This window comes from Procambarus clarkii, chromosome 40 (assembly GCF_040958095.1).
Source record: "Procambarus clarkii isolate CNS0578487 chromosome 40, FALCON_Pclarkii_2.0, whole genome shotgun sequence".
NCBI classification, from domain to species: domain Eukaryota; kingdom Metazoa; phylum Arthropoda; class Malacostraca; order Decapoda; family Cambaridae; genus Procambarus; species Procambarus clarkii.
Window position 1 is genome coordinate 18,456,805 of NC_091189.1, and position 130,137 is coordinate 18,586,941.

At 43.3% G+C, this 130,137-nt stretch overlaps 4 protein-coding genes across 6 annotated transcripts in view; 1 reads left to right on the plus strand and 3 right to left on the minus strand.

Moving 5' to 3' along the window:
* LOC123757962 (uncharacterized) overlaps positions 1-28,994 on the minus strand; it is an 82,297-nt gene extending 53,303 nt beyond the window's left edge. Inside the window, exon 1 of one of the 2 annotated variants that reach the window (XM_045741964.2) lies at positions 28,838-28,994. The gene's annotated coding sequence lies outside the window, so the exon portion shown is untranslated. The remainder of the gene's footprint in view (positions 1-28,837) is intronic. The other variant, XM_045741965.2, reaches the window with a different exon arrangement.
* A 13,605-nt stretch (positions 28,995-42,599) lies between these two features.
* On the plus strand, positions 42,600-90,470 carry Tnks (tankyrase). 2 transcript variants are annotated; one of them, XR_011231018.1, is made up of 23 exons: positions 42,600-42,828; positions 46,431-46,655; positions 48,853-48,948; positions 50,098-50,305; positions 51,644-51,788; positions 52,145-52,253; positions 53,994-54,115; positions 57,641-57,842; positions 60,700-60,840; positions 60,978-61,209; positions 62,319-62,484; positions 65,040-65,228; positions 65,440-65,541; positions 67,442-67,639; positions 70,620-70,842; positions 74,688-74,841; positions 75,380-75,540; positions 75,808-75,998; positions 77,106-77,289; positions 78,937-79,045; positions 80,787-80,943; positions 85,958-88,553; positions 88,921-90,470. XR_011231018.1 is itself a non-coding variant. In XM_045741967.2 (22 exons), exons 1-22 carry the CDS (start codon positions 42,645-42,647, stop codon positions 86,042-86,044), a joined length of 3,585 nt encoding a protein of 1,194 aa, XP_045597923.1. In that variant the 5' UTR covers positions 42,600-42,644; the 3' UTR covers positions 86,045-90,470. The 2 variants fall into 2 exon arrangements, 1 of the variants encoding a protein (XP_045597923.1); XM_045741967.2 differs by having other exon boundaries at positions 85,958-90,470.
* Positions 90,471-94,656: 4,186 nt separating this feature from the next.
* On the minus strand, positions 94,657-99,139 carry Vha13 (V-type proton ATPase subunit Vha13). Its single transcript, XM_045741968.2, has 4 exons — positions 98,991-99,139; positions 96,627-96,727; positions 95,249-95,347; positions 94,657-94,945 (listed from the first exon to the last, which is right to left on the minus strand). The coding sequence occupies exons 1-4, from the start codon at positions 99,070-99,072 to the stop codon at positions 94,871-94,873; spliced, it is 357 nt and encodes a 118-aa protein (XP_045597924.1). The 5' UTR covers positions 99,073-99,139; the 3' UTR covers positions 94,657-94,870.
* A 20,022-nt stretch (positions 99,140-119,161) lies between these two features.
* Positions 119,162-121,512, minus strand: LOC138372943 (uncharacterized). The gene has a single exon (XM_069338792.1). It carries the CDS (start codon positions 121,394-121,396, stop codon positions 120,671-120,673), a length of 726 nt encoding a protein of 241 aa, XP_069194893.1. The 5' UTR covers positions 121,397-121,512; the 3' UTR covers positions 119,162-120,670.
* Between the last annotated feature and the right edge of the window lie 8,625 nt (positions 121,513-130,137).

The following is a 130,137-nucleotide window of genomic DNA, read 5'->3' on the forward strand; positions in this document are numbered from 1 at the left end:
AATAGCTAACCAGGAACCACTGGAAGAGTTTGAGATTACCAGCGGGGAAGTAAGGAAGTGTTTACTAGAATTGGATGTGACAAAGGCTATAGGTCCAGATGGAATCTCCCCTTGGATACTAAAGGAAGGAGCAGAAGAACTGTGCCTCCCGCTCTCCATGGTGTATAACAAATCACTGGCAACAGGGGAACTGCCAGAAATTTGGAAAGCAGCTAACGTAGTCCCGATATACAAGAAAGGGGATAGACAGGAGGCACTGAATTACAGACCAGTGTCCCTAACCTGCATACCATGCAAGTTGATGGAGAAGATTGTGCGAAGAAAGCTAGTGGAACATCTGGAGCGAAAGAACTTTGTAACACAGCATCAACATGGATTCAGGGATGGCAGGTCCTGCCTCACAGGGTTACTTGAATTCTATGACCAGGCAACAAAAATAAGGCAAGAAAGAGAAGGGTGGGCAGACTGCATATTTTTGGATTGTCAGAAAGCCTTTGACACAGTGCCACACAAGAGGTTAGTGAAAAAACTGGAGATGCAGGCTGGAGTGAAAGGGAAGGTACTCCGTTGGATACAGGAGTACCTAAGTAACAGGAGACAACGAGTCAGTGTGAGGGGTGAGGTCTCAGATTGGCGAGACGTTACGAGTGGAGTACCGCAGGGGTCAGTCCTTGGACCTATACTGTTTCTGATATATGTAAATGATCTTCCAGAGGGTATAGAATCGTTTCTCTCAATGTTTGCCGATGATGCAAAAATTATGAGGAGGATTGAAACTGAGGACGATAGTAGGAGGCTACAAGATGACCTAGACAGACTGAGTGAATGGTCCAACAAATGGCTGTTGAAGTTCAACCCGAGTAAATGCAAAGTAATGAAACTAGGTGGTGGAAATAGGAGGCCAAACACAGGATACAGAATAGGAGATGAAGTACTTAATGAAACGAACAGAGAGAAAGATCTAGGAGTTGATATCACACCAAACCTGTCTCCTGAAGCCCACATAAAAAGAATAACGTCTGCGGCATATGCGAGGCTGGCTAACATCAGAACAGCGTTCAGGAACCTGTGTAAGGAATCATTCAGAATCTTGTACACCACATATGTAAGACCAATCCTGGAGTATGCGGCCCCAGCATGGAGCCCGTACCTTGTCAAGCACAAGACGAAGCTGGAAAAAGTCCAAAGGTATGCCACTAGACTAGTCCCAGAACTAAGAGGCATGAGTTACGAGGAAAGGCTGCGGGAAATGCACCTTACGACACTGGAAGACAGAAGAGTAAGGGGAGACATGATCACAACCTACAAAATCCTCAGAGGAATCGACCGGGTAAACAAAGATAAACTATTCAACACTGGTGGGACGCGAACAAGGGGACACAGGTGGAAACTGAGTACTCACATGAGCCACAGAGACGTTAGAAGGAACTTTTTTAGTGTCAGAGTAGTTAACGGATGGAATGCATTAGGCAGTGATGTGGTGGAGGCTGACTCCATACACAGTTTTAAATGTAGATATGATAGAGCCCAGTAGGCTCAGGAATCTGTACACCAGTTGATTGACAGTTGAGAGGCGGGACCAAAGAGCCAAAGCTCAACCCCCGCAAGCACAAATAGGTGAGTACAAATAGGTGAGTACACACACACACACACACACACACACACACACGCACACACACACACACACACGCACGCTCACGCACGCTCACGCACACACGCACGCTCACGCACACACGCACGCACGCTCACGCACACACGCTCGCACGCTCACGCACACACGCTCGCACGCTCACGCACACACGCTCGCACGCTCACGCACACACGCTCGCACGCTCACGCACACACGCTCGCACGCTCACGCACACACGCTCGCACGCTCACGCACACACGCTCGCACGCTCACGCACACACGCTCGCACGCTCACGCACACACGCTCGCACGCTCACGCACACACGCTCGCACGCTCACGCACACACGCTCGCACGCTCACGCACACACGCTCACGCGCGCACACACGCTCACGCGCGCACACACGCACGCTCACGCGCGCACACACGCACGCTCACGCGCGCACACACACACACACACACACACACACACGCGCGCGCGCGCGGTATGCGAACAAGAGGACATAGGTGGAAACTGAGTATCCAAATGAGCCACAGGGACGTTAGAAAGAACTTTTTCAATGTCAGAGTAGTTAACAAGTGGAATGCATTAGGCAGTGATGTGGTGGAGGCTGACTCCATACACAGTTTCAAATGTAGATAAGCAAATAATATACACGTGGAAAATACTGGAGGGCCAGGTCCCTAATCTATACAGTAAAATAACAACGTACTGGAGTGAACGATATAGAACAAAATGCAGAATAGAACCAGTGAAGAGCAGAGGTGCCATAGGCACCATCAGAGAACACTGTATAAACACCAGAGGTCCGCGGTTGTTCAACGTCCTACCAGCGACTATCAGAAATATTGCCGGAACAACCGTGGACATCTTCAAGAGAAAACTAAACTGTTTTCTAAAAGAAGTTCCGGACCAACCGGGCTGTGGTGGGTATGTGGGCCTGCGGGCCGCTCCAAGCAACAGCCTGGTGGACCAAACTCTCACAAGTCGAGCCTGGCCTCGGGCCGGGCTTGGGGAGTAGAACTCTCAGAACCCCATCAACTAGGTATTAAGCAGGTAGAGCCCGGTAGGCTCAGGAATCTGTACACAGGTTAATTGACGGTTGAGAGGCTTACCTGCTTGATACCTGCTATATAGGGGTATGAGCTATGAGGAGAGACTACGGAAATTTAACCACACGTCACTGGAAGACAGAAGAGTTTGGGGGTCATGATCACCACATATGAGATACTCGGAGGAATTTATAGGGTAGATAAAGACAGACTATTTAACACTAGGGGCACACGCACTAGGGAACACAGGTGGAAAATGAGTGCCCAAATGAGCCACAGAGACATTACAAAGAATTTTTTCAGTGTCAGAGTGTAGACAAACGGAATGCATTAGGAAGTGATGTGGTGGAGGCTGACTCCATACACAGTTTCAAGTATAGATATGATAAGAGCCCAGTAGACTCAGGCATCTGTACATCAATTGATTTACAGTTGAGAGGCGGGACCAAGGAGCCAGAGCTCAACCCCCGCAAGCACAACTAAGTGAGTACAGCTAGGTGATGAGTACACACACAACCGGTGAAGGAAGAAGTGCCGGACCAACCAGGCTGTAGTGGCTTAGTGGGCCTACGGGCCACGCAACAGCCTGTTGGACCAAGTTATCACAAGTCGAGCCTGGCCCCAGGTCGGGCTCGGAGAATAAAACAACTGGAACCCTCTCCAGGCATGCTTCAGATATGCACACACACGCAGAAGCACTATGCGAGCCACACTCTAGTGTATGGTGTATGAGAAGTCACTGGAAACAGGAGACCTACCAGAAAGTTTGGAAACAGCTAGCATAATCCTAATATACAAAAAGGGAGACAGGAGGCAAGGAACTACAGGCGCGGTGCCCTGTACAGTTCTGGCTCCAGAACCATTGTATACCATATCTCGCATGGTATACAAGGTGATGGAGAAGATCGCGAGAAAAAAAGCTTGCAGTACATCTGGAGAGAAGGGACTATACAACACGCAGTCCCCGTGGCGCAGTGGTAAGACACTCGTTTGGCGTTTCGCGAGCGCTGTGGCTTGGGTTCGAATCCTGGCCGGGGAGGGTTGACAGAGCGCCAATCCTTAACTGTAGCCTCTGTTCACCCAGCAGTGAATGGGTACCTGGTTGTTAAACGATTCGGCGAGGTTGTATTCCAGGGAAATTAGGAGTAAGGACCTGCTGGAAACGCTACGCGTGCTAGTGGCTTTACAAGAATGTAAACTCTTGTATATATCAATAAACACCATCAACATGGGTTCAGGGATGGTAAATCCTGCCCTCACAGCTTTAACAGAATTATATGACCAGGTGACAAAATTAGGCAAGAAAGAGAAGGGTGGACTGACCGCATTATTTTTGGACTGTCAGAGAGTCTGACACAGTACCTTAGGTGGTAGTGGTTGTGGCACTAATGGTGGTGGTGATGGGTGGTTGTCTCAGTAGTGGTGGTGGTGATGGGTGGTTGTCTCAGTAGTGGTGGTGGTGATGGGTGGTTGTCTCAGTAGTGGTGGTGGTGATGGGTGGTTGTCTCAGTAGTGGTGGTGGTGATGGGTGGTTGTCTCAGTAGTGGTGGTGGTGATGGGTGGTTGTCTCAGTAGTGGTGGTGGTGATGGGTGGTTGTCTCAGTAGTGGTGGTGGTGATGGGTGGTTGTCTCAGTAGTGGTGGTGGTGATGGGTGGTTGTCTCAGTAGTGGTGGTGGTGATGGGTGGTTGTCTCAGTAGTGGTGGTGGTGATCTCAGTGGTGGTGGTGATGGGTGGTTATCTCAGTAGTGGTGGTGGTGATCTCAGTAGTGGTGGTGGTGGTGGTCTCAGTAGTGGTGGTGATGGTGGGTGGTTGTCTCAGTGGTAGCGGCGGCGGGCGACGAGAGTGGCAGTAGTGGTGGTGATGGTGTGGGAAGTTAGGGGCTGGGGACGACCCAGAGTAGCCTGCTCCTCCTCCCCAACTTTCTCTGTGTGCCCCAGAATGACTTTTTACCTTCCAGATCCCTCCTCCTCCTCCTCCGTCCTGACGCTCCTCATGACTGAGGTCTACCTTGGCAAGGTCGCCCGAGCGCGCGCACGCACCCTCACAAAAAAGGGTGGAACGCTAACAAGGGGACACAGGCGTGAGAAAGAACTTTTTCAGTGTCAGAGTAATTAAAAGATGAAATGCAATAGGCAGTGATGTGGTGGAGGCTGACTCCATACACAGTTTCAAATGTATATGTATAATAGAGCCTAAAAAGGCTCGGGAATATGTACACCAGTTAATTGATAGATAAAAGGCGGGAATAAAGAGCCGAACCTCAACCCCCTCAAGCACTATTTGGTGAGTACAATAACACATTCACTAACTTACACACACACACACACACACACACACACACACACACACACACACACACACACACACACACACACACACACACACACACACACACACACACACACGGGGGTGGAACTCGCACCCGTGCGTTTGGTCCCGTCTCTCAATCAGGAACTTGCACTCAACCACTCTCCACTCATCACTACTACTGAGTGGAAGAGAAAAGCAGAGTAAACCTCTGGTTCAAAGGGCAGTGCAGAGAAGCAAAGAAGAGGACCGAAACACACACACAAGAAGAACAAAGAACGTGGAACAGCGGAAAAAAGAGAGATGCATTAACAAGATCCAACCATTAAAGAAGCCGAGGCAGGAGGGAAGGTGAGAAACAATTTGAAAACGACATGCGGTAAGAGCCGAGGACCAGCCTAAGCTGCTCTGTAGCCACGTAAGGAGGAAGACAACAGTAAGAGACACACTGTAATCAGGTTGAAGACACAAAGTTGAATTCTCACGGAAAACAACAAGGAGGCATATGAAGAACTCAACAAAAGATTTCAGCTCTTGAAAAAGGAGCCATCGTGGAGACCAGAGTTGAGAGATGAAAGGTCAGAGGAAAACTGGATGTCTTAATTACTGTGAAGATGTTAAGAACACACGGAGGAACCCCTTGCAATAAAATCAATAGAGCCAGACTTAATATCACCATGGCTGCTGAAGGAAGCTGCAGAAACCTTGTCACTAGCAAACTGTTTTCGATAAAACACTCAAGACAGGAAATCTCCCATACTTCTAAAAAACAGGCAAACATAATCCCAGTAATACAAAAAGGGGGGGGGGGGACACACAGGAGGCATTAATTACAGATCACTTGTCATTGACAAATATTGTGTAAAGTGCTGGAACGAGTAATTGGGTTGGGGAGAGTTCACCCGGAGTGGACAAACTGTGTAACAAGAAGGCAGCATATATTTAGAAGGAGAAAGTCGTGCCTGGCAAACGTGATCAAGCTCTATGTCGAGGTTACTAAAATATGATAAGGTTAGATTGTTTTCCTAGACAGTCAAAAAGAATGAGACTACACCTCACAAAGGACTATTGTACGAGATGGAGAAGCTGGAATAATTGGGAGCACCGAACTGGGTAAGGGAATAAATACCTGAAAGACAAAAGATAGTCAGTCAGTCAGAGGCGAAGTCTCGAGCTGGAGGAATGTAACAAGTGTGGTCCCCCCCCCCCCCACCAGGCTAGTTTCTGGAACCACGACTGTTTCTAATTTATATGAATCATCTACCTAATGGAGTGAGCTCGTACATGTCAGTGTGTCCAGACAATGTAAAGCTATTGAAGGAATGTAAAAACAGAGGACTACTGAAAGTTATAGGAAAACCTTGGCAAACTCCAGGAGTGGGCAAACAAATGGTTGCTGGAGTTCAAGACCAATAAGTGTAAGGTAATGAAGAAGGGGGAAGGGAATTAGACCAGACGTCTGTACCATAAATGGAAGGCAACTACAGGAAATCAGGGAGATAAAGATATTTGGGAGTGGATATAATTCCAGCACTAACACCAGAGGCACACATAGGCAGGGTGCCATTGACAGCATATGGGCCTCTGGCAAACATTACAACATTGTTTAGAAACCTCACTCGGGACTTTCAATGCAATGTAAACATCTATTGTTGGTTAGACCAATACTGGAATATGCAGTAATGGCCTAGAATCCGTACCTTGTGAAACATGAAACTAAAATATAAAATGTACATAGATTTACAAGATTAGTGCCAGAGCTAAGAGGGTTAAGCTATAAGGATAAGTTGAGGAGACTGCATCTTAATCCTGGAGGAGAGAAGAAACAGTGGATATGGTCACAACATAGACGATACTGAGGGAAAATAGACACAGTGGACAAGCCTTTTTAAATCTAGAGAAAGTAGGACAAGAGGACACAAGTGGAAGTTGGAAATCCAAACGAGTGGAAGAAATGTATGGAAATACTCGTACCCAGTACGGGTGGCCAATAGGTAGAATGTACAGAACGAATAAGTAGTGAAAGCCACTTTCTTCCACAACTTGAAGGCCAGATTCAACAATGAATTCGAATGTCAGAATGGTTAAATTATAATGTACCAGACAAAGCAAGGCTGACAAGCGGGGCATAAAGAGCTAGGTATCATTTCTCGGTAGACAGTGATTGGTACACACACACACACACACACACACACACACACACACACACACACACACACACACACGTCCAGCAGCGTCAAGAACAAGGAGGCCAAAGACATGACAACACGACGAAATGATACTTATAGAACACAAGAACAGCCAGGAAGGTAGACAGTTACAAGCAGTAACCAGTGTTGAAAGATAGTAACTACCTCGGGCTCCACAAGGCTCCGTATCCTGCCCAAGACGAACTAAACAACCGCCCAACAACCAACACTTTCTCTACATTCCTCCACACAAGGAGGCGCCACACACATAATAAGCGGGTAAAAATACTCAATAAAAGCTTGCAGCAAGTCTTCAAGCTGTAATCAGATCAACAATTAAGGTAACAGACACCACCAGAAGAAATATTGACCAATCAAAGAAGAGAAGCAAATAAAGGAGATAGAGGCGACTAGTGGCACTAGATCTCGGCATGGTTGCAAGCTGCATTATAACGTGGACCCCTTGCTATAGTCTGCAACTCCTCACAAGAAAGGCGAAAAAAAAACTAGGCCTAGCAGAAACTTGAGGTAAAGAATAAAGAAAATCCTTCCTAGTATTTATTATTTATTTGTTTATTCTTGATAAACGACAATTGACATCCAGAGGTAAGTATAATTTTTATATTCAAATGTATTCATTTATTTCTTAACTAGAGAGGGTTTCGGGAATTCTTCTACTCCCCGAGCCCGGCCTGAGCCCAGGCTCGACATGCTCACTTAAACCCTCAACGTGTTCACTACATGGTTTAATACCTCTAACATCCAGCCCAAAACACTGACTAAGAGTATGTAAACAGACAGCGATGAAGGCAGTACGGCTCATGGTTACAGCCCAAGATCAAAATATTAAATTGGCATTAGCCAACTGTTGTGAACTATGAGTGGTGCATTAGCCAAGAGTCAAGGCTTCACAGTTTGCCCGAGATAACAACCACCTCTTAACTGCCAGCTACCCCTAAGGGACCGAGGCATAAGAGGACACTTGACATTATTAGTAAGAGAACATGCATATAGAGGCATCATTGACTAATATCTCTAGCACACTCTTGTGTTTCCTAATATTATGCTCAGTGTTTTATCAAAAGATGCTCACTATTACAAAATGGTGCCGCAGAAAATCACTTGTAATTGCACTAGGTACCGGACTGGTGAAATGCAAGAGCTATTCCCGACAGCCTGGTAGACAGCTAGGTGGGGTACAGATATATAGAGAATGTGTTGTGGTGTGGAAGCGTTATAAAAGCAAGAGAGGAGCGCTGTCTTACCGATGAAAGCAGTCATTGAGTGTAGCGCGGACCACCTCGACACCCCCCACCTTGGCTCCCCTTACCAAGTCCCAGCCCTCACCTCCACTTGACACTTGCCATTCCAATTATATTTACAATTTCCTACGACTGCATTGCCATTCAGAGATGAAATCCTTTCTGCCTCCTGGGCAGACGTTTGGTCACTTAGGAACTGAATAAGTGTTTTAATTTATTAGGTATAATGTAGGTGTATTTTATGCATTATACAATCATTTTTTTTTCTTGAATGGTGACTTGAGTTATGCATGTTAGATCTACACAATATGTAACTCAAATCAACTAATGGTGGAGAGAACAGCTGAGGTCTTGCTCCATGCTGCAATGTCCCAAAAGGACATCGCATTGCCTCACAGCAGTGAGTGCCCCTCATGCAGAGGACTTTCTTTAAGCAGCGCATACGTACGCAACAGGTACACTTCAGGACCACGAACAACTGTACTTCAGTGCCTCAATTAAAACAGAAAACTAAGATATATATAACAAAGTACAAGGTGACCAATATGGTCCGTACTGCACACTCCAAGAGTGGGAATGCAAGAGACAATGAAGTATACGATATCATAGCGAGCTCTACCACAGCCAGATAGAAAATACAGAAAACAGATAGATAGAAATAGCCCAACAGATAGAAAACCTTAATTTCTTCATGCCCAAAATCTTAACAGTTCATGGTGTTGAGATGAACATAATATATCCCAGGAAGAAGTGTTACAGTTGGTATGGGTGTCCACAGGTGCATCACCCCTGGCTGATACCCGTACCTCCTCTACTATTGGTTAGACGGGTGGTGCCACCAACCATGAGCAACCTGTTTGAGAGAGTCCATGTTACGATCCACAGGGAAAAGTTCTGCTGGGGCCTTGGTTCCGGCCTGAATCTGAAGAGCTCCAAGAGATTCATAACCTTGAACTATTCATTGCAATTCTAAACTTGTAAGTTTTTACCGTGGAAAATATGTCAGTTACACACACTGGGGGTCGTAGTCCTAAAGGTCCCGGTCGGCGGTATTTATATTATATTAAATTATATATATATTATATATATATTATATATATATTATATATATATATTATATATTATATATATATATTATATATTATATATATATATTATATATTATATATATATATTATATATTATATATATATATATATATATATATATATATATATATATATATATATATATATATATATACGAACAAGCTTGAATGATCCCCAAGCCAAGATGCAACTGAAAACTCCACTCCCCAGAAGGATTCGAACCCAGACAGCCAAGAGCACTATGCACCATAGCGTACCCGGTTCTTTAACCACTGGACCAACCGTGACTGTACAGAAAACATTGGTAGCCGAGGCTATTTCCCCAACATCCCGACAGCACTTGATGGTAAGCTTGGGCATAGATGAGTGTGTGCTGGATATTAAAACAGCACTCATGGATGAGGTAAGGTGTCGCATAGTATGCCAACAAGCCTTTAGCAGTTCCCTTAATTCTTATGTTGGCAGGATGTGTGTGTGCTGGATATTCTGCCTTGGTCTTGATAGGAGAATGTACTAGGGTGTGAGCTGGGTGCTCACTAGTTGGTTGAGATTCATGTGTAGTGCTTCGCCGATGTCTAATCCTCTACCGTCGTAATCTGTCGATTATTCCAGTGTTGACAGCTTGAATATATCTGGTGATGATTCGGTTGTGTGTAACAATTATATGTTCTCTGATAGAGCCTTGTTGTTTGTGCAGTGCCAGGTGCCTCGGAAGGACACATGGCAATATAAAACAACAAAAAGTTGCTGTCTTGTCTATATATTGAGATCGTTGGGGCTGACAGTCCCCATGTGGGTACGTAAGGTCATAGACTACATTAGTATCTTTTAAGTGCGTTTCGCTTGGTGTCGGGGGAGTTCTTCGTGAGCAAGTTGGCGGTGGTCTTGCTCTTGTAGACACGCCACCGATTACTTCTGGTTAGTGGATCATCTGTTTAGTGTCGGTTGGGGTCATGTTTATGCCAATGATGTCTTTCAGGATTCTTTTCTGAAAATAACTGACTAATAAGTGGAATATATTATGTAGTATTGGCTGTTGTGTAGGAAGATGTTCAACAATAGTTTTAAATAGTACAATAACATATTTGGAACACTGCGGCTTCTGATTGGCTGACTTTACAATTAGCTTGATGATTTTTAGCCTGGCTGTCGGGCTATATGGTTGGCTGTCGGGACATCTGATTGGCTGTGACTGTCTGTTGAGCTGTCTAACTGGCTTCTGATTGGCTTTCAGGGTGGCTGAAGACTCATACCAGTGTGACATTGCGCATTCTGACCAATCCATAATCACATTCATAGCACATTCCTAAGTTGGACGAAATTGGCAACAGCGTGCAAACTGAATTACAAGTGCGGGATTGATGGATATCAATTTGAAGGTATTCAGTGATGACCCAAACATCTAGCTAAACAGGTTAGGTGGAGATGTGGAGGACCGATCACTTAACATGGTAAGGCACTTGCTTCACTTAACATGGTGAGGCAGTTACCTCACTTAACATGGTGAAGTGGGAGCACTTAACATGGTGAAGCGGGAGCACTTAACATGGTGAAGCGGGAGCACTTAACATGGTGAAGCGGGAGCACTTAACATGGTGAAGCGGGAGCACTTAACATGGTGAAGCGGGAGCACTTAACATGGTGAAGCGGGAGCACTTAACATGGTGAAGCGGGAGCACTTAACATGGTGAAGCGGGAGCACTTAACATGGTGAAGCGGGAGCACTTAACATGGTGAGAGGAACACTGACACGCTTTTTGTGTATGGTCGACGCTCCAGCCACACGCTGCCACATCAACAAGGCCACACCAGCCACTTTTTACCCGCAATCCAAAGGATATTTTAACATTATGACAAACATAATATGCGCAGTACCCACGACCTGAGTACTGGAGACGACCGCAACAGAGACGGGAGTACCCGAGACGGGTGCAACAGAGACGGTACGACAGGGGAACTGGTACTGGCCTAACAGTGACAGATGAGGAAGCCTTTTTGCGCCTGGTGCATTTTTAACATAGCTGAAGTTCAAGTTCTTAGTGGTATGTGGTGGTGGAAGTGTGGGGGCTTCCACACCATCATCTTAGTGGTATGTGGTGGTGGAAGTGTGGGGGCTTCCACACCATCATCTTAGTGGTATGTGGTGGTGGAAGTGTGGGGGCTTCCACACCATCATCTTAGTGGTATGTGGTGGTGGAAGTGTGGGGGCTTCCACACCATCATCTTAGTGGTATGTGGTGGTGGAAGTGTGGGGGCTTCCACACCACCATCTTAGTGGTATGTGGTGGTGGAAGTGTGGGGGCTTCCACACCATCATCTTAGTGGTATGTGGTGGTGGAAGTGTGGGGGCTTCCACACCATCATCTTAGTGGTATGTGGTGGTGGAAGTGTGGGGGCTTCCACACCATCATCTTAGTGGTATGTGGTGGTGGAAGTGTGGGGGCTTCCACACCACCATCTTAGTGGTATGTGGTGGTGGAAGTGTGGGGCTTCCACACCACCATCATAGTGGCATGTGGTGGTGGAAGTGTGGGGGCTTCCACACCATCACCATAGTGGTATGTGGTGGTGGAAGTGTGGGGGCTTCCACACCATCATCATCGTGGTATGTGGTGGTGGAAGTGTGGGGGCTTCCACACCATCACCATAGTGGTATGTGGTGGTGGAAGTGTGGGGCTTCCACACCATCACCATAGTGGCATGTGGTGGTGTATAGTGGTGCAGCAGGACAGCGTGGGTGAAGTTAAGTTGCTGCCACCAACAAGGACGAACCACAACACACAGACAGGGGACAGGGAAGTGAGGCGATAATAGACAGACAACACAGACGGGATGACAGAGAGGGGGACGACAATAGACAGAGGACAACACGGACAGGGAGGGGGGACATAATAGACAGAGGACAACACAGACGGGGGGGACATAATAGACAGAGGACAACACAGACAGGGGGACAGGGAGGGGGGACATAATAGACAGAGGACAACACAGACGGGGGGACAGGGAGGGGGGACGACAATAGACAGAGGACAACACAGACGGGGGGACAGGGAGGGGGGGGACATAATAGACAGAGGACAACACAGACGGGGGGACAGGGAGGGGGGACATAATAGACAGAGGACAACACAGACGGGGGGACAGGGAGGGGGGACGACAATAGACAGAGGACAACACAGACAGGGGGACAGGGAGGGGGAACATAATAGACAGAGGACAACACAGACGGGGGACAGGGAGGGGGAACATAATAGACAGAGGACAACACAGACAGGGGGACAGGGAGGGGGGACATAATAGAGGACAACACAGACGGGGGGACAGGGAGGGGGGACAGGGAGGGCCCAGATTGATTTTATCAAGCTGGTGAATGTGGCCCGCATGACGCGCCTCCACCAAAAACATTTTATACTCCTGGCCTTCCTCGTCCACCCTCACCCCAACCTTCCAACACCCCCCCCCTCACCCCAACCTTCCAACACCCCCCCCCTCACCCCAACCTTCCAACACCCCCCCTCACCCCAACCTTCCAACACCACCCCCCTCACCCCAACCTTCCAACACCACCCCCCTCACCCCAACCTTCCAACACCCCCCCCCCTCACCCCAACCTTCCAACACCACCCTCCTCACCCCAACCTTCCAACACCCCCCCTTCACCCCAACCTTCCAACACCCCCCCCCCTCACCCCAACCTTCCAACACCCCCCCCCCTCACCCCAACCTTCCAACACCCCCCCTCACCCCAACCTTCCAACACCCGCCCTCACCCCAACCTTCCAACACCACCCCCCTCACCCCAACCTTCCAACACCCCCCCCTCACCCCAACCATCCAACACCCCCCCTCACCCCAACCTTCCAACACCCCCCCCTCACCCCAACCTTCCAACACCCCCCCCTCACCCCAACCTTCCAACACCACCCCCCTCACCCCAACCTTCCAACACCCCCCCCTCACCCCAACCTTCCAACACCACCCCCCTCAACCCAACCTTCCAACACCCCCCCTCACCCCAACCTTCCAACACCCCCCCCTCACCCCAACCTTCCAACACCCCCCCCTCACCCCAACCTTCCAACACCACCCTCACCCCAACCTTCCAACACCACCCTCACCCCAACCTTCCAACACCCCCCTCACCCCAACCTTCCAACACCCCCCTCACCCCAACCTTCCAACACCCCCCCCCCTCACCCCAACCTTCCAACACCCCCCCCCCCTCACCCCAACCTTCCAACAACCCCCCCCTCACCCCAACCTTCCAACACCACCCCCCTCAACCCAACCTTCCAACACCCCCCCCCTCACCCCAACCTTCCAACACCCCCCCTCACCCCAACCTTCCAACACCACCCTCACCCCAACCTTCCAACACCCCCCTCACCCCAACCTTCCAACACCCCCCTCACCCCAACCTTCCAACACCCCCCCCCTCACCCCAACCTTCCAACACCCCACCCCCTCACCCCAACCTTCCAACACCCCCCCCCTCACCCCAACCTTCCAACACCCCCCCCCTCACCCCAACCTTCCAACACCCCCCCCCCTCACCCCAACCTTCCAACACCCCCCCCTCACCCCAACCTTCCAACACCCCCCCCCCTCACCCCAACCTTCCAACACCCCCCCCCTCACCCCAACCTTCCAACACCCCCCCCTCACCCCAACCTTCCAACACCACCCTCACCCCAACCTTCCAACACCACCCCCCTCACCCCAACCTTCCAACCCCCCCCCCCTCACCCCAACCTTCCAACACCACCCTCACCCCAACCTTCCAACAACACCACCCTCACCCCAACCTTCCAACAACACCCCCCTCACCCCAACCTTCCAACACCCCCCCCTCACCCCAACCTTCCAACACCCCCCCCCCTCACCCCAACCTTCCAACACCACCACCCTCACCCCAACCTTCCAACAACACCACCCTCACCCCAACCTTCCAACACCACCCCTCACCCCAACCTTCCAACACCCCCCCTCACCCCAACCTTCCAACACCCCCCTCACCCCAACCTTCCAACACCACCCTCACCCCAACCTTCCAACACCCCCCTCACCCCAACCTTCCAACACCACCCTCCTCACCCCAACCTTCCAACACCACCCTCCTCACCCCAACCTTCCAACACCCCCCCTTCACCCCAACCTTCCAACACCCCCCCCCTCACCCCAACCTTCCAACACCCCCCCCCCTCACCCCAACCTTCCAACACCCCCCCCCTCACCCCAACCTTCCAACACCCCCCTCACCCCAACCTTCCAACACCACCCCCCTCACCCCAACCTTCCAACACCCCCCCTCACCCCAACCTTCCAACACCCCCCCTCACCCCAACCTTCCAACACCCCCCCCTCACCCCAACCTTCCAACACCCCCCCCCTCACCCCAACCTTCCAACACCACCCTCACCCCAACCTTCCAACACCCCCCTCACCCCAACCTTCCAACACCCCCCTCACCCCAACCTTCCAACACCCCCCTCACCCCAACCTTCCAACACCCCCCTCACCCCAACCTTCCAACACCCCCCCCCTCACCCCAACCTTCCAACACCCCCCCTCACCCCAACCTTCCAACAACCCCCCCCCTCACCCCAACCTTCCAACACCACCCCCCTCAACCCAACCTTCCAACACCCCCCCCTCACCCCAACCTTCCAACACCCCCCCCTCACCCCAACCTTCCAACACCACCCTCACCCCAACCTTCCAACACCCCACCCCCTCACCCCAACCTTCCAACACCCCCCCTCACCCCAACCTTCCAACACCACCCCCCTCACCCCAACCTTCCAACACACCCCCCCCTCACCCCAACCTTCCAACACCCCCCCTCACCCCAACCTTCCAACACCCCCCCTCACCCCAACCTTCCAACACCCCCCCCCTCACCCCAACCTTCCAACACCACCCTCACCCCAACCTTCCAACACCCCCCCCTCACCCCAACCTTCCAACACCCCCCCCTCACCCCAACCTTCCAACACCACCCTCACCCCAACCTTCCAACAACACCACCCTCACCCCAACCTTCCAACAACACCCCCCTCACCCCAACCTTCCAACACCCCCCCCCTCACCCCAACCTTCCAACACCCCCCCCCCTCACCCCAACCTTCCAACACCCCCCCCCCTCACCCCAACAACACCACCCTCACCCCAACCTTCCAACAACACCACCCTCACCCCAACCTTCCATCACCCCCCCTCACCCCAACCTTCCAACACCCCCCCTCACCCCAACCTTCCAACACCCCCCCCTCACCCCAACCTTCCAACACCCCCCTCACCCCAACCTTCCAACACCACCCTCACCCCAACCTTCCAACACCCCCACCCCTCACCCCAACCTTCCAACACCCCCACCCCTCACCCCAACCTTCCAACACCCCCACCCCTCACCCCAACCTTCCAACACCCCCACCCCTCACCCCAACCTTCCAACACCCCCTTCACCCCCAACCTTCCAACACACACCCCTCACCCCAACCTTCCAACACCCCCCCCCTCACCCCAACCTTCCAACACCCCCCCTCACCCCAACCTTCCAACACACACCCCTAACCCCAACCTTCCAACATCCCCCTCACCCCAACCTTCCAACACACACCCCTAACCCCAACCTTCCAACATCCCCCTCACCCCAACCTTCCAACACCCCCCTCACCCCAACCTTCCAACACCCCCACCCTTCACCCCAACCTTCCAACACCCCCTTCACCCCAACCTTCCAACACACACCCCTCACCCTAACCTTCCAACACCCTCCTCACCCCAACCTTCCAACACCCCCCTCACCCCAACCTTCCAACACCCCCACCCCTCACCCCAACCTTCCAACACCCCCTTCACCCCCAACCTTCCAACACACACCCCTCACCCTAACCTTCCAACACCCCCCTCACCCCAACCTTCCAACACACACCCCTCACCCTAACCTTCCAACACCCCCCCTCACCCCAACCTTCCAACACCCCCCCTCACCCCAACCTTCCAACACACACCCCTAACCCCAACCTTCCAACACCCCCCTCACCCCAACCTTCCAACACACACCCCTCACCCCAACCTTCCAACACCCCCACCCCTCACCCCAAACTTCCAACACCCCCCTCACCCCCAACCTTCCAACACCCCCCTCACCCCAACCTTCGAACACTCCCCCTCACCCCAACCTTCGAACACTCCCTTCACCCCCAACCTTCCAACACCCCCCTCACCCCAACCTTCCAACACTCCCACCCCTCACCCCAACCTTCGAACACTCCCTTCACCCCCAACCTTCCAACACACACCCCTCACCCTAACCTTCCAACACCCCCACTCACCCCAACCTTACAAGGGTTGTCAAGGGTGGACGTGTGTCATTGCTCTACCCAGTGGATTACTCTGGTTGTCAAAAATGGTAGTCCTTGCGGGCTGTTCCCGCCCAGGCCTCCTGGTTGATTGATGGTCTGGTCTCCCACACTGTTTGCTGTTCAGGAACAACAGCCCGCTTGACCACGGACACTTTGCATCACCAAGTTCACTATGTGTTTTATTACTCTCAGTGACACAACATTCACTATACACTCACTACACGAGACTACTCTTAGTCTCACGGCTCACCACACTACACAAGACTAAGCACACTACAAGCATCCCGTTCTCGCACTTGCTTATGGTCAATATTGGCTTATTTAATAAGTGCATATGTGACATACTAATTGATTGTGAATATTTTAGTTTACCTTGAAAAGTTTCATAGAAAACACCGACCTCATCTAACCTTCTTAGTATGTTAAGATAAGCATCTTATTGCTTCTTAATTACAATTATTACTTAACCTATACCGTTGATAGGTTAAGTAATAATTGTAAATAGGAAGCAATAAGATGCTTATCGTAACATACTAAGTTCAAGTTCAAGTATGTTTATTGAGATAAGCAATAAATACATCTCAAAGGGATAGAGTAGCTTAGGCTATTTCTACCCCCCCAACATACTAAGAAGGTTAGGTGAGGTCGGTGTTTTCTATGAAACTTTTCAAGGTAAACTAAAATATTCACAATCAATTAGTATGTCACCTATGCACTTATTAAATAAGCCAATATTGACTAAGCAAGTGCGAGAACGGGTTGTAACAAAAGACTACTCTCAGTCTCACGGCTCACCACACTACACAAGACTAAGCTCAGTCTCGCGGCTCACTAAGTCCTTCCGCCCAAGTGTAAGTTAAAGTAAACAAGACAAAAACAACATAAACGTTTGATATTTTTGGAGATAATGACGAAGACGAAGTTGTTGTCATGACAGGTGTTCGGGACGCAGGTGGGATCTTCACCTTGGTTAGTGCTACTGCCACGCCTCCCACGCTGAGTGTCCTGCCTTCCACACACCATAGTCTACACTCACGCTGCCTTCCACACACCATAGTCTACACTCACGCTGCCTTCCACACACCATAGTCTACACTCACGCTGCCTTCCACACACCATAGTCTACACTCACGCTGCCTTCCACACACCATAGTCTACACTCACGCTGCCTTCCACACACCATAGTCTACACTCACGCTGCCTTCCACACACCATAGTCTACACTCACGCTGCCTTCCACACACCATAGTCTACACTCACGCTGCCTTCCACACACCATAGTCTACACTCACGCTGCCTTCCACACACCATAGTCTACACTCACGCTGCCTTCCACACACCATAGTCTACACTCACGCTGCCTTCCACACACCATAGTCTACACTCACGCTGCCTTCCACACACCATAGTCTACACTCACGCTGCCTTCCACACACCATAGTCTACACTCACGCTGCCTTCCACACACCATAGTCTACACTCACGCTGCCTTCCACACACCCTAGTCGTCACTCACGCTGCCTTCCACACACCCTAGTCGTCACTCATGCTGCCTTCCACACACCCTAGTCTACTCTCACGCTGCCTTCCACACACCCTAGTCGTCACTCATGCTGCCTTCCACACACCCTAGTCTACTCTCACGCTGCCTTCCACACACCCTAGTCGTCACTCACGCTGCCTTCCACACACCCTAGTCGTCACTCATGCTGCCTTCCACACACCCTAGTCGTCACTCATGCTGCCTTCCACACACCATAGTCTACTCTCACGCTGCCTTCCACACACCCTAGTCGTCACTCATGCTGCCTTCCACACACCCTAGTCGTCACTCATGCTGCCTTCCACACACCATAGTCTACTCTCACGCTGCCTTCCACACACCCTAGTCGTCACTCATGCTGCCTTCCACACACCCTAGTCGTCACTCACGCTGCCTTCCACACACCCTAGTCGTCACTCATGCTGCCTTCCACACACCCTAGTCGTCACTCATGCTGCCTTCCACACACCATAGTCTACTCTCACGCTGCCTTCCACACACCCTAGTCTACTCTCACGCTGCCTTCCACACAGTCTCTTAGTCTACACTGTTGCTGCCCTCTACACACAGCAATCTACACTGTCGCTGCCCTCTACACACAGCAGTCTACACTGTTGCTGCCCTCTACACACGAGTCTACAGTGTTGCTGCCCTCTACACACAACAGTCTACACTGTTGCTGCCCTCTACACACAACAGTCTACACTGTTGCTGCCCTCTACACACAACAGTCTACACTGTTACTGCCCTCTACACACAACAGTCTACACTGTTGCTGCCCTCTACACACAACAGTCTACAGTGTTGCTGCCCTCTACACACAACAGTCTACAGTGTTGCTGCCCTCTACACACAACAGTCTACACTTGCTGCCCTCTACACACGAGTTTACAGTGTTGCTGCCCTCTATACACAACAGTCTACACTTGCTGCCCTCTACACACAACAGTCTACAGTGTTGCTGCCCTCTACACACAACAGTCTACACTGTTGCTGCCCTCTACACACAACAGTCTACACTGTTGCTGCCCTCTACACACAACAGTCTACAGTGTTGCTGCCCTCTACACACAACAGTCTACAGTGTTGCTGCCCTCTTCACACAACAGTCTACAGTGTTGCTGCCCTCTACACACAACAGTCTACAGTGTTGCTGCCCTCTACACACAACAGTCTACACTGTTGCTGCCCTCTACACACAACAGTCTACACTGTTGCTGCCCTCTACACACAACAGTCTACAGTGTTGCTGCCCTCTACACACAACAGTCTACAGTGTTGCTGTGAGACAAATGAGTGACAGGGGCGTCAGAAAGAACTTTTACAGTGTGAGAGCTCTCAATGGAACAGGTGACGTGTAGAAGGCGTTGAAGCTAATTCGATTCAAAGTTTTAACTGTAAATTTGACAAAAGCGTCAGAAATGAGTCATTGCATTCATGAAAAGAACGTTCGGAAGGCGGGGCTAGCAGCTTAGCTCGACCCTGCAGGCACATTAAGGTGAGTACACACACACACACACCTCACTTCGTTGGAAGACAAGAGTTAGGGGGACATGATCACCACATTCAAGATTCTCAAGGGAATCGACAGGGTAGATAAAGACAGGTTATTTAACACAAGGGGCACACGCACTAGGGGTCACAGGTGGAAACTAAGTGTCCAAATGAGCCACAGAGATATTAGAAAGAACTTTTTTAGTGTCAGAGTAGTCTGACAAATGGAATGCATTGGGAAGTGATGTAGTGGAGGCTGACTCTATACACAGTTTCAAGTGTAGATATGATAGAGCCCAATAGGCTCAGGAATCTGTACACCAGTTGATTGACGGTTGAGAGGCGGGACCAAAGAGCCAGAGCTCAAGCCCCGCAAGCACAATGAGGTGAGTACACACAGAACGTTCTCATGTTATCAGTATTTGTTGCCCGGTGTCCAGTTCGCACCCACACCAAGTGCTCAACCCGCTCGCCATACTAATATATCAACTACCTCCCCCACACTAAATTATCATCAGTGTTACCGAGGCCACCACACTCATCACAGTGTTACCGTGGCCACCATACTCATCACAGTGTTACCGTGACCACCACACTCATCACAGTGTTACCGTGGCCACCATACTCATCACAGTGTTACCGTGGCCACCACACTCATCACAGTGTTACCGTGGCCACCACACTCATCACAGTGTTACCGTGGCCACCACACTCATCAGTGTTACCGTGGCCACCACACTCATCACAGTGTTACCGTGGCCACCATACTCATCACAGTGTTACCGTGGCCACCACACTCATCACAGTGTTACCGTGGCCACCACACTCATCACAGTGTTACCGTGGCCACCATACTCATCACAGTGTTACCGTGGCCACCACACTCATCACAGTGTTACCGTGGCCACCACACTCATCACAGTGTTACCGTGGCCACCCGTCCACACCAAGGGAGTCATCTCCAACATTCCTGTAGTGATCTGGGCGCGACCCGGAAACTGTACCGTTGTGCCCCCTCCCCCTCTCCCTCCCTCCCTCACACCACCGTTGTGTCCTCCTCCTGTGTCCTCCCCACCCACCCCCTCCCTCACCCTTCCCATCAACAGAGTTGTGACAGTCCTCGTCACACCACTACTCCCTTCCTATCCTCACAACACAGTCGTGGCCTCCTTTAACCTTATCCCCCCCCCCCCCCCCTCAACACAGTTGTGATAACCCCGTCACCCTACAACCTCCCCCTCCTCCTCACAACACAATGGTGCCTGCCGTCACCCCGTCACCCCCTCCCTGCTCTCCTCAACACAGTTGCACCCCGCGGCTCTCAACACAGGTAACTTCTGACACCCGCTTCGCTGCGAGTGACTCTCACACCTACCTGCATGGTGCTCGTCGTCGCAGCACCGGGATTACTGATTTGGTTTCATTAGATCAGTACGCCATAGGCCTGCCCATCTGGTGGACGGCAGCAGAAAGGTTTCAGCACAAAAACTGAAACAGAATGTGGCGTTACTGTTGACATAGTGTTGGCCACATGTAGGCACTGCCTAAAGTACGTAAACTTGTCCAGTCTTGCCTCATATTTTTGCAGTAAAATCATTTTAATGAAGCATTTTGTTATTGACATTTTTCACATTCGGTTCTTTTCCGACGAGCGCGGAGGGCGAAACCTCCCTTATCAACTACTAACTGATCCCCACGTATGTGGCTCTTTTGGCACACCCTACATAAGGAACTCGCGTACATTCTTCTCGGGCTACTTATATGCCATCCTAGACTATAGTCCAATCTTTGAGGGTACATCATCATCATTCAGCCGAAGGCTTGTCTGTTTATCTTCAAATACCAGCATGCTCCAAATGATATCGTAGGCAATCCCTGATATATAAAGATTCCATTATTCTCAAATCCGACTGGCCATTCGTGCACGTGTCCAAGATTTTAAATACAGTGGCATAACTAGGACAAATTTAACTACAGCCAAGTGTCCAACACAAAGGGAACCTCAAATCTGCAGATCTGGTCAGTACCAGGTCACCAGCACCAAGATGGCGTCACCTTGTAACCATGGAGTGACGGTAAACGGGTTATGTGAGACTGCACATGTCCATCTACACTGGCTGATATCTATCTGAAGTACTCTACACTGGCTGATATCTATCTGAAGTACGGTAAAGCTGAGGAGGCGGGCTTGCCACCTTCAGGGAGACCCAACAAACTTGTAAGTACAGGGACCTAGGACACTGTTACAGGTTCATGCCAACAGGCTCCGAGACCTTGAGCGCATGGGGTAAGTATGCACTTAAGTTCCTGAAGAAGGTGGGTGGGGAACTCATTAAGCAAACCACAGAACTAAAAGTTGCCAGATTCCCATTCCAGATAAAAAGAGGGGAAATTCCTACTGTATCTTGGGCATGCACCCCACATCTACCGAGCTGGAAGAGGTTTTCGAACTGTGGTAGCTATGTACGTGTTTTCTGTAATCTGTAACAAAATGTAATAAAATAAAATAAACCACATTGTATAAAATAACAACAAAACTGGGGTGGGAGAAAATACTCAACAAGTGTTCAATGAGAATCTGCAGGGTCTCCTCTGAATACCTTTTATTCTCTTCGAGGCTATGGGTCCCCACAATTGCATATATTGCACCCCAATATTATATATATATATATATATATATATATATATATATATATATATATATATATATATATATATATATATATATATAAAATGCACAACTATATTCTACCCACTTCAAGACTCCGAACCAATATAGAAGCATCAAGAGGAAGTATGGGCCAATAGGCCCTCGGCAGTTACTTCCATTCTTATGTTCTCATATCCGTGTAATACCCATTGTTTCGTGTTTTGTCTTGTGTTTGTTACAAGTTTGTTCACCTCACCCAAAACTGATTATATATATATTATATATATATATATATATATATATATATATATATATATATATATATATATATATATATATATATATATATATATATGTCGTACCTAATAGCCAGAACGCACTTCTCAGCCTACTATTCAAGGCCCGATTTGCCTAATAAGCCAAGTTTTCATGAATTAATGTTTTTTCGTCTACCTAACCTACCTAACCTAACCTAACCTAGCTTTTTTTGGCTACCTAACCTAACCTTACCTATAAATATAGGTTAGGTTAGGTTAGGTAGGGTTGGTTAGGTTCGGTCATATATCTACGTTAATTTTAACTCCAATAAAAAAAAAATGACCTCATACATAGAGAAAAGGGTTGCTTTATCATTTCATAAGAAAAAAATTATAGTAAATATATTAATTCAGGAAAACTTGGCTTATTAGGCAAATCGGGCCTTGAATATTAGGCTGAGAAGTGAGTTCTGGCTACTAGGTACGACATATATATATATATATATATATATATATATATGTCGTACCTAGTAGCCAGAACTCACTTCTTAGCCTACTATGCAAGGCCCGATTTGCCTAATAAGCCAAGTTTTACTGAATTAATATATTTTCTCAAATTTTTTTCTTATGAAATGATAAAGCTACCTATTTCATTATGTATGAGGTCAATTTTTTTTATTGGAGTTAAAATTAACGTAGATATATGACCGAACCTAACCAACCCTACCTAACCTAACCTAACCTATCATTATAGGTTAGGTTAGGTTAGGTAGCCGAAAACGTTAGGTTAGGTTAGGTTAGGTAGGTTAGGTAGTCGAAAAAACATTAATTCATGAAAACTAGGCTTATTAGGCAAATCGGGCCTTGCATAGTAGGCTGAGAAGTGAGTTCTGGCTACTAGGTACGACATATATATATATATGTCGTACCTAGTAGCCAGAACGCACTTCTCAGCCTACTATTCAAGGCCCGATTTGCCTAATAAGCCAAGTTTTCATGAATTAATGTTTTTTCGTCTACCTAACCTACCTAACCTAACCTAACCTAGCTTTTTTTGGCTACCTAAGCTAACCTTACCTATAAATATGGGTTAGGTTAGGTTAGGTAGGGTTGGTTAGGTTCGGTCATATATCTACGTTAATTTTAACTCCAATAAAAAAAAAATGACCTCATACATAGAGAAAAGGGTTGCTTTATCATTTCATAAGAAAAAAATTATAGTAAATATAGTAATTCAGGAAAACTTGGCTTATTAGGCAAATCGGGCCTTGAATAGTAGGCTGAGAAGTGAGTTCTGGCTATTAGGTACGACATATATATATATATATATATATATATATATATATATATATATATATATGTCGTACCTAATAGCCAGAACGCACTTCTCAGCCAACAAAGCATGGCCCAATTTGCCTAATAAGCCAAGTTTTCATGAATTAATGTTTTTTCGACTACCTAACCTACCTAACCTAACCTAACCTAACTTTTTCTGCTACCTAACCTAACCTAACCGATAGAGATGTGTTAGGTTAGGTTAGGTAGGGTTGGTTAGGTTCGATCATATATCTACCTTAATTTTAACTCCAATAAAAAAAAATTGACCTTATACATAATGAAATGGGTAGCTTTATCATTTCATAAGAAAAAAATTAGAAAAAATATATTAATTCAGGAAAACTTGGCTTATTAGGCAAATTGGGCCTTGCATAGTAGGCTGAGAAGTGCGTTCTGGCTATTAGGTACAACATATATATATATATATATATATATATATATATATATATATATATATATGTCGTACCTAGTAGCCAGAACGCACTTCTCAGCCTACAATGCAAGGCCCGATTTGCCTAATAAGCCAAGTTTTCTTGAATTAATATATTTTCTCTAATTTTTTCTTATGAAATGATAAAGCTACCCATTTCATTTTGTATGAGGTCAATTTGTTTTTATTGGAGTTAAAATTAACGTAGATATATGACCGAACCTAACCAACCCTACCTAACCTAACCTAACCGATCTTTATAGGTTAGGTTAGGTTAGGTAGCCGAAAACGTCACGTTAGGTTAGGTTAGGTAGTCGAAAAACAATTAATTCATGAAAACTTGGCTTATTAGGCAAATCGGGCCATGTATAGTAGGCTGAGAAGTGCGTTCTGGCTACTAGGTACGACATATATATATATATATATATATATATATATATATATATATATATATATATATATATATATATGGGGTGTGTGGGTTCTCTTCTATTGTGGGGGCTTAGTAGCCTAGTTTGTAGAACTATAATTTTCTGCTTTTCTTGTCCTGGGTTTGAGGCTCCGATGGTCCAAGTGGATATCATATCAGACAGGTTTTTCTCTTGTAAATGTTAATCTTACGAGGAACAGCAGTATAAGAGCAAAGATGTAAATCAAAATTATTTGAAGCAAACGTTTCGGAGAATATACTCCATCATCAGTGGTAAAATAAGTCAATATAACCTAAATAAAATTATATAGAGTAAAAAGCATAATTATATACAAATGTTGAAAACTAAAACAAGAAAAGATCCGGCAACATACAGCGTGAAGATGTGTAAAGAGTTACGGGGAAGACTCAGAAGCATGAAACTCCTGTCTCATTCTCGCCATTGAGATTAATTTGAAGATGTAGTGAGCTAGTCGAAACAGATCAGACATGAGAAGAGTGTCATCAGTGTGAGAGGTTACTGGCCCATTTGCTGACAGTGGTCCCTAGTAGCAGAGGACGCAACTGGCCTCAGGGGCAAACCTGTGCGGTAAAAGATACCCACATGCTCACACATACCCACATGCTCACACATACCCACATGCTCACATATATCCACATGCTCACACATACGCTGTTTAAGGTTTGGTGAGACATTCCCCATGTATCGAACGTTACACTCCCAACACTTAAACACAAACGCCACCACATCTGAGGTCAAAGGGTAAACAATATCTATGTTTTAACAAGTTATCAACAGTATAATTATTGGTATAAAACTGAAAAGTGATTTGTGGATAAGAATGTCTAAGAATATTACGAAGTTCCTGTCTATTTGTTAAAACTCACATGTTACCTTGAGTTCGTTGTGAGACTGTACCTTCGACCCGGTAGCCTCCTGGCTGGTAATCTGGTCAACCCAGGCTGTTATCGACACAACTACTCATACCCTGGCGTATGAATCACAGCCAGGTTGATCAGGCATTCTTTGTCAAGTTATCTCTGAACACTGAGAGGTTCGATAGTTATACCCTCTTTTAATATTACAGTAATGTGAATCTCTCGCCTGCGCTCTAAAGAATAAAGGTTTAAACATTTTAAGCAAGTTCTTTTTATCCAACCTGTCATTTTTCTTGCAATTGTGACAGATGTTTTATTATGTTATACAAGTTCCTTTTTCGTTGTATAGAGAGATTTGATTGCGTTTCACATATGGTTTCCACTTTTATATTTTGATTTTTTTTCCATAGCGCAGCTGGAACTTACTTTCATTAAGCGTCATATTACTTTCGCTCATTTAAAGACTTAATTTACATCAGAGTGGAGGTTTGTTGTCCTCTATTTGGTCTGATCTCATAAAAATATTAGTGTCATCTGCATAGAATGACCTTGTGTCCTTGTCTATTCCGATATGAAGATGAGAAAAAGTATTGGAACACCGGAACTGAGCTTTTCACGGTGGATGATTAGGATTTTACTTTATTGACAATTACACATTGGGTTCCGTTCTTAAGAAAATAAAGATCCATCTTCCTACTTAATTCCTGTTGTACACATTTTGAATGCAATAACACCGCTGTCACTTGAAAGTGTTCTCAAAATCTGTGTATATTACATCAGCGCTTTGTCTTCCAAAGCAGCTAAGGCCATGTCATTACGGTCTAGCAATTATGAGAGGCAGGAGGGCCCTGTTCTCAAACTATGATGTATAGGGTTAGGAAGGGAAGGGAGGGAACTAGACAGACACTCATTCCATGTGTTTTGTCATCTGAATTTTTAGAACTTTTTGAATGATTCTTATGAGTCATATTTATGATATTTGTCTTACAATACAGTATTATTTTCGTTGTCACGTGGAGCTCAGTAGACGTGGAGCCCAGTAGACGTGAGCCAACTGGGCGTCAACAATGCAGTCGTTGACCGTCAGTGGAGTAAGTAGCTAGAGGAGGAGCGATCCTTGGCACAAACAATAACAAGACAACCACCATGACACGAGTCAATACTAACACAGGCGGGAGCGCAGTGCTCATATTTACTCATCGGTCCTTGTACAGAAGCGGCAAGGATATATATAGGCCAACACCCAGAGGTATATATACACCACCACAGCCCAAGTCCTGCTACCTCTGCTGGAAGTTAAGGGAGTTGGCTGACTTCCCCAGCAGGGAGATATGGGAGGAGACGACCCCCTCAGCAGGGAGTTAAGGGAGCGTGACGACCCCCCTCAGCAGGGAGTTGAGGGAGGGGGGACGACCCCCTCAGCAGGGAGTTAAGGGAGGGGGGACGACCCCCTCAGCAGCGAGATAAGGGACGGGGACGACCCCCCTCATCAGCGAGATAAGGGAGGGGGACGACCCCCTCAGCAGGGAGATAAGGGAGGGGGACGACCCCCTCAGCAGGGAGATAAGGGAGGGGGACGACCCCCTCAGCAGGGAGATAAGGGAGGGGGACGACCCCCTCAGCAGGGAGATAAGGGAGGGGGACGACCCCCTCAGCAGGGAGATAAGGGAGGGGGACGACCCCCTCAGCAGGGAGATAAGGGAGGGGGACGACCCCCTCAGCAGGGAGATAAGGGAGGGGGACGACTCCCTCAGCAGGAAGTTAAGGGAGGGGGACGACCCCCTCAGCAGGGAGGGGGACGACCCCCTCTGCAGGGAGTTAAGGGAGGGGGACGACCCTCTCAGCAGGGAGTTAAGGGAGGGGGGACGACCCCCTCAGCAGGGAGTTAAGGGAGGGGGGACGACTCCCTCAGCAGGGAGTTAAGGGAGGGGGGACGATCCCCTCAGCAGGGAGTTAAGGGAGGGGGACGACCCCCCTCAGCAGGGAGTTAAGGGAGGGGGGACGACCCCCCTCAGCAGGGAGTTAAGGGAGGGGGACGACTCCCTCAGCAGGGAGTTAAGGGAGGGGGGGACGACCCCCTCAGCAGGGAGTTAAGGGAGGGAGACGACTCCCTCAGCAGGGAGTTAAGGGAGGGGACGACTCCCTCAGCAGGGAGTTAAGGGAGGGGGACGACCCCCTCAGCAGGGAGTTAAGGGAGAGGGACGACCCCCTCAGCAGGGAGTTAAGGGAGGGGGACGACCCCCTCAGCAGGGAGTTAAGGGAGGGGGGACGACTCCCTCAGCAGGGAGTTAAGAGAGGGGGGACGACTCCCTCAGCAGGGAGTTAAGGGAGGGGGACGACTCCCTCAGCAGGGAGTTAAGGGACGGGTTACGACCCCCTCAGCAGGGAGTTAAGGGAGGGGGACGACCCCCTCAGCAGGGAGTTAAGGGAGGGGAAGACGACTCCCTCAGCAGGGAGTTAAGGGAGGGGGGACGACTCCCTCAGTAGGGAGTTAAGGGACGGGGACGACCCCCTCAGCAGGGAGTTAAGGGACGGGGACGACCCCCTCAGCAGGGAGTTAAGGGAGGGGGGCGACTCCCTCAGCAGGGAGTTAAGGGAGGGGGACGACTCCCTCAGCAGGGAGTTAAGGGAGGGGGACGACTCCCTGCTAGGGTTATGCCATCCTGGCGTCTACCAGCCAAGCTTTCTCTGCAATTTGAGAGGCAGCATCAGAGGCCGTGGCCCCTGCCTGACTGCCGGCCTCCGTCCTGCACTGTGACCCGCCGGTGACCCGCTGGTGACCCGCCTCACCTCTTACTTCTCTCAGGAAACATCTGACACTCGCCACTCCGGCTAAACAAATTCCTCTTTCCCATGAATGGCAATGGAATTCTTCAATGAAGAAACAAAACTAAGTAAAATTTCGCTATCAGACTTACCTTCAGTAAAATGCCTCCGAGTAATCCAAAGTTAATTAATTTCCACAGAATCAAAACTGTCACATTTCACCATATATCCAAAAGAAAAAAAAGCAACGACACGACGCAACACACCCTTACGAGGCTCTCAACTCCACTGTGACCACATCTCTGCAATGGGCCAGACGGATTTCCGGGAAAAAGTGTTATATGTATAAACAGCTTCATTAAATTAAACTAGCTAATGCTCACTATTATCATCTGATATCTAAACAATGTATCCAAATGGTATTCGTGTAAAGAAAGTAAATAATAGAATAGTGAATAGAAGCAACGTTAAGCAATATTAGCGTAAAGTATCGTGCGGCCGCCAACGATGCTCGCAGGCTGCTGGGAGGCAGAGGTTACCAAGAAGGATTTTTGTCTTGGTTGTTTTTCACGAAGACTGAGCTTGAAATAATTTAGGAAACATCGTATTTTATTAATTTTCACTGATCCTATTAACAATGAGGAAGCAAATTATAAAGCAGTATAATATCAAGACATTTAAAGAGGCGCCTTAATATTAGAAAAAGGGTAAACGCAAAGATTGATCTAGTATTTTGAGTCGCAGGTTTGGGAGGGTAAGATGCTGTCATGTATCGTGTATGGTGCAGTGGTGTGTGGTGCTGTGGTGTGTGGAGGGCTGTGTGGTGTGTGGTGTGTGGAGGGCTGTGTGGTGTGTGGAGGGCTGTGTGGTGCCGTGGTGTGTGGAGGGCTGTGTGGTGCTGTGCTGTGTGGAGGGCTGTGTGGTGCCGTGGTGTGTGGAGGGCTGTGTGGTGCTGTGATGTGTGGAGGGCTGTGTGGTGTGTGGAGGGCTGTGTGGTGTGTGGAGGGCTGTGTGGTGCTGTGATGTGTGGAGGGCTGTGTGGTGCTGTGGTGTGTGGAGGGCTGTGTGGTGCTGTGGTGTGTGGAGGGCTGTGTGGTGCTGTGGTGTGTGGTGCTGTGGTGTGTGGAGGGCTGTGTGGTGTATGGAGGGCTGTGTGGTGCTGTGGTGTGTGGAGGGCTGTGTGGTGCTGTGGTGTGTGCAGGGCTGTGTGGTGCTGTGGTGTGTGGAGGGCTGTGTGGTGCTGTGGTGTGTGCAGGGCTGTGTGGTGCTGTGGTGTGTGGAGGGCTGTGTGGTGCTGTGGTGTGTGCAGGGCTGTGTGGTGCTGTGGTGTGTGCAGGGCTGTGTGGTGCTGTGGTGTGTGGAGGGCTGTGTGGTGCTGTGGTGTGTGTAGCTCTGTATGGTGCTGTGGTGTGTGGAGGGCTGTGTGGTGCTGTGGTGTGTGGAGGGCTGTGTGGTGCTGTGGTGTGTGGAGGGCTGTGTGGTGTGTGTAGCTCTGTGTGGTGCTGTGGTGTGTGGAGGGCTGTATGGTGCTGTGGTGTGTGGAGGGCTGTATGGTGCTGTGGTGTGTGGAGGGCTGTGTGGTGCTGTGGTGTGTGGAGGGTTGTATGGTGCTGTGGTGTGTGGAGGGCTGTATGGTGCTGTGGTGTGTGGAGGGCTGTGTGGTGCTGTGGTGTGTGGAGGGTTGTATGGTGCTGTGGTGTGTGGAGGGCTGTGTGGTGCTGTGGTGTGTGGAGGGCTGTGTGGTGCTGTGGTGTGTGGAGGGCTGTGTGGTGCTGTGGTGTGTGGAGGGTTGTGTGGTGCTGTGGTGTGTGGAGGGCTGTGTGGTGCTGTGGTGTGTGGAGGGCTGTGTGGTGCTGTGGTGTGTGGGTTGTGTGGTGCTGTGGTGTGTGGAGGGTTGTGTGGTGCTGTGGTGTGTGGAGGGCTGTGTGGTGCTGTGGTGTGTGGAGGGCTGTATGGTGCTGTGGTGTGTGGAGGGCTGTGTGGTGCGGTGGTGTGTGGAGGGTTGTATGGTGCCGTGGTGTGTGTGGAGGGCTGTGTGGTGCGGTGGTGTGTGGAGGGCTGTGTGGTGCTGTGGTGTGTGGAGGGTTGTGTGGTGCTGTGGTGTGTGGAGGGTTGTGTGGTGCTGTGGTGTGTGGAGGGCTGTATGGTGCCGTGGTGTGTGCAGGGTTGTGTGGTGCTGTGGTGTGTGGAGGGTTGTGTGGTGCTGTGGTGTGTGGAGGGCTGCATGGTGCTGTGGTGTGTGGAGGGCTGTGTGGTGCTGTGGTGTGTGGAGGGTTGTGTGGTGCTGTGGTGTTTGGAGGGCTGCATGGTGCTGTGGTGTGTGGAGGGTTGGTCCCTGGTTGGGGGAAGGGAACTATCAGGGGGAAAGAGCCAAGTCATTACGACTATATAGCGCTGTAAAGGGGTCAGGATAAGGATTTGGGATGGTACGGGGAAAGGAATGGTGCCCAACCACTTGGACGGTCGGGGATCGAACGTCGACCTGCATGAAGCGAGACCGTCGCTCTACGAAGATGGTTATGGCGGGTGGAGGTCCCTGTCTGGGGTGGTGGTGGGACTGGGGGTCTTGAGACTGGGTGAGTACAGCATGACTCACCAGCGTGGGTTATGAAGAGGACAGGGGGAGGGTCGGTGTGGGGGGGGGGGGTGAGGGGCAGGCACTGACTGGCACTCTGGCCGAAGTCCGCCACCAGCGATGTGTCAGGCACCGCCCCCCTCTGCCATTCATGCCGTGCAAGAGAACCTGGAAACTACATGTTTATAGTCAAATGTACCACTTTTCGCCGACATTTTCTTTAGAATGTTGCATGATTGCCCTTGATATATTGGTAGGAAAGGGGGAGGCACTATACTAGCGCCTTTGAGTGCTTCGCTCCATCCTACCCCTCTCCCCTTTACCCCCTCCCCTCGGTAACACCCTCCCTGCCGAATCCCTACACCACATTCTTACCCCCCCCCCCCCAGCTTCCCCTGACCATGTGACACCCATCATCACCAGGCTGATCACCGCTTTTTTTTTAATTTTTAAATTTTGCCCCGAGGGGCGAGTTTATTGGGCAGTGCCACTCATCGTGTGAGTGGACATACCGCCATAGCAGCATGTAACACGCTGTTGCACCGATGCGTTTCTCTCGCCCACAGTATAATGAACAAATGGAATTCATTGAAACGTGGAGTGGTGGAGATTAATTCAGAATGTAGGTATGACATAGCCCAATAGGCTCTGAAACCTATACACCAGTCGATTAAGGATTGAGAGGCGGACTGCAGAACTGCAGCTCATCCCAAAATACAGTTGCCCCCACACACCTCATTACCACATACTATACAACCATACAGTTCACTGCTCTTATGCTGACTTGTTTCTCTGCTACATCCACACCACAATCACCATGCCGTATACCATATTCTCACCATACTCTACACCCTGGGTGTGTAATGCACGAGGCACGAGAGGGAGAGGCTGCAACACAATCAATGGTCATCTTCAATCTTCTACGACCTGAGGGAGACACACACACCAAAGATCAAAGGAAGATAAGAAAGATATCACAAAAAATCTCACCAAAATGTAGGCTATTTGCCAAACCAGGGAAATAGAAAATTACCGAGGGCTTGGGAGGTTTCAAATGGGACGGAATCGACGAATAAAATAAATTTTTGAGAATAATACTCCGCAAAATATATACTGGCATAAAACATTTATATTGAATAAAAGAGGGCCTTACCATGAAGTACACATTCATTAGAGCATATTAAAGGAGCAAAGATAAGTAAGAAAACAATCCAAGGAGACCAGATAGCTCAAGCAGTTCACATAAACAGACAACCCAGGGAACTGAGAGCACAACAAAGCAAACTAGTGGACTTATCGAAGATGCACATCCAAATGAACAGACAGACTAGCTCAATGTACATTCCTTTCCCTTTCAGGATTGATTTTGGAACAACCCCCATGCAAAATCAAAGTACAATAGAGATTTAGTAGTAATAAAGTTACATATATGCAGATGGAATTATTAATAAATAGATAAAATTACAAGAAAATGTGGCATAGAAACGTCCAAATATTATCTCAGTAACTGAAACAAAACTGAGTGTAGAGTTGGTGATCTTTCCAGGAGGTGACCAGGTAATAAAATATTGACTGGTGAGGTGTAGCTCTAATGGTACAGCTGAACTGCAGTTTTAGTGAAATAAAAATATCACAGGCAACCAATCTGTAAAAGTATATAATAGAAATAGCAAGAGTGGGTGACACGAGGACAGTGATAGCAGTACTTACAACCCCCTCACTAAACACAAGAAGACCTACGGAGGAGTATGAACAATACCATGAGACCCACTTCAAGATAAAAGAAAAAGTAGCCAAGAGAAGCGAGGCTAAAATACTTGGGGATTTTAATCACATAGAAACAGATTGGATAACAAAGAACCTCCACGTGAGTGACATAGAAGGCAAAGCTGTTAGACACGATTGACAAAAATTTTACATCCTACAAAGTGTCTACACAAAATAACTAACAAGTTTAACAAGTAAATCGAGTAAATTCAGCATATACTTAGAAAATTAATAATTATAAATATCAATCCAAGATAAATCAGTATCTAAAAGCTATTAAAACTATAAAATGCCATCCACACTTCCGCGGAAATCAACATTCCATTCACCTGGACTTTACCTTTTTAAAGACTACTCATAGCCCAGTTGATAGAGCTACGGTCTCACGCGTGGCGTCCACGGTTCAAGACTCTTACAGTCACCTTACATTGAGGTGTTTTCCGGTGCTTAGCGTCCCCGCGGCCCGGTCGTCGACCAGACCTCCTGGTTGCTGTACTGGTCAACCAGCCTGTTGGACGCGGCTGCTCGCAGCCTGACGTATGAGTCACAGCCTGGTTGATCATATATCCTTTGGAGGTGCTTGTCAAGTTCTCTCTTAAACACTGTGAGGGGGTCGGCCAGTCATGCCCCTTATGTGTAGTGGCAACGTGTTGAACAGCCTCGAGCCTCTGATGTTGATATAGTTCTCTCTCAGAGTACCTGTTGAACCTCTGATTTTCAACAGTTCAGGTGAAAGGAATATTAAAACTAAATATTTCAGTTTTTCATAAAATTAGTAACGTGAAAAATAACAACTATTCTATACATTATACGCGGTATATTACAGCGAGCATATTAAGGGTGCATGTATCCTTGAATATATTATTAAGGGTACTTGAATTAGCACCGAAAGTCAACTCAGGTTAAAGTAGCATTATTAAATGGGGTGACGTATTGTACAAGTGCTGCTGTTATGAAAAGCGTTGCACATGAGGCTATAGATTCTCGCCTGTTCATTTAGTAGCAAAATATTACCTGATTGCTCATACATTAATATACTTAATTTTGGTATAAATTCTACGTATGTGAACAGAACGTGGATCACGAATACGGCACCAGATTGTCCAGTGCTGATGTGAAGGAACTGATAGGCCAGTATTTCTCAGCCCATTGTCTTGACGGTTAAGTAGCCTATTGTTATGTCTAGTGCCGTCGTCCTCTAGATGTTGTACGTGTGGTAACTCTAGAGACAAATGTTTTACATTGAAGATTATAAGTGTCGTTGTGTGGTAATTTTGCATAAAGTGGTCCATCTTCCGCTGTATAAACCGTCACGCTTGTAGAGTCTTAAGAAGCTTCATAAACACCTTAAGCTTTTATTTGCTTCCTTCGATGAGTTCCACTACTTAGTAAGGGCCTAGAAACTTGTGAGAACTTTGTACACACTACTGACCTATTCTGGTTAAGAACCATTACTAAACGTCCCACTTTAATCTTGCGTGTGCATTCCTTGTTCTAAACAATGGTGTTGTTTCTCTAGTGGCACGTGTCTCCGCTTTACTTACACATTGCTCTCACAATTATACACAGAAGAAGCAGGCGTGGCAACAAAGCATTTGGAAATGTGAGAATTTATAACACATTTAACTACCCTAGTATAGGCCCAACCACTTGGGCTGGACGGTAGAGCGACGGTCTCGCTTCATGTAGATCGGCGTTCAATCCCCGACCGTCCAAGTGGTTGGGCACCATTCTCTCCCCCTCGTCCCATCCCAAATCCTTATCCTGACCCCTTCCAAGTGCTATATAGTCGTAATGGCTCGGCGCTTTCTCCTGATAGTTCCCTCCTCTACTCTTGGAATAATTTCATCCCATTTACTACTGGTAGAGCGTAAAGTGATTCTTAATACATCTAGTTCTTTCCTATTACTTATTTATGCTAATACACAGCTAGCTCGGTGATATGCATTATATTACTGTAATCAGATCCCCTGTACTTTATATTAATATAATAATAGTAATAATTATTATTATTATTATTTATATAACACCACTCGCAAAACTACCCGATATGCAGTTATTGAACATGGCACATCTCCCGTGCCGGGTAAGTCCACTACGGGCTCACCATAGCCCGTGCTACTTGCAACTGTTGTTCCCAGTTTTATCCTAAAACAACAACAGAAAGAAAATTGCACGGTTGTGTTGGCATAGTGATGGTTGTGGTGGTATAGTGATAATGGTTGTGGTGGTATAGTGATGATGGTTGTGGTGGTATAGTGATGATGGTTGTGGTGGTATTGTGATGATGCTTGTGGTGGTATAGTGATGATGGTTGTGGTGGTATAGTGGTAATGGTTGTGGTGGTATTGTGATGATGGTTGTGGTGGTATAGTGATGATGCTTGTGGTGGTATAGTGATGATGGTTGTGGTGGTATAGTGGTAATGGTTGTGGTGGTATTGTGATGATGGTTGTGGTGGTATAGTGATGATGGTTGTGGTGGTATAGTGATGATGGTTGTGGTGGTATAGTGATGATGGTTGTGGTGGTATTGTGATGATGGTTGTGGTGGTATAGTGGTTGTAGTGGTATAGTGGTTGTGGTGATATATTGATCGTGGTTGTGGTGGTACAGTGGTTATGGTAGTACTTATATATCAATACTTCTACTACTTACCTAACAATGTCTATACGAGGGAGTGAGGTGTAGCTCTTGATGCCACACCCACCAGCCTTGTGATAGTATAGTGATGCTAATATGGTGGTGATGGTAGTGACAGTATAGTGATGATGGTGATGGCATAGTGATGACGCTTGGTCTCCGTGGAGCCGGCGGCGTTGGCTCCCAAGTTCCGGGAATAGGATCAATGAGCATCTGCCTGCTTATGGTGCAGCTCCCTCCAGACCCTGGTCTCTGGCACCGGGTCTCTGGCACCGGGTCTCTGGCACCGGGTCGCTGGCCCCGGGTCTCTGGCCCCGGGTCTCTGGCACCGGGTTGCTGGCCCCGGGTCTCTGGCACCGGGTCTCTGGCACCGGGTCTCTGGACCCGGGTCGCTGGCCCCGGGTCTCTGGCCCCGGGTCTCTGGCACCGGGTCGCTGGCCCCGGGTCTCTGGCACCGGGTCTCTGGCCCCGGGTCTCTGGCACCGGGTCGCTGGCCCCGGGTCTCTGGCACCGGGTCTCTGGCCCCGGGTCTCTGGCACCGGGTCTCTGGCACCGGGTCTCTGGCACCGGGTCTCTGGCACCGGGTCTCTGGCCCCGGGTCTCTGGCACCGGGTCTCTGGCCCCGGGTCGCTGGCCCCGGGTCGCTGGCCCCGGGTCTCTGGCCCCGGGTCTCTGGCACCGGGTCGCTGGCCCCGGGTCTCTGGCACCGGGTCTCTGGCCCCGGGTCTCTGGCACCGGGTCGCTGGCTTGGGTCGCTGGCACTCTGCAGTCTCCGGTATCCTCGGAACATCCAGGCGTCGTTATATAAACGCCGAGAACCGTTGCCAGAACTCTTCAGCAGGAAGTAATTACCACCAGAACTCACCAGGCCAAGAAAGAAGAGAATAATGGGACGGTTCAAGGACAAAATCCCTAGAATGATGTCAGTTGTCTTACAGCACTGTGAGTCTCACACTCAGCCGGGATTACAGCCGGGATCACACTTACAGCGCTCGGGATTCGTAATCCCAGGGTCCGGGGATCGATCCCCGGCGATAGCGGAACAAATGGGAAGATTTTCTTTCATCCGATGCATCTGTTCACCTAGCATTAAATAGGTACCTGGGAGTTAGACAGCTGCTACAGGCTGCTTCCTGGCATGTGTGTGGTGTGGCGAGATTCAATAATAGAGCAGTGACTATTCTGGCTGGTCTTGTGCCAATCGCACATTAATAAAAAAAAGCAAAACAAAGAACAATAACTGCTTGTGTTCTCTACGGTGTGAGAGCTGAGGGTAAAAAACAAAAAAGAAAAACTTTTAACATTTAATATAACAAAAATAACTTTAATAATACAAAAAATAATAAATAATAATGAAAAACAAGACCCCTAAACATTTGGCTTTACACAAGATCAAAAAGAAATATAAATACAGGTGAGTTTTTGCGTTAATTAAAAAAAGGGGCGCAAATGACATTATACAAAAGCTGTCCGCGTCCATTGTCTCCTGGGGAGGCGAGAGTAGGTGTTACAGCTGAGAGCACGAAGTGTGTTCTGATGACTGGACGCCGGCGAGCTGTATATATATGGGTGAATGATGTCAGAGATGACGCGAATCTTGTAGGTAACCATCGACCAGCAGTTAAACAAGCAGTTAGTGAGTGGCGTCTGCGCCCCTGCCCAGACAGCAGGTGTCCAGGTGTCTCGGGTACTGTTATAAGGTGGAGAGAGGAGGAGGAGGTCTGTCTAGACACCCAATACGTTTGAGCACGTACTGTTGTCGTTGTTGAAGCATGCAGATACGTTGGTGAATAGGAGGTAGACGGAACAGGCAGGACCTACTGCCTAAGCGGTAGAGTACCGTAACAGCGAAAAAAAAAGTTGATTGACAGTTGAGAGGCGGGCCGAAAGAGGCAGAGCTCAATCCCCGCAAGCACAACTAGGTGAATATACAACACAGATGGATCACTTGCAAGCTTTACTGCAACGTTTGTAGTAAAGCACCCGGTGGCAATATGCTCCGGAGCACCAATGTTGTTGAATAAATGCAAATTTAAAATGCGAGGTTCGTCATGTATGTAACAGTATGATTTTACCTCTGACCACCCGTACTGGAATGCACTGAAAGAAGAAGTTGTGGAAGCCACCTCCATCAACAACTTTAAGTACAGATTCGATGATAAGGCATTCAGACGCCAGAAGAGTTAAATCAGTGGTTCTCAAACTTTTCCTCTGGGCTGCGCTTTCAGAATAAAAATTTGACGGCGACACACCGGTTTTTTTTATTGATAAGAAACGCATAAAAAAAATCCCTTTACTGTTTGATTCACAACAAAGAACACCACTACTCTACAATATGTTCATGGGACCTCCAGAGAGTATTAAACAATGCAGCTACATAGCCACATGATTCATTCCGAAAATATACTTACAGTCGAGCCTCTTCCATACATAAAGTTCAATATTATACAAACTCAATGAGAGGCAGGAGATGGTTTTTGTCGGGTAATCACATTGATATTTGATCTCATTTGAAACAAACTTCCATCTCCTCACCGACCCATAGAAGAATTTCTCCTTTTCTAGTATGTGATAAGTGAAAATCCCTTTCAGAACAATGTCTCTGATTGTCCTTGAACCTTCCAGTCACACTCTTGCCGGCCCCTCTGGTCGCACCAGTGTGGCCCACACCACCCACTGGCCGCACCAGTGTGGCCCACACCACCCTCTGGCCGCACCAGTGTGGCCCACACTACCCTCTGCAAAATGTACAGTTGAATTATAACACAACTGGTGCAAGAAGGATAGTAGGCAGGGCATAATTAAGAGTACTAGACACATGGCACCAATCCCGGACGGGGCAGAAAAGGTTGGACGAGTCTCCTATCACCTAATGCCCCTGTCCACCCAGCAGTAAATAGGTAACCAGGAATTAGTCAGCTTGTTGTGGGGTTACATCGTGGGGAGGGTCAGTAATTCACCCCTGGAGAGATATAAGATATAACTAGACATAAGCCAAGCATGTATGTATAAACTATGTATACTCTATGTATAAACTGCCTTCCTTATACCCACACAATCAATTATTATCATTAATTATAAACAGTTAGACCTCACTACCCTGTATTCTCAGATAGGTAAGTACAGGCAGGTAAATGAGGGGAGAGAAGGTCGGTGGTGACCAGTGAGGGGAGAGAAGGTCGGTGGTGATCAGTGAGGGGAGAGAAGGTCGGTGGTGATCAGTGAGGGGAGAGAAGGTCGATGGTGATCAGTGAGGGGAGAGAAGGTCGGTGGTGATCAGTGAGGGGAGGGAAGGTCGGTGGTGATCAGTGAGGGGAGAGAAGGTCGGTGGTGATCAGTGAGGGGAGAGAAGGTCGATGGTGATCAGTGAGGGGAGAGAAGGTCGGTGGTGATCAGTGAGGGGAGAGAAGGTCGGTGGTGATCAGTGAGGGGAGAGAAGGTCGGTGGTGATCAGTGAGGGGAGAGAAGGTCGGTGGTGATCAGTGAGGGGAGAGAAGGTCGGTGGTGATCAAGGGGAGAGAAGGTCGGTGAAGCAAGGATCGTCTCCCCTCGATGAGTCATCGCGAGGGAGTTGCTAGATACTGCAGGACACACGTTACTGGCCACTCTCACCCCTGGCCACACTCTCACCCCTGGCCACACCCTCACCCCGGGCCACACTCTCACCCCTGGCCACACTCTCACAACTGGCCACACCCTCACCCCTGGCCACACTCTCACCCCTGGCCACACTCTCACCCCTGGCCACACTCTCACCCCTGGCCACACTCTCACCCCTGGCCACACCCTCACCCCTGGCCACACTCTCACCCCTGGCCACACTCTCACCCCTGGCCACACTCTCACCCCTGGCCACACCCTCACCCCTGGCCACACTCTCACCCCTGGCCACACTCACCCCTGGCCACACTCTCACCCCTGGCCACACTCTCACCCCTGGCCACACCCTCACCCCTGGCCACACTCTCACCCCTGGCCACACTCACCCCTGGCCACACTCTCACCCCTGGCCACACTCTCACCCCTGGCCACACTCTCACCCCTGGCCACACTCTCACCCCTGGTCACACTTTCACCCCTAGCCACACTCTCACCCCCTGGCCACACTCTCACCCCTGGCCACACTTTCACCCCTGGCCACACTCTTACCCCTGGTCACACTTTCACCCCTGGCCACACTCTCACCCCTGGCCACACTCTCACCCCTGGTCACACTTTCACCCCTGGTCACACTTTCACCCCTGGTCACACTTTCACCCCTGGCCACACTCTCACCCCCTGGCCACACTCTCACCCCTGGCCACACTCTCACCCCTGGTCACACTTTCACCCCTGGCCACACTCTCACCCCTGGCCAAACTCTCACCCCTGGCCACACTCTCACCCCTGGCCACACCCTCAACCTCGAAATAAACTTGAAGTGACAGGCCCAGGCCGGCGACAATCAGGCCCGGGGGACGACAATCACGGGTAGGGAGCGATAATCAGGCCCAGTGGGGCGACAATCAAGGGTAGGGAGCGATAATCAGGCCCAGGGGACGACAATCACGGGTAGGGAGCGATAATCAGGCCCAGGGGACGACAATCACGGGTAGGGAGCAATAATCAGGCCCAGTGGGGTGACAATCACGGGTAGGAAGCAATAATCAGGCTCAGTGGGGTGACAATCACGGGTAGGGAGCGATAATCAGGCCCGGGGGACGACAATCAGGCCCCGGGGGTTGTAGTCAAGTTCGCGAGATGACAGTCACTTTCAAGAGGTAATGTCAGGTTCAAGAGGTGTCAGTACTTACCTGACAGTCTGAGAATGGAGAACCGAGCACCAGCTCCTGTACCGAGTTTCTAACTGTCGGTCGGATAGCGCAATGACCCCTTTGTTTCCTGTCTCCTTCTTTGTTATTATGAGTGGTGATCTCCCCTATTTTTTTTCTTTCTTTCTGTGCCAATAAGTCTACTGCCGTTAACCACGGGCTCACCATAGCCCGTGCTACTTGGAACTTTTTGTTCCAGGTAGCGAATCTTAAACAACAACAACAACATGCCGTTAATCTATCCTGGAATTAGCCGTATTGCAAACCGCTTCACTTTCTCAAGTTGAGTAGCCAGTTGTCCTAGCAGATCTTACTCAGGCTCTCCTGGAGCATGCTCCTGTCCTCAGTCGTACCCATTACCTTTACATCGTCAACATTGACACAACAAATATATTTTAAAAGAAATGCCATTTGCAAATGCAAGTAATATCATGGGTACCACCACTGACCCTCGCGGGACTCTGGTATACCCCCACCCCGATTCGGATAGTTCCCGTCTACTGTTACTCTTCTTAGTACGATACTTTTTCCACCTAAATGAACAAAATGTACTACGGCGTAGTTCCCTAGCGTGCACAGGAGCTTCTTATGTTGGACAATGGTAAATTTTCTGACACCCTGCAGTAAGTTGCAATTTTTCCTCCCGTAAGCTTTCTTATCAGATACAAGAGAAGGCAGCCAGGCCCAAGAGATTAAAATCTGGACCCTCAGCTGAGTCCGGTGCCATGGGGTGAATATCAGCTCCAGGAGTTTAGAAAGAATCAGGAATTGACTCAGGTCCAGAAGGGAAGTCATGTCCCCATGAGGTAGCAGTTAGGTCCAAGAGTTCAGTTTCAAAATGCGTGAGTCTGCTCAAAGCCATGTCTAGGAGGTGAGTCAGTTCAAACTCATTTTTAGAATGCGAGTCAGTTCAAATTCATATATATGGTCTTGTCTATGAGGTGAGTCAGCTTCCTATGGAGCCAGGTCCAATTAAGATGTACAAGTCGGGTTTGGAGGTGAGTTAGGACCACGATGGTTGGTTCAGGTGTAGGAGGTGAGAATAAAGTCCAAAATGTATATCAGGCCTTAGAGGTGAGTCAGATCCAGGTCCGAGATATGTGAGCCAGATCTTGGTCTAGGATTTATAAAACAGGTCCAGGAAGTGAGAGTCAGGTCTAGGAGGTATGAGGTAGGTCCAGGAGATGAGCCAGGTCAAAATGTTCGAGTTAGGTCTGTATGTATGTATGAATCATGTTCGATATGTGTCAAGTCCATGTATGTGAGAGTCAAGTCCGATATGTGCGTGATCCAGGTCCAAATATGCGTGAGTTAGGTCCATATATGAATCAACTACAATTAATGTGTGACCCGAGTCCAATATGCAAGCCAGATCCAGGTGATGTAATATCCAGATGAGTCAAGAATGAAGAGAGATTCATGTCGAAGATTAGGAGGTTAGAGTCGGGTCCATAAGGTAGGAGTCAGGTCCACGAGGTAAGAGTCATGTCTAGAAGGTGAGCGTCGGGTCCAGAAGGTAAGAGTCAGGTACATGAGGTGAGATTCAGGTCTGTAAAGAAAGAGTCAGGTACATGAAGTAAGAGTAATGTCCAGAAGGGGAGCGTCGGGTCCAGAAGGTAAGAGTCAAGGAACATGAGGTGAGAGTCAGGTCCATAAGGTATGAGTCAGGTACATGGGGTAAGAGTAATGTCCAGAAGGTGAGAATCGGGTCCAGAAGGTAAGAGTCAGGTACATGAGATGAGAGTCAGGTCCACAAGGTATGAGTCAGGTACATGAGGTAAGAGTAATGTCCAGAAGGTGAGAGTCGGGTCCAGAAGGTAAGAGTCAGGTCCAAGAGGTGACAGATGACGAGGAAGACCTGACTTGCCCCACGGTCAGCCAGTGACGTCACTCTCAAAACATCTCGCGGGATCTCGCATTACGCGAGATATTTACTTTGTCCGATAGTTATGACGAGGATATGTTCGGTCACATCAATTTTTACTTCACGAATTACAGACCCATGAAACGTAGCTGAGATCCTTTAAAACTATAAAATAGTGTATTTTTAAATAAAAATACTAATAAATATATTGTATTTAAGATGAGTGAGAGTTGTTAAGAGAGGTAAGGAAAAGTGCGGGCAAGGACACGAACGTGGGTCTCAGTGGGTTACAATGGCACAATGGCTTCCCGGAGGTCTGCTTTAGCCTCGCAGAATGAAATAGCCGGGAACGACCCTCTCCGGGAGCTGTTTGAGGCCTGCAGGAACGGAGACTTGGTGCGTGTGAAGAAGCTAGTGACGCCACAGAACGTAAACGCCAGAGACACAGCAGGACGCAAGTCTTCCCCACTACACTTTGCAGCAGGTCAGCCCTCAACCCTTCCCCCCCCCCACTACAATTGACAGCTCCCACTCCTTTCCCCACTATCCTCGACAGCTCTCATATCTTCCTCACTTCACTTGACAGATCCCACACCTTTCTCACTAAACTTAACAGATCTCACACATTCTCTACTACATTTGACAGTTCCCACACCTTCCCCACTATACTTGACAGATCCCACCCCATATCTATTGTACTTGACAGCTCCTACCCCATCCCACTGCACTTGACAGCTCCCACTCTTTCCCTGCTGCACCTGACAGCTCCCAACCCTTCCCAGCAGCACCTGACAGCTACCACCCCTTCCCTGTAGCACCTGACAGCTCCCAACCCTTCCCTGCTGCACTTGACAGCTCCCAACCCTTCCCTGCTGCACCTGACAGCTCCCAACCCTTCCCCGCTGCACCTGACAGCTCCCAACCCTTCCCCGCTGCACCTGACAGCTCCCAACCCTTCCCCGCTGCACCTGACAGCTCCCAACCCTTCCCCGCCGCACCTGACAGCTCCCAACCCTTCCCCGCCGCACCTGACAGCTCCCAACCCTTCCCCGCCGCACCTGACAGCTCCCAACCCTTCCCCGCCGCACCTGACAGCTCCCCACCCTTCCCCGCCGCACCTGACAGCTCCCCACCCTTCCCCGCCGCACCTGACAGCTCCCCACCCTTCCCCGCCGCACCTGACAGCTCCCCACCCTTCCCCGCCGCACCGGACAGCTCCCCACCCTTCCCCGCCGCACCGGACAGCTCCCCACCCTTCCCCGCCGCACCGGACAGCTCCCCACCCTTCCCCGCCGCACCGGACAGCTCCCCACCCTTCCCCGCCGCACCGGACAGCTCCCCACCCTTCCCCGCCGCACCGGACAGCTCCCCACCCTTCCCCGCCGCACCGGACAGCTCCCCACCCTTCCCCGCCGCACCGGACAGCTCCCCACCCTTCCCCGCCGCACCGGACAGCTCCCCACCCTTCCCCGCCGCACCGGACAGCTCCCCACCCTTCCCCGCCGCACCGGACAGCTCCCCACCCTTCCCCGCCGCACCGGACAGCTCCCCACCCTTCCCCGCCGCACCGGACAGCTCCCCACCCTTCCCCGCCGCACCGGACAGCTCCCCACCCTTCCCCGCCGCACCGGACAGCTCCCCACCCTTCCCCGCCGCACCGGACAGCTCCCCACCCTTCCCCGCCGCACCGGACAGCTCCCCACCCTTCCCCGCCGCACCGGACAGCTCCCCACCCTTCCCCGCCGCACCGGACAGCTCCCCACCCTTCCCCGCCGCACCGGACAGCTCCCCACCCTTCCCCGCCGCACCGGACAGCTCCCCACCCTTCCCCGCCGCACCGGACAGCTCCCCACCCTTCCCCGCCGCACCGGACAGCTCCCCACCCTTCCCCGCCGCACCGGACAGCTCCCCACCCTTCCCCGCCGCACCGGACAGCTCCCCACCCTTCCCCGCCGCACCGGACAGCTCCCCACCCTTCCCCGCCGCACCGGACAGCTCCCCACCCTTCCCCGCCGCACCGGACAGCTCCCCACCCTTCCCCGCCGCACCGGACAGCTCCCCACCCTTCCCCGCCGCACCGGACAGCTCCCCACCCTTCCCCGCCGCACCGGACAGCTCCCCACCCTTCCCCGCCGCACCGGACAGCTCCCCACCCTTCCCCGCCGCACCGGACAGCTCCCCACCCTTCCCCGCCGCACCGGACAGCTCCCCACCCTTCCCCGCCGCACCGGACAGCTCCCCACCCTTCCCCGCCGCACCGGACAGCTCCCCACCCTTCCCCGCCGCACCGGACAGCTCCCCACCCTTCCCCGCCGCACCGGACAGCTCCCCACCCTTCCCCGCCGCACCGGACAGCTCCCCACCCTTCCCCGCCGCACCGGACAGCTCCCCACCCTTCCCCGCCGCACCGGACAGCTCCCCACCCTTCCCCGCCGCACCGGACAGCTCCCCACCCTTCCCCGCCGCACCGGACAGCTCCCCACCCTTCCCCGCCGCACCGGACAGCTCCCCACCCTTCCCCGCCGCACCGGACAGCTCCCCACCCTTCCCCGCCGCACCGGACAGCTCCCCACCCTTCCCCGCCGCACCGGACAGCTCCCCACCCTTCGCACACCTGCTATCCTACACCCGACAGATGGTGTAATTCCATGTCTTATTTTAGTGACCCCTGTCTTAGAATTTGAATAAATTTGCTAAGCATAAATTTCCCTTTCTGAAGCCATGTTGTACTTTTTTTTCAAAATTGACTCGATCCAAATATTCTACAGATCATTTCTTGATGACTTTTTCCAGCATTTTATACGGAATATATATATTAGTGACACTGGTCTATAGCTTATTGATTCATGTCTTTCCCTCTTTCTTGAATATTAGAACTACATATGCTTTTCTAGATTCCCAATAGTTGTTCCACTGGAGAACTATTGGAAATTTTCACATGCTGAGGCTGTAAAATTTTCTTTAAATTCATGATATATAAGTATAGTGGCTTGTTAATTCTTTTATATTGTAGGCATGTTATTGATTTTCTACATAAAATTAATTTATTTGATTGCTTCTGTCTCTTATAATGTACAGTATTTCATAATGTTTGGAAATTGTAAGTACAGTAATTATTTTTCAATTTAGTCCACTTATTTGCCATGTTTTATTATACAGTATATAATCTTTATTGTTATTTTTACTACTGTTGCAATTGCTACTAGTGTTTTATTAATACTGTATATATCACAGCTTAAACTGTAAGCTAAATGTATTATAATGTCTTAATAGTTTAGTTAGGTTTACACTGCTGTATTCCATTACAGGCAGCATTGTAATAATTTGCACCGACTGTTATAAATAAAGCTTCTGAATCTAATTCTTGTGGTGGTTGGGCGCATGAGGGTTAGAATAGTTACTCAACAACGATTCTTTGCCTTAGTTACCATGGGGTACCTCACATTTGAGGGGTACCTCACATTTACTTCAAACAGTTTTAGATTTTTTGGCTTGTGCTTTCTGGCTTTTTTTTCTCAGGATTTTGAAGTTGATCTCTGATTCCCTAACCCCCCCCCCCTCACCTTGTAGAGTGAGCCAGATTCTGGTCTAATCTCCCGGATTAGCTCAAGCTACTCAAGAAGCTACTGTGCGACCACCAGGAAAGGCATTTCATTACATTGAATGCTTTTGATGACTTTATTTTTACTATACCTATATATTGATGGCTTAAAAATGTGTTGTTTTTGTCTTTTTAACTATTCATTTATTTTTTTATATTTTCTCATAGCTTATATGGAAAGACTGCTGCTTTTTCTTATTAGAAATGTAAGAAATTATTTTAGAAAATGGCAAATAGGAAATCTAAATTAAAAACAATAAAAATTTATAACAAAATTCCTTTGGTAATTAGGCTTATTGGTAATTAGGCTACATTCTCCAAATTAGCAAAGGGTTGACCAGACGAGAGTCACTAATGCCTTTGAAATTATGCCTGGCACATTATTTTTGTATTTGCTGTGTAGTTGTAGCTAATACTAACCACCACTTTTTTGTTTGTTTTTTATTATATAAACATTACAACATAAATATATTTCTTGTCTTCAGGTTTTGGCCGAAGAGATGTTGTGGAGCACCTATTGAATCTTGGGGCTGCTGTGGGGGCTCGTGATGATGGTGGGTTAATACCACTTCACAATGCTTGTTCATTTGGTCATGCAGAAGTAGTTTCCCTTCTCCTCAAGCATGGAGCTGACCCAAATGCCAGAGATAACTGGAACTACACCCCACTTCATGAGGCAGCATCCAAGTCCAAATTTGATGTCTGCATAGGTACGTGAAGAATTTGGGTACTGTACAGTATTAAAAACTCTTCTCTGATTAGTACTACTGTACTATATAGGATACCATGGACTCGAGCTTTTGTGTAAGGATCCTGTATAGTTCTTGACATTGCCAGCAAAATTGGACCACTGTATTTTTTAAGGATTTTAGATGAAAAATACAATTAACAAGGTTTATTAACATGATAAAATACACAATTAAACTTCAATTTTAAGCCCCTAACTGCACATACTAATTAGATTGATTTCCTGTTCTGCATAAAAAAAATATTACTTTCTGTATCAAGAAACATTTGTTTTCCAATGATAGGAAAAATACACATTTAATATTCTAATAATTTTAATTTGGCCATAGCGAGATGAAGAAATGCTGAAAATGTCTAATTCTGATAAATAATTTTCATGTTAACTATTTATAATAGATTTCTCTTTACTAATATCTTCCAGGTCCATGTACTCAAAATTGTGCACATCTTCACTGGTTCCTAGCATGGGCTTAAGTAAATGGATGGTGATGCATCTGACATGGTGCCAATTTTTTTAAATAATGGCCAGAAAGGAAATTAAAGTTTTCAGGATTTTCTTGGATATGCCAAACAATTGCCAGAAATCTCTAGTGTCAAATGGCATCTACATAGAATCTTTAGAACTTTTTATTATTATGAGGCACATCTCATCTCTTACAGACAGATTGGCACTCTGACCCCTATCACATGAGGGTAATGGGAGCAGTTTAAGGGGTTAAGTAAATCCAATACAACCTCCAGTCTCTATATTGTAATGTAAAAATGTATTGACGTAACACAGTAAAAAACATTTTATTCTGGTGGAAGTTATTTATCATTTGCTCTGTTATAAACATAATTTAATTTATTATTTTTTTTACATAAATTTTATTTACCTGTTACTGTATATGCATTTAAAGATATTTACCCAAGAGCCAATATCTCCCTATTGGCCTCACTAGGGGACAGAAAGCTGGCAACTTGTCAAGTGCCCTCCATTATTCCTAAGGATATTTAATGTCTTGAAATTTATGGCTTTGGCAGGTAGGCAGTTCCATGGGTTTAAACCTTATGATGAAAAGCATGTCATGTTTTCTGTCCTACATTGTGGCTTGTTGATCTTGAAGCTGTATCCTTTTGTATGCATTACATTTGACCTTTTAAAGAATTAATTTGGATTAATATCCTCCAACTAGTTCAGTATTGTATTTTAGCATTTTTTATATCAGCCCAATCATATATAATTTGCAGTGTTGTTAGTCCTCTGACCCCCTCAGTCTTTTCTAGTATGAGAGTTAATTTAGTTGGATGATTCTTGTGACTGTATTGAACTTTCTCCAAAGGTGAAGGTAAGGTCTCCATGTCTTGAATACAGTAGTCCAGATGGGGGTGCACCAGAGACTTGTATAATTGAATAACAACACAACTTTCTATTCATTGAATTCAAAGGTTTCTTTCACTATTCCAAAGATATTGCTTTTTTTTATACTGCAGCTTCCTCTTGTTCAACTTTCAATGACTAGTGGACTCCTAGGTCCTTCTCTTTATGAATCTGCTGCATAGCTGTGTGATTGATGTGATGTTCATTGTTATACACTACATGCAAGGTCTTGCATTTCCAATATTCAAAAACATTTCCTAGTCTTCTGACCATTTATGGAATTCACGCAGCTCTCTTTGTAAGGCCATATCATTTTTGCTTCCTACTTTACCAAGAATCTTGGCGTCATCTGCAAATGTGATGGTCTGGTTTGTAATATTTTCATTCATGTGATTGATGTATGTGACAAAAGGAGTCGACCCCAAGCTGGAATCATGTGGTACTCCACTTATCATGTTTTTCCAGTCGGAATCATCAAAGGATGAACTTTTGCTTCTTTTTTATTTTAGCCATTGTTTTATCCATACTGATATTTTCATCTTCATTTCCATCATCATTTCCAGTGCATCTCAAGATGCCTGGCACAATCCTTTTGCTTAGTGAAACTAGCATGTAAGCACGGGGGGAGCCATGGAAGCCTTCCAGAAATATCATTACATCCAGCACTTGGTTATTCATCTTGGTTACTACTATTGAGTATATTGGCTAAACCTAAGAAGCTTCATAATAATGTATCTTGATATATGATCTTTGATGGTAAAAATGTTCATCACTTTTTTATAACATATTGCACTTTTCAGTACTGCTTCAGAATGGTGGAGACCACACTATCCGCAACACGGATGGTAAAACAGCACTGGATCTGGCTGACACCTATGCTCGTTCTGTACTCACAGGTTAGTTAGGAATGATTTATACTGTGATGGAAGAAATTTCTTTTGAAAATGCCTGGCAAATATTTGTTATAGGTCATGCTGATGAGTGATGTCAGGGCTATGTCAGTTTAGGTTTGTGTATATTGTAACCCCTCTCAAGTTTTGGTTCATCTTTATTCTTAAATTCAACTTCTATTTAATTTCTGTACATGGAGGCCCCGAGAAAGTTGTGGGTTTGTCTTAAGATTTTATATTTTGTCATCATTTTGAGCTGTGCTGTCTGGAAAAATAAGAACTGATAGGCTCTTTATTTTTAACTTAATATTCTAACCTGTGTGTGGATATGTGATGTAACTCTCCCTCAACCTAAATTATTGATGCAATTCATAGGGTAACTGTTGATCATTTCACCTACTTTGTATCAAAGCTTCTCAAGACCTTGTAAATTGTGTATCCCTTTTTCAGTTATGGTCTCACAATACTTGCTCCGCACTGTGTTCTCGGGTGCTGTGTGCCTTTTGCCAACCCAAGTATTGAATGCTTTGCTGGTTTTATTTCTTTTTCTATACACCATTCCATAGGCTTCTTCTGTGATGGACTTTCATCCAATGTTTTCAAACTATTTAAATTTTCATTTCTTTGAGAACTGACTTCTCAAAATTACCCAATGTAAAAATTGGGTAATTTTGGGTTCTACAGTATCTAACTACAGTATTTGTGTAGTGACTTGTTTTAATAAATGTATTTGTGTTGGGTTTATTGTTGGGCTCTAGTTTTTTGTTCAGTCTATGATAAATAGGTTAATTATTTTCTACATTTGTTGTACCTTGTATGATGTTACATTACAGATATTACCTATGATGGTTGTTTTGTCTGTGTGTGCCACATTATGCACCAAAGCTATTTTTAGCAGATCTGAGAGTAAAACATTAAATAGATTGGGGCATTGGACCAGCCCTTGTGGTTCACCTTGGTATATTGGACATGATTTAGAATTAACATTTCTTGAGGTAAATGTATTATGTCTTCAGTCTTATTATAGATTTGCCATTTTTGTATATCTCTTAAGTTATGCAATAGGCATGAGTGCATCTTTATTTTCATCTCGCAAATTATTTACATTTAATTAGCTAATATTGTTTGCATTTTGCTTATTGGTTATTGTTATAGGAGAATACAAGAAGGAAGAGCTACTGGAGGCTGCTCGTGCTGGCAATGAGGACCGACTACTAACCCTCCTAACTCCTCTTAATGTTAACTGCCATGCCTCAGATGGCCGCAAGTCCACTCCATTACATTTGGCTGCCGGATACAACCGAACAGAAATAGTAACAATACTGCTGCAACATGGAGCTGATGTGCATGCTAAGGACAAAGGGTGAGTTACATTTTTACAATCTTTGTAATCTAGTCAGTTGTTGATGACTTTATATATATAATAAATGTTTAAGGATGAATTGCTGAAGATGTTCATATGTGGCCATAACAGAAGACTGTGGCAGCCTTGTCTTAATGTTTTAGTCTGTTTTATTATTCTTATGCTGTAGAATAAAACATCTTGGGCGGGACTTATAGTACCTTTGCTATAAGTCCTGCCTAATTTTTCCTAAGGTCTTCCAGTGATTCCTGAAATAGTTCTTGCCTACCTGTCTCAAGCCTTTACTTCATTTTTGCCAATAATTATTGGAATCTTTTATTTGTTTTTAGTTACATTGTGTGTATGAAAGCTGGTTTGGGTCAGGTTTAGAAAAGAACACTATTTAGAAATTTAAAAAAAGAAATATGAAAAACCAAAAGAAACTATAAAATATGTAAAGCAAGACAAATCCTAGAGGGTTTTTCCATGTTTATCAAACAAAGATTAGGGAGTCAATTAGGCCATTAAAAGCTGAGACTGGAAACAGATAATGACTAAGAAATGGGTGGTACAGTATTTTAAATATATACTATGTCTGTATTTACTAGAGACGAACATGACATTATGCCAGCAGCAAAACAAATCTACGTAGGTGGTGAAAAGGGCAAGTTGACTAGTTGTTACCAAGCAGGAATTATTAAACCAATATTTAAATTAAATCCAAGTAAGCTCCCAGGGTATAACAAAATATTTGCCAAGGTGCTTAAAGAATGTAAAGAAGTGCCTAGTGAAACTTTGTCTTGCCTATTTAATAAATCATTAGAGTTGAGCAGAGTACAGGAGATGTGTAGGGTTGCAAATAGGGTGTTGGTTTTTGAAAAGGGAGATTGATCATTTTGAGTCAAACTATGAGTCGAACTATTATCCAATTAGCTAATGTCTATTGCTTGGAAAATTACTTGAATTGATAACTGCAAAAGCCATTTGTTTAGGTCTTGAAAAACACAGATTATTAAAGATTCACAATTTGGTTTTTACTAAGGGCCACCCCATGTTTAACAAATTTATTTGCATTCATTTCCAGTGTACAGTATTTCAAGCAGTTAACAGCAGAATGGATTGTAGAATTTTGTACCTTGACTTCAGCAGATACTTTGATATTGTTCCTCGTGAGAGACTCATTAAAAAGTTAGAGGTCCATGTTATTGGGGGGGGGGAGGGAGTTATCCTAGATTGGATTAGGGCATTGTTGTTTCAATGATAGCATCATATAGCAATAGGGATTAACTTTTTCTCTTCTGATAAATGTATCGATATACAGTATTAAGACATTTGCTAAATATTTTGTATTTTTTACAGTGGTCTAGTTCCGTTACACAATGCCTGCTCGTATGGTCACTTTGAGGTAACAGAGCTGCTCATTAAGCATGGTGCCAATGTTAATGCAATGGATCTCTGGCAGTTTACTCCTCTTCATGAAGCAGCATCAAAATCACGCGTTGAGGTGAATAAAGTCTTTGTCTTCTAAAGTCTTCATTTCTTTTATTGTTTGTAATTCCATTTAATGAAAGTCAGTAATAAATAAATAGAATTTTCTGAGTAATCTATAATTAAAATTTCAATGATTTCACAATTTTTCCAAAAATTAAGTGCTCATTCACATCATATGCTGTAGAATTACATAAGACATTCTACAATAAAGTTTGTTAATTAATAAGTAAACTTCACCTTTTTATGCAATCCAGGCACAACCCAGGATCGTTTAACTAAAAAGGAACTTGTGAATTAACAGTTACTTGACTTAAGTTGTGTGAACTCATCACTTGGGGTTAACTTATTAAGAAGTGTGAAACCTCTTAGGTGTGTTCACTGCTGCTGGCACACGGAGCTGACCCAACGCTGCTCAATTGTCACTCCAAGTCGGCCATTGATGTTGCACCATCTAGAGAACTTCAAGAACGGCTTACGTGTATGTTCTTTATTATGTTACTCTAGATTTAGAGCTAGGAATTCAGTTTTAGAAATTTAGTTCCTTCTTGACTGATATCATTCCTCCCTCCCTCCCTCCACCCTCATTTTTTCCTCAGTGACCCTTCTCCTACCTACTTCCCTTGTCTCCTCTCGTTACAATCACTAGCACCACAGCTGCTTCAACCACCATCACCGCAAACATTGCGATCACGATCTCATATGTTAGTTTACAAAATAAACTTGTGGTCAATTATTCTTTTACTGGATTTAGTGACCAGGATTGTGATAATAGCAGGATTGTGGTGATAATTAACGCTGTGCGTAGTATTGTGGGAGGAAGAATTTTAGTGAGGGAGGGAATCCAGATAGCATCACTGTGTGTGGCAGCCACTCTTGTTTTGCTCACCATACTAGCTTAGTGGTTTTCTATGGAGAACACATATGTACATGGGTATATACAATGTGTGTATGCAGTGTAATAACAGCAACAGGAGTATGTTGGAAGGAACCATTTTGGTGAGGGAGGTGGCGTTGTACTCGTAGCATCGTCTGCTGGCTGCTGTGTGATTTCTCATGTAGTGTATGGTGGTCACTATGCTGTTTGGACACAATACCAGCTTACTTGCATAGTTATGGTGAATAAAACATGTATATACGTATACATAACGTGTGTAAATAGTGTAATAAAACGATAACATTATGGTGGGAGAAGCAATGTTGGCGAGTAAGGAGTAAGTTAGGTGTTGGAGGAGTGAGGGAGGGCTGGCTGGGTGTGGCAGCTCACACTTGTGGAGGTCTGAATGTGTTGTTGGTAAATGTATATAGTGTGTAAATATGTTGTAAATATACATAAATGAACATGAAACATTGGATATATTGCTCATATGTGGCCACACATGAGACACATATAACACAGTGTCTTGGGACAGTACGGATGTTTTACTGCCATAATATTGTGTACGTGTTCATTATAAATAGGATTGGCAAGAAAAAACAAAACAAATGTATTTGGAAATGTATGGAAAAAATGAACAAAAAAATATTTGTGGCAACTCTCGCATGTTGAAGCTGGCGGGCGACTGGCTTCGGGAGTTTACGTCACAGGCGACCACCAAATCGTGACGTCACATGCCATTTTCTGGACCCCATTGCGGCCAAAGTAATTACAATTTCATTTTTTATTTTACATATCTGTAATCAAGGAAGGTTATTTAACATTTTCAAAAACAAAAAGAATTTGTTCCCGAGAGTTTATTTCCTGCGCACAAGGGTGGGGGGGGTGCCGTATTTGAAAGGCAAGCAGCACAGGGGTTAAATAAGTGTTTACAATATAAATAAAATTCATAAATAGTTACATTGACTTTTTACAGTTCAAAATCATTTAACTTGGGGTCAGTGCACATAAAAATTTAAAAGTATCATTGTAAATATTTAGTGATAAAGTAATTAATTAGTACAGTATAATTTTTAATGCAAATATATTAACTTCAGAGAAGAAATAAGTCGTGGAGTGTATATAATTGTAACATGTTAATTTGTATATACTATACTAGTATGTGCAAATGTGAAAAGAAGGAAACCAGAAAACGTATAATGGATTGGAAGCAGCGGAAGCAGCTTGACTTGCAAATAAGTTTATGAAATATTAAATACAGTAGTTATTTTTAAAGTATAGAGTGGATTTACTGAATGTAGCAAACCATCAAATTTGTTTTAATAACTGGCATAAAATTTTCAGATGAATACAAGGGTCACAGTTTACTGGAGGCATGTCGCCAGGCTGATGCTGCACGTCTCAAGAAATTTCTCTCCCCAGAGGTTGTCAACTTTAAACATCCTTACACTGGAAATACTCCCCTTGTAAGTATTTGAAATTTCTTTTGGAGAAATAGGAGAGCACACAGAGGCAGATAGCTAAGTTAAATCACACTTGCTTAGAATGTTATAGCATTTATCAATGTACTGAGAAAGGCAAGAGTCAACAGCAATGAAGCCAGGACTAAGGTTCGCGTTGGGCATTTTGTGGACGAGAGCCAATTCAACAAGATGGTGTCTATGGAGAGTAAAAACAGAAAAGATTATTTTGGAAGAAGACCATGCTATAGGATAATTGAATTCCCTAACATGACAGAAGAGGGCATTGTTTTTGTCAGCAAGTTTGAGACGTCTTATGTGTTCCATAAATCTGTTGCTAAGAATTCAAAGAAATCACAATAGCATGAATTATTAATGAGAAAATCTGTAAGAGCAGTGCAGGGATATCTGGTTTTCACCAGGATGCTGGTTCAAATCCCTGCACTGCTTTTGCTGATAATTTCCATCATGAAAAGTATGACTAATTTTACCAAAGTATTTGAGAGGACATGAGGAGCAGGAAATACAGTATAATAAACACCACCAGCATTGGAAGCAGGGGGACCAGAGTGGCCCGAGTAACTCTGTAGTATAGTATGTTAGTTCGTCAAATGGCAAGTTTTATATAAAGAGGACAAAGGTTGTTAGTAAGATTTTTAAGTTTAGATATGAAGGGAAGTCAACGCGCAGGGTTCGTACTGTTAATAGGATAACGTTCCTATCAACAATATCTTTCAGGACCCTTTCCTTCGTTTTATGAGCCGTCGAAAAGAAGTTCCTGTAAAACAGTCTAATAGGGGGGTAGGGGGTAGATGTGTTGTGCTAGTTGACTCTTCAGAGGTTGCATGGCATTTCACCTTTCTTTTTATGATGTCTTCAACAAAACCATTAGAGAAGCCGTTGTTGACTAGGACCTGCCTTACCCTACAGAGTTCTTCATCGACTTGCTTCCATCCTGAGCTATGGCTGAGAGTACGGTCGACATAAGCATTGACAAAACTCCTTTTGTACCTGCCTGGGCAGTCACTATTGACGTTGAGGCACATTCCTATGTTTGTTTCCTTAGTGTAGACTGCAGTGTGGAAGCCTCCGTTCCTTTCCGTGACTGTTACGTCTAGAAGGGGCAGCTTCCCATCCTTCTTCATCTTCCAAGTGAAACTCAACACAGAATTCCGCTCAAATGCCTCCTTCAGCTCCTGCAGACGTCTGGTATCAGGTACCTGGGTAAAAATGTCGTGAACATACCTGCAGCATATGGCGGGTTTCAAGTCCATGTCAACTAAGACCGTCTGCTTGATGATATCCATGTAGAAGTTCGCAAACAGGACACCTAGGGAAGAACCCATGGCAACCCCATCTACTTTCAAACCATAATGTGAAAGTGTTAAAAGACCAGTGTGCAAAATGGAGGTGCAAGTCGAGATAACTGGTAAGACACTCTACAGGGCAAGGAGTATTTGACAAATGGCAAACAGGGTTATGGTCACAGAGAAGACAGGCTGGATTGGGATTCCAGAAGGCTCAGTCCTGGGTTGCATTGCTGTTCCTAATCTGTAAGAATGATGTATTAGTGCTGGTTCTCATGTGTGCTGATATTGGATCTTCTGGTGCTAAGTATATTATAGAAATAATTCACAATAGTATTGAAAAGAAGGGTGATATAATATAGATGGTAATATACAGTACACATGCTGGTGAGATTCCTTTGCAAATGATGGTGGTGATAACTATCTGACCAAACACAGGCACTAGGGTAGCTGAACACTTAACGAATGCTTTAGTTTCGACCATCTACATATTTTGGTTAATTTCGTGGTAAGTATTGTTTGTACAGATTAGATTCTGGCACCATTTTATACAAAAATTAATAATTTATTGCATAGTTTTTTCTGAGAAGTTATTAATGGTATTTTCATATCCACTTCGACTGAAAACTGGAAACTTTTCCCTACTCTAAGGCTGTGCTTAGTGTGTTTATTATTTTCACTTCACTTTTTTTGTGTTTATTCCACCCACATTGTGTTCCCAGTTTATTGTTTTGCTACATCTTTGTGTCAGAGTTATCTTCACTGGCACCAGCTCGTGTTTCTCCCTCCCCACCAGGATTATGTTCTCTGAGGGATTTGGGTTCCTCCTCTGTGGGCTGGCTCCGTTCGATTGATTTTTGATTGTTGCCGCCGAAGGCGGCTAGTTTATTGTGCACCCATACTCATCCTGTGAGCGGTAGCGCAAAAGCATTACAGAGGGCACAAAAGGTCTTTATCAGACCTCATCTTAGATTATTACATAAACAATTTCTTCAATCCTTCACACCTTATAGATACAATGTCAGCTAGTTACAGAGAAAGTGCTATTACAAGAGCTACATATTTACAGTAAGTCGTCATACATTAATGATAGGTCTTATCGTTAATACATAATAGTTTGGCCAATGGGGATATTACAGAGTCATAGGGGAGCTTCTGTTTATTATTAGTCCTCACAATACACTACTTGTTTCTGAATCTCATATGTCGTTCATCTACTGGAAGCAAAATGTGGGTACAGTGCAAGGATTTCAGGTAATTTATCCATGGTAATAAGATAGGTTGCCATATCATACAGAGTGAGCCCAGACTTATCTCTAAAAGGCTCAATTTTACAACAATCCAAGATATAGTGTTCGAGTGTGTGTCCCTGCCTATGTCCACACACTTTACACTTTACTTCATCTAGATCCCTATACAAGCCGAACTGCCAGAGATACTTGTAGCCAAGTCTTATACGAGCTGTGACAACATCTGTTAGTCTACTGACTTTGTTACTTTCCCCATACACATGTTTTACTTCACACATTTCATTGTGATGAACAATGGACCTACTAGTTCCAGTTTGCACTGTTCTACTTTCTTCAAATCCATCTAGGAGTTCTCGTCGTTCGAGTTGCCTTTCTTCCTGGTTGTTGTTGGAATGTAGTTGCCAAAGAGATTCCTATTGGTATGGCATAGGGTAGTTAACTGTATGCTAGTGTATATTGTATTTGGCTCCGACTCGTTGGTTTTTGTGCCTTGTGTCTACAGTTAGGACTGCATGTGGATTGCTTTTAATGATTTATTCTTCTCCATGGCATTATATGCCTTCCCTCATCACCTAATTGATGGCATACAGAAATTGATTTCTGACAATGTTTCTCTTGCACCTGGAGCATCTGCCCACAGTTACGGGGCTGGACATCCAGTTCCTGTGCATCTGCGAGGTTTGTGCTTGTCGTTCTTTTTTTGGTCAAGTGCCATGAATAACCACAAACTTTAGAGCTGGACTGTGCTGCATGCTCTTTGAGTGAACCAGAATTTTATCCTAGTTTCCAGAGGATGCACAAGTCTCAGGGACTTGGTATAATTGGGAAGCTCTGCAATACAAGCACTGCTGCTCTGGGAAGTTACTGACAGGCCTCACAGAATGTGGCATTTCACATTATTTATTTATTGATTTTATTTTATTTATTGTATTTTAGTTATTCATTTTATTTTTATTTATTTTATTTATTTGCAGCACTGTGCAGTTGGTTCAACTGGTGGCAAACGTCGGAGTGTAGTGGAAGCCTTGCTGCGAAAAGGAGCTCCACTTCAAGAAAAAAATAAGGAATTCCTCACACCACTTCACCTATCGGCTGACAAAGGACATTACGAAATTATGGAGCTACTGCTAAAACATGGCTCAAAAGTTAATGCACTAGATGGTCTTGGCCAGACAGGTAAATGACATCAGTTTATAATAATAAATATTTATGTGATTACTGTATAAGCAAAGTGGTGAGTGATGAAAGTTTTTTTTTTTTTTTTGGGGGGGGGGGAGATGAGAGAATCAGTGTTGGGGTATTGGGCCATCACAAAGCTTGTTTAACCCTTAAACTGCGCATGGCGTATATATACGCCCTGAGTAACATGTCCCATGGTGCGCATGGCGTATATATACGCCATAGGGTGCCAGGTCTGATTCAAATGGCCCGCGGCTACACGGGGTTCACAGTAGCTTCCTCAGGGCTCTTGTAAACAGATGCCATTTTTAAAAAAAATCGTGGGCAATATTCTCAGGTGTGAGAGGCACAGTACTGTTGGAGCAACCAAGGCCGGCGCACGCAGCATGAGCGAACAGCATTGATGTTCAGCTTGTGACCACAGCATCGCCGAAAAATGTCAAAATAAATATATAATTGTTATTATTTAGCGATGACAATATTACAGATGACCAATGACTGATATAAATAACCAGGGTTGTGATAATAGCAGGATTGTTGTAATAATTAGCGCTGTGGGAGGAGTGATGCTGAGAGACGGAGGGAGACAGCATCGTTTACTGACTGTGTGGCCACCTGTTATTGTTTGCATTCACCATACCAGGTCAGTGGTTCTCTATGGTGAACACAAATGTAGATACTTATATATAATGTGTGTATTAGTGTAATAACAGCAAAAGAATTATGCTGGGAGGAGCCATATGGGTGACGGAGGTGACGTCGTCTGCACGATTTGTCTAGCTGTTTAGAGGGTGGCCACTATGCTCTTTGGGCGCACTACAAGCTTAGGTGTACAGTTACGGTGCATAAAACATGTAGATATTTATATATAATATGTGTATATAGGGTAATAACACTGCAAAAGGTATTGTTGGGGGAGAAAGTTTAGTGCGTGTGACCTTGAATGAGTGAGGGAGCCGCCAGCCGCCATCTGTGTATAGCGACGACTCTTAGTGCCTGAACTAACTATATCAGCTTAGCTGTACAGTTGTGGTGAACAAAATATACACATACTTATATATAACGTCTGTATATAGTGTAATAACACCACAACTGGTATTGTTGGGGGAGAAAGTTTAGTGCGTGTGTTGAGGGAGTGGCAGCGAGTGGCTGTCTGGTGTGTGGCGGTAACTCCTCGTTGCTTTTCGACTCTCAATACCAACTTTGTGGTTCGTTATGGTGACCAAAACATGCCAATACTTATATATAACCTGTGTATAGAGTGTAATAGCAGCAAAACTATTTGTTTATAGTTTTATAAACATAATAATTGAATCACTAATATGCACATCATACTTTTGAGTATAGCGATTATTAACCACTTTTATTATATAAATATATTACAATACACACTATTGAATAATATTACTGCAAAAAAACTAAGAAAAAATCAATCGGAGACATTGAAACAATTAGGTAATAATATCTTTGTGGCAACTCCCATCTGTCAGCGCGGGTGACGCTGACCGGGTCTGACGACCGCTCTGTCAACGCCCACTTTTTGCCAGACTTCCTCGGTCAATTGCGCCCAAAATATGTCACCTACGATTTTTTTTTTTTTTTCGTGCTCAGGGGACACAAATTAACATATTTAGAAGACAAAAAAAAATTTTTGAATTTTTTTTTTTCTTGCGCACAGGGGTGTAAATGTCCCAAGGACCCCTGAGCAGTGTAAGGGTTAAGGCCACTATATAGATGTAATCTTATAACTACACTTATGTAATTACAATTTATGATGGCTATCTATGTGGCCGTGTAATCATAAAAGCAGCGTTGAATGTAATGAAACGCCATTTTCTGGGTGAGACCCAGAGGCTTAGCAGAGAACCACCAAAAACAGTAGGGTATGACTAACCAAGAGGCAGACCCTCCACCAGGCAGAGAAAACAGAGAAAAAGAAAACCCCCCGCAAGAGGACAATTTGCCCAAGTCTAACAGAGCCGGCCACATTGAGAGATAACAAGCTGCGCTGTACCCTGCACCCCAACCAGTGACAAAAACTACTCCCTACCCAGAGGCAAACGGGTAAACAAAAACCCCAGCTGACTCTAAGGACGGTCTCACACAGAGCAGTAAAAAGATACAGAGGAGATAGATCCCAAGGTTTCTTATGGAAGGCGGCCCCAAACCCTAAGGGCAGTACTTACAGGGCACATAAGGAAGGAATCCCTAGGTGCATGAAGCCCGAGTACTTGAAGAATAATATTCCTGGCTCGCACACCGATCGTAGAGACAGGATCATGCCACATGGACAGATACAGAATCTGGAGCCAGAGGCACGCGACCTGCCAGCAACACACGACCTGCTAGTTTCAACCAGAATAGAGGTTTGTTTTGGAATGCTTATCTTTCTGGGTGCCTGATCCAGTCGATGGCAGACATAGAATGCTCCAAATCACATGTGCTATTCTTTAGGCCATTGCCCCTCATGCCTCTCTTGGGGGGGGGGGGGGCAGGTTCTGGCTTGTGGTCCCCAGTAGGCCTATGAACTCCATTCACACTGATGCCAAAGTCTAATATATTACATATCAGCCTGGATAGCTCCGTTGAGCCTCTGGGTCTCACCCAGAAAATGAATCTTTCTATGGTGAGAAAACTCTTAAAATCTGGTGAAAGTGTATGATATTGTACTACAGTACCGTATAACAAAAAATCATAGATCTGCTGCAAAAGAGTCCTTATGTAATAGATTGGGTCCAGAACAGTGACTTCAATTTTGATTTCATTTATTCAATTGTACTTTGTTAACAAGATATACTGTATAAATTGGTGAGAAAATTCTGAAGGATCCTTCAGCTCCTCTTCTTGGTTTCAGCACTTCATCGATGTGGTAAGGAGGGGGATGTACAAGCGTGCCGTGTTCTACTGCAGTTTGGCATTGATCCAACCATTATTTCTCTCCAAGGGTACACTGCCACTCAAGTTGCCACAGATCCTGTTCAGCGATTACTACATGGTCAGAGTTTTCTCAATCTCTCTATATTGAATGAGTGCTCTTATAGAAAGTATTATATATGAAATTACTATAGATTAAAAATAATTGTAATTTCTTGGGTATCATCTTTTATTGTTGTATAATCATAACACTTTCAGAGGATCCTCCTGGACCTGGTGTAGACAGTGAGCAGCAGCTTTTAGAAGCATCAAAATCAGGTGATATAGAGTGTGTGCGTCGTATTCTTACTTCCCAGCCACATCTGGTAAATGTCCGGGATCTAGACGGTCGTCATTCTACACCCCTACATTTTGCTGCTGGGTATAATCGTGTGCCCATTGTGGAATATCTTCTTCAACATGGTGCAGATGTACATGCTAAAGACAAAGGGTGAGTTAAAGTAAAGATATTATCTATGTTTTGTGGCCTTGTATTAAAGATAAAGTGGTAATTATAATATATGGTAATGAGAATGGTGTATTATGTATGTTAGGTGACAATTCGGCATGTGACAGTATCCATGTACACACGGGAGTTTTAAGCTGTTACACTAATGTTGTTAACATGGTATAACAGCTCCGAATGGTGCCATGTACAAAAATTCTGCTATTGTCTGTAATTGAGTAGTATGCAAAGAGGTTACTGTGTATTGGCCTGCAGTTATTTTCAAGTCATGGTTTGGATTTTCCAGCCAGTCTCGATTTCTGAACAGTGTTCCAGACAGCATAGAAGCAAAAGAGTGGATTAAAAGTTACTTCCTTTAAGTTGTGCCTGGAACAGATTTACAGTATGTGCAATATAGATGTACAGTACATACAGGTAAGTCTAAAAAACCCAGATTATGTTGTTCTGGATCCGTTCAGGATTTCCTGTAATTTGCATCTTTTATTTTTTTATTTTTTACTTTATTATAGCAAGTGATACATACTTTATGCACATTTTCACACATAATATATCCCACAAATATCATTGTTTATATAAGGATTATTTATAATGTATAAATGTACACAAGAATAGTTGTTGCTTACATTTATGGAGCACTGACTGGCCTTCCTACATGGGTGGGACAGGACCTCTTGGCACTTCCTGTGATTTTTTTTTTTATAAATTTGTGTATATTTTGTTAGTTTAAAAAACTTGTACAAGATTTAATGAGGCATGCAGGACAGCAATTAGTTAATGGAAACAATTCTGTATACTGTATGTATAATAAGTAACCAACATGAAAGTTATTGAGAAATTGACCATTACTCAAATTTCGTGTAGAATTTTCCCTTCATTAAGGGTCTTAAAATTGAGTCCTTTGTTATGTAACTAATTAATTTCTTCAGAGTTTATGACTTATGGGCAAGTACAGTATATGTAGTACATTTGAGATAAATTTTGCTGGCTTGGACCTTAATTTAAATCTGTCTTGTATAATTTTGAAGTTACTGTACTTCACTTTAAACGATTTTTATCTTAAATATGTTAACAAAATTTTACCAAATATTTTTCAGTGGTCTTGTGCCTTTACACAATGCATGCTCCTATGGTCACTACGAAGTAACTGAGCTGCTTGTACGGCACGGGGCCAGTGTCAATGTTGCAGATCTCTGGAAATTTACGCCTCTTCATGAAGCTGCTGCCAAAGGCAAATATGATATTGTTAAACTATTACTAAAGGTAAATAGATTTTATGGATTGTACTTTGAATTAACCATTTATAGGCATAAGATCTTTAATGTAGATTTTTCAGTGAACTCCATGTTTTATTTTATGAATTTAAGACCCTTGATTTTGTTTTATGCAATCAGTGTTTGAATGTTTACAAGTTTTCTTGCCAATTGATAGATTGGTGTTATGATTTCACTAACATGATTAAAATTTGTTTTAAATTTATATATGAGGAATTTCATTGAAAGTTTTAATTCTAAAACATACTTTTCTGGGGGAGCCCCTTGGCTCCCCGAAGCTTACTAGGCTGATATGCTAATTGCTAATGTCAGACTTTGGCATCAGTGATATGTGTGGAGTTCTTATGGGCCTACCGGGGACCACGAGCCAGAACCTGGCCCTCTCTAGAGAGGCAAGGGGGAGCAATGGCCTATAGAAACCCCCGTGTAATTGGAAGCATTCTATGTCTGCCATCAAACGGGTTAGGCGCCCAGAAAGGTAGGCATCCCAAAATATGCCCCTATTCTGGTGAAAATTGCAACCAAAAGCCGAACGAGTGGATAGAACTCCCCAAACAAAAACGAGCAGACAGCGGCACGACGACGAATGACGTCATACAAGTTTGCTCGTTTTTGTCTGGGGGAGTTCTATCCACTCGTTCGGCTTTTGGTTAAAATATTCATGAGAATAGGGGTTTGTTTTGGGACGCCTACCTTTCTGGGTGCCTAACCCGGTCGATGGCAGACATAGAATGCTTCCAATTACACGGGGGTTTCTATAGGCCATTGCTCCCCTGGCCTCTAGAGAGGGCCAGGTTCTGGCTCGTGGTCCCCAGTAGGCCCATAAGAACTCCATACACATGACTGATGCCAAAGTCTGACATTAGCATATCAGCCTAGTAAGCTCCAGGGAGCCTCCGGGACTCGCCCAGAAAATGGCGTTTCATTACATTCAACGTTTTTTTTTTTCTGGGGGGAGCCCCTTCGGCTCCCTGGAGCTTACTAGGCTGATATGCTAATGTCAGACTTTGGCATCAGTCATGTGTATGGAATTCAATGGGCCTACCGGGGACCACGAGTCAGAACCTGACCCCCCTCAGAAGAGGCAAGGGGAGCAATGGCCTATAGAAACCCCTGTGTGGTTGGAAGGCAGTTCCATATGTTTATAACTCTATTAGTGAATAACCCCATCTCCTGTTTTGTGTTCTGCATTGTGACTTGTTGAGCTTAAAACTGTTGTTCCTTGTTCATGTTACATCTGACCTATATAATAAGTGGTCTGGATCGATACCCTCCAAATTGTTCAATATTTTAAAAGTTTTGATGAGATCAGCTCTGTCATGTCTGTTTTGCAGTGTTAGCACTGTAGCCCTCAACCGTTCCTGGTATGAGTGTCGACTTGGTTCAGGAATAATTTTTGTTGCTCAGTGTTTAACTTTCTCCGAAGCAGATATTTCTTTCTGAAGACGAGGTCTTTATGCTTGGATACAGTAATCCAAGTGTGGTGCCCCAGAGATGTATGCAGTTGAATAACTATTTTCTTTTTCCTGAAATCAAAGTTACATCTGGTTATTCTTAGGATTTTTTATTTTTTATTTTTTTCACACTGCAGCTCCAACTTGTTGTGCACGTTTAATGATTTATGGATTCTGACTCCAAAATCCTTTTCCCCACTAGTCTTCTGCAAGGTAATGTTGGTAATTTTGTAGTTGTGATGTGCATTGTTATGCCCCACTTGAGTCATCAAATTATCAATGTGTCCATGGACTTGTTCACTCCCCCACTATTCCCACCTGGCTTCCTCATCATGTGCACAAAACCAGAATGTTTCCTTTTTTTTCTCCTACTTTTTTGTTTGCACAAGAGTGGCACCTTTGTATGTTACGGGTTAAACACTACTAGTTAGAAACGAGAAATTTTGAAAATAAATTATGTTGTCTACTGTATTATCAATACAGTATGGCCACATACAGTTCATGTGGTCATAAGCCTTAAGATTTTATAATAAAAATATTTGTCTACTTGTGATGTATAAATATACTTCCCCTACAATCCTGGTAAGGTAAATGGTAACAATTTATTACTTTACTTTTAGAAATATTTGGTTTTTGTTTGTATACTGTTTTCAAGTCCAGTACAGTACTTTTCTTTACAATATTAAAAATGTGGCTTTTATCTGGGTTTCCAATCTGACGTGGCATCAAGGTGGCCACCAATGTAGAGCAGTTGGTCTTTCCTGCTCCCTACACCAAACTGTTGTTCTGGGTGGCGGCCCACCAGGTGGCGGCGTGATTACAAGTTGCACGCCTGTGCCTTGTGCTACAGCTTTTGCAGGCTCCTCTTGCTGCTGAGGATGTGATTGTTTTCCCTCGGTTCTATGAGGAGGAATTTTAGGATTTAGTTTTCCTCTCCCTGTATTCATTGCTCACTACATAATACATTGGTATGTGTGTGTTCAGAGATATGTCTTTCTCATTGATAATTACTAGTATATTCATAAACTACAACCAAAACATATCTACAGTACTTATTATGATACCGATAAATTCTTCTCTCTCTCTCTAGCATGGTGCTGATGTCGGTAGAAAGAACCGAGATGGACACACGGCTTTAGATTTGGTGAAGGAGAGTGACCAGGATGTTGCAGACTTATTGCGGGGTGATGCTGCTTTACTGGATGCTGCCAAGAAGGGTAATCTGGCTCGTGTTCAAAAACTTCTCAATCCAGAAAACATCAACTGCAGAGACTCTCAGGTATAGTAACAAATAACCGTACATACAATTATAATAGTTTATATGCGATAGATACCATTTTGCCTACATAGTTGTTAGCCATTGTATCATAAATCTTGTAATGTTTTCTCTTGAGCTTTTAAATACGGTATAAATATTTATTATGAGAATTATGATATCAATGTTTAAAAGTAATACTGCACTGTATTATTTCTTTTATTGTATTGTTTAGGGTCGCAACTCTACACCTCTGCACTTGGCAGCAGGTTACAACAACCTAGAAGTTGCCGAATATCTCTTAGAAAATGGAGCTGATGTCAATGCTCAGGATAAGGTTAGTGCATTTCATAAATGAGGACTTTGAGTTTCATATGTCTACACATTACTCCAGTGCTTGGCAGGTTAATGTTTTACCGAGGGTAATGGATACTGTGTGTCTTCTCGCTGCTCTCATTTTCCTTGCACCTGATGTTTTCCACTTATTGGTGTCATTTTGCAGACGTGTAGGAATGTGACTGATGTACAAGTTATGTTTCAACATCAAACTCAAATTTGGGCCAATTTTGATGGGAATATTACAAATGACTCGACAGAAACAGTAATGACTTATTAGTTATTTCGATGTTTGTGTAAAAAATTGTAAGCAATTTTAACGTTTTAGCATTGCAATTGTAGATTCATCGGACACCATATGAGGGTAACTCCCCTTACCTAGGTGTGTAGATATACTATAATTTTATTCCATTCACCTGGGCTCTAGGAGACCCGAACTGTGGACCTCGCGTGGGTGAGGCCGAAGCTCTATCGACTGAGCTATTAAGTAGTCTTAATAAGGAAGCTTTCGAGTAGTCTTAATTTTCTATAATTTTAGTACAGTATATGCTGAAATTTAAGTCAATTTGAATCCTTTCCCTTAAAATCTTTGTATCTGGCAGTCTTATCCAAAGCTGGACAAAACTTCTGTCATATTTGAGTGGTCACTTAGAGCAACTAATTGACGTAAGTGTGTGTCTTAATGCCAAAGACCAGCATTCCTGCACTGTGTGGTGAAGACGGGAGAAAAACTCCAACCTACATCACATGTCGGTGAACAAATCAAGAGATAGGGCCAAGGGCTGCTGCGGACTGAACCCCCGAAAATGGAAGATAGAAAATGTTAAAGTGTGATAACTTGCCCACTAGGGTATACCCCATGCAATTGGCGAGCAGGTGAAGAGACATCATCCTGGGCATCCCAGGCATCGTCTTGGGGTACAAAGCCCCAATGGCACCCAAAGGTAGTGGCCCAATTAGATGAGTTGGACCATGCTGAGAGCTTTTGGAAGAAATGCATTTGGTCCCCATTACTTTTCAAACAGTGAGTGCCAAGGAAGATAACCCTAAAGCCAAATTGAAGCAGCTGGCTACATTGAGAAATGCAACATGACTGGGCATTAAGCCACGAAGTGAACAAGTATGAAACCCCCTGCAAAGAGACAGTCTCAAGGAATAATCTGTTAGCCTAACTGACCCTCTGCAGAGCAAAAATATTTGTGCAGGTATATGCCAGGAACACAGGGAGGGCTGCCATTTTTTCCAAGCCAGTTGTATTAACTAGTGCCAACACCTGGAATCATTTGGTGTAAGGGTTTGTTTGCTAGTGACATGTTTTCTGAATGATAATTGGTGGTTCTCATAGTGCTAATGATTGTTTGGTGGGGCTGTTGAGTGATTTGATTTATTATTTGGTGTCATACCAAGCAGTTTCTCTTGGTGGTATATTGAGGTAGGGTTTCTATTGTGCTGCCCTTCCCTATACTACAAGATGATTGCTTAAAAAGTGGTAGCCATGTAAAGAACATGTTGGTTTGGAGAAATTGAGAGGAGGATTATAGGGGAAATATAATTAAATAATTAAGTACAGTTTATGGGTATGAAGTGATAAGAAGACAACCTTGTGGAGAGGAAAAGTATATGAATAATTATGGGATGGGTAATAAAGCTACCTCTAAGATTGTATGACTTCTGGGAAGCTTTCTGTTTATGGCCACCTCTTTGGAAGGGGCTCCTGGCAAAACAGGGCATCATGGGTAAAGCTACTATACAGTACACATATAGTTTATAATATGCACAGATTTGTGCAGATTGTGTATGAAATGTATGTGTCCAGGATAGTAAAATTTGGTAATTGACCTCTTACAGCAAAGTATGTGTGACTGATCAGTTGCTGAAGTGTTTTGTCAAATTTATTTCAGGGTGGCCTCATTCCTCTGCACAATGCATCCTCGTATGGACATCTGGACATTGCAGCTCTCCTCATTAGATTCCAGACAGCTGTAAATGCCACAGATAGATGGGGCTTCACACCTCTTCATGAAGCAGCTCAAAAGGGTCGAACTCAGCTGTGTGCTCTCTTGTTGGCTCATGGGGCTGACCCCTACCTCAAGAATCAGGTCAGCTTCTTTGGGTTTGTTAGCTGTTTTCTTGTACACTGACTTTTTATAGATAATTTTGGATTAAAATTTTAATGCCCAATATAAAGGCGATGCTATGGAGGGATGGAGGCATGAAGGTGGGTGGAAGGGAGGTAGGGAGAGTTTGGATAAGTGGGAGTTATATTATTTTCATTAAGGGAAAATGTATTTTAATGGTTCAAAAATTATTTGAAATGTTAATTAATGATATTTATCAACCTCAGATTTAGCAACTATCCAGATTTAGGGAGTAGGGTATAATCCCATATACAGTGGTACCTTCATTTACAAATTTATTCCGTTTCCAGAGACGGCTCGTAACTTGAAAATTCATAACCCAAGACAAATTTTCCCATAAAAAATAATGTAAATTGAATCAATCCATTCCACACTCCAAAAAATATTAACTTCAAAATACTGTACATTTCATACATAATACAGTAATCACAAATATTTTGTACTATAGTATGTACAAGTTATAGCTTACCTTTATTGATGACTTGACATATGAAAGGTGGTGAAGGTGGTGAAGGTGGGGGGGGAGGGGGAGAGGTGTTAGTGTTTGGAAGGGGAGTCCCCTTCCATTATAACATAGGCAGTGATGACTTTTTCTGGGGTACTCCATTTCCTACATTTTGCCTGCATACTACTGGGACCTGGTTGTGGCTCACTGCTTGTTTTTCTCACCAAGAACCTTTCCTTAGAGCCTCGTTTTTCCTACCTCTTAACACTTGTCTGTAGTGATGCATCAGTGTCATTAAAAAGATTAAGGCAACGGCCTACTGCAGCTTGCTTTGGGTGAGTTGTTTCAACAAAATTTTGCATTTCTTCCCATACTGCACACAACTTCTTAATTGTTGAGTAAGGGACATTTTGTACTGCCTCCTCCTTCCCTGAAGAAATTTTCTCAGTTGTCTCTTGTTGCTGCTCCTTGTGAAGGGCTAGGAGTTCTTCGGTGGTCAGTTCTTCGCTGTATTCCTCTATCAACTCCTCCACATCAGCACCATCCAACTCCAAGCCCAATTGCCGGCCTAGAGAAACAATTTCCTCAAGATCGGGCTCAAGCCCCTCAAAGTCTCGTTCTAGAACACACAGGCCACAATTTTCTCCAGCCAGAGATCATGGGTCTTGGTCATTTCTTGCACTACAAATGTTAAAATGTTTTTTCCAGAACTCTTTGAGGGTGAGGTTTGTGGCATCAGTCACTTCGACACATTTCTGGAAAAGTGCCCTTTCATAAAGTTTCTTAAAATTGGAAACGATTTTCTGGTTCATAGGCTGAATTAGAGGAGTGGTGTTGGGAGGAAGGAACTTTATTATAACAAAACTAAATTTCCCCAACAATGAATCTCCAAACCTGGAGGATGAGCAGGAGCATTGTCAAGGAGAAGCAGGGCCTTGAGTGGCAAACTGTTCTCCTGCAGATATTTTTTTGAAGGAAGGGCAAACCACTTCGTTTACTCACTCGGTAAAAAATTTCCTTTATCACCCATGCCTTACTATTAGCCCTCCACATCACACATTTAGCTTTTCTGCACATTATATTCGTTGAACCCTTGGAATTTCAGAATGATACACAAACAAGAGTTTAATTTTCAAATTGCCACTCGCATTACCACACATCACAAGAGTTATCCTATCTTTCGTAGGCTTGTGTCAGGGCAACGACTTCTCCTCCTGGGTAATGTATGTCCTCTTTGGCAATCTTTTCCAGAATAACGCTGTCTCGTCACAATTAAACACTTGTTGTGGGTAGGTATCCCTCACTATCTACAAAATTTTAAAATTTGCCAACAAATCTTTCAGCAGCTAGTTTGTTTGAGGTGGCAGCCTCCCCCATGCCTCACAATACTATGAATACCAATTCTTTTTCTAAATTTCTCAAACTATCCCCCTGCTCGCCTTAAACACTCTCATATCTGCATCATTTGTTCCAGGGGGTTTTCTTTTAAGATCTTCATGCAGTAGCCTTGCTTTTTGACAAATGATGGCCTCTGAAATGTTATCACCTGCTAACTCCTTGTTGTGTATTCAAATTAATAATAACTTTTCAATATCCTCAAGTGTTTGTGTTCTTTGTTTCGTGATTATTGATACTTCTTTTGCCCTTTTAGCACTCATAATGTCCTTTTTCTTAGCAAGTACAGTGCATTTCATTGACATAGAATTGCTGTACTGCCTAGCCAGTTCAACAACCCATTTACCATTTTCATGTTTACGAATGATCTTTGTTTTTCCCTCTATGGTCAACTTCACGTGTGTTTTTTTTAGGTTGAACCTTACCACTGACTTTCTTGGGATCCATGGTGTGGCATATAATAATTACTTTTATGTTTAGAAACAAAAAAAGCTGAAAAACTATGAAATTCTTTACAAAGAATTCAAGTACGCTCCTCACTATGTGGGAGACGCTGTTAAACTGAGGCGCGGTTGGCAGTTCCACCAGGAACCACACGCTTGGTCGACCCACACATGTATCAACAAACTCTCAACTTGAGGCAAAGCTCATAAATCGAATAAAATTTTAAGAAGAAATTGAGCTTGTAACTGGAAAAATTTGTAAATAGGAGCATTTGTAAGCCAAGGTTCCACTGTAGATAGTTAATTGAGTTGATGCTGTGATGCTGTATTTTGTATGATAAATATAACAATGTAAACTATATTTTTGTCTAACCCTGGCTTCCAGCATAATGTAATGCTGACAAATGCCAGAAGGAATGTTGACCACTGCTTACGCCAAAATAAAAGTGGATATGATTTTTTTCTGTTTGACAATTTTAATGACTTGTTGCACTTTGAAGATTGATAGTTTCTTAGTACAGTATGTACATGCATGATATTGAAATAATTGGCAGAGATTGTTCGTGAGACAACTTCTGGGATGGGGAGATTTCATTGAGTACAATGCAAACAATAGATGGAAAGTATACTTGCATTTTATTGGAATTACTTTTTGTAGGAGGGTCAAACACCCCTTCACTTAGCGACGGCAGATGACGTAAGAAGTTTATTACAAGATGCTATGATGAGTCAACCAAGTCTGACGCCTGCTGCCGGGGGAGCAGCTCCTCCAGTTTCTCCTGCATCACCCAAACCACCAGGAACTCCCTCTAAGACAGTCTCCCAATCAACAGTCTCTCCAGCACCATCTTTAATATCCATCAACAATATTGGGGCTGAAGGTATTTCCAATAGAGACGATAAACATGTACAGTATTAAGAGATGGTAGATCAAGTGGTTTTAGCAGGAAGTTGTTTGATGCAATAATCTTTTGCTTGAAATAAAAAAAATGAAGTATTTATGAAAGGGAGTAAAAATTTTAAAATAGGTAATGTGTGTGTGTATTCATGTGGGAGTGTGTGTAATTACTAGTTGTGTTTTGTGTATACGTAATTTACAGGGTACAGGAGCAGTAAGCTTGCCCTTGATTAAAGATTAAGAGGTGTACCTATCCCAGCATGTTTTAAAGCCCAACTATGGTTGTATGACCAGAAAATCTGATATTCTTAATTATTCAGGTACCCCAATTTCTCTTTGTTACAAGAGCAGATTTGTGGTTACGGTCCAAGCCTTTTTATGCTTAATTTATTGTAAGCATTTTCAAAAGTTACTATTTTTTTCTGAGGGGAGCCCTTGCAGCTCCCTGGAGCTATCAGGCTGTTATGTGTTATATTAGTCTGGGTCATCAGTCAATTGGAGTTCAGCCTACCAGGGACCACCAGCCAGAACCTGGCCCCCTCAGAGAGGCAAAGGGAGCAATGGCCTATAGAATCCCCATGTGGTTAGGGGCATTACATGCCTGCCATCTACTGGGGTTGGCACCCAGAAAGGTAGGCAAAACAAAACAAAACAAACCTCACTAGGTTAGAAATTGTGACAAAACCAAGCAGGGAGGCAGAACTTGCCCTACAAGTTAAGGAAACAAGCAAACAAGCCAATGTCTCGCTGTCCGCACAGTGAGGTGGGATGTTTGTCAGTGACGGTCTGACATGTGATATTTGTGAGGTGTGACAGCACACTGTTCGCTGTGCCTGTCCGTACAGGCCCCCCCCCCCCCCCCCGGGGGGAAGGGGAAGGGGAAGGGGGAAGGGGAAGGGGAGGGGGAGCACTGGACCACCCATGCCAGTTACCCAAGCCATACAGTTTGTTGGCTGATGTTGTCCGGGGTGCATGTTGACTCTGGCCTCAATATTTCTGCTCAGTTTACCTGGTTGATACCTGGTTGATGGGGGTCCTGGGAGTTTTTCTACTCCCCAAGCCTGGCCCGAGGCCAGACTTGACTTGTGAGAGTTTGGTCCACCAGGCTGTTACTTGGAGCGGCCTGCAGGCCCACATACCCACCACAGCCTGGTTGGTCCGGCACTCCTTCCTCTTGAAGATGTCCACGGTTGTTCCTGTAATATTTCTGATGCTCGCTGGTAGGACGTTGAACAACCGTGGACCTCTGATGTTCATACAGTGTTCTCTGATTGTGCCCATAGCACCTCTGCTCTTCACTGGTTCTATTCTGCATTTTCTTCCATGTCGTTCACTCCAGTACGTTGTTATTTTACTGTGCAGATTTGGGACCTGTCCCTCCAGTATTTTCCATGTGTATATTATTTGGTATCTCTGTCGTCTCCTTTCTAGTGAGTACATTTGGAGAGCTTTGAGACGATCCCAATAATTTAGGTGCTTTATCTCGTCTATGCGTGCCATATATGTTCTCTGTATTCCCTCAATTTCAGCAATCTCTCCTGCTCTGAAGGGGGAATTGAGTACTGAGCAGTACTCAAGATGGGACAACACAAGTGATTTGAAGAGTACAACCATTGTGATGGGATCTCTGGACTTGAAGGTTCTCGTAATCCATCCTATCATTTTTCTGGCTGACGCAATACTTGTTTGGTTGTGCTCTCTAAATGTTAGGTCGTCGGACATCATTATTCCCAAATCCTTGACGTAAGTAAGCTCCTTTTTTCCTTATCTTTGGTGATGTAGCTCCAGGGAGCCATAGGGGCTTACCCCAGAAAACCAACGTTAAATGTAATGAAACACCATTTTCTGGATGAGCCATGGAGGCTTCCTAGCGACCCTCCCTCTCCTCCCTCCCTCCCTCTCCTCCCTCCCTCCCTCCCCTCCCTCCCCTCCCTCCCAGTCAGCGGTTCCGTTTTCCTTTGATGCTCAGCCTCCGAACTGGATGGCTTGGGTATCCATGTATATCAGACTTAACATGGGGGGTCTAGGGCTTCCCCCTTTCCCTCCTGGGGTGGGGGCTGCACAGACATGTAGTATTAATTGATGGTGAGGTGTGACGTTTGCTTGTTTGCTTGTTTCCTTAAGTTGTAGGGTGAATTCTGCTTCCCTGTTTGGTTTTTGGTCACAATTTCGTACTTAGTGGGGTTTTTGTTATGCCTACCTTTCTGGGTGCCAACCCCAGCCGATGGCAGACATGGAATGCCCCTAACCACACGGGGGTTTCTATAGGCCATAGCTCCATTTGCCTCTCTGAGGGGACCAGGTTCTGGCAGGTGGTCCCTGGTAGGCTGAACTACAATTGACTGATGCCCCAGACTAATATAACACATCAGCCTGATGGCTCCAGGGAGAATCCGGGGCTTACTCAGTAAATGGTGTTTCATTACATTCATCGCTGTTTTTTTTTTACACTCCTTCCTCCTGGAGCCTGGTCCTTCTACACATCCTTCGAATTGTACTCCTAGATTGCAGGCGAGCAAGATGCATTATAATCTATTCCTGGAGAATATTAAGAGGTGCAGTTTTGAAAAAATTCCGTCAAAATATTTACTTAAGAGATCAGGAAGTATGGCAGAATATGCCCCTTAGAAAAGTAGGATTGTGATTTGTACTTGATATAATTCTATAAAAATTAAAGGCTCAAGGCTTTTCAACATCTTCCCTCTGAATATAATGGGGCATTACTAACAGACCTCTAAATGATGAAGAAGTTTGTTTTTCCTACTTTGGACTACAGTACTTGCACCCGTGAAAATCAGTCTAGTATATCAGACCTAACACTTTAACAGCCTGCACTCTCAACTGTAAATGTTCTGGGAGCCTGGCGACCCTGCTCAGCAACGCCTAAAAATTTTGATTTTTTATATTTTCTAAGCTACTTTTTGGATTAATGTATAATTAAAAACTTGGTGTCAAAATGTTCACAAATTAATGTTCTAAGAGTATAAATACAAATCAAAGTGAACAATACAAAGCAACAGGATTGGGTATATGATGCCAATCAATAAACATCCAGGACCACTGGAACCAAAATGGAAGTTAAGAGATGAAGAGATAGTAAAAGATGAAAGGAGTTCCAGTGAGACCACATACTCTTGTTGAGAGGAATGACCCAGGTTAGACACCAAGAGATCACCCACCTGCAGACTACAGCTGTATTTGAATGGTAATAGACCAGACTGGTGATACACACAGATTAGAGGAAAGCCTCTAATTATTGAGGGACATCTCTGGATCAGTCCGTGGATAGAGATGGTACTGTAGAAAAATGTACTAGATCTGACAATAGGCCAGAAGGGCTGGAAATAATGGCTGAGCTGGCTACCAGGCGAGCCAGAAGGATCCACTTCCTGCAAATGTCTCCAGTCTCAACAGCACCAGAAGCAGCAGCCAAACTGGGATGAATAGTGACAGGAAAACCCAATAACTTGAGTCAAGATGAAAAGTAACTTAGGCGAATGGTATTTGGTTTCGTGATCATTGTATTTGACCTTCATCTGTTTATTATAATGTTCAGCTGTACTTACTCTTGTTTATCTACCCTATATCTCTGGCAGTTTGTAGTTGTTGCCTCTTCTCTGGCAGTTTGTAGTTGTTGCCTCTTCTCTTGGTGTACGGACATGTACGAACGGACGTACGTTTATGTACGGACGCGTGCGCGCAGATGTGCAAGGATGCATATGCACGTGTATGGACGCATCCATACGCGTGCGTGTAAGGATGCGTACGAACGTATTACCTTTCCCCAAAAACAATAAATTATATATATATATATATTTTTTTTTTCAGTTGAAACGGTAATGATGCCTTCTGGTGCTAGTTTAACCTTTACACCTGTAATGTGCTCATCGCCGGGCATTGGTGACGGTTGCTGCGATCACTCCCGCTGCGAAACAACACCTGGCACTCCAGTTAATATGAGTATTGCCTCATTTTTAAACAGGTACATCACATTTTTTAATTTTATATTTATTAATAAGATTTCTTATTATTCATAAAGCATAAAATATATGCTTTCCAATTTGAGAATTGCTTTTAAATAAATTTGTTGGAGATATGCTAAAGAAATTTTTCCATATTTAAGAAATCCAAATGAAAATGTGCAACAGTTGTGTGGTGTTCACATCTCAAATTATTAATAATTAGAAAAATGCATGGAATACTACTGAATGGCTCCTAGACAAAACACGCGAGCTATGACGAGAGACTGAAGGCATTAAATTAAACTTATTTAACCTAGTCAGAAGATAGAGAAGGGATGTGATCACCATGTACAAAATTGTGACAGGAATCTATATATTGGTAAGATGTGATTTTTTAAAATACATAACATTGGAAACAAACCCCCACACTTTCATTCACTTTCACAATAATTTATGCACTGTATTGCTGTGTAGAATTACAGAATAAAGATTCACCTTTATTTTTGTGTAGATTGTATATATAGACTGCCTATCTTTGCCTTCATTTCTTCTCAACAGTTTGGGTTTGGAACACCTGCGTGATATATTTGAGAGAGAAGACATAACATTGGATATCTTAGCAGAAATGGGCCATGAAGAGCTTAAAACCATCGGGATCAATGCATATGGCCACCGACACAAACTACTTAAGGGAGTTGAGAAGTTACTTATTCAACATAGTAAGAAATTTTCTTAAAGTAAAAAAATGGCTGACGTTTGTATGCATTGAATTTTTTATATATTAAGAATCTTTTATTTTTTGTTTGTATTTTAATTATGAATAACACTTTAGTGCTCTGATTTGTGTCTTGATTTAGAAGACTCTTGTTTAATGATTCTAATGTTAAAATTACAAAGAATAAGTTTATTTTTAAGCTATTTTATTTCTGAATGCTCAACTTAATATATTATAATGCATTTAATTTTTACATTTTTGTTATCAACAGATGGTTTAGTAGGGAGTGGATGCAGCAGTAGTAATGGTGGGAATGGATCATCACAAGGTACCTTACTGCTTGATCTGTGTCGAGAGGACAGAGAGTTCATTGCAGTTGAAGAAGAGATGCAAGCCACTATCCGAGAACATAGAGATAATGGTCATGCAGGAGGGGTCTTTTCCAAGTATAATATTGTTAAGGTAATTTAAATTCATTAATTTCCTAATAATAATATTAAGTAAAGCTTGAAACGGTAAACTTCTGCTCCTTAGGAGAACGGAAGTACAAATTTAATATTTTCTAGGCAATCCCTGAGCTAAGTTGCAATAATGGCTCACATGAGACCTACCCGTGTATCCATGGGCCGTTTAAATCGTGTGTAGTACTCCAAAACTGCATATGCAGTGTTGCGCACTTTTGCGTCAGTTACTCAAAACTTCATATGCAGTTTTGCGCAGTTTAAGGGTTAATTATGACTAGCTACAAATACAGAAGAAAAGTGAAGGGAGAATTGCCTAACTAGCATATATTAACTCCAGGGATAGGATATTAATACTCAATACAGTAATTTGATATTTTCATACAGCATACACACTCTGTACTGTTATAAGTTTGTTTTATTCCAACCTTTGACTATTTGCAGTTATCAGTACCACATATTCTTGCACTTTTTTACATTGTTTTATTGAAAAAAATTTCGTCCAACATTTTACGCATTATTAAACAAATTAGTCAATGAAGAGTATTAAACCAAAATATAATATTCTGAGACATACAGAAAAAACACCTGTATTCTTTTTTTCTGACAGGTCAATCCCCCCCCCCCCCCCTTCTCTATTCACAACACAATTAGGAGGGTTTGAGCTGGTTTTGAGTGAAACATTTAGGTTTGAGTGAATTGTTTGCAGATTCATTTGGCTGTTTTGGTGCTTCATTTTCTGTGGACCTTGCAGTTTACTGCTTCGCTCTCTTTCTGGATGTTTTCTCAGTGAAGGTCATTGTAACGATCTCCTTTTTCCTGTTCCTCTGTGAGGGGGGCCTGTTTCTGACTCTGTCCATACAGTCCATACAGGACTCCTAGGCTGATATGACTCTTTAGTGGAAAGCCATCTTGGTGAGATAGCGTTAGGAAACAACCAATGGCCTACCACAAAAAGGTATTTCATTACATTCAACTGAATTTTTTTCCCCAAGCTCTGTTCATAGCATTTATGCATTTTCTCCATCTTGTGGAATATTGAATTGTTGTTAGGCAATTATTTGTTAATTACTGGACCTGTATTTATATATTCTTTTTAATTTCCCAGATTCAAAAGGTTCGCAACAAACGTTTATGGGAGCGCTATGCACACCGGAGACGGGAGGTGGCGGAGGAAAGTAATGGGCAGTCTACAGAAAGAATGCTTTTCCATGGTTCTCCTTTCATTTCTGCCATTGTTCAAAAAGGCTTTGATGAAAGGCATGCTTATATTGGTGGGATGTTTGGTGCAGGTTAGTTACCAACTCTGTCACTAATCCACTTGAAGGTTTTGTCTTTTTGTTTTAAAGTATTTGCTTTAAAGAAACTGGTCTAGGATCATTGGGCTCATACAAAGGCTGCCTCTAATGAGTAAAATCTAGCCATATAGTTGCATGGTGTTTGCTCAGATCTGGAAATTAATGATTTTGTAAAAAAAATTGTCTGCTTCTATGAACAGGAATATTGCTATGATGGTTTTATATGGATGGTTATATGTACTTATTTGCCTACCTATAAGAATTTGCATATTATATTTCTAATGAAAGTGAGAAACAGTTCTTTGGTTCCTGCAACCTAGCTGTTTATATCTGGTGCTTTCAAATTCCTTATCATTTGTTTCTTTGTTATATTGACTCTTGATGGTCCTCCTATATACAATAAATTGGAAAGGGCTGCCCTGGTCCACCTTGTTTATTCTCGGTACACTGTATTTTGTTTATCATATTCCACCTTCTCTCCTCCTGAGACGTTCAATTGAATTTCTTTAACCCTTTGGCTGGATTTCGACAGTAGCACTTGCCCAATGAAAAATAGTCCATGTCTAAAGTCAAGTTTTAGCAGATGTCTAGTTAATCCTTAAACTGCGCAAAACATCATATGATGTACTCGCCCAATTGTGCTTGCGGGGGTTGAGCTTTGGCTCTTTGGTTCCGCCTCTCAACTGTCAATCAACTGGTGTACAGATTCCTGAGCCTACTGGGCTCTATCATACCTACATATGAAACTGTGTATGGAGTTAGCCTCCACCACATCACTTCCTAGTGCATTCCATTTATTAATTAACTGACACTGAAAAAATTCTTTCTAACGTCTCTGTGGCTTATACCTCCTGTGGCTTATATCCCCTTCAATGTGGCTCTGTGGCTTATACCCCCCTTCAATGTGTGACATTGAAGGGGGTATAACTTGAAAAATATTTGAATTATGTAAAAATTACTTGAAAATTTTAAACAAATCTCCAACTTATTGGCTTCAGCTTCGTGAAACTTCTGCGGTTCGTTCTGGATTTGTCTCATCTGAACCCCTGGATTCCTTGCCCCTCCTTTCAGATGACCACTCTGTCTCAAGTCTGGCTTCTTTTGGAGCTGGGTGCTTGGATTGTGTGTGTGGACCTCTAGGACACGTATTGGCATGTTCCCATTCATTTGGGGTTCAGGGACTGGTTAGGTTTCGTGGGGGGGCTTACTGATTTCGTTGCCTTCCTTTTGGTTTGAATATGGTACCTTGCATTTTCACACATTTTACCCGGGTCATGGTGACCCGTCTGCGTCTGCTATTGGTTCGGTTTCTGGCCTACCTTGACGACTTGTTGGTGTGGGCTCCCAGCCGGTCTGCTCTGCTTGAAATTTTTTTATTTTTTTCTACCCAGTTTAGACCAAAGGAACGAATTGAACTGAAACAAAAGTGCCACAGCCAAAGGGTTAATAATTGAAGAGGTTCAATCAACTTACATGTACGACATCAGTAATGTGAGAGAGCTTAACTGAAATAGGTTAATGGTAATGAAAAAATATCACCCTAGAAGATAGTCCGTAAGTATTAATTTACAGTATGGTCATTATTCTAACTGTTATTGATCTATCTGAAGATACTCACTAAAGTTCAACATTAATTTTCAGGTATCTACTTCGCTGAACACTCTTCTAAGAGCAACCAATATGTGTATGGTATAGGTGGTGGCAGTGGGTGTCCAGTGCACAAAGACCGATCTTGTTATTCTTGTTACAGGTAATTTAGTGGCTTTAAATTTTTGTGTGACTAAAACAAAAATTTGGGTGTTGTAAGTTTGTCCCCCCCCCCCCCCTCATGGAATGGCATGGAAGCCAATTACAATTTAACAAATAGGGATTTATGGTCTCATAGCTATTGTCAGAATAACATTTCTTGCACCACTTCTGACCTCCACTCAACAATAAAAAAAAAAAGCATGAACAGCAAAAAAAAAATGGGGGAAAAAATTATGTTCAAAATGATACATTGTTTTGCATAAAATGGACTCCCATCTGGGACTTTGCTCACTTTCTAATAGATGGTAGGTAGTCAATGCAATGCAGTCACATGAACTTAGGTGAATGGTGCCTCATGGTTTGGCTGGTCTTGGCTCTGCCAGGTGTATGTGATGTAGGTTCAATGTATGTACAGTATCTAGTAGCTGAAAAACAACAGCACATTAAAGTTGGATACTGATGTTTCCAGTTCAATTTCTCGTTGTGTGTTACCTGCGTTCAACACAGTGACTTCAGCCCATCCTCCTGTTTTGGTAGTACTGTACATATAGGAAGGATGAGGACCATAGTACATATACCAATGTACAGCGCAATTAGAAAGAAGAAATTGTTAATATTGAATTTGGACAAACCGGAAAACATTTTCTACTTATGTTGCAAAAACAGACTAACCAAACCTTCCTCTGCCTAATACATGCTATTTGAGGCCTGATATAGTACATGTGTGTGCTATACTAGACCTAGGAATATTTAAGTTTGTTTTTTGTTTAATTGTTTCAGATTCTATAAAGTGAATAGTACAAAGTTCTACAATCTAATTGCTTAGTACATCAATGTTTATACTATGGTGCACATAGTTACAAAGAGTACTGTCTAAACAAGAGAATGGGCTGAAAACTTCAGCCAAGTTTCTTGTACCATTTAAAACATTGTGTACGCATTCCACCTCCCCATCATCTTTCGGTGTTTTCTATGTTTTCTGTTTGTTTTCTATGAAACATACGTGTATTATAGTCTAATATAGCATTTTGGTTGCAAACCTTATCTTTGGTCTTGAAGTTCTGCTTCCCACTGTCTACTAACTTTATATGAATGGTTGAAATAATGCACACATGCTTATCTTTCCATTTTTGTGCCAACAGTTTGTCAGTTTTTCTAAGCTGGTACCAGTAATTACCTTCCTAATGCTTGGCTCAAAGAGAGGTATTTGCCTCCTGCCTGCATTCAACATGCCACATGTTTCAGTTGAGCTTTCTAGGGTTAATAAACACATGGGGTGATAATTACTTATCTTCACCACTGATGCCAGAATAAATTAACCAGCTGTTGAATTAATGCAAGTGATACCAGGCAAGAATATCACCGACTTCGGAGTGCTAACAGTCACTTTGAAGTTAATTTATTTCAATTAAATTAACCTTATCCCCAGGTTATAACAAGCCTGGCCTTCTAACACAATAATGATTTAATAAAATAAAGGAATTTAAAGTGTTATTTCATTGTGAGTACTCTTGCAATACTGTAATGCAGTCCTAAGTGACAGGTAGTCCCAGTACCTTCTCTGTGTTCTTCATCTTGTGTCTATACCATCACTGACGTCTGACTCCAACTCACGTGGAGTGATGTCCCTCATTTAAAATTACAATGATAATGTAAACATCATTTAGACATGTAGCACTTGCCAATCTTTCACACTATTTTATTTTAACCTTATTTCTGAACACAAAATTAACCCGTTACAGGCAACTACTTTTGTGCCGTGTGACATTGGGGAAGTCATTCCTTCAGTTCTCGGCAATGAAGATGGCTCATGCTCCTCCTGGCCACCACTCTGTTGTGGGGCGACCCAGTGCTGGGGGCCTGTGTTACCCAGAATACGTTGTTTATAGGGGAGAACAGGTAAGTAATGCAGTTTTTCTTTTCACTTTCATCAATGTAACCTAGTTAGTAAACTGTGTGTCAGTTAAAGTCAAGAAAATCTAGACTTAATGATTCTGAACCAATTCCAATCTTTTATATTGATAGCACAAGTACTATCAGTGATAGCACTCAGTACGCACTTTCCCTTTTAGAGCAGGGAGGTTGCTGAAATATGAGGAATACTGAGAACACATATGGCACACACAGACGTGATAAAGCACCTAAATTATTGAGACCATCTTAAAGCTCTCAAAATGTACTGTCTTGAAAGATAACAAGAATATATCCCATAATATATGCATGGAAAATACTGGAAAGTCAGGTCCCAAACATACACAAGATAACAACTTAAGTGGTAGTAATATTAGTAGGCATCTTTCAGTCTCGGGAGACTATGGAGTTGCGCCCTGGTTGTCAATCCTGATGCAGCATCTGGTGTGACTGATGAAGCCAATTCGAGAATGGCAGTCCATTCCACGCTGAGCACAAACGAAGTCCGATTCTGGTCTGTCTTCCTGGCTACCGGCTTTCCTTCTCTGTCTCTTTGCCTCTGAATTCTTGGCAAGTGACTCCTCGAACTTGAAGAGACCTCTTTGAACAGACTGCCCCCAGGCTGAACGGTCTGCAGCCAGTGTCTCCCATATAGCAAGATCGACGTCCATGGCTTTCAGGTACCTCTTGCATACATCTTTGTACCGTAGCTGGGGCTTGCCTGTTGGACGCTTTCCCTGCATCAGCTCTCTATACAGGAGATCCTTGGGGATCCTGCCGTCGCCCATTCGCACAACGTGCCCGAGCCAGCGCATTCGTCTCTTGTTTCAGCATTGTGTACATGTTGGTGACTCATGCTCTCCTCAGGACGTTGTTGTTTGTCACCTTGTCCTGCCAGGTGATATCCAAGATGTGTCAAAGGCGGCACATGTGGTAGGCATTCATCTGTCTTTCCTGACGGGTGCGGAGTGTCCAAGACTCGCTGCCATAATGGAGAGTGCTCAGGACACAGGCTCTGTAAACCTGAATCTTTGTATACTCAGTCAGCCTGTTGTTGGCCCACACTCTCTTTGTCAGTCTGGACATGGTAGTAGATGCCTTATCGATGCATTTGTTTAGCTCTGTATCAAGAGAGAGGGAGTCAGAGATTGTGGAGCCCTGGTACACGAAGTTGTGAACGACTTCCAGTTTGGAATTGGAAATGCCGATGTCAGGTGGGGAGTCCACGCCTTGTCCCATGACTTGTGTTTTCTTCAGGCTCATGGTGAGTCCGAAAGCCTGACAGGCCTCGCTGAAGCAGGTCATGAGCCGTTGGAGGTCTTCGGCTGAGTGGGCAGTGACTGCTGCGTCGTTGGCAAAAAGGAAGTCGCACAGACACCTCAGCTGAACCTTCATCTTGGCTCTCAGTCTGGCGAGATTAAAGAGCTTTCCATCCTACCTGGTCTGGAGGTAAATGCCTTCCGTGGCAGATCCCAAAACGTGCTGCAGCATAACTGCGAAGAAAATCCTGAATAGGGTTGGAGCCAGTACGCAGCCCTGTTTTACTCCACTTCGGATGTCAAAGGCGTCTGATGTTAGGTCATCAAAGACCATGGTGCCCTTCATGTTCTCATGGAAAGATCTGATGATGCTGAGGAGCCTGGGTGGGCATCTGATCTTGGGGGAGGATCTTGAACAGGCCATCCCTGCTGACGAGGTCGAAGGCCTTCGTCAGATCTATGAAGGCTACGAAAAGTGGCTGCTTCTGTTCCCTGCATTTCTCCTGCAGTTGTCTGAGGAAAAAGACCATGCCAATGGTGGACCTGTTGGCTCTGAATCCGCATTGTGATTCTGTATAGACTCTCTGCAAGTACTTGGAGCCTCTTCAATGTGACTCGAGCAAACAGCTTTCCAACAATACTGAGGAGGGAGATTCCACGGTAATTGTTGCAGTCGCCCCTGTCACCTTTATTCTTATACAGCGTGACGATGTTGGCATCCCTCATGTCCTGTGGCACCTCTCCTTCTTCCAAGCACAGGCAGAGAATTTCATGCAGCTCCATGAGCAGGTTACCTCTACAGCACTTTAAGGTCTCAGCAGGAATGCCATCTTTGCCAGGAGCTTTGCCAGAAGCAAGGGAGTCTAGGGCCTCGCTGAGTTCTTCGAGGGTCGGTTCGCTGTCGAGCTCCATTAACACAGGCAGGCACTCAATGGCGCTCAGGGCTTCTTCGGTGACCACATTGTCCCTGGCATATAGCTCAGAGTAGTGCTCGACCCAGCGCTTCAGCTGCAGTGTCTAGTTCTGAATCACCTCGCCAGTGGCAGATTTCAGAGGAGCGATCTTCTTCTGGATTGGGCTGATGGCCTGCTTGATGCCGTTATACATTTCCCTTACATTGCCTGTATCCGCTGCAGTCTGTATCTGGGAGCAGAGCTGGAGCCAATAGTTGTTGTCACATCGCCTGGCGCTCTGCTGCACTTTGCAGCGAACGGCCCGAAAGATCTGTAAGTTGCGCTGACTTGGGTAGGCTTTGTAGGCTGCCAAGGCGTTTCTCTTCTCTTCGACAACAGGCGTCATCTCTTCAGAGTGAGCCTCGAACCAGTCTGCCGACCTGCTGGTCTTCTTGCCAAAGGTGGAAATGGCAGCGTTGAACACAGCATCTCTAAAGTGCTCCCATCTTTTACAGGCAGTGACCCCGACTGGGCCAGGGAGAGCTTCCTCGAGCACATGTGCAAAATCTTCCACCTTGTCCTGGTTGCGGGTCTTGGTGGTGTCGATGCGAGGTCTGCCCGCCTTTTTCGAGTGATGAATCTTTTGTTTGTATCTTGACCCTGCTACATACCAGGGAGTGGTCGGTGTCACAGACAGCACTCTGGTAGCTACACGTAATCTTGACGCTGGGTAGACTGGCACGCCTGGTAAGAATCGGGTCAAGCTGGTGCCAGTGCTTGGATCTGGGGTGTCTCCAAGATACTTGGTGTTGAGGCTTTGTGCCGAAGAACATGTTGGTGACACAGACCATGAAGGCAGCAGAGTTCTAGCAGACGTTGCCCGTTCTCATTCATCCTCCCTTTGCCGAATTGACCCAGACAAGTGAGCCAAATGTTGTGCTCGGCACCCACTCTGGCGTTGAAGTCGCCGAGGATGAACAGTGGCTCCTTTACAGGGATTCTCGCTATGACTGTTGAGGTCATCATAGAATTTTTCCTTTGCCTCTGCTGGAGAAGTCAGGGTTGGTGCTTATGCACTAATTACATTGACTGGTCCTGTTTGGGAGTGCAGTTGCAGAGACAGAATTCGTTCGGTTTTCCCCATCGGTGGCATAATGTGTCCCAACAGTGCATTCCTGACAGCAATCCCACACTATGTTCTCTGGTCTCATCTGGAGGTTTTCCTTGCCAGAAGAAAGAGAAGGCCCTCTCTCTCACAGATCCTAATCCCGGGAGCCTGGTCTCTTGGAGAGCAACAATATCTGCAGTTTGCTCAGCTCCCTATCGATGATTGCTGTTTTTCGGGTGTCATTGATTTCTTGCAGGTCGTCAGAGAAACCTGGTGTCAATGTCCTGACATTCCATGTGTCCAGCTTTAGGGCAATTGATATTTTCTTTTTAGGTTTGGTATTGCTTGGTGCAAAGTTGTCGGGCCGCTTGTCGGTTTTCACCCTAAACCCCACACACCCAGTGAGTTTAACAGATCGTGGTGAGGCAAGACCTTATTGGCTGGGGTTTGCCCAGCTTGAGGCGGGCAGTAGCTGCCCAGTGGGGCGCGATGACCCCTCCCACCGTCTGAAGCAACCCCTGGCGTCACACTCTTCGCCAATCGAGCAGAAGACTTAAAACCGGTAGACTGTCGCTTCCCGTGTTCGACGCTGTGGGGCAAAGCTGGAGTGTCCTCTCCAGGGCGCAAAGCCTGGGTAGGTAGATATGGAGGAGAAGCTGTTACCCATGCAGCAGGTCCCCCCCTCCACGTTGCTGAAATTATTCAATGGAAAGGCAAATGCCAATGCACATGGTTCCAGCACCGTCGCAGGAGCTGCCAGGACGAGGTCGAAGTCAATAATGAACTGCCTTAGGGGCTCCAACTCCGGATTTTTCCTCGAGGTTGACTCCTGAAGCCTTTTCCAAAAAAGGGGCATGGCCGCAAGGCAGCGGAGGTTTAAAATCAGGGTTTTCCTTCCCTTAGATGGGCTGCCTTCTCAGGCTATCGAGTCCCCATCTACCCGGAGCAGCTGGTTTTAAGGCGCCAGAGGCACGCCCTCACCCCTTCTGTCGGTAAAAGCAGTTCCGCTGGACTTTAAGACTAAGCCACCTATGCAGGCCAGGAGTTGGACTTGTTTGTCAGAGACTATTTGAGACGTATGCCATATAGGAGCATTTTATAGGTCATGGGAGCTCGTCCCCCATTACCACCCCCTGACTATGACAACCCCTTGGAACCAACTTAAAGGTAGTAAATGTAAAATAAGCCCAATGAAGATTAAGAGGTGCTATTGGCACAATTTGGCAATTGTGTATGATGAACAAATGAGTTCCAGGGCTTTTCAACCTCCTCCCACCAAATATAAGAAATATTGCAAGAACACAGGAGGTGTGTTTCAAACATCAATTGAATGCAGGATTTGCCAGACCAACCAGGTTGGTCTGGCCACATTGGTTGGATGTGGGGCATGAGCCACCCAAAGCAAGAGGTCATATGCTTGGCAAGTGGAACACTTGGAACTGACTACTGGTACAAGCTGCTAATGTGGATGTGTCCCAGCAGGCTGGCTCAGTGGCAGCTAAACAGTCTGCACTGTAACATACTGTTCATAATTCATTAGAGGGCCTACTGTACTTTGTTTTCTAGTATAGATATTATCAAAGAGTTTTCTTTGCACAGGTATTTCAGCAATATTGTTTATTACCCATAATGCACCTTTCTTGGTGTCTACCCCATGTGTAAATCTATGTAAATATTTGGAAATGGTCTTCAACAAAAGGCTATAATAAGAGGGTATTTATATTCTTTTTCTAACTTGGCAGGCTTACCCAGAGTACCTCATCACTTACCAGATTGTCAAACCAGAGGAGTCGGGCCCAAAAGAAGATGCTGCTCGAGACAATGACTGACCAGCATTGATAGTAAATACTTGTAATTACTCAACAATTATTGGTGATAAAGTGATAAAATAATTTCCGGACAGCATTTATGAAAGAACATTTAATTCCTCCTTATAGAAATGACTGATCATCTTACCGTCATCTGTGGTTGGTTGAATATTAACACATACTAGTGCAAGTGGTTGTGATGTGTGATAGTTACAGTGAAAACTTTGTGAGGCTGCATGTAATCCTGCCAAGCAAGAAGTTCTCAGAAATATTTTAAAAATAAATTGATGACTAAAGGTGTGAAGCCTGAATAATGTTCGACATAGTGACTGGGGAACACTAAAACATCCCTCTTGTGGGTTACTTCACGAGAGCCCATAATGGGGCTTAATCACTCATACTTAGTCATTCCATGCCGTTAAATGCAAAGTGATTTTATAACTGAACGTATATTTCATTGTGAATTTGTGTAGAGTATTGTGTGTTTATCTAACACTGCAAGAAAACTAATCATGGGTATAAAGCTAATTTTAAGTTTTTCATTTATGGTGTGTGGAGCTTATGATGACATTAGTATTGGTTTCTCTTGCTAGTAAGTCTGTGGTACAAACCAGAGTAAATGGCTGTTCTCTTTTGAGTTAGGTTTATGTAACTGGACTTCAAATGTGATCTTGTTTAGAAATTGTCTCGTCTATTTTTTCCATGGTGTAATTGAAGTTTGTTGTTTGTAAATAACAATTTTGCATTTACTGCAAAATGCGTAAATTGAAATCGAGCAAAATTTAAGAGGCATTCATATCGGGGGGTTGGCATTACAGAACCTTTTATTATATCTGGTTCTTACATAGACGAAATAACAAAGTGTTAGTTATGTTAACACCACAACCCTTCCTCTTAAAAATAACATCGCTTTTCGCTTGTATGCACTCTATGCATGGCCAAAAATGGACGTTATTTTGAAATGAAATTGGTTCACAAAAGTGATGTACTGTCCCGTTTTCTGCGGGTCCTCTGGCTTACTCGGTAAGATTAGGAAAGGAAACTTTCAATTAATGTTTTTCATGACGTTTTGAAACTTTAGGAGGCTTTCTTGCCCTCCTAACATACCAGAAAACCCTTAACTTACTGTTTTGGGAAAAAAAAAAATTCAATTTTTTTTTTAATTTCAAATCACGTCCATTTTCGGCCATACGGGTAAATGGCCAAATTCAGACGTAATTTGTAAGAGGATAGGTTGAACACCAAGAGGATAGCTCTTCTAATGCAACAATTATATATCTATATTTAAATAACTATTTATTTCTCAGTTTGGAAGACATCAAAATCTATTCCTGTGTACCAATTTGAGATTGAAATATTGATATATATACCTTAAGGTATTATTAGAATTCCCTGGTAGGAACACCTTGTGGTTTTGTAAACAAAATTCTGGGGGTTTTGATTAAATATTTCTGTATGCCTTATTATTTTGATTCTGAACTAAATATTTATTTGAATTATGGTTGTTTTTCATGAAACTAAAGCAATGTTTCCCATAGTAACAGTGTAGTTTTATCATGCCTTGATAAAACCTCACAAGCCTTGAAAACTAAAACTCTTAAGTATACATAATCATAAAACGGCTTTCTTTTATTTTTGGGCTTCGTAGCTTAATGACAAAGCAGAGGGTTAAAGTACCTGTACCATGATCCAGTTTTTTATTTAAATGTGAAGGGATGAGTCCATAGAGTTTTATCACAGTTTGGGGGTGTCTTCCTTACATCCCATCTGCCTCACTTCCTGTCAGCCAACGCTAACAGCACACAACCCCCTCTAGTGACCCCTCCCACAACCCCTAGTGATCCTTTCCAAACACCCTGTGATGGGCTTTGTTTTGAACTAATTACTATGCCCCACCTCGCCTGACATGTGTCCTCCAGGGACCAGTACCCAAAGTGATCTCCCACCTCCAATAACCTCTCTTACACACGCAAACGCGCACACGCACACCTTGCGGCTGAGTGGACAACGCTCTGGGGTCGTAGTTTAAAGGGCTCGGGTTTGATCCCCGGCCTAGGCAGAAACAAATGGGCAGAGTTTTTCACCTTAGTGCCCCTGTTCACTTAGCAGTAAATAGGTATCTGGGAGTTACAGCTGCTTCCTGGGAATGTGTATGTGTGTGCGCATGTGTTAGAGAGAAATATGTGGTATTGTAGATATAATAGAGGAAAAATAAAATTGGTTAGAAAGGCAGGGTCCAAGAGCTAATAGCTCGATTCTGCAGATATAAATAGTAAATACACACTAAAGATCCTCCCCCCCCACCCCCACTTTCAAGTGACTCCCTTACTACATACCCGCCTCGTATAGTATCATCTTACACCAACCATTCAGATCTATCTTACCTATGTCCTTGCTCTCATGGTTGTCTCCCTCCATTAACTGCCTTCCAAAACATAACGAGTTATCAAAAAATAATTTTGTCGAAGTTCAGTATTATTTACACATTTTGCTGGACAATTATAAGTGATTTTACTAGAACATTTGCTGCGTGATGCAGTTGTCCAACCCGTCCTCTTAAAAATGTCACTTTTGGCTGGTATGCGCGATATGGCTAAATTTGGACGTAATTTGAAATGAAATAGACTCACAAAAGTGACGTTCTGTTCCGTTTTCTATTTGAGTCGTCCGGCGTACGCGCAGAGGTTATAAGAGGACACTTTAAATTAACGTTTTTCATAACGTTTTAAAACTTTATGAGAATTTCCTGTCCACCTAACCTATCAGAGGACCCTTAACTTACTGTTGTTGAAAAAAAAATCCCAAATTTATTTTCATATTTTTTTCATTTTCAAATTACGTCCAAATTCGGCCATACGGGCAAACGGCCAAAAGCGACGTTCTTTTTAAGAGGACAGGTTGAGTTGTCATCCTCACTCTATTTATTTTATCCTCCTTTTATATACTCTACATGCAGGGGGTAGGCAAGTAGTGAGTTATTGAGGACACTTGAAATTGGTTTTATCTTCCAATAGAAATTGTTAGTATTAAATTTGCATATAAAATTCTTAAAATATGTAATTCTAGTTATAGAACGTATAAAATGAATTTAAGCTTTTTCACAAATACTGTAGCCACACTACAGGGAATCCTAGAACATGGCTGTGAAAAGAAATTATCTGTGAAAACAATAAGAACTATTATAAGTAGAACACTGGCTCCATTACCTTTATTGCTCACTTGTCCTCAACTTCTTTCGTTATTAAATTTTAGCTTGAATATCAAACTTATTTAAATATAAAATTGTTGACTAGTAGTTTATCCTTCAGTGCTGCTAACATGCAGTTTTTAAATTATTATACAAAATTAAAATGTTAATTTTATTCAGTAAGCCGGGATAAATTATTTTGCCAGACATTACAGCAGAACAGTAATCCTAATATGTTACTGTTTTATCTTGTGTACTTTTCCTCTCTCTAAGATACAAGTTTAGTAACTGGAGCTCGAGAACTGTTGTCAGGAAATACTAGGCACTAAATATTTTATTTTTACTTTAGGACTTGGAAAAATATAATCACAGTAACTGAATTTTCATAAATTTTGCTCATAAGAAACTGCAGCGTTGAAGCTTCTAATTTCAGTTGGCACTGCTATCTCAGGACAGCTACATATAATTTTGTGAGCTCTTTAATGTTAATATGTCTTTCATATATTTTCTACATCTAATGTCCTGTGATATTTTTGTTGTATATGATGTACCCAGTGAATGAAAGAAAACTATTAATATTTTTTCTCTTTGTGACTTTCCAAATAAAAATTAACTTTTGTAATGAAACTATCCCGAGGAGCTTAGGTTTATTCTTGCTTGAATCTCACTATTGTGTTCCTTTGTCATTGTTGTAATGTGGAAGCAATGAAGAGCTCTAATGTTAACTGTCCTTACTCTGTTGCTTCAGTTACATCATGTTGATAACTATATTTTTGTAATTGTTTCACTACCACATTCTAAATACAGATTATTAACAGTTACTTCAGGGGTATGGTTGCTAGCTAAAGTTTCTCAATGTACAGAAAATTACAAATAAAGTTGTGAACAAAAATCCTCACATTTGAGTGAAGGATCTGGCCTGAGAAAATTAAAGTTGGTTGCCTACTTTGTTAGTGGTCTTTTAATTCTTGTACATGTTTGTGTTTTCCAAAACATTTTGATGTGTTCTCACAATTGTAGAAATTAAAGCAACCAACCTTCAGTTACAGTAGTTCTCTTGCCAGAATGTTTTCAGGTTCTGCCTTGGTGGGACCACTAACAGAACACTTTCTAATACCCCAGCCTCCACTTTATGATGTATTTTTGTTTTCTTTGGTTATATAATGTAGATTTTTCTCATTTTTGTACAAATCCATGTAAATACTGTGATATCATAATTTTTACTGTGTAAATATCTTCAATAAAATGTGAAATGTTAAATGACTTTGGGATAAAAATGATAAGCTGCAAGTAAATTATTTTGCATGTCATCCTGCCCCCCTCCCTCTCCTGATACACAGCTCTGGGAATTAAATATTTAACTCCTGTTGTCAAAGTAGGTCTGTGGGAGGTAGATACATTGAACAAAGTGTACCAAGGAGAGCCATGAATTTGAATTTGGCCTACAGTGAATTATTGATGTAAAATTAGCTACATTATACAGTATATCAATTTTGATAAGGATGCCAGCATTAAATTGGTAGTGGTCCTAAAAGATATATTACATGTACACTGAAAAGATTGACACTCAACGTCTCTAGAAGACATGTGCCAATTAGTGTCATGCAATTAGTATCTGAAGATCAGCTCTAACAAGTTTCACTGTAGGGTGACATTCTGGTTTCTCAGTCTCCTGCTCAGGCTGTCGAAAGTATCCAGGAACATTAGGTGATAGGGAACAGGCCCAACCATTTGTCTTGCTTGGAATTCTTGATCAAGAGTCGAGAACAAAATCGGCTATACCGGGACCCCAATATATGTAAACTGGTTTAATCACTACAAGACCATTGCAATAGCTTTAAAGCTTTTGCAAGAACCCTTTAAAGTACTCATTTATTCCTGTACCAAACTTTGACTGCTTTCACTGTTAATTAGCCTTTTACTGCACAGATTGTCTGCTTTACCCATTTGAGCCTGTTCCATCTCCCAGAAGCAAGACTTTGTCCCCTGCAAATTACCTCGAGACCAAAAAAGCAGTATATAACAGAGCCAATGTAATTTATCTTATTGGTCGTACAATTTCTTTCGATAAAAAAAGTACAGCAGCAAACGACCTGCATGAAAAGCATCACTAATGTACTGTACTTTCAATTTTGACATGGATAGCCGTGAGACTTTCAAAAATCGAATTGGGAAGGAGAGATAATGGTTCTAGAATCCATACAAAGTACATGCTAATCACTCTGATCTTGCAGACACAATTGGCCTTGGCAAAACTCATCAAGCAAGGTGTGTTTCAAATATGTAATGCTAATTTCAAGACATGGGTAGGGAGATAATGGAGATTTTGTAATATCATTGGGGCTGCAGCCATAGTGGTAAAGGAATAAATAGAGTAGGCAAATGAGTATTGAAATAGCACAACCAAGTGTAAAGGGTTGAATTTGCAGGCAAGAAATGGTGTAGATTACGAAGTTTATTTGTGACCGACACCAACTGTGATAATGCCACCAAAGAACTTAACGAATTCGTGGCAAAACGAATGACTGCAAGCTACACAGAGAGCTGCAACACTTAAAGCAAACAGCACATACAATCTGAATTCTACTGTGGAGTGCACTTTTGTGTCCAGCACAGAATGGAGTAGAGAGCAAGTAAAGTTAGTTGAATGAACGTGGGATAGGATATATATATGATATGCAGGGAATACAGGCAAAGGTTGTAAAACTGCCTACTGTTAAAATGCTACTGACAGTGATAGATGGATTAAAAGAAATTTGGGACAAAATGTGAAAGTATTCACTTAATATGTGTTACTTTCATCAATGTGCATTTTTTTTTTTTAAGATTTTAGTTTTATCTCCTTTATTTATTATCTGATATCGTTGTAAACTTTACATCCTGGAAAGTGCATACCCTTCCCTATGTGAAGATTGATTTGTTTGTTGACCAATTTTATTCTGTCAACTTGCAGAACTTGGGACTTTTATTTTTTTTGGCTGATTTTTTCAATTTCAATTTTCTTTGTCTCTTTAGGTTGTTTTGATTAGGGACCAGATTAGGGCTTTTTCACTTATATAAAGTATACTCTAAATCATTATAATTATTATAATAATCCCTATATTTTGTATTTTTGGGGTTATTTTTTCTTGACCATTTCAACACTTATTGACCTACAACTTACACATATTCATGTACGAATGCCAAGCAATGTTTATTAAAACCTACAATTAACTTAACGAATTAGAACTACCTCCATTCATTGTCGAGAACTTCAACTTCAATTATCTCTGAAACTATAGTTTCAACTTTGAATGGCTTCTAAAATTCCAGTTTGATTCTCACCATTTTGACTGTGCTCAGCTGTTCTACAATCCCTCCAAAATAGATTTTTTTCATGAACCCTTTATGTTTGGAGTTATAATTTATTTTTGTCTAAATTTGCCACATATTTCAAATACAATATTTACAATTTTTTTTACAGTAAATTATAATGAAAATCTATATTCTAGTTCGATAAAAATGAAAATCATGTTATTCTGAAAGCATAATGAACAATTGGTGACATTTTATAATTTGAAGCTCATTTGAAAACGAAGTTTTTAACATTCAATTTTTAAATTTTTTTATTTTCTTGTTTTTCAAGTTACGTTGTGATCATTTAGACAAAGTTGGAACATTTGCCTAGTTGATTATGCACAAAAAATTGGAAAGTGTTTGTGCAAGTTTGAAAAACTTTAGTTATGTCAAATCGTATCTAAGTTTTGTGCGGTTTAAGGGTTAAGGTTGTCAAGGCCCTGCCAACCCAGGTCCAAGTAAATGATACTACATAGAGTGAGCATGGGTACAGGAACACAAGCAAGTCTGTTCACCCATATTTAAAGTCAGGTGAGGAAGAAAAAAAAAAGTAATGCTTAATGTCAACAAGAGAAATTGAAAGGCTAAGACTGAGATAAATAGAAAATATCATTTATTTGGGAAGATAAGTGCAACAGTGGAAAGAACATTCTATGATAGTAACAAGAAAGGGAACATCATTCCAGATTAAAAGAAGCAGTGGTGCTAAGATAACCACTAAAAGGAAGGTGACAAAAAGAAAAGGTATAACCGCAGGAGACTAGGACGTGTGCCAAGCATTAGTTCCTGGAGAACAGGGAAAACTAACATTAATACTGAAGCTCAACAATTTGCAAAAGTCAACTAAATGAGCAGGAAAAACCAACGGTAACTAAGGTTGGGAACTGAAATTGGGGTCAGGTGATACAGGTAAGAAAGGCTGGGGAGGCTCAAGGAAAGCACTTGACAAGGTCAGTGGAGGCAAGAGGCTTAGTATACAGAGCAGCACTGGAACAGAGATGGGTGCCAGAATGAGAAGGATCAGTGGAACAGACCGAGATCAAAGCCTCTTTGGTCTTTGCTAGTTCCCCTTCCTATCCTAATGCTTTAGGCCAGTACAACATGGCATAGAGTGGAAAGGTGTAATAGATGCAATGTAATTTGTGATGTTTGCAATGTCTTCAACTAAGGAAGAATGTAGCCCATCCTCCAAAAATAGAGGTAAATGTAACAGCACAAGTGCAATTTTGTACTATTCATAGCAGTCAGGAATTGTACTTATTTTACTTAGTATTAAACCATACTGTTAAATATATTGTGAATATTTGAGTTTACCTGAAAAGCTGAACAGAAAACTACAACCTAACCTTCTTAGTGTTTGAAGATAAGCATTTTATTGCTTCTTAATTACAGTTAGCACAACCTATAGCTATATTGATATATTTTAGTTTTAAAAAACTGTAATATCAATAAATTGTAAAGTAACTCAGAATATTTTCAAATTTTGTATAAAATCTATTGTTTAATAAAACAAAAAAAAATTCCTGATATTTAAAACTTGCGTACAAGCAAATTGAACCTGAAAACTTCATCCTGAAATTCTGAGCGTCTTAACAGAAAACGAGGAGAATAAATGGGGAGGTAAATGTAACAGCCCCATAAGTACAATTATGTACTATGTATGACAGGAAATGTACTTATTACACTTAATATTAAACTGTACTGTCAATTCAGAGGATGGGTTGCATAATATCTGGGATGAGGGTAGACATCAGCTGTAATGAGAATGGTTGAAGGCAAAAAGGCAAAAAGAGGAGGACAGTAGAGAAAAACAGACGAGGCCTGGAGGGAGTCCTTTTTATCAGGAGGGTTTAGACACAGGACTAGGAAACAGGATCGAGCAATGAGGGCCTTTGGAGGAAGGGAAGTGTATGTCAGGAGGGAAGTGGGGGCACCTGTTAGCAGACTGTGTAAGGGTAGGAAAAGAAGGCAGTGCAGTTAAGTTCTCAAAAGAAAGAATCTGGAAACTATGAGCACTAAATTTACTTAGTTTATACCTGGTAAAATCTCGAGCAGGAAAAGAAATAGTTATTCACAATTTTATAATATTTAATGTACATAAACTTAAAAATAACCACACCATCAGAATATTCTCATTGTTAATACGATTTACACACTTCGTAAGGTTCCAAAAATTTGAAAATTTTAAAATAAATGTACAATACTGTACTTTCCTTTCAATTGGTTTATATACTTTCATTAAGAAGACGACTGTACAGAAAAGATTACATGGTCTAGCTAAACAAAACGCCCACAGACAGCAGCTGAAGGAAACAATATTTAGTCTACATTTCCTTTTTAGCGTTAATATGCAGCTCTGGCTTGATGTGTCTCACAAGCAGCAAAATACGCTCGATCACCTGCAAAATGTAATTTGGTTTGTAAGTAACTTTCAAATAAAATGTTTAAACTGTTATGACTAAAAAAATTCAAGAGGAAATGTGGCAATTTTAACTACAATAATAAAATCTCAGAATAATTTAACCTGTTAGGCCAATGAATTGACAAAATGGATTAAGCCTTGTTAATATCAGTGTTATACTAAATTTTTTTTATTGATTGAAGACTGAAGACCACCTCTAGAACCAGCAATTATCAAGTGCTTACAATACTGTACATAAGTTAAATAAAGTAATTTACAGGTGCTGTGTTGCAAGTCTTACCTTATCTTTGTTAGCATATACTTGCTTGTTCATAGCATTAATTTTCTCATGGGTATCATTCCTAATTTTCAGTGCGATGTCATCTTGAGATCCCAGGTGCTAAAAAATAAATAAATGTTAGGCATTGCAATATAGGTAGAAAACTAAACAATCTAAAAATTTTGGCTTCTGAGTGTGCCTTATAACTTTCATGGATTCCACGAGTGCTAAAATAGTAAACACACATTAGTAAATCTGTAAAGCCACATCTGAGTCTTCTGAAGTGTAGCAGTATGGGTTAAATTGACTGTTCAATGCCATTATGCTTTGGGAAACCTTGTAATTAACATGTCCAGAGCTCCCTATTATAATGTACAAGGCTGGTAAACTAACTTAATTCTGCAGTATACTTATATGGAATTAAGTTTAGAAAGTTTAGTTCTGTGCATTATCCTCAATGTATATAACTTAACTGTTATTTGTCATCAGTTTTAGAATGGCTACATACAGTACGTGCTCACAACAGGTGTGATCCCTTTTATGTTAATGGAAGAATCTATTCTTGAATTCTTGGGGTTTAAATGTCAATTTTCACTCAAGAATTGGAGAAGTAATATTTAATGGTTTCTGAGATTCAGAACTAGCTGCATATCTAGCATCAAAATGAGTACAGTACTGTAGCCTATTGGTGAACATTTTGTAATGAGAATTGGAAATAGCCTCACTCAAGTAATTAATCAATTGTTCATTACTTCACAACCCCATGTAATCATCAAAAGAAGGCCCCATCCATGTCATGGAATATTCAGAAAGTCCATAACCTCAAAACAATATATAATACACCTACATAGACAGCAATAGGTCACATGTGAAATACTGTACTTAAGTCCATTTTACCTTATTTCAAAATTGGTGGGCATGTTTTAATCTTGTTTCTAAATTATCAAAGGGCATAAGCCTGGAATACTATTTAGCATCATCCATGATGCAAAATAGTCAAATTGTTCAGAATCTCATGCAAGCTGCCAATATGAGATCAATAAAAAGATAAGGAATGTAAATGGTATCATTCACCAAGATAGTGTGGAACAAATGCCTAACAGGGACATAGGGAAAGCAAGATTTCCGAGTTTGAAAATTAGGACAATATACTATGAGGGTGTGTGCGACAGAGACAATGCAATTACGACAATAAGGCAGTCTGTTCCATCAAGTGCGCATAAGTGCATATGGCCAATATGCAGCTCTGTCAGTTGTTTCCCCACCTAATGCAGCAGTGGTGGCAAAGCCATAGGAATAGGTCACATTTATCCACTGTGAAATGCTTCCAGCTCCTAATATATATATACAATATATATAATTGTTTGCTCTTCATTTGATACAGTACAAATATAATCACCTTTGCTTCATATTCCTTAAACTGTCTCTCTCTCTCTTGTCTAAATTTTTCTATTTCAGCTTGGGCCTCATCTTTAGCCTGCTTCAGTCGCCGTGCCTTACCTGTTTTTAAAATATAATAAACATTAACAACAAATTAGGTTAAAACAATACAAGTTCTAAACTTGGAAGAGAGTCTGGCTAAGTCAGTCAGTTCACAAACAATAACAAAATTACTGGTGTCCCAAGTAAAAAAAAGTAGCACGACAATATTTTGTAATAATTGAAAAGTATCCAAGATTAAACCAGAATCTAAAAAATATTAACAAAGTTATGTTGCATAAAGAGATCGATCATCTCGGTGCCTAGCTTAGTGAGAACACTTATCCTATCTAGTAATAACACTTGGTAGCTGGTACCCACTACAGTACATATTAGTAGTTCAAAATCCAAATATTCAAGAACCTAAAACCGATTCCAAAATTCCCTTCACCTGGGCTCTAGGAGACTAACTGTATTACGGTTCTACTAAATAGCTTGGTCAATAGAGCTTCGGCCTTACACAAGTGGGGTACAGGGTTTAAGTCTCCTAGAGCCCACATGAATGGAATGTTTATTTCCACGAAAGTGTGGATGACAATTTATACGCCTCTAAAATGTTGCTTGTATTATGGTAACTATGGAATGTTAATAAGTTTTTTATTTATTTATTTATATATACTGTTACTGTACAAGAGTTCTTATATTCTTGTACAGCCACTAGCACGCATGGCATTTCAGTCAAGTCAATAATCCTATGTTCCCTGGAATACGACACGTCAAATTATTTAACAACCAGGTACTCATTTTACTGTTGGGTAAACAGAGGCTACAGTTAAGGATTGACGCTAAGTAAATCCTCCCCAGCCAGGAAACAAACCCAGGACAAAGCTCACGCGAAACGCCAGGCGAGTGTCTTACTACTACACCACGGGGACTGCTAAGTAGCAAAGTGTGTGTTTAACCACTGAACTGCGCAACGCACTTGCAGGCACTCGACGGGGGGAGGGGGGTGCATAACCTGTCTCCGGGATCTTATAGGTATAGCGTACCATTCAAAACTCCCGCGGCTTCATGGGGTTCACATCAGATCTCTCAGATCTTTTGTAAACAGACACCATTTAAAAAAAATTGTGGGCAACATTCCCGGGTGTGAGAGCCTCAGTACTGAGTGAGCTACCAAGGCTGGCACACAAAGCATGAGCTCACAGTACTGCTGTTCTGCTTGTGACCACAGAATTGCCTAATAATGTCTAAATATATATGTAACTGGTATTATTTAGCCATGAAAGTATTACAGAAGAGCCCGAGTGTGATAATGACTGTGTACAATGTTCACATATCAGTGAATCAATGCTGTTCATGATGTTCACAGCGCTAGCCACAACATTATTTCGCCCATCTAGGAATCTTCAAACAACAACATATGTTCTTTTACAAAATAAACATGTGGTCAATTATTCTTTACAGGATTTGGTGACCAGGATTGTGATAATAGCAGGATTGTGGTGATAATTAGTGCTGTGAATAATATTGTGGGAGGAGGAATTTTGGTGAGGGAGGGAGGGGAATCGAGGTAGCGTCACTGTGTGGCAGCCACTCTGTTTTGCTCACCATACTAACTTAGAGGTTCGCTATGGTGATCATATATGTACATGGGTATATACAATGTGTGTACTGTATATAGTGTAATAACAGCAACAGGAGTATGTTGGGTGGAGTCATTTTGGTGAGAAGTGGCGTCGTACTTGTATGGCCAATTTAATATGAATCAAGTTAAAAATAATTTCATAGATTTTATAGTTTTATATACATGGAGACATTTACATCACCCAAGCCACCAAGACATTCTAGCTGGAATTCACTACATTAACCTTCTAGTAGTTTGGCACTAAATTCTAGCTCTCACAACTCGTCCCACATTTATAATACTGTACTGTACAAAGTAATGCAGTACGAGATGTAATAAAAATAAACTTCATACCAAATGTGGCTAGACCACAGCCCCCAGATTTTGTTTTTAATAATTACTTATTAATATTGGGCGACATAATAATGCAGTAACACAACCTGGCTAGAGGCATACTGGTTAACCAGGCTCCCCACCCCCACCCCCCCTTCCATGATTACAAATGTTGGTGTAAACTTATCATGAGATGTACAATTATTCTGTAGAAACTATGTTTATAATACGTTTAAATAACCATACAGAGCATCCCTACAACTATTGATCCACTCGGAGAAGTCCTGACAACGACCTCTGTCAGTCAGTTGATAGTCTGCTCCCAAAATATACAACTGAACAATTTCCTGTGAACTAACAAAGTACTGGGATGTAATTGCTTACGTTTCCTAGCTTCAGCAACCCTTTCAGCTGCCTTTTTCTCGGCAGCGAGAAGTTGCTGGACACCTTGCGACTGGCTGGCCATGGTTCTCGTGAGTGAATGAGGCCGCGCCCTCCACCTCACTCTCAGGACCAAATGTCTCTATCTACATTTATTAATTGTGCACTGTAAACACAATTTTTTGAATATACATAACTTTAGTTAACATATTTAATATTTATACAAATATAATTTGAAGCTTAAAGTTAAATACTCAATACAAATAATATAATGTAAGATATTAAACAGATATATATTTTTGTGTAAAGAAAGCATAATTATTATTTTAAGTTGACCCAAAATTATTTGTATATATTTTTCTTCTTATATTATATAAATTTATTACCAATTTCAATGTAATCCCTTAAAATATTATTTACTCCTGGAGAACGTTGGGGACATCAGAAGAGGCATATGACAATCATATGATCAGGAACATGAAGCGAAAACCCAGTATTTGGTTCCATTTTAGGACTTATAATATTTCACAAATCATTTTTACCTTAAATGACCTATACATTTTAGTTAAAATATGTCAGAAATTATTATGCAAGTTCATATTATGCAAGTTTAACTCATAAATACTACTGGTAGTATCTTTCAGGATCGACGCGGGATCGAAAATATCAGTTGTTGTTTGGGAAATATCCATTCTACATATACTAAACTAACTAACTAACTACATATAATAACGATATATTATTATTGGAAACAGTTATCATCGGAGTTAGTTTGTCGAGGGACCCCCTAGCCAAAGTCTAGGCTATATGCTCGATCACCTTAACCTGACTGAAGAAGGCCTAACGCAGCAGGCTGCGTCGTCGGCTCACAACCAAGGGTAGGTAATAGTACTAGTAGACACCGAGGAGTTAGACAACTGTTGTGAATTGCATCCTGGGAAAAGTCTATCAGTAGTTGACCAAGGGCCGGGGACTTCGATAAGCCTTAGTACAGGTTTCGAGAGGGAAACCCGTATTTCCTGTGCGGGGTATGGTCGCTTCGGACACGAGATTTGATTCGACGAAGTTCGTTTTCTGCTTGTTGAAACCGTATATATTGTTATCTAGGATGTATTAGCATAAAATTTCATAATATAACACTCTTAACTACTTCCCAATTTCCTTCTATCACTTCTCCCCCATTCTCTTCCCCCTCTCCACCTTTCACCCCTCCCCTATCTCCCGTCACAGAAGACGGCAGGAAGAACCGCACGCCTATGGGTCATCCAATAAGGTTAGCAGACTTCTAGATATTACCACTGCTAGGCTTAGGCTCGGCTACAAGTACCTCTGGGAATTTGTAACATCTGCTGATGTAGATTTGACTAAATATAAACTCTGTCAGCAGAACTATTCGCATACTTTGCGTCATTATATAATGGAATGTGAACAAATCGCGGAATTTAGAGATAACACCATCAATAGTGTCCAAGAAATGTGTAAGTACTTCATTCATAATGATGTGCTGCCCGAAATCTTAGCGAAGTATCCAAAATTTGCTTACTGTAGGTAATGCATGCACATGACTGTAAAGCTGCCGCCCAGTTGGGTGGGTGTGGAGCAAGACTAGTAACTGTGTGACTCACCATAGATGTAAAGTGCCTTGTATAGTGACTGTTGTGAGCCTCTTGTTGATCACTTGTGACACAAAAGATTATTGATGTGTGTATTTGTGTGGGTGATTAAATATGTATGTGTATGTATATATGTATACGTATATATATAGAAAATAGTTAGAGGGATAGAAGCCCTAAACCAGAAGATAGTAAATACTGAATATGTGGTCATATTCAATGAGACATGTTTAAAAGAAAACCTGCTGCCAGTATACACCAGTATATATATATATATATATATATATATATATATATATATATATATATATATATATATATATATATATATATATACATATATATATATATATATATATATATATATATATATATATATATATATATATATATATATATATATATATATATATATATACATGTATGTATGTATGAGAATGTGTACATGTATATACAACATTAATAATTTTGTAACTAGTGTCAAAAATTGTTATTTGCTTAGCTAAACGAACTAGAGGGTTCAGTTCCGATTATGTGCCTCTGTAATCCTTTACACCACCGCCTAGGGGATGGGTATGGGGTGCATAATAAAGAAAGAAATTGGCACACATATATGTTTACCATTTCGGATACGAAATTTGTACATATACGGCATAGACGACGTTCGTATATATACAAATACAAATATTTATTCAGGTAAAATACATACATACAAGGTGAGATACAAAAGTTGATGGATTTATAGATAGAGCTAGTACATACAATGCCTAAAGCCACTATTACGCAAAGCGTTTCGGGCAGGAACAACACTAAGACTAAAACTTAATACTAGTTGAGATTAAAGTATAAATTGTGTTGAGAAAAAATAAGAAAAAAAATGAAAAAGGGGGGGGGGAACATGGCAGAAAAAAAGCAAAAATACAGTTTGGTCAACAAACATCATTGTTTAAAATCGTAGACATGGGTTGACATTTAGGGGTGAGGTAGGTTACATTGAGTTAATTAGGTAGCACTTAGTTTTTATCTTAAACTGGTTGCGAGATGTACAGTCTTTAACATAATTAAGAAGGTCATTCCACATTCGAGGTCCCTTGATTTGTAAAGTATTTCTAGTTTGACTAAGTCGTACTCTTGGAATATCAAATAGGTATTTGTTTCTGGTGTGATGCTCATGTGATCTGTTACAACCTTCTAGGAAGCTTTTAAGGTCAGGATTGACATTGAAGTTCAGCGTTTTATATATATATAGAATACACATGAGAGGATGTGCAGTGATTTAATATCTAACATATTCAGAGATTTGAGTAAGGGTACTGAGTGATGTCTGGGGCCAGAGTTAGATATTGTCCTAATAGCAGCTTTGTGTTGAGTAATTAGAGGACATAAATGATTTTGGGTAGTAGAACCCCAAGCACAAATACCATAGTTGAGATAAGCATAGATGAGAGAGTAATAGAGTGTCACCAGAGCAGGGCGAGGTACATAATATCTGATCCTAGAAAGAATGCCAACAGTGTTTGAAACTTTTTTGATATATTTAGAATGTGTCCCTGGAAATTCAGCTTGCGGTCAATGAGAACGCCAAGGAATTTGCCATCTACTTTGTTACAAATTTGGGTATTGTTAATCCTGAGATTGATTTCATTTGAGGATTTATTGCCAAACAAAATATAGAAAGTTTTGTCAATATTGAGGGTGAGTTTGTTGGCAATAGCCAAAGATGGACTTTATTTAGCTCAGTATTCACTGTGACATTTAGAGCAAGGGGGTCAGGACTGGAGTAAATGAAGGTCGTGTCTTCAGCAATTAGAATTGGTTTGAAATGTTGGGAGGCATTTGGAAGGTCATTAATGTAGATGAGAAAGAGGAGAAGGCCAAGCATGCTGCCCTGAGGAACACCAATGTTGATGGGTAGGGTGGGAGAAATTGAATTATTCACAGAAACATATTGGAGCCTGTCAGTAAGGTAAGACTTAAGGTACTGCAGGAGTGACCTCTGACTCCATAATGTTGTAATTTAAGAAGAAGGTTTTGGTGGTTGACAGTGTCAAAAGTCTTACGCAGGTCCACAAATAACCCAATAGGGAACTCATTTTTATCAAGAGCTGCAGTTAGTTTAGTTCATTTATTATGCACCCCATTCCCATCTTGTGGGCGGTAGTGGAAAGGGTTACAGAGGCACATAATGGGCTCAGGGACTGAACCCCACAATTCATTTAGCTAAGCAAGTTACAATCTTGATGAGCTAGTTACAAAATTCAATATAAGTCATCACATCTACAATGGGTTCGAGATCGACCTCAAGTACAGGTTCTAAATTAAGCAACTGACATATGTGGAGAGCTAGTGTCAAAATTTATATGTTTGTCCTGCACACCGCCCCCCATCCAGTGGACAGCGGTGGATAGGTTACAATCACTTAGTTACTACCTACAGTTAGCAAACTGGGGATATTTGGCTAAAATTTCTGGTAGCAGATCATTTTGAATGAAATATTGACACATCGCTGGAACATTGGTTATAGAATTGTCTCTAAATTCACGTATCTTTTCGCACTCCATCACATAGTGACGGAGAGTGTGCGAATAATTTTGTTGACACAGTTTACATTTGGTCAGGTCTACATCAGCAGATAATGAGAATTCCCAGAGATACTTGTAACCGAGTCTAAGCCAAGCAGTAGTAACATCTAGAAGTCTGCTGATTTTATTGGATGATCCATAGATGTGTGGCTCCTCTTGCATGATAGTATGATGATAGATGGAATTACTGGTGTCAATTTCACTTTGCCTCAGATCTACAAGATCTTGTTGAAGTTCTCGGTGTACTGCTGCTCTCAGATTGCTCATTGACAATCCAAGGTTACACTCAACGGCTCCTTTAAAGGCAGATTCTTTGGCTAACTTATCAGCTCTATCATGCATTCGGAGGCCAACATGAGATGGAGACCACATGAAATGGACTCTGTTACCATCCTTAATAATTTTGATGTATTTGTGTCTAGCTTCGGACACGAGCATGTTACAGTTATGTCTTAAAGAGTTGAGAGCATTTAAGGATGATAAGGAGTCACTTACAATTAATGTATCAAGTTTTGAGACTTGTACACATTTCAGTGCAAGGATCAAGGCAAATAGTTCAGTCTGAAGGGTAGAGACCCAGTTGTTTATACGGACTCCCCACTCAAAGTATAGGCCATCGCCCATTGTCAGGACAACTGCACTTCCAGCTGCACCCGTGGTGCGGTGTAGGGAACCATCAGTGTATTTAATTTGAGAGAGAGAATGCTCTGTGGACAGAGCATCAATATGGCTTAAAGCGTTGAGCTTTGCCTCAAGACGAAGCTTGGGCTGATCTCTAATTTGCTTCTTGGGTGGAAAGGGAGGGATTAAAACTGGAAAGGGTGTAACCTCCCACGGTGTAGGAAAGTGCCGTTGTTGTTTCTCTTGGTACAAATCATGAACCCCATACATTCTGAGTTGAGTTCCAGTTTTTGTTATCCATTTGGAACAATGCTGATCTTCAATAAAGAAATTCTGGAGGGCTTCTGTGCAAGGATTAGGATGAGTTAGCCTAAGCATTTTTATACCAATTTGACAGTTAGAGCTGCATGTATCAAGTTAATCATACAAATAAGTGCATCGTTAGTGCTTTTTTGGGGTCTGAAGCCATATTGACAAGAGCTAAGTATATTGTGTTTGGCTAGATAAGAGGAAAGCTGCTTGTAGATAAGTTTTTCAAATATTTTAGACAAATTTGGCAGAACTGATGTAGGTCTGTAGTTGTTAACATCAGTGGGATCACCACATTTGTGGACAGGGGTTACTCGCTTTTTTTTTTTAGACTATCTGGAAAGGTTTGGAGTTCAAGTGACTTGCTGAAGAGTAATGCAATGGCAGGAGCTAAAAATCTGGAGGCTTTTTTGTAAATAAGAGTTGGTATCTCCTCAAGGGCACTAGACTTGGTTTTAAGGGAAAGGATTATGTCAGTAACATCAGTGGAATTAGTAGGCATTAGGTACAGAGACTGTGGATAGTTACCTGTAAGATAGTCCTGAATATTAGTACTGGAAGATGGAATATCATTTGCAAGGGATGACCCAATGGAAGAGAAGAACCTATTGAACTCAAAAGCAGTGTCAGAGGCTGAAAGCAGACTATCATTATTTAACAGGAGTATTGGTTTGTTATTTAAAATCTTCTTAGATCCCAATATTTGTGAAATTGTGCTCCATGTTTTCTTAATGTTGACCTTTGTGTGGGTAAATTTATCTTCGTAGTATTTAATTTTGGCTCTCCTAATTATTTTAGATTAGCAATGACGAGTAATTCTTTGAAAAGTCTTTGGAGACGATTCCTAACCTATACTTCTGACTACAAGGTGATGTTTTTTATTAATGGATTTAAGTATCCCCTTTGTAAGCCAAGGATTGTTTAGCCTTTTTGTTGTGACTTGTTTCGTTAGCATAGGACTGTGGGTGTTATAAAGGCTGAGAGTTTTTTGAAGAAAGGATTGCACTGCTAGGTAGATGTCCCCTATGTTACCTAATTCGGACTCCTAGTTGACATTAGCAGCAGCAGCTATAAAATTGCCTATAGCAGTTTCATTGTGCAGCCTAAAGCTTATCTCCCTTGTCTCTAGAGGTGGTTTGTTAAAGTTAGTTAGGAGAAATGTGGGGTAATGGTCTGTAGTGCTATCGATGATTATCCCTGAGGTAAGCGGAGAGGTTATGTTGGTCCAGATGTGATCAAGAGCCGTGGCTGTACTATTAGTGATTCTAGTAGGTCTAGTGATTAAGGGTATGAGGAAGCAGGAATTCATACAGTTGAGGAAGCTGGCAGCAGTAGGGTTTTCAGGCTCGCAGAGGTCAATATTAAAGTCCCCTGCGATAATTAGATGGTTTTTGTTCAGTCTGTTATCTAGTATTAGATTTCTAAGATTAGAGTTGAATTCGGACACACCAGTGTTAGGAATTCTATAGACTGCTCTCACAGTCAGGACAGACTCAGCACCCTTGACTCTGAAACTGGCGAAGATATACTCCCCACAGTAGTCTCTAGTTCTAATTACTTTTAAGCATGTTAGTTCTTGGTGGTAGTAAAGAGCAGTACCACCACCTTTCTGAATTTGACGACAGTTGTGAATTGCTGAGTAGTTTGGCATGTTATAGAGTTGAGTAGTATCCTCTTTTAACCACGTTTCAGTAAGTATAATGAAAGAGAATTTGTTGTCAATAGTTTCAATCAAGGCACTAACATCATCGAAGTGTTTGCTAAGTGATCTTACATTCAAGTTAATTACAGAGATATTTTGATTTTGTGTTAATACATTGTTTACATCATGAGCTGTAAAATATCTGCAATTTTGATCATTAAAGTGATGATTGTCATAGATAGTGGATAAGAGGTTTAGTTCTGGGTCTATACTTGTTTGCATAAGAAGGCTGGTTGTAGGAAAACAAGGCAAGAATGGCAATTTCAAAACAAAATTTTGATATAAAAGGAGGGAAAATTAAAATATAAACAGGACTATACAAGACAAACACAAAATGGACAAAAAAAAAGAAAAATGAGGCAGATTGCTTACAAGTACTCTCAGGTACACTGTAAGTAATAATTTGCATTTTGAGACACAGGCAAAGCCAGGGGTACAATGGAGTAAGGGAGTATGGCGAGGCTAGACAACCTAGGTAATAAATGAAAGCAAAGAATAAAGTTGAATAATAAACATAGGCAAGTTTAATCTAATGATTATTAACTATAAATAGTTTAGTTATGATCCTATAATTAATAAGAACTAAAGAATATATATACGTACGACATATATATATATATATATATATATATATATATATATATATATATATATATATATATATATATATATATATATATATATATATATATATATATATATATATATATATATATATATATATAATTTTTCAGGATTTAACTATTTTAGGAGTTACAAAAAAATTATAATTAATTTTCAGGCGTTACAAAAATGTGTATCATTTCCAAACATTTACATGAACATTTAATTCTCAGTATAAACTTGCAGATAATAAAAACACGAGTAAATTCCATTAAATAAATTACACCTCCATTTGTTAATGACATATATGTAAACAATAATTTTTTACGGCTGTGCCTTCTCATATTTTTAATAAAACTACATGTATAAAGTTATATAGAATAAAAGCTTCAAAATAAAAATATATATATATATATATATATATATATATATATATATATATATATATATATAAAGTTTGTGAGGGTACCACCTCTGGTGCCAATGTGGGGACCCATAGCCTCGGAGAAGAAAATAAAAAGTATTCAGAGGAGACCTTGTAGTTTCTCACTGAACACTAATATTATCTTCTACCACCCCCATTCTTTTGTATGTACACATATATATTTACTTTATTTGAACTTTGTTACAAAAAAGGAGTTACATATGAGTTACAAAGATGGTTATCATAGGTTGGGGGGAGTGGATACAATAGCAATAGCGATTTATTGTGATTTCTGTGTGTATTGAAGTAAAGGCAAAGAGGTAGAACAGTTAGTTGACAGAGCCCGGGGCATGGGGGAATTGTGTAAGACCCCGGTTTGTGTCTCGGAGAGCCTGTGAGGGCAGTATAGCACTTCCGGTTGCAATTCTTTTAACCATGTCGTGGCACAATCGACTAAGGCGCGTCTGGATCATCCTGGACGTAAGTTCGAACCCTCATCACGGCTCTTGTAGATTTGTTCACCCTTTTAATATCCCCCCTTTGTTGTGTCATTTCATCCACTTGTACAAGTCTATCATGTCACCCATAATTCTTCGCCTTTCTAGAGAATGTAATTTAAGCTTTATCGATCATTCTTCATATGACAGGTTTCTAATTTGGGGGATTAACTGTGTCATCTTACGCTGGACGCGTTCTAGGGAATTTATATCCATTCTATAGTACGGCGACATTCCTAGAAAATGGAAAAAAAGCTATGATCATCCCTGTCCCTAAAACCAATGGAGAGTATTTGTACAATACTCGTGTTTTTGTTAAATGATGGAGAGAATAATTTTAAATAGACTTTTATATATAATAGGCGATCAGCTGTCTAGTAATTTGTTCGGGTTCCTCAGAGGCAAACACAACTCACTTTACACAACTCCGTAGAGTTGTGTAAAACCCTGGTTTGTGTCTCGGAGAGGCTGCAGGATCCAAGTAAGTTCAGTAAGTTTTTGCCCGAAACGCTATGCGTACTAGTGGCTTTAGGTATTGTATGTACTAGCTCTATCTATAAATACAACATTATGTTTGTAAAACAACTATATATGTACTTTCCTGAATAAAATTTACTTTACTTATTTACTTTACTTTACTAGTAGAACGTCTGGTTTCAACTCTTTTACCATGTCGTAGCTCAGTCGATTAAGGCAGCGTCTGGGATGCTCTCGGACGTAGGTTCGAATCCTCGTCACGGCCTTTGTGGATTTGTTCATTTGATTCATCACGCTATTGTGATTTCTGTGTGTAGTGGAGTGGCAGTATTGATGGCTTCAGGGTGGTTACTGCAAGATTCGGGGACTCTTAAAGCTCTTCTAAGGTCGTTGGCTGCTTCACATTCCAGGAGATAGCGAAGTAGTGGCTTTTCTGTGACAGTTTAGCAGAAGATGCACTCTCTCTGTCGGGGTTCACCAATCTCCCAGTTGCATCTGTAACCTAGACGTAGTCTATATAACCGAACTGCTATTTCCCTGTGGATTCCTTTTGGGATATTTAACTTTTCTAATTTGGTTGCCTGAAGATACCATATTGCAGAAGGTGAACCTTCAGCTATTCTCTGGTGTAGATAGGCTTTGTTGAGGTGTGAGAGTTTTTTGGTGATGATGTTTTTTATGTTCTTTAAGCTGGGTTGAATTATTTAATGTATCACTTGATGACGAGTTGCCAATTTAGCAATTTCATCGGCTTTCGCATTTAATGGGATTCCAACATTGGATGGGATCCAGTTTAAGGTTATGTTGAGTCCTTTGCTTTTAGCGACTGCTCCAAGACACAAAATGGTGGTAATTATTTCCACGTTATCTTTCCACTGTTTTTGTCCTAGTATTTGAAGTGCAGCTTTTGAGTCTGTGTATATGATTGCATTTTGAGTGTTTTGTGCAATCACATATGTGAATGCCTGTTGTATGGCAAACAGCTCAGTTTGGGTTGATGATACTAGTCCTCCCAGTCTCCAATATGCCTGTACGCTGGCCGTGCAAAGAGCAGCGCCAGCACTCTCATATTCTGTGTCCACCGATCCGTCTGTGATGATGTGGGTGGCTCCTGCTACTGCAATGCTATACATTTGCTTTTCTATTATGCGCCTTAGGATTATTTGATCATAGGCAGCCTTTTTCATTGGGAGACTTTCTATTACTATTTTGAAGGTAGGCTCCTCCCACGGTGGGGAAGAAGTGTAGGTTGGGTGTGGTTGATCACCCTCTCTATTAAGAATCATGCTTTTTAAATGTAGTCTGTTTAGGACATTTTCTGTTCTGGCAGCCCAAGAGTTTCCATTGTTTTGGCCAAGTCCAACCACCAAGGCCTGCCGTACTGGGACTGGATCAGGGGAAATAATCATCTTACTGATAATTGTAGCTGTTCTTTGTGATATTCTTTCTTGAAGAGAAGGCAAACCCGTTTCCAGTCTTAGAGTTTCAAGCCTGATCCACATTGGGGCTCCCAGTGCAGCTCTCATAGCATTTTTTGGGCAACTTCATGCTTTTTCCACTGTTGGTGTGATAGACTTGTGAGTGCAGGTGCGGCATAGTCGATCACGGATCTGACTGGCTGTACACAGTATGTGCGAAGGACTTGCAGATTGGCTCCTCCAGAGAGGGAGGTTCGCGACCTGAGGATTGCCGTCCGGGCCGCAGTTCGCTCTCTTAAGTAAGTGACCTCAGCATTAAAATTCATGTGTGTGTCCAGGATACTGGATACTGACAAGTATCCACCCATTCAATTGGTTGACCCTGTACTGTGAGTTGGATGTTGGGCTTCGCTATTTTTATGGGCATGGCTTTTGTCTTTGTGGGGTTGAGTTTGATACCAATCTGTTTTGCCTCTTTACTGGTGCAGTCTAAGCATTTGGGTACAAGGCGCGCTGCATCCCTTCCTTTTATGATGATGATAAAGTCGTCCGCGTAGTTTAGCAGCCTGCAGTGATGTGGGAGTTTCAACCTCATTATTCTTTCCATTAAACAGTTGAAGAGAAGAGGGCTGAGAATACCTCCTTGCGGTGTACCATTTTCATGTCTTTTGTATTCAGAGACTGTGCCATGAAGTTTTACTCTTGCTTCTCTGTTTGTGAGACAGTTTTTGGTACAGGAGAGCAGGTTGCCTTTGACCTCTTTGTCGATGAGGCAGCAGAGAATAGCTAGGGCGCTAGCCAGTTCAAAGGCTTTCTCGAGGTCCAGGAATATCGACATTCCTGGTCTGTCATTCAAGTGGGCTAACAGAGTTGTAATACATTCCACTGTGCCAACCCCTCTTCTATAGGCATACATATCATGGTGCAATTTAGGCATTTTCCACTCATGTCTGTTGAGTGTCATTCTGTCAGCCGTCTTAGCTGCACAGTTTGGAGAGAGATGGGCCTGGGATTAGCTGGATCTTTGGGTTTTGGGATCGGCACTATGTCTGCTCTATTCCAAGCTGTAGGTCTAGTTTGAGAAGCCCAGGCTAAATTAATTAACCTTAGGTATGCAGCGTCTCCCTCTGGGCCGAGGTTTCTAATAATTTTATTTTGTCATCTCCGGGGGATGTATCCTTGGAGTTTTTCTTAGCCCAGTTGAGCTCATCCAGTGTGAAAAGGGCATTAGTGTCAGTTTCTGCACATGCTGTAAGGATTCTGTGCCACATTTCTTCCTCTAATCCTGTCTGCACTGCTAATACATCTGGTGGAAGCTGATTGCTGGCTGCTCTTTCTGCAAACTTGGTTGCCAGTACTTTGGCTTCCTAATGCGGATCCTTAGGGAGTGGAGCTTTAGGTGTTTTATTTCCTTTGGCCCGGTGGATTTGCTGCCACATCTCTCCAAGAGAGATGTGTTCATTCAGATGGGAACACCATTCCAGCCACTTTTGTTCTATTATTATCCTGGTCTCTTGATGCACATGTTCCTTGACCTCACAAAGTAAGGTCCTGTTGCGGTCACTTGGCTGATTTTTGTATAGCTTCCTCGTGCTGTTCAATCTATGGTTGAGTTCCAGGACACGTTCGCAATAGTACCAAGGATTTTTGTGGTATTTGGTGGACTGTTTTTTTCAGTGAGATTGAATGGTTGGCTGCACTTTGAATTGCTATGAAAAAATCTTGTTCTGCCTGATTAATGTCTTCGGGAACATCATAGTTTCTATGCCACTCTGAAATGAGGTTTTGAAATCGGTCCCAGTTTGCTAAAGCAAAGTTCCAGGCTTCAGATGGAGGCGGAGGTGGGGTGGGTAGATCTAACTTAAGATCAATTTGGACCCCATAGTAGTCGCTTGTGTGTGTGGGCACAACTGACCATGTTGCTGCATCTCTTAGAGAGGCTGAAACGAAGGTAAGGTCTAATCTACCACCTTGATGATTAATCGCATAGATATACCTGTAGATGGGTGAGAAAGCATCTTCTGTTTCTGTCCTTCATTGTGGCTTGTTGAACTTTAATCCGTTGATTCTTGTGCGTGTGCTACTGAGGACCTTTTAAATAAGTGGTTTGGATTAATATTAATATCCTCCAACGTGGTTCAATATTGTATTGCTCTCGATGAGATCAGCCTTGTCATGTCTGGTTTTTTGTTTAGTCTGACATTCACAAGTTATTGGTTGTTAAACCGACCCTCATGATACAACCATGCCCTGTGACCAGACATAGTACCATGCCCTGTGACCAGACACAGTACCATGCCCTGTGACCAGACACAGTACCATGCCCTGTGACCAGACATACTACACACACACACACACACTGCCCTTCCCTGCCTCAACCCCTCCTCACAGGGGGAGGGGGGGGGGGATGAGGCAGGGGACGGCGGCTAGAGGGGCGGGGGACGGTGACCCCCCCCCTCCCCCGGTGACGCTCCACCATCCTCAGAGTGACATTAGTGGACAAGAGCGGGACGTGACCCATGTGTGTGAAGGAGGTAGAGTGGACGACCATCTACAGTACAAGTTAGCAGATACTAACTCTACGTTTGGTAGATTTAGAATATTGCTTGAAGAATATTGCAATTTAAATTTAAGGTAAGTGGGTAGATCGGAACAAGTAAGTAAACAGATACAATAACATTAGATGCAATAATACAGTAATAAAGTAAAGCGATAGAGCTATAATGAGGTGTAGTTGAGAGTATGAGGGTTGTATAGAGAGTATGAGTGTTGTATAGAGAGTATGAGTGTTGTAGAGACAGTATGAGGGTTGTATAGAGAGTATGAGTGTTGTAGAGACAGTATGAGGGTTGTATAGAGAGTATGAGTGTTGTAGAGACAGTATGAGGGTTGTATAGAGAGTATGAGGGTTGTAGAGACAGTATGAGGGTTGTATAGAGAGTATGAGTGTTGTATAGAGAGTATGAGTGTTGTATAGAGAGTATGAGTGTTGTAGAGACAGTATGAGGGTTGTATAGAGAGTATGACTGTTGTAGAGACAGTATGAGGGTTGTATAGAGAGTATGAGGGTTGTATAGAGAGTATGACCGTTGTAGAGACAGTATGAGGGTTGTATAGAGAGTATGAGGGTTGTATAGAGAGTATGAGGGTTGTAGAGATAGTATGAGAGTTGTATAGAGAGTATGAGTGTTGTAGAGATAGTATGAGGGTTGTATAGAGAGTATGAGTGTTGTATAGAGAGTATGAGAGTTGTATAGAGAGTATGAGTGTTGTAGAGACAGTATGAGGGTTGTAGAGACAGTATGAGTGTTGTAGAGACAGTATGAGGGTTGTATAGAGAGTATGAGGGTTGTAGAGACAGTATGAGGGTTGTATAGAGAGTATGAGTGTTGTATAGAGAGTATGAGTGTTGTAGAGACAGTATGAGGGTTGTATAGAGAGTATGACTGTTGTAGAGACAGTATGAGGGTTGTATAGAGAGTATGAGGGTTGTATAGAGAGTATGAGGGTTGTAGAGATAGTATGAGGGTTGTATAGAGAGTATGAGTGTTGTAGAGATAGTATGAGGGTTGTATAGAGAGTATGAGTGTTGTAGAGATAGTATGAGGGTTGTATAGAGAGTATGAGTGTTGTAGAGATAGTATGAGAGTTGTATAGAGAGTATGAGTGTTGTAGAGACAGTATGAGGGTTGTAGAGACAGTATGAGTGTTGTAGAGACAGTATGAGGGTTGTATAGAGAGTATGAGGGTTGTAGAGACAGTATGAGGGTTGTATAGAGAGTATGAGTGTTGTATAGAGAGTATGAGTGTTGTAGAGACAGTATGAGGGTTGTATAGAGAGTATGACTGTTGTAGAGACAGTATGAGGGTTGTATAGAGAGTATGAGGGTTGTATAGAGAGTATGACTGTTGTAGAGACAGTATGAGGGTTGTATAGAGAGTATGAGGGTTGTATAGAGAGTATGAGGGTTGTAGAGATAGTATGAGGGTTGTATAGAGAGTATGAGTGTTGTAGAGATAGTATGAGGGTTGTATAGAGAGTATGAGTGTTGTAGAGATAGTATGAGGGTTGTATAGAGAGTATGACTGTTGTAGAGATAGTATGAGAGTTGTATAGAGAGTATGAGTGTTGTAGAGACAGTATGAGGGTTGTAGAAACAGTATGAGTGTTGTAGAGACAGTATGAGAGTTGTATAGAGAGTATGAGTGTTGTAGAGATAGTATGAGGGTTGTATAGAGAGTATGAGTGTTGTAGAGATAGTATGAGAGTTGTATAGAGAGTATGAGTGTTGTAGAGACAGTATGAGGGTTGTAGAGACAGTATGAGTGTTGTAGAGACAGTATGAGAGTTGTATAGAGAGTATGAGTGTTGTAGAGATAGTATAAGAGTTGTATAGAGAGTATGAGTGTTGTAGAGACAGTATGAGGGTTGTAGAGACAGTATGAGTGTTGTAGAGACAGTATGAGGGTTGTATAGAGAGTATGAGTGTTGTAGAGACAGTATGAGAGTTGTATATACAGTATGAGGATTGTATAGAGAGTATGAGGGTCGTAGAGACAGTATGATGGTTGTATAGAGTATGAGTGGGTTGTATAGAGTATGAGGGGGTTGTATAGAGTATGAGGGGGTTGTATAGAGTATGAGGGGGGTTGTATAGAGTATGAGGGGGTTGTATAGAGTATGAGGGGGTTGTATAGAGTATGAGGGGGTTGTATAGAGTATGAGGGTTGTATGCAGAATTTGAGGGTTGTATAGAGTAGGAAGCTTGAATAAAGTATGAGGGCTTCATATAGTTAGAAAAAAATATGAGGGCTCTACTAAGAGGATCATGAGATATGAATAAAGAGTATTGTATTGATTATGAGGATTCTAGAGTATGAGAACTGAATACGGAAGAGTATGAGTGGTGTATTGAGTATGAGGGTTGTATAAATTATGATAGTGACAGTGAGATCACAATGAGGGTTGTATTGAATATATTAGGATTGTTTTGAGAACATAAAGGTTGTACAGGTTATGAGGATTGTGTTGACAGTATGAAAATTGTATAGTGTATGGAAATTGTATATAGTATGAGGTTTACATAGAGTGATGGTTGTATTGAGAGTATGAGGATTGTATTGAGTTTGAGGGATTGTATTGAGAGCATCAAAGTTGTAAAGAGTATGAGTTTATAGGGTATGAGGGCTGTGTAAAGCATCATAATAAGTTGAGAGTATGAGGACTGTATAGTATAATGAAACTAGTAATGAGTATGATGGTTGTATAGAGTATAACGATTGTACCGAGATTATAATGAATGTTGTAAAGAGTAGGAAGGTTGTAGATTATGAGGGTTGTATAAATTAAGAGGGTTGTAAAAATTATGAAGGGTTTCATTAAGAGTACGATGAGAATTGTATATATTATAAAGGTTGTACACTGTAGATTATGAGGGTCATATTGAGAATATGAGGGGTCGTATTGAGAATATGAGGCGTTGTATTGAGAATATGAGGCGTTGTATTGAGAATATGAGGGTTGTATTGAGAATATGAGGCGTTGTATTGAGAATATGAGGCGTTGTATTGAGAATATGAGGGTTGTATTGAGAATATGAGGCGTTGTATTGAGAATATGAGGGGTCGTATTGAGAATATGAGGGGTCGTATTGAGAATATGAGGGGTCGTATTGAGAATATGAGGGGTCGTATTGAGAATATGAGGGGTCGTATTGAGAATATGAGGCGTTGTATTGAGAATATGAGGCGTTGTATTGAGAATATGAGGCGTTGTATTGAGAATATGAGGCGTTGTATTGAGAATATGAGGGGTCGTATTGAGAATATGAGGGGTCGTATTGAGAATATGAGGCGTTGTATTGAGAATATGAGGCGTTGTATTGAAAATATGAGGCGTTGTATTGAGAATATGAGGGGGTTGTATTGAGAATATGAGGCGTTGTATTGAGAATATGAGGCGTTGTATTGAGAATATGAGGCGTTGTATTGAGAATATGAGGGGGTTTTATTGAGAATATGAGGGGTTATATTGAGAATATGAGGGGTTGTATTGAGAATATGAGGGGTTATAGAGCGTCTGAAGTTTTATAAGTATGAGGGTTCTCATGAACATGAATGTTGTATAGATTATGAGGGTTGTATAGAATATAATACTTCAGAGTATTAGGGTTGCATACAATATGAGGATTGTATTGAGGGTATGAGAACTGAATAGAGTATAAGGGTTCTATATTCTATGAGGGTTGTATAGATTATAGGGGTTGTATAGATAATACGCGTTGTATAGATTATGAGGGCTTGTATTGAGAGTATGAAGGCTGCAATGAGAGTATGAAAGTTGCATTGAGAACTATGAGTGTTGAATAGAGTAAGAGGGTTGTATAATGTATGAGAGTTGTATAGAGTATGAGAGCTGCATTGAGTGTATGAGGGTTTTTATAGAAAGTATGAGCTGTATAGGGTATAAGGGTTGTGCAGGGAGTATGAGGGTTGTACAGAGATTTATGAGGGTTTTATAATGAGTATGGAGCTTATACAGGGAATTTGAGGGTTGTACAGGGAGTATGAGGAGATGTATAGAGAGTGTGAGGGTTATACAAGAAGTATGCTGGGTTATACAGGGATTATGAGGGTCATACAGAAAGTATGAGGGTTATACAGGGAGTACGAGGAGATGAATAGAGAGTGTGAGGGTTATACAGGAAGTATGAGTGCTGTATAGAGAATATGAGGGATGTATAGGGAGTGTGGAAAGTAATCACAGTCCAAAAAAATGAAGACCTTGCCTGCAATCATCTTCAGACCGATGTCACTCCTATCCGCTTTGTCCAATATATATATATATATATATATATATATATATATATATATATATATATATATATATATATATACATATATATATATATTATATATATATATATATATATATATATATATATATATATATATATATATATATATATATATATATATATATATATATATATATATATATATATATATATATTGTCGACTTTTCGTGACAAGACAGCAGCATACGTGTTGATCCCTACTCAAGAATACATGAATAACAGCGATATCCTCAGTGATGACACTAAATTTCAACGAATCACGAGGAACCCTGAGGAAGACCTTAAGCACAAAGTGAACAAAACTTTTACTGCAATCAACGCAAAGAGAGATAGCGTTCATTTCGCCAAACTTCAAGGCGACTTTGGCTTAAGATATGCTTATAGCAAAGTAAAGACGCATAAACCAGGAAAAACACTACGCCCAATAATCAGCCAAATGCCAACTCCAACCCACCACCTGGCAAAAAGACTTAACGAACTCTTCACTCCAAGCAACTATAGTCTACAATCATCAGCAGATTTCCTAGAAATAATCAAAACCACACAGCCCGATGGAATTATTGCTTCACTGGACGTCGAATCCCTATTTATCAACGTCCCGGAGGACACCACCATAGAAATGATACTAGACAGTATACAGAGACGAGAGTGCCCCTAAATTAGACATACCCGAGCCACACTTGAAGGGCCTTCTCGAGGCATGTACAAAAGAAGTCCCTTTCATCAGTCCGCAAGGCGACATGTATCTACAAATGGACAGAGTAGCAACGGGCTCCCCCTTAGGTGTGTTATTCGCTAATTTTTACATGGAGACCATACAGGAGAGAGTCTTCAGTAGTAAGCAAAAACCAATGGTATATTGCCGTTATGTAGATGACATATTTGTCATAGTAAAGGACCCAGATGAACTAACCGACCTAAAAAGCCATCTAGAGAGAGAGAATCATTATTTCGGTTCACACATGAAAATGGTGAAAATAACAGTTTGCCATTCCTGGATGTACTTATAAGAAAAACAGGGACCTTTCTAAGCACCAGCGTATATACTAAACCTACAAACAGGATTATGCCTAAACGGTAGGAGTGAGTGACCCCAAAGATACAAAGCCAGTGTTCCCAACGCTTATATTCGTCGAGCCCTTACCCACTGCTCTGAATGGAGCAACGTGAGAAGGGAGTTTGAAAGAATAACTCAGGTGTTGGTGAACAATAAATAGAGCAACACAGAAATAAACACTACTATAAGACGACACCTGGAACGATGGTACAATCCTGAACTAAGAACAGAAACCACAACGCCTCCAATAAAATTATATTACAACTCAACCATGCACAGTGAACATAAGAAAGAAGAACGAATAATAAAAGACATAAGCCGTAAAGGAGTAAAAAAATACAATTCCTAACCAAAACATAGACTTAATCATATACTATAAAACAAAAAAGACTACCGATCTCCTTATTAAAAACAGGCCGGAACCGACGGAGAATCCTCTACAGCAGTCAGACGTGGTATACATGTACACTTACTCTCACGAAGGATGTACCCTTCGATCTAAGTACATAGGTATGACGTCGACGAAGCTGACGAGACGTTTGACCTGTCATCTTCAATCAGGTGCCCCCCAAAATAACACGAGACAAGCCCATGACATCACCCTAACAGGAGAAATGTTGAATAAAAACACTTGTATAATAGACAAAACCCAAGATGTACGAAGATTACAAATTCTTGAAGCAATCTCTATAAAATAGAACAACCCACCACAAATACCCAAATTACGGAACTAGTCACTCTACCCACCATGAGAGTAAGAACAAGACCGGAACGCAAAAATGCCAACATAGAAGACGCTGCTCAACATGCTACGTCCAATATACCTGATTAATCTTTGTATGTGGATCGGACATTTAAGGCCTTTTTCTTGAAAGGCCTCTAAACTTTATGCCTTACTTTTCTTATTCTTGACCCATTTGTATTCGTCTACTTGGTTTCACCTGACCCCATATTAGTATAAATCCAATATGCTTTGTAATTTCCTATCACTTGAGAATGAACCATGTAGGTTCGAAACGTTGTGTAATTTTATAATAAGTGTAATACATTCTACAGTTATTTATTTTTTTTTCTTTACGTCGAACAAAGGTAACTTTGTTCGACGTAAATATATATATATATATATATATATATATATATATATATATATATATATATATATATATATATATATATATATATATATATATATATATATATATATATATATATATATATATAAAGCTTCAGTACTTATCTCTCGGCAACACGGCTTCAGACCTTAAAAAAAAGCGATGCTCTAATAAATTGTAATAAATTTGCTAGACTTGATACGCGACTTCACAATGGTCGTGCACGGACCGAAACGTTGTCGTTTCTTTAGTTTCAGTTGTGGGTTGGATATCAACTCTTCAGCCACGGTATTGAGACTCGTCGTCTGCATGATGCATGAGATAGGTTATCTATAGGGTGACTTGTTTAACAGGTTAAATGTAGGGGTGTCACAATAGGATGGGTCAAGCGCATTGGGTGACACGACATGTTTGATGGGTCGAATGGTTCGGATAACACTCTCTGATGGGTCACCGACACGGGATACTTTATATTGGTCAATATATTGGGAGAGGCAAGAGAAAGGTCAGAGAAATGGTGGTGGTACTGCTTGATGGGTCAAAATATAGGGAGGCCCTATGGGATAGGTCACTATATGGGATGACACTATGCGATGGCTCAATACATAGGGTGACCCCTATGGGATAGATTAAATATGAATGTTGAGGAAAATGGGAAGAAATAAGTCCAATATGTGGGTTGACTGGATGGGATGGGTCATATACATGGGTTGATGGGATGGGTCATATACATGGGTTGATGGGATGGGACATATACATGGGTTGATGGGATGGGACATATACATGGGTTGATGGGATGGGTCATATACATGGGTTGATGGAATGGGACATATACATGGGTTGAGATACTTGGTGCCTCTTCAGTGTACCTTTCCATTAATAAGATGGATGATAAGAGACACTTTATATGTAACAAGTTTATTCAAAGACTTTATACACGCTGTTGTTATTGTTTGCCAACTATATGTTGCACGGCGGCCAATATCAGATATTAACCGTTCCAGGAGGACCCCGGGATGGTGACCGCTGCAGGAGGACCCCGGGATGGTGACCGCTGCAGGAGGACCCCGGGATGGTGACAGCTGCAGGAGGACCCCGGGATGGTGACAGCTGCAGGAGGACCCCGGGATGGTGACCGCTGCAGGAGGACCCCCGGGATGGTGACCGCTTAACAGTTCCTGGAGAACACCATCACTAGACAAGCCCGACTAACCACATGTGAGAGGTCATGCTTGACGGGAGCCAGCAGGGTTGTGGTCCTTGTTTACACTGAGCCTTGTGTGGTGTTCTGCTCTCTGGTGTGGGTGTGGTCCTCCAGCCCTGGTGTGGGTGTGGTCCTCCAGCCCTGGTGTGGGTGTGGTCCTCCAGCCCTGGTGTGGGTGTGGTCCTCCAGCCCTGGTGTGGGTGTGGTCCTCCAGCCCTGGTGTGGGTGTGGTCCTCCAGCCCTGGTGGGGGTGTGGTCTTCCAGCCCTGGTGTGGGTGTGGTCCTCCAGCCCTGGTGTGGGTGTGGTCCTCCAGCCCTGGTGTGGGTGTGGTCCTCCAGCCCTGGTGTGGGTGTGGTCCTCCAGCCCTGGTGTGGGTGTGGTCCTCCAGCCCTGGTGTGGGTGTGGTCCTTCAACTCTGGTGTGGGTGTGGTCCTCCACGACTCTTTGGTTTTCAGCTGTATACGATTGATCGGCTTCAGCCCATAGAAAAGATAAATAACTTAATTAACAAAATATAAATTCTTTTACACTATACAATATTTACATTGTTAAAACAGGTTACCTGTAGTTTATGGCACACACGTCTCAGAGGCAATTTGTTTGTGAACCACTTGATTATGTCAGTCATCCAGATCATTTCTATCCTGGTCACGTGTGTCGAGTAGACAACGTGTCCTGAAGGTCACATGTCCTGGGGGTCACGAGTGTCCCCGGAGGTCACTTGTCTCATAGATTATTTGACTTGGAGGTCACATGTTTTTTGGAATTCACGTGTGTACTCGAAGGTCACAAATCCTGCGCCAAGATTCACAAAGCACTTACGAGATCTGAATCTCTTGCCTAGAGCATGGCGGCTCAGGCCGTATTTACTAAATCAGTTTCCGAGCTGCAGGCGTTACGAGGTCGTCCGTGACAATAATATCCTTGAATTGAGGCCTCGCAGCTCTTCGGAGCTTGCACACGCTTGGTAACCAACAAAGTCGCCATGATCGATGTAAGAGGCTCATGTCGTAAGTGGACACTAATAATTTATGTATCCCGTCTCAGGAGGCCACGTGTGTCCCCCGAGGCCACGTGTGCTAGAGGTCATGTGTCCTGGAGATGTGTGTGTGGGTTAGCTCCGACGCTCGGGGTATTATTCTACAGTTCACTGGCGGTACTTCACATTTTTGGTCAAACTAATTCACCGTTACCGTGAAGGGTCACTCAAGTAGGGTGGAATGAAGGTCCAGGTGCGGCGGGGGACATCGGTCTCCTGCTGGTGGCGGTGATGACAGGGGCAGTAGCTGCTTCAGCAGACGAGGCAAGGACAGCGAGGGCCGCTGGGTGGCTGGTGTTGGTCTCGAGGGCGGTAGGGAGCCTGTTGACGGTGATGTCCGCCAGCGGGCCACTGTTCCTGCTGGAGTTGGTTTCCACCTGCGCGCGGGGCAAGGCGGCCAGGGGCGGCCTAGCCTGCTCGTCCTGCTTGTCTCGCAATTTCCTGCGGGCCCGCGCCTCCAGCGACTCCTGCAGGTCGGTGATGTAGTCAATAGCGGAGTGGATAAGCTGCACTCTGGAGAGGCGGCCGGAGCGAGGCACGTATGGCACCAACTGGCGAAGCTTCTCCAGGTACACCCGCATCTCCGCCCCGCGGCCCTCCTCCCCTGCCGACGACGGGCCAGCGCCAGGAGTGTCTGCAGGCGGCGCCGCTAGGGGCTCACACCGCGACTTTGACTCTTCGCCTGACGATAACGGCGCGGATGACGAGGAAGGTTTGAGCTGCCTGACGTTACGCGCCCGTAAGATGTCTCTGTCTCGGGCAGGATGTGTGGGCTTGTCGGGCTTCATGGCGGCGGAGGCGCGCGCCTCTCCAACACTCCCACAATCTCCAACACCGGCAGCGGGAGCCACTCGGCACTCCTCCAGCTGTGCCAACTGTCTGACTGAGGCCATGCTGGGTCCAGGGACCACTCAGCGCCCGCACACGATCAATAACCACGCCCCTAACAACCCGTCAGCCAATACCGCCTCGAACACCCTCCAACCCTCCGAGCTCAACCTGCTGCCATCTTGATTTTTTATTGAAATACCTGACTACTCCCACAAACACCTGACTACTTCCACAAGCACCTGACTACTTCCACCAGCACCTGACTACTCCCACAGCACCTGACTACTCCCACAAACACCTGACTACTCCCACAGCACCTGACTACTCCCACAAACACCTGACTACTCCCACAGCACCTGACTACTCCCACAAACACCTGACTACTCCCACAAACACCTGACTACTTCCACAAGCACCTGACTACTTCCACCAGCACCTGACTACTCCCACAAGCACCTGACTACTCCCACAAGTACCTGACTACTCCCACAAGCACCTGACTACTCCCTCAAGCACCTGACTACTCCCACAAGCACCTGACTACTTCCACCAGCACCTGACTACTCCCACAAGCACCTGACTACTCCCACAAGCACCTGACTACTTCCACCAGCACCTGACTACTCCCACAAGCACCTGACTACTTCCACAAACACCTGACTACTCCCACAAACACCTGACTACTTCCACCAGCACCTGACTACTTCCACCAGCACCTGACTACTCCCACAAGCACCTGACTACTCCCACAAGCACCTGACTACTTCCACAAGCATCTGACTACTTCCACAAACACCTGACTACATCCACAAGCACCTGACTACTTCCACAAACACCTGACTACTTCCACAAGCACCTGACTACTCCCTCAAGCACCTGACTACTTCCACAAGCACCTGACTACTTCCACAAACACCTGACTACTTCCACAAGCACCTGACTACTCCCACAAGCACCTGACTACTTCCACAAACACCTGACTACTCCCACAAACACCTGACTACTTCCACCAGCACCTGACTACTTCCACCAGCACCTGACTACTCCCACAAGCACCTGACTACTTCCACAAGCACCTGACTACTTCCACAAACACCTGACTACATCCACAAGCACCTGACTACTTCCACAAACACCTGACTACTTCCACAAGCACCTGACTACTTCCACAAGCACCTGACTATTCCCTCAAGCACCTGACTACTTCCACAAGCATCTGACTACTTCCACAAGCACCTGACTACTTCCACAAGCACCTGACTACATCCACAAGCACCTGACTACTTCCACAAACACCTGACTACTTCCACAAGCACCTGACTACATCCACAAGCACCTGACTACTTCCACAAACACCTGACTACTTCCACAAACACCTGACTACTTCCACAAACACCTGACTACTTCCACAAGCACCTGACTACTTCCACAAGCACCTGACTACTTCCACAAGCACCTGACTACTTCCACAAGCACCTGACTACATCCACAAGCACCTGACTACTTCCACAAACACCTGACTACTTCCACAAGCACCTGACTACTTCCACAAGCACCTGACTACTTCCACAAGCACCTGACTACTTCCACAAGCACCTGACTACTTCCACAAGCATCTGACTACTTCCACAAGCACCTGACTACATCCACAAACACCTGACTACTTCCACAAACACCTGACTACTTCCACAAGCACCTGACTACTTCCACAAGCACCTGACTACTTCCACAAGCACCTGACTACTTCCACAAGCACCTGACTACTTCCACAAGCACCTGACTACTTCCACAAGCACCTGACTACTTCCACAGCGCTAGCAAGTGTGAGGTAGTTGGTGTGACTCTCATAGTTGTGTTTCCCCCATGCACCGACCATACTATAAGCCCGTAGGCTAGTCAAGGTTATAAGATGAAGTTTATTGTAAGTGAAAGATAAAGTATTTCCATTTCTTACTCACACGAAGCCTATGGTGTATGACACTCTGCATATACACATTTATTTAAAAAAAATAAAAAAAATCACTGTGCTGGTCGGCCCCTTCTCAGTACTCTTAAGACATGTAAAACTGAAAATAAGCATATCAACAAATATAAATACTGTATGTGGTATAATCTAAAAAAGTAACCATTAGGATCAAGCCGCTGAGAATTAAGACTTGGAAACTAAAAAAAAAATATGCAATAAATTTACATAATCATCTAAATTAAAATTTAAACACAACGCTAATGCATCAGGTAAAGTTAGTTTAGGGAGGAGGTCGAGCTCAGGAAGCCTTGAAGGCACCTGTAGAGTGATCAGTAGTGAAGGTATCCGATCTGTTATCAGTACTCGAGTCATTGTGGGTGTGAGTTTGTTGAGTAGGGAGAGGTGACGGGGGGGATTTGTGAGGGATGGGGTGTTGTGAGGGGGGGAGGGATTCTTTGTACGCTAAATTTCACAGGGTTTACCTTTTGTTTAATTTCGTCTAGGTTAGATTTCCTTGTAGTTCATCATCGCTGTAGTGAGCAGAGATTACGGGAAGGCCTCTCTTCCTAACAGTAATTCCGACTCAGAAAAGTATTTAAATAGTATTAGTATCTAGATTCTTAGCATTGAGATATATTTAATTTTTAATTACAGTAAAATATTATCATAAAACCATAAAAACATATATTGTCACTATTATAATAAATTATATATACACCGGGGAGGCAAGGGATGTATTATATATACATCGAGAGGGAGGCAATGGATATACACACCGATTAATGTACCCTATATCTCGATGTATACTATATACACTGAGAGTTTACAAGTTTACATATACACTGTAAATACAGTGTATATAAATACACTGTGCATATATAAATTTAAATTAAAAATACATATAAATTTATGTGTATAAATATTTTACATATACACTTTACATAGTTTACATATACACTGAGAGTTTACTATGCAATAATGCATAGTCCAGGACTATGCATTATTGCATAGTCCTGGACTATGTTCACAACTAAAGTATGCTTGCTAGCTGGCCAATAAACTCGTGTCAGGTACTAAATCAACTTACTACACATGATAGGCCAAATCAAGCCCCTCAAGACTCCATTTTCTAAGTGGGTTTATCCAACTTAAATAGAACACCGCCAGGCTTATATTACCAAGACTAAACCACTCTTACGTCTAGTCAATTACCTACTACAAAGTGAAAATAACAAATCCTCATGATTTACCTAATAATCGGCCACCCACCTGTTCTAGCTACCTGTTGTTGGTTCCGGGGATCAACGTCCCCGCGACCCGGTCTCTGACCAGGCCCCCCACACATATAAAATGCCAACCTGAGATATTACCATTATTAAAATGTTACAAACTCTTAATTTGAAGAATCGGTTCATAATTAATCCATCCTCAGAGTAAGGTGATTACATCGAAACACCAAACCCACTTTCACTCCACCTGGATAGTTAACTAGATATTTGTGATGGTCGGAAAGCATATTACGGTTCCAATAATAATCTGCTTGTAAACTGACAAGTTAACCTTTGTCCTAAACAGAGAATATTCTCAAGTTATAACTTTATTGCATTATAACTCGATGCTTTAAAGTTTAGAAAATAAAAAACTAGGGTTAACTTGTTTTCTTTGAAATGGTATGATGCCTAGGTTTTTTAAAATGCAATTCATGGGGGATACTCTAATAGCTTTCGAATTTCACATGCTTGAAAATAATACACTTTTTAACATAACGAAACCTAAACCAACCAAACCTAATCTAACTTAACTTTAACCTAACATATCCTTGGATAGGGAGTTGATAGTAGCACTAATTTCGTAGTGGGGGGGGGGCAGGTTCTGGCTCGTGGTCCCCGATAGGTCTAGAACTCCACCCACATCGACTGATGCAAAATAGTTAGGGTTTTAGTAACGTAGTTAGTATGGTTTTATGATAATATTTTGCTGTAATTAAAAATTAAATATATCTCAATGCTAAGAATCTAGATACTAATACTATTTAAATACTTTTCTGAGTCGGAATTACTGTTAGGAAGAGAGGCCTTCCCGTAATCTCTGCTCACTACAGCTATGATGAACTACAAGGAAATCTAACCTAGACGAAATTAAACAAAAGGTAAACTCTGTGAAATTTAGCGTACAAAGAATACCTTCCCCCCCCCCGTCACCTCTCCCTACTCAACAAACTCACACCCACAATGACTCGATGGTCGACTACTGATAACAGATCGGATACCTTCACGACTGATCACTCTACAGTCGCCTTCAAGGCTTCCTGAGCTCGACCTCCTCCCTAAACTAACTTTACCTGATGCATTAGCGTTGTGTTTAAATTTTAATTTAGATGATTATGTAAATTTATTACTTATTTTTTTTTTAGTTTCCAAGTCTTAATTCTCAGCGGCTTGATCCTAATGGTTACTTTTTTAGATTATACCACATACAGTATTTATATTTGCTGATATGCTTATTTTCAGTGTTACATGTCTTAAGAGTACTGAGAAGGGGCCGACCAGCACAGTGATTTTTTTTAGAGTTTATTTAAAATAAATGTGAATATGCAGAGTGTCATACACCATAGGCTTCGTGTGAGTAAGAAATGGAAATACTTTATCTTTCACTTACAATAAATTTCATCTTATAACCTTGACTAGCCTACGGGCTTATAGTATGGTCGGTGCATGGGGGAAACACAACTATGAGAGTCACACCAACTACCTCACACTTGCTAGCGCTCTCATTATTCCAGCGCCTCATACATTATGAGTCTCACAGTCCCTCCACTCGTTCCCAGACGCACTTCATCTCTTTCCACAGCAAGCCACAACATTATCGTCACATGTGTGTGTATCAATGTCCTCATTATGCGGATAAATAATATATCACCGAATGAAGCGAGGAGCAGCCCACCTGACCCCAGCCTCATTGTGCACTCCTCACACATTCTCACCTCGCACACAAATACTTCAACAATGAGTAATATCACATTATATTGTGAAGGCCGACCGTTACAATGAGAAAACGGTTTCCTAACAACCAAACAGATTTGCCCGAAATCTGCCCGAAACGCTTTGCGTAATAGTGGCTTTAGGCATTTTATGTACTAGCTCTATCTATAAATCTATAAATTTTTGCATAACCTCTTGTATGTATGTACTTTACCTGAATAAACATTTATTTATTTTATTTAAACATTTTATTTATTTCCGCTCAAATATGAGGGCTTCTCCCTCCAAATAATGGAATGAGTCTCAAGGAATGAGGAATTACCTTATAAAATCCCAGAATATTCCAGCCTTACCTCGAAGCACAATAACCACAGAATTTAACTCCTTGAAGTGAGGATGGGGCGAAGACTCATCCCTCACAGCTGACGTCGCTCTCTGATGTTCCTCACAGGTCCTCTGACGTCTCCTCACACCCCTCATATAGTGGGAAGGTTAATATGAACACCGTATACCACTTCTTCAGCAATCCTTACCACCTTCCTTCAACTTCCCTTCCATTCCTTCCCAGCAGCCATCTGACACTTCTAGCCTTCCCACCATCTCCTCTCCCAGCCTACTCTCCTCCTCCTCCTCCCATCTCTCCTCCTGTCATCCTCACTCTCTCCTTCTGTCATCCTCACTCTCTCCTCCTGTCATCTTCACTCTCTCCTCCTGTCATCCTCACTCTCTCCTCCTGTCATCCTCACTCTCTCCTTCTGTCATCCTCACTCTTCCCTCCTGTCATCTTCACTCTCTCCTTCTGTCATCCTCACTCTCTCCTCCTGTCATCCTTACTCTCTCCTGTCATCCTCACTCTCTCTCCTCCTGTTATCCTCACTCTCCCCTCCTGTCATCCTCACTCTCTCCTCCTGTCATCCTCACTCTCCCCTCCTGTCATCCTCACTCTCTCTTCTCCTGTCATCCTCACTCTCTCCTCCTGTCATCCTTACTCTCTCTCCTCCTGTCATCCTCACTCTCTCCTCCTGTCATCCTTACTCTCTCCTGTCATCCTCACTCTCTCCTCCTGTCATCCTCACTCTCCCCTCCCGTCACCCTAACTCTCCCCTCCCGTCACCCTAACTCTCCCCTCCCGTCACCCTAACTCTCCCCTCCCGTCACCCTAACTCACCCATCCGTCACCCTAACTCTCCTCTCCCGTCACCCTAACTCACCCATCCGTCACCCTAACTCTCCCCTCCCGTCACCCTAACTCTCCCCTCCCGTCACCCTAACTCTCCCCTCCCTCACCCTAACTCACCCCTCCCGTCACCCTAACTCTCCCGTCCCGTCACCCTAACTCTCCCCTCCCGTCATCCTAACTCACCCATCCCATCTACTTCCGTGAGGGGAGGAAGCACACCCCTCCCAACTCCCCCTCCACACGTCACCCTTGGCCTAGCCTTTCCCTCAGGAGACCGGGTTATCGACCCCGGCACCTGCTGATCGATTTTCCAGTGAGGACATCTTGGAGGGCTTCTGTGTGTGTCCTGGCGCTGCCTCATCGCGCCACAGTATTGTCCAGCCTTGCTGGTGTTGCTCCACTAGTGCCCTGTTATCGTCTAGCCTTGCTGGTGTTCCCCCACTAGTGCCTGTTATTGTCTAGCCTTGCTGGTGTTCCCCCACTAGTGCCCTGTTATTGTCTAGCCTTGCTGGTGTTCCCCCACTAGTGCCCTGTTATTGTCCAGTCTTGCTGGTGTTCCCCCACTAGTGCCCTGTTATTGTCCAGCCTTGCTGGTGTTCCCCCACTAGTGCCCTGTTATTGTCCAGTCTTGCTCGTGTTCCTCCACTAGTGCCCTGTTATTGTCCAGCCTTGCTGGTGTTCCCCCACTAGTGCCCTGTTATTGTCCAGCCTTGCTGGTGTTCCCCCACTAGTGCCCTGTTATTGTCCAGCCTTGCTGGTGTTCCCCCACTAGTGCCCTGTTATTGTCCAGCCTTGCTGGTGTTCCCCCACTAGTGCCCTGTTATTGTCCAGCCTTGCTGGTGTTCCCCCACTAGTGCCCTGTTATTGTCCAGTCTTGCTCGTGTTCCTCCACTAGTGCCCTGTTATTGTCCAGCCTTGCTGGTGTTCCTCCACTAGTGCCCTGTTATTGTCCAGCCTTGCTGGTGTTCCCCCACTAGTGCCCTGTTATTGTCTAGCCTTGCTGGTGTTCCTTCAATTTTTTGTAATTATTATTATAGAAAAAAGTACAAGAGAGGGGAGCTGAATAGTCAGGTGCCGACTAATGAATATTAACATGTCAAACGCGTAGTTTATATTTTTGTATTCTCTGGATAATTACGGGCCGTATCATCATGTCATCATAGAGCTGGACGGTAGAGCGACGGTCTAGCTTCATGCAGGTCGACGTTCAATCCCCGACCGTCCAAGTGGTTGGGCACCATTTCTTCCCCCGTCCCATCCCAAATCCTTATCTTGAGATGATTTCGGGGCTTAGTGTCCCCGCGGCCCGGTTCTCGACCAGAATTCCTTTTTTGTTACTCAGGTAGTCAGCTGCTTCGCGCTGTAACATCCCCAGGAAGCAGCCCGTAGCAGCTGTCTAACCCCACAGTGAGACAGCTGTGGAGTTAGACAGCTGTTTACCTATTTACTGCTAGGTAACATGGGCATCAGGGTGAAATAAACTCTGCCCATTTGTTTCCGCCTCCACCGGGGATCGAACCTGGAACCTCAGGACTACGAATCCGAAGCGCTGTCCACTCAGCTGTCAGGCATCCTGATCCCTTCCAAGTGCTATATAGGCTTGGTGCTTTCCCTGATATCTCCCATCCATCCCTCACTCTTAATTAAATTCAAAAGAAAGTGCTGTTTGCTCGAATCCCTTTTCTCTAAATGGTTTTATGACTTATGGTTGGATGGAATATAGAACTGGTGACACTAGCTGATATCTTTCATTAGCGAGTTATTCATAATATAGCTGATCGATGGCTCTAGGACCCTAAGGAAATTTGAAAATATCATAGTGATAAAGGTTAAGGTTAAATATAATAATTTATATTTATGCAAAACGCATGTGAAGTTCAAGTTCAAGTATGTTTATTGAGACAAGAAAAAATACATCTCAAAGGGATAGAGTAGCTTAGGCTATTTCTACCCCACTGATGCATGTGAAACATGATACAGCGGAATATTCTTAGAGACACAAGGTAAATTATGTAAAGGTACAAATACATACAGCTTCCGGGCATATTTAGAATTCTCTATTCAAGAGAGTCGTTTAAACATCCATTTCTTATAATAATAATTCATTGTGTCGGGGGACAGGACGCCAGAGTGTATTCATACACGTTAGGCTTTTATCGAGGTTCCTCTCCCCCCCCCCCCCAGGTCTACTTACTGACCCAGCCCGGGATGCAACCCCACAACACAAGCTGACTAATTCCTGAGTACCTACTTAGTACTAGGTGAACAGGTACATTAGGTGAAAGGAAATATGTCACGCCACTTCTGTCCCGCCCGGGATTCTCGATTGTGCGTCAAGAACGAACCCGACTCTACTACCAGGATCCTTGAACGTGGCTTTTACCATTGAACGTGATATCTCATTTCTCTGGGCATGCTTGAATGGTGGGTGAGAGCGAGTAGCTGGAATAAAGCAGGAATTGTCTATCTGCTCTGTAGCGAGGCTGCAGGCCACCCGGGCAGCCATTCTCGACAGGGGGCTATGTCGCCCCCTAAGGCATAACCTTGAAATAATTCCAGGTCGTACATTATATAAACGCACATACACACAGATTTCATTAACAATTCAAAGGAGACGAGGTCTGCCTTTGCTCTTTATGCTGGTTAAAAGAGAAATATTAAACACAAAAACGACTC

Coding starts and splice junctions, on each gene's coding strand:
- Vha13 (XM_045741968.2), bottom strand. CDS start 99,072: ATGGCCAGCCAGTCGCAAGGTGTCCAGCAACTTCTCGCTGCCGAGAAA. Junction 96,728..98,990: donor GGTTGCTGAAGCTAGGAAAC/GTAAGCAATTAC, acceptor TTTTAAAAACAG/GTAAGGCACGGCGACTGAAG. Junction 95,348..96,626: donor TTAAGGAATATGAAGCAAAG/GTGATTATATTT, acceptor TTTATTTTTTAG/CACCTGGGATCTCAAGATGA.
- LOC138372943 (XM_069338792.1), bottom strand. CDS start 121,396: ATGGCCTCAGTCAGACAGTTGGCACAGCTGGAGGAGTGCCGAGTGGCT.
- Tnks (XM_045741967.2), top strand. CDS start 42,645: ATGGCTTCCCGGAGGTCTGCTTTAGCCTCGCAGAATGAAATAGCCGGG. Junction 50,306..51,643: donor GTGCATGCTAAGGACAAAGG/GTGAGTTACATT, acceptor TATTTTTTACAG/TGGTCTAGTTCCGTTACACA. Junction 65,229..65,439: donor TCAACTGCAGAGACTCTCAG/GTATAGTAACAA, acceptor TGTATTGTTTAG/GGTCGCAACTCTACACCTCT.